The sequence below is a fragment of the Tiliqua scincoides genome, chromosome 7, assembly GCF_035046505.1.
Source record: "Tiliqua scincoides isolate rTilSci1 chromosome 7, rTilSci1.hap2, whole genome shotgun sequence".
In the NCBI taxonomy this organism is placed as follows: Eukaryota; Metazoa; Chordata; class Lepidosauria; order Squamata; family Scincidae; genus Tiliqua; species Tiliqua scincoides.
Window position 1 is genome coordinate 20,243,908 of NC_089827.1, and position 144,179 is coordinate 20,388,086.

General features: G+C 45.4%; 1 long non-coding RNA gene and 1 pseudogene across 1 annotated transcript; both read right to left on the reverse strand.

Annotated features, from left to right (window-relative positions):
* Positions 1-22,196: 22,196 nt before the first annotated feature.
* LOC136657258 (uncharacterized) lies at positions 22,197-87,094 on the reverse strand. The gene is made up of 3 exons (XR_010794750.1): positions 87,007-87,094; positions 27,163-27,261; positions 22,197-22,560 (listed from the first exon to the last, which is right to left on the reverse strand). It is a non-coding gene; the product is annotated as an uncharacterized lncRNA (long non-coding RNA).
* Positions 87,095-130,142: 43,048 nt separating this feature from the next.
* Positions 130,143-130,256, reverse strand: LOC136658062 (5S ribosomal RNA; annotated as a pseudogene).
* Between the last annotated feature and the right edge of the window lie 13,923 nt (positions 130,257-144,179).

Below are 144,179 nucleotides of genomic sequence, written 5' to 3' on the forward strand. Positions count from 1 at the left end.
TCTGTGTTTCTCCACTAAGTCATCTGTTATCCTGGTGTCATGTCGGTTTGTTTTTTCAAACCATTGTACTGAGGAGACCACTCATGGAATTCATCTTTGTTCCACACCCACATGAGTCTCCAACCCAGTAAGCATGAAGTGATTTCCTCTCTCTTGAAATAATCCACAGTTGTTAAAAACCAATTGATTTCAGGGACTTTTGCTGTTGATTTCAGCAGGCTGTGGATTGCAGAAACCCCCTTCCTGCCTTTCCAAAGCTGCGGTGGTATTTGACAACCTTCCTGGCAAGACTCCTGTGACCCCACCGATGGTTGCCAGATGTTGTTTGGGAATCTTTCTTTCTACTGATTTTTTTTTTCCTGTTTGCATTCATATATTAAAACAGGACATCATGAATATGTTAATTCATGTATCAAAAAGAAGATATGTACTGGATAATTATTGCTTCTTATTGATTTATTAAAAAAATTTATATACCGCTTTTCTCGTACTCAAAGTGGCTTCCAGAATGGAAATAACATAGAAAAGATAAAACAATAAAAACTTTAAAATAAAACAATTGAAAACGGTTTAAAATTAAACAATACAAGAGGCTAGTAAAATATAAAACAGCTATAGCATAACATAAAAGCAGTGACAATTTTTATAAGGGTCCCTAGGAAGTTCCTCCCTCCTCAAAAGTCAAGCAAAAACAAATAAGCACCTGAAGCTATGTAATTATGGGGATGATCTCAAGACTCCTCATAACTGATTCCAGAGATATGGTGCCACAACAGAGAAGGCCCCGCACCTTGCTGCCATCTCCTTGGCATCAGACAGCAGTGGTATCCTAAAAGCGTCCTCTCTGATGACGGTAGGGGGCATGCAGTTTTATATGGAGAAAAGTGGACCTTGAGCTATCCTGGTCCTATCCTGGACACGAAGGGCTTTAAAGGTACAGGTTGTACATCCATGGAGGTTCTGTTCCTAGAACCCTCGCGAATGCCGAAAATTGTGTTAAATGAAATCAGTTTTGAAAAACAAAGTCCTTTTCCTTTAATTTAAAGGACCCTTCTCATCATGTTGAGATAAAACCATGGGAGAAAAACCCCTGGTTAATTAGGTTATACTTGTAATCACCAACATCTTGAATCAAACTCGGAAAGGAATGGGTATCCAGTGAAGCCATCAGAGCTATGGAATGGCAGATTCAGCACACTGAGCCCCAGCGACCAACCAAACAACTGCATTCTTATGCTCATTATATGCCCCACATTGTTATAGGTGATATGTTGTTGGCAAGCAGAATTTTGTTCTATGATGTGTTATAATATGTATATACAGCTCCGGCGCTTGCAGTTTGTCTTGATTCCTCATTCATTTCTCGCAATATGGGGTAGGGTATTATTAACGCATCTCGTTGTCTCTGTTTGCACATTGGAGCTTTTGCACCTGCAAGGAACCGCTGGATTAAAGCAGCGGCTTGACTACATGTCCTTTTCTGCTATTCACTTTCCTTGAGCTGAAATCACTAACTCAGCAAAGGCCAGGTCTCTCCCTCCTCCTGTATGGAAAAGCACCACTGCGGAACATTTGGTTCAATTCAGAGGTAATTTGAACTTGTCTCATAAGGCAGCAATTCCTATAGCAGAGGCTGAATCTGTGCAAATACTTTAAGGATTTAAGCTGTCCAAGATGTCTGGGATTTTTTTGAATCTGCAAGCGGTTTTGATTTTCATATTTCTGCTGTCACCCTCATTTCGTGAAAGTGGTTTTTAATAGCGCTTTCCTTTTGTGCCTATGTATGTCATTTTTTTCCCCCTTCTCCACAGGGAAGAAAAGTAAATGTCAGAAAGTCCTGCACACTGGAAATTTCATTTTTGGAGCACAGCTTCCAGCACCGTACAATGTTTTCACAAGGTCAAAATTGTGCATGAATCAACTAAGCATGCAGCTACCTGAAGATGACTTCCTATCCTGTGTATTCAGTAAACATGTGGCAAGATGGTACAGGGCTGGTTCTAAGATGTTTGGTAGCAGAGGAGATGGATTAAAATGCTAGTTCCTCCAAACTCCTAGTTTCCATTAGGTAGAGATTTGCTAGAGCACTGATTCCAACTGGGCCATCCAGAGGCAGTCATCAGTAGGGAGTGTTCAATTTTTATTTTTTTTAGAATGAATGGAAAGTGAACAAAATATGACCCATCCAGTTTATTCAATTTGTTCCAAAACAAAATTTGTAATGATTGGGTATGAACTGGATTGATTTTTGGAATTCCATTAATTACGCCTTCACCATTCAGGGTGTGGCATGCTTATCTTGTCTTGCAGGTAACAGGATCTTCTGTGGAACTGCGATGGCTAAAGAGTTGGACTTGTACCAGAAAATCTAGATTCAAACCCTTCACCGGCTACGATGCTTATTGGCTGACCTTGGACTGGTTGTTATCTTTCAGCCTAGCCTACCTCACAGGGTTGTTGCGAGGCTAAAAGGAGGAGCAACATATACGTCCTTGGGCTCCTTGGAGTAAGGGCAGTATGTATGTGTGAAGAGTAAAATTATAATTTCATCACGTATATCTTATCACACTGAGTGCAGCATCAGTCTAGTTTAGTGTTTCTCAAGGTTTGTCCTCCACCGTACTTCACATGGTCCACCTATTTGAAGTACCACTGGAAGTAACTGGCAATGACATAATTGCCAGTTACTTCGGGGTTGGAAGGCTAGATGTGATGCAACAAACACCAGTAAGAGGCTCAGGGTGGACTGAAGGGCTTTTTCGAGCATGGAAAAACATGGAGCTTTGTCCACTGAGCTGAGCCTGCTACTGCTGTTTGTTGCATTCCTGGTCTGGCTGCTGCTCTTACTAGTTATGGTTTCATTCAGATTCTGTTTGGTGGCAAAATGCCTCCCCATCTCCAACTGTCTTTCTAGCATGTCTGCCATTGTCTCGCAACAGTGTCATCTTTGTCTGAATGCCAGGACAGACAAAAGAATAAGATGTCAAAGTCGGGAGGAACAAATACAATTCCGTATTCTTGAAACATAGAATATAGGACTGACTCCTACGTAGTTCAAGAACATGACAAACTATGACACTTTCATGACAGCTGCTGATGGCATAAATCACATATGCATTTTGAACAGGGGCAAAGATCAGCCCATGAAGCCTGTCTTTGAGCACAGTTATCTGACACTTCTGCAAACTCTGTCAATGACACTGTAATTAAGGGCGACAACATTCTCGGTGAAATTAAATGTTGGTAATGTGTTAACCAAGAAAGCAGAAGACACTGGCAACAATATGTGGAAAATTCAAATGATCGTCTGCGGCTTGGTTCAAATATGGAGAGTAACATGAGCATTTGGTGAATTCCTCATCTATGAGAGGTCTCAGGCAGACTGGTGAGGTGAGGGTGTATTGATGGCAACAGTGATTACAGAGAACAAATGCGATCTCTTTAAAAAACAGACTGACTCAAAATGCTTTTTCAAATTAACTAATGGACCAATCCAATTAAGCTGATGTGCTAGCAGAACATATGTTCCACTGGCATGCTCTGTCACAAAAGCATTGTAAAGCTCTTTGTGACAGCACTTCTAGTCTTTTTGCACTTGTGGGTGGAGAGAAGGATGCCTGCTGGATCAGGTATGTCCAACACAGGGGCAGGGAGTGAAATGGGGCAGGTGTAGGAGAATTGGGTTGGGGGGGATCAGCAGCACCAGCACACATCATATCCTATTCCCTTTCTTGGGCTCAATCTGCCTGCATGGATCAATTTGGTCATGCATCAGCGATATCACTGGCACAGGTCCAAGTTGACCTATTGCAACTGCTGGGACTTTGCCTGGGGCAAGGGGACAAATATCCCCTCACCCTGAAGAGAACTCCAGTTCCAAAACCCCTTCCCCCCAGGAGGTAGTGGAGCCCACACTGCACTGCTGCATCACCGTGTGGGGATTTAGGTAGAATTGGGCTGCATGGGTTGATTTCTAGAATGGGCCTGGAACCCGAGTCTGGGAAGCCTCAACTAGAAGCTGCGGTTTCATTTAGATTCTGGTTGGTGGTAGAATGTGTTCCCAGCACAGTGCTTTGACATATAGCTATTCACTTATTTTTTTTTTTTTTTTAAAACTGGAACTTGCATTTTTTGGTGTTTTGTCCTGTATTTCATAGTGAACTCCTGGCAGTGGAATCATATGCTTGTCTACTCAGAAATAAGCCACACTGAGTTTAATGGCCTTTATTCCCAGGTAAGTGTGTATAGGATTGCATCCTAAAAGTGTCAGTGAAAATGACATTGTTCATTTTGCCTAAGTGTGTGTTTGTTTGCCCAAGTTGCCACAAATCACATGAGACAAGGCAATATTTGATATAAAGCAGGGCCACTGCTAATTCCATGATTCAATAAGCTAAAATCCTGCAGTGGATCCTACCAAATGCCTCCCCCTTTCACCCTGTAGGACACAGCCACAACTATTCACTTCCTCTTTGGGCGTTAGCACCCTGGCTCCAACCAGAGCTCAACTTGTGCCAAACTCTGGTTTTCACCATGAACTCCTGGAAGGTAACCAAATTACCCAGCTCATCCCAAGCTGGAAAGTCTTTAGGATGGACTTTGCAGTTCAGGCCTTAAGGGTCACCAGCCAACATCCCCAAGACAGACAGCCTCTTGAGATTTGTACTGGTTTCCCCTCTGGCCTTGGCTTGCCTTAGGATGCACACCAGAGCCCTACTCCTAGTCCCGCACTAGACCTGCTGGAAGTGACCAAACTGGCTTTCACAACACTTCACCAAAGACAATGGTCTGGGATGTTGGTGGGGGGGGGGGAATCCCTACCATATGCCAATCAGGTGGAGAGCAAAAAATTCCTATACGACTCCCAAGGATGGGGGTCCTAACCCTAGGGTGGGTGGGATGGGTGCAACATCACATGAGGTTCGAATGGCTAGCTCAGCACACAGAGAAAACACTGAAGGAGAGATGCGTCTCCCCAATCATCCAATCAGAGAGCTCTTTGTGTTCCTTTACTCGCACAGGGGGCAGGGCAAGAAGGCCACTGCTTGAACTGTGGCTTGGTTGAATTTTCAGAAATGGTTATATTTAAGGAACACTGATAAGTTCAGATCTTTTGAAAAACAATGGAAAGTTTCCATATCATTTTTCTTTCTTCTTTGGCTACTTGCTTCCTTGCTAGTGACAAGGGATAAAATTGTCAGACAGAATATTTGGGTATCGCTTTGAAGATTTCCTCCTGCCCTGCACTTGTAGAGATTGCATCTACTAATGCTTCCTCCTCAGGTTCATTTAGCCTGACTGACTGTAAGCTTGCAAAGGTGTAGAACAAGTGATGGTGGATCTATATGGGTTTCTGAAGATCTTCTCATTTTATAGATTCTATTGCAGTATCCTCAAAGAGATGGGCAAAACACCTGTACATGTATTGTATTTCATTTTCATCAGTATTTGTGTAATCCAGGCAAGGGTCCCAATGTGCGAGTAGGTGATTATAACTTTGATCATGGTAGCAAAGTTCTTGGGCCAAACTAGAATTGACAAAGAACTGGAACTGCCCGCAGCTTTTTGTAGCCAATGGTAGGGAAAATTGGGTTTGGGCTAGAAGGGGGAGTTATGACAGACAAAAGAAAATATTTCTTTACCCAGTATGTAATTAGTCTGTGGAACTCCTTGCCACAGGATGTGGTGATGGCATCTGGCCTGGGCGCCTTTAAAAGGGGATTGGACATGTTTCCGATGGAAAAGTCCATCACAGGTTATAAGCCATGATGGGTATGTACAACCTCCTGATTTTAGGCTACCTCAGAATGCCAGATGCAAGGGAGGGCACCAGGATTCAGGTCTCTTGTCATGTGTGCTCCCTGAGGCATCTAGTGAGCCACTGTGAGATACAAGAAACTGGACTAGATGGACCTAAAGCCTGATCTAGTGCAGCTCTTCTTATGTTCTTATGTCACTTGTGAGGTGTGGGGAGTGTGGGATTCAATGCGTATTTTCATGCAGAATGTAATGAAACAATTCACATTGGAATATCTCTATCCTATCAAAAGTTATAACAACAAACAAAAAAAAAACAGTAGAGGGCAGGGTGATTGTGCATCACCACGCCCACAGCCCAGAGCATTGTCCCGCCCACTGCATAAGAGAAGGACCATCACAGGGGAGATGTGCTGGCCTCCCGCACTGGGTGACACAAACCCTAGTGAAGCCACTGGTTACATGTCTAATGCAACTCGCAGCCTGCCTTTCTCAGGACACATTCTCATCTCAAGACTTACATCTGGGATCCAAAAAGCTGTTTCATGAGACTCAGAGGGCCGGAGCATGCCTATGGAAATCTTCGACTGTTTCTTGAAAGCAGATTTCTGTGCCAAGTCCTTAAACTGCTTTTGAACGTTGCCTTCATTCCAAAAGCTGTTGGCCATGTAGCTCCGAGAGCAGCTGTTCCTGCAACACAAGCTCAGAGCCCCCTTGGTTGCATGGAAGTCATTCTTGGCCTTTGGATCCTAGCCTCAGACACTGAATCTAGAGACTTATAATCCACTTGAGTTGTTTTAATACAAGCCAATTTCAGTGTTCAGTGTTAAGCATCTCTCTCTCTCTCTCTCTCTCTCAGGCAGGAGTCATCCAGATGATATCCAGATATCCAGATGATCAAATGCCTTTATCTTGTTAAAGTCAGTCTGAAACTCAGCTTTATTTCCTAACTGTGCTTCCTAATTCTCCTGTTTAAATTATGTTCCACGCACATTAACAAAAAGACCATGGATCTGGCATCATTAACAACTTGCAGCCTGGTCCTATCCCCAGTAGCTCTGCAGGGTGCAGCGGCGCCAAAATGGCTACTGCTACATCCAGTGGCATAACTGAGGCTGCCGGAGGTCTTTTGTCCCCTTCCCCTGGGGAAAGCCCCAGGCCCTGCAAGGGGGCTTCTCTGTATAGGCCGGCTATTTTGCAGTCCAGCACGGAGGATAGGGTATGACAGAGCAGAACTTCACCAGTTCCATCTCTCTTCAGGGTTGGTTCCTCCCCCTGCCCCACCCTCCCCCACCCCTTCTGCCCATTCCCCCCCTCCCCCACTCCCCCCCCCCCTCCACACCCATGGAAGCACTCTACAGAGCAGGGAGGAATCTGCAGTGACAGAAGCCATGCAATGCATGAATAGGATTGGGCAATAAGGCATCCCATAGACACTTTCCTGGGAGTAGCCCAATTGAACACAACAGGACTTACTTACTTGTGTAGTCATGCATAAGATTATGCTATCTGAATGGGTTACAGGGACATTCACATTTTAAGAGTCTATTTTTTTTTAAACAAACAACCAAAACTACTATGGAAGGGACAGGCTATTCCCATACCCACAGAAGCAGTTTACTGCCTGCACTTGTTATTTGATGTCCCTCATACACTTAACATAAAATAAATATCTCTAATACCATCAGTCAACATTAGGTCATATGTTTTATTATTTAATTATTGTTGGCATCCTTCAGTCTTGGAAGACTATGGTGTCACGCTCTGAATGGTGGTTCTGGAACAGAGTGTCCTCTCCAGTGCGCGAAGCCTGGGTAAAGTAGGTATGGAGGATAGGCTGTTACCCATGCAGCAAATCCCCCCTCTCCACGTCGCTGAAATGGTCCAATGGAAAGGCAAAGGCCAATACGGTTGGTTCCAGCGGCGTCGCAAGAGTTGCCAGTACGTGACTGTGTTCAGCCATGAACTGCCTCAGGGACTCCGGCTCCGGATTTTGCCTGGAGGTTGACTCGTGAAGCCTTTTCCATAACTGGATGTAGCCACAAGGCAGTGGAGGTTTGGGATCAGAGTTTCTCTTCTCTCAGATGAGCTGCCTTCCCAGGCTGACGAGTCCCATCTACCCGGTGGCTGTTTAGTCGCCTCTTACGACAAGTACAGCCAAACTGAGGGCCTATTCTTATCCCCAGCCCCCAGGGGAATATTATTTAATATTCCCCTGTATTATTATTATACATTATAAATGTATTATTTAATACACTTAGGAAAAATATAAAAACATAAGAGGCGCGCGCACAAAAAGTCTTTCCCTAACTACTAGAACACCACATCATATATGGGACAGACTTGAGTGCCTAGTCAATTCATGTTTTATGGAGATCATGTTATCCTATGCACATCTACTCTGATGTAAGCTCCTCTGAGTTCAATGGGGCCAACTTCCAGTTATGTTCAGGACTGCAGCCCTAAAGGCCCTGCCCCCAAAGTATTACACCCACTGTTGACTGCGAATGGGTGTTTCATGCCAAAGAAACCCCATTTGCAATGTTTAAAAAATGCATTAGAATCAAGAAAAGAAGGTATTCTTAGCATGGGGATCAAGCATTGCTGCTTATGAACTTATATACTTATGAACTTAGTAGTTATGACTGTACTATACAATCAATCTGCACAAGAAAAGCATGACTATGGGAAGGTACTGTCATACTCTCTTATGCTGTCTCCTAAGAGAATAAAACAGCTTTTTTTCAGAATAATAGCCATCGAACCCAGAAATATTTTTGGAAGACTTCATAATCATGAATGCATCTAATTCCACATTTTTGTCTTATTAAGAATATTTAATTGTTTCAGTCATGTCACCAGCATGGGTACTGCTCAGGGCCAGTGTAACCACCCCACTTCACAACACCAATTCTGGTTGTACGGAGCCTGGGGAGGGCGGAAGGGCCCATCTGCTGCCAACACAGCATGGGCTTCTGTTAAGCAGGGATTCGGGTGGCATGCCCATCACTACCCAGGGCACATCACCTAGGGCAGACCACCCCCTGTTTGCTACACTATGTATTGATTTTCAGCAAAATTTCACAAGAGGTTTACAGAGAAAATGAAAAAAAAAAAACTAAATGGTTTCCTGTCCCAAAAGGTCTCACAATATTTAAAAAAAAAATGCTGAAGAAATACCAGCCACTGGAAAAGGCGCTGTGCTGGAGTGAAGCAGGACAGTTACTCTCCGCTTACTAAATATAAGAGGTGTTAATACTTGCTAATAGAATTTAAGTAATGTAAACCCAATTCATGTTGAATAGTCTCTCTCTCCATTACTAAAGATGAAAAAGCTTATGAGATTCAAGTATCCAAGTGCTGGCATGTCCAGTAAAAGCCTGGAAACTTCCAATATAATTCCGATTAACTTGGCCGAATGAACATTGCAGCACAACAGAACTCTAGTCGTCACCTTTCAAACCAGGTTGTCTTTTGCAATAAGAACAGAGCGCCTAAGCAACAAGGTTTAACCCAAGGCTTTAAAACACATTCAGTCCATTTCTATGGAACAGTAGTTTTCGTTTATTAGTTGTCTTTCCTGGGGTCGTAAAACATTTCCTCACCATGTCTGGAAAATGTTTTTGGCAGTTAAAGCAACGCCGTCTATTTCTGAAATGAGGCTGACATTTGCAAAGTTGCTGGGAGATTTTTGTTCGGTTTTTTCATTTCCCCGGATTACAAAAAAACATTGAGTTGTTTAAAAGATTAAGCCCTTGTGACAGAGGGCGCGGAGGGGTGCTGGGCTTAGCCGCTGGCCACTTGTGTTACGTCCCCACCACTGAACAATAGCCTGTTGGCAAAACGACCTGCCAGCCAAGGCATTTGAGGATTTGTCCTCAATGGGGATGTCAACCCAAAAAATTAAATCCAGTTAGATGGATTGCACTCAGTTGCAAAGCCCTTACATGGCCCAAAGGGAATATACATCAGACTGTGATGCAACAGAGATTCCAACAACAAGGGAGAAAAGAAACACTGTAATGATATAATATAATCACAAGAGTGTTCTGTCCCAACAAACATCGGGTACATGCATTGCATTCCTATCACATGGACGAGGACATGGGGATGTTTCTCAAACCAGACTCCTTTCTTTCTGCTTTCACCATCACTCCGTTCCTACTACAAGCATAATTAAGTCCTGCATAACTGATTGGCCCAGTCTTATGGCTGGCCAATTGGGTGGTGGATCGAAATCCTACCGTCTGATTGGCCCTCTAGTTTAGTGTTTCAACAGCACCAGTCGTGTGGAATGTGGGCAGAGCTAAGGGGTATAAAGTCAGGGGTGTTTGCCTTGTGCTTTCATTGCCAGGTTCTGTTCTGAAGATGAAATAAATATGCTTGCCTTCCTTTTTTCGTATGGACCCACTATTTAACAGTACCCTTAATCAGTTGCTCACTATTTAACAGCGCTCTTAATCAGTTGCTTAACTTCAAGCACATTTTGCAGGTATCTGAATGGGATTTTTGATGGGCCGGCATCTGAGAGTCAAGAAATCATGCTTTTTTTTGATACAGGAACTTCTGCATTATGATACAAAACTTCTCCTGGATGTTTTAGAAGTCATCAAGATCCATTGTGATTATTTTCACCCTCTGGCTTAATTTCCATGTTACATGTTCCCTCCTAATTTTGACACCACCCCATTTGTGGGTTAAGTGGTTAGAGTTCTTCATGGAGTGGTGAGGTGAGACCATAGGCATAGGAAACAATTAGGGCAGTTGCACAAGAATGCTTTGCATACAGAAGATCTTAACTAACGTTCCTAACCTAGTAGTTCCTGTTTAGTGAGGCCGGGAAAGAACCTTGAGGAGCTGCCAGTCAAGAGTTGATAATATTGGCCTCAGTGAACCTAGACTGAACACATAATGCTGCCTTATACTGTTTAAAGGAGAAATAGTTACAAAAGTGCATAAACTCTTTTGTAATCAGTTGCAGACGTGATCCCTGTGCCCCTGGGGCACAGGACCTCAACATGCTGCCCCCCCCAATGTTTGTCCACCTGTAATGGTCCCTGAGTGCTCTGAAAGCCTTCCGAGGCTTCGTCATTGCCCTTAATAGTACTTCCAGTTTTCTGACAAAAACCGGAAGTTCTGTTTAAGGGCACTGCAGAAGCTTCAGAAGGCTTTCGGAGAGCTTGCAGATGCAGTGCGGGGCTTCGGCTGCACCTGGAACAGCTCTGGAGGGCGAGTAGAAGTGTTAGCGGTGATGTGGCAGATGGAAGCAGTGCCAGGGCAAGTACAGCAGTGCTGGACCCATGGGCATGGTGCATAGAGCTTTTGCCCCTTCCCTGGAACACCACAGATTGTAGTTTTTGGAAGATAGAATGGCAACCTCTTTGCAAGGGATACATCTGTTAGTTTATAGATCCCCCATCTCTCTCTCTCTCTCTCTCTCTCTCTCTCTCTCTCACACACACACACACACACACACACAGAGAGAGAGAGAGAGAGAGAGAGAGAGAGAGAGAGAGAGAGAGAGGAGAGAGATTGGAGCTCTTCTTGCAGTGCAATGCAACGCTCATGTATTCATGGGAGTTCCCTGCTCAGCTAAGGTTTTTAAGACATGCTGTAATCGCTCTCATTTTCAGGCTAGACAGTGGTGTGGTGAATTGCGGTTTAAGTGCAAGTTTTTCTGCAGTGGCTTGTAATCCCCCACTTTATGTAGCAGAAATTATGTTCACTATTAAAATAAATAACAGCATGCCTTTAGGAACGCATTTGCTTTTAATGATGCTTAATTTGTTCTGTCCTTTCCTGTGACACACTTCAATGTCTCTCTCTCATTGTTATGGATAGCGTCATTGTTCCGAGGCGTTCGGCGAGCAATCTGTGCAGTGAAATCCGCTACCCTCGAGTTGAACGCCGGAACATTCTTGCAATAAAGCAAGGGCCTTTTGCACCTGAAAATAAATTGGAAACAGATGAGGATCATGGGTTAATTTCATACCTGTGAGTGCAAGGGTGATGACTGGATTGAAATCATAAGTGGGAGCTGGTATTCACCATAAGCTTCAACAAATCTGCAAAAGAAGAGGGAAAAAAATCTTTTGGCAACACATCTGAAAAAAACTGCTCTCCATCCAAACATCCCACGAGAAATATAGCTTAACTGATCTTGAGATAAAAGGATTTTTAAAAAATATATTCAACATTGATTGCCACCTCTCTCTTGAAACTGAACTAGGCACTGATCCTTGATTTGCAACTCTGAGCACTCAAGGCTAACATATCAGTGCAATAGTTCTCACAGACTTCCCTGAAGGAGCCCACAGATGGAATGTTGTCTCAGAGCCATGTGTTGATCCTAAGTCTCAAGACCTGGCCTACGAGTCATTTCTCAAATGCAGCAGAATCCATAGCCCAGTCACCCTGGAGTATTTGGATTTACACCACAGTAGCTCCTTTGCGGTCAATAGAAGGGCCAGTATTCCACTCTGCTGTGCCCATACATGGTGAGAAGCACCAGCGAAGCTTCATAAAATATATTACTGTAATCTTTTTTTTTAAACTATTGATCAATAAACTTGGTCTTCGTTGGTTTCACCAAGTCTTGTCTTCACATGCATATCTCACTCTGAACACTTGGAGAGCATCCAGCGCTTTCCTAAATGATGCCTTTCAAACTGGGAGGCGCTTGAGGAAGATGAACACACTTATGGTATGCCTGTGTCCAACTGGGGCGTCCTGGCACATTGTTGAGACTCATTTAGTGAATGGAATCTGTTTAGCACTAATGTTTTCACTATACTATCGTTGCTGTTTAGTGGGTAGGAAGCACTCAGGGCTGTTTTCCTATCCACTTTTATTAGTGATTCATGTAGTAACTGCTCCTCAGTGTTATCAGTTTTAAACTGGTGTTAACACTCAAAGTCACAGTACTGATGAGTCATGGCCAATGGCCATGTGCCCCATGGCCAATGGGCCAGTGCCCCATGGCCCCCAGCAATCTACACTAACACTTTGTGTCTGTTGGTTAGAATACAAGAGTGGCAGCGGAGATGTCAAATCATCTGCAACAAAGTTTTTCTTTAACACTTTGCAAAAAAGAATTCCTTGACCTGTGCTGGGGGTTGAACAGAAAGTATCTGGGGCTGGATTTGGCTACTCAAGTTTGGGTTGCGTATACCTAATGTACAAGGCCCTATTTCAAAGAATTTACTGTATTGTTCTCAAGGCATGTTTCTCTTGATTATAGCTTGTATAATTTTAACAGAAGGTGTTGCTCTATTGTTATGAGGGCAAAAAGGTGCTATTATATATAAAAATGCCCCAATGGACTTTTGAATTCAGAAAAGCAATTCCAAGCATCAGTTAATTTCCGAGTGGATAAATTGTGGTGGCAGTGCTTAAACTCTTTTGCCACCCAGAGTTTTTCCTGCTCCCAACTTACCTCCCCAGCTGCCTTTTCCCTTGTTGGATTTCAGATGTACATTTACCTTAGCAAAACAGCACTTGGAGTACTAAAGCATTTGATGAGGACATTAGCCACAGAAAATATAGGAGGGGAGAAAGGTTAAACCCCTACGTGCTGCTGCTTCCCTGCTCAAAATCACCTATTTCCCAAAGTTGCTTTTCTCAACAATAAACCCTTTCAAGGTACATGTATGAAACATGTAGATCAGAGTTCCACTGTTGCAAAATGGCGACCAACAGCACATAGAGTACTCTGCCATTTTGAGAGCACTGCTCCCAGGGTTGCACCAGACCTGTCTGGACCCACTAGAGCAGTCAAGCCAGCAGTAGGGTGGGGAGGAGGCAAAATGAGCTGGGGAGGGGGAGGAACGGGGCAGGGAAGCCAAAGTAGGGGTGGATCCAGTGGTGGCCAAGGGAGAGGGGGGTTGAGATTGTTTCATCTCCTTCCTCATAACCATTGGTGAATGTGTGTCCAAGAATCAATTTCTTGTTTTGTCAGGATCTGGGAAGCATCCTTTTGGCAATGTTAATTATTGAAAAAAAAACTAGCGTTGGTCAAGACTCTAAAACTTTTGTGGTCTTGATTGTTTGTGGTCTTGATTGTAGTTGGTGAAACTCCATGTTCATATTCATGAGTTGAGCCAACAATCCATTCTTAAAACAATATGGATAAGATGATTCATTTTGAATGTTAAGGGTTTTGGGTTTCCCTATTAAAAATAAATTTTATTTATTTATTACAATATTTATAGACCACTTATCTCATAGACTCAAGGTGGTTTACATAGGCAGGCCACAAACCCCTTTTTTTTCAAATGGGATTTTTACAAGTCTTATTCTATGAGAAAAACTCATAGAACCCTCCATTTCTCCAGGAGTTTCCTTTTTTAGGGCAATCATCATCCTGGCTGTTCAGCTCTCACACTTTCCTAGCTTCCACGGGCAGCTGCAAATCACAACCCAGCATGGTTCTCAAGGTGTTATCCACTCTTGCCAGTTGACTTAATCACATTCCACATTCCTCCTCATTCTTCTGCTTTTGCCAGTGGCTTGATAGTGGCTTCTGGTCACCCACGCAAGGCAAGACCCGAGCTGATCCTGCTCAGCTTTCCAGACAAGAGACAGCTGAACCTCCATATGTACCTCATTGATTAAGCATGAAGAACCAGATGTATTTTTCATCCAAGAAATCCATCACAACAAAGGCAATGATAAACTATTAGTTAAACAATTAAACTATTGGTATTTTGGACCATAGCACTTCGCCCCCAGCAATCCTAACTCACAGGAAGGGGTTATAATCTTTGCAAATAAATTTGATTCAGTTTTTGAGAATGAGTAAAAAACTAGAAAGGAAATTTTCAATCCATTTAAGGTTCTTTTCTATTTCTTGTCCAATCTCACTTTTTCACTTGAGAGCACATTTAAGCCAATTAGAATTACTTAGAGAGCAAGAAACATTGCAATGAGGAAATGTTAATGTAATAAATCATCCTAAAATGGTTAGAAGAGGTAAATTCTTGAAACATATGCATGAAAATTGACCTAACAAATGTTTTAACAGAATTAATTTAATTTAGCAAGTACTTGGAAAGACGCAAATCCCAGAAGTAAAGACTTTCATGCTATCTGACTTGTCATAAAATAAATTCAAGGACGGACCGCATATCAGCATCACTTACAGCCCAGTCCCGAGCTGCCTGGCGTGCTGGGCTGCCGTGGCACCAAAATGGCTCCTGCAGCATCCAAAGCACATTGGGCAGCTCTTTGGGGGAAGGGGACATTTGCCAGCTATTTAATTGGTGTAGAGTAACAGAGTCCCTTGTTGGACCGAGAGGCCTGATGCCAGGCTCTGGATCCAGTGGAACTGAGTTCCGCTAATCCTGCCCCCTGCCACCCTGCTCCCTCCCCACCCTGGAAAGCCTCCCCCCTGCTTCCACCCCCTCCCCATGTTCCCACTTATCTCTCCACTGCCTGGCACTCCCACAGAGCTCCAGGTGGCAGTTTCTTGTCCTTCGCCCAGCGCTGGCTCAGTGCGGGCTTGCGCTGAGCCAGCGTCCGCATTGGCTGGGCGGTACCTATCACAGGTGTGTCTCACAGCAGCTTTGCGACACTGTACACTGGTGCTGAGTCGGCGCACACAGGTCAGGATTAGACCCTTATTTGAGTGGGGACATTGGAAGGTTTGTTTTGTTCTTAGGGAGTAAAGAATCTGAAAGAAGAACTTGTTTCTATAAAGAACTGTAAAGAACAAATAATATTATTATTAGAAGCAGTAGAGAGTAGGTACCAGCAGGGCTGGCTTTAAACCAATTGGGCTCTGTGTCTGAAGGGGCCCTGCACCTAAGGGAGCCCCGTCCTAGGGTAATCTAGTCTTGTCAAATACAATAAGTATTTGACAACACAACAACACATTGTAATGGACACCTTAACATCACATTGCAGATTTTATAGAGAACAGCAATGATTTTTAATTTACATGAAATGTAATTTAACTACTGTCCATTGCTGCATAACTGCTTTTTACATGTCCCATTCCTAAGCGATTTTGCTGGGCAACAAGTTCCAGAGATTTTCAGTGGAATGTTCTCTCAGATGAATATGCTTAAGATTGCAAACTTGGATGGGAGGAAATGACTCTTCAGTGGATCCAGGCCAGTTTCTTCCATGCCAGTGATATGTTCTCTTCCAACCAGCCCATTATTCTCCATCTGATTTTAATAGAAAAAAATTTATTTTTCCTTCCCAGACAAGACAACATAGTTCTTCTCCAACTCTCAAACAAAGTATAGTGAACATTTTTTTTTTAAGATAAAAGACGTGAATAGCATATAATTCAACCCACACTTACACATGCACACTTTTAAAAAATAAAAATTTAAAGCATAATCCAGAGGTTTTCAAACTGGGGCGTCATGACACCCCAGCCTGAGGGCCCTGGCCTCTTTGCCCTTAAGGGGCGGGGGCAGCGGCGCGATCCCAAGGATCGCACTGCTCAGTGGGCTGCAGGGGCTTGACTACACTTACCACAGCCTCCTGCAGCCTCCCAGGGATGCGGAGAGCCCTGCGCGGCTGTCCGCAGGGCTCCCTGAGCTTCCAAAGTGAAAGTGGGATGATCGTACTCCGCCTTTGCTAAATTGGAAGCAGAGTGCAATCACCCCACTTTCACTTCTGATGGGGCTGCAGGGACTGGGGTGCACTCACCAGGCTTTTCTGAGCCCTGCAGAGGCCATGCGCATCTGCACGTGGCCTCTGCGAGGCTCAGAATGGTCGCAAAGTCCAAAAAATAGCAACTTCCCATTTCATCGGGGAGGCTTCCCTGGAGAATGCCTTATACAGGAAAACTAGTCATTTCTGTTTTCCCCAAGGAAACCAATAGTTGCATTTTTTTTTTTTTTACCTTTTAGCTCATTCTGAGCCTTACAGAGGCCACGCATGGACACAAGTGGCCTGTGCAGGGCTCAGAAAAGCCTCCAGAGGTGCACTGCTTCCCGTGACTCCAGAGGCTTGGGGGGGGGGAACAGGGATCCGCAACGGACCATTGCATATGTGGCCCATTGCTGATCGGAATGTTGCTAAGCAACGTTTACCTGTATAGTAGAGTCTGGAGTTGTTTGTTTTGTTCTTAAATCATGGCATGAACCTGTCACACTTTAGAGGCATGTTTTCTAATGGTCTTTATTCATTTTCTGATACTTATCCCTGATAAATCACTGTCCCTAGTCTTTTCTGGAGTGCCTTTGAAAAAATAATGTATGCAGTGCACACATATACTGGGCAAGCCCAAGACCTCCTGACGTGCCATTCCAGATGCTGCCCCTCCCTTACCTGCTTCTGATCCTCCCATTCTTCAATGCTCAGCACCCTTTTCCCCTCTATATTTCCTCTTCCGGTCTGTCCCATCTTCCTTTTCCAATCCAAGGAATGGAAGGTGAAGGAGGAGCAGTGAAGACCAGTTGACTAACAGAGATGATTACACACCCCACCAATCTGCTACCTGAGGCGACTGCTTCAATTGACCGCACAGATGGGCCAGCTCTGACTATAGAACAGGCACAGGTGATGATATCCAATGCAGTGGTATGATTAAAAATATCAATGTTCTAAATACCTAATAGGCAGTAGTTTGTTGAAAGTGGACATTTCCCCCCCCCAGCAGTTATAAACAGACAGAATCCAATCCATGTATCTATATTTTTGTTCAAAAGAACAAACATTTGCTAAGATATTAAATCCGTTGCTGCAGGGCAAACGAAAACAAAAGTACAGCAGGTGGGAAAGGGCCTCAGAAATGCATAGTAGCACATGAAGAATGAGACAATCAATTTGAGCAGTAATGTAGCCAGGGGTGGGGGCGCAGTAAGTTCAGCAGGTGCCGCCACTCCCTGTATCAGCAGCTCCCGCCAGTTGCCATTGGAGCCATTCGGGGCAGCGCTGGCAATGCGCAGGTGCTCACCATTGCTGTCGCTGCCCTGAATGTCCCCAGCGGCAACTGGGAGGAGCTGCCTACAAGGGGGACTGGGGCACTTGCTGTCCTTACTGTGCTGTCCCCCCTCTAGCTATGCTACTGATCCTAAGTGTGTCTACATGCAGTGTTGATTTTGACTCTGGATAAGGAGATGGGGTCTAACCAAGAATATTCCTTCTTGTTGGGTGCTGCATGTACATTCTTTGTGTTGGTTGCTGCGTGTCAAACTTTAGGAATGAGCTCTGCCTTGCGCACGCATTCCTTTCTGTCCTCTCCATTGTTTTGATTTTAGTTATAAATGATGGAACACTGGATAAGGAGGAGAACACGCCCATGTTCCCTGCTGTCTTGTTGAATTTTCTGTATGGAAATGCTCCCAATGAACTGCATTAACTCCCACTGTTTTTGTGTCACGACTACCACTGAGAACCAGGAAATAGACCTCAACGGCAACCATATTAAAGTCGTCGTTCAATTTAGTCTGAGCTGAAGAAGCCATTTCAAACAAATTGTGATGTAACCTGGGAGTCGATCAACATTTGCGACCGCAGGAATCACACCCCCGCAATCAAAGCGTAGGCACTCTTTAGGGGAACAATGTTCTGCTCATTTAGCGGCAAATCCAACAACTGTTCTCCTGAGCTGGAGGACTCATCGTCAGAATCGTGCCTTTCATTTGTGGGAACTCAGTCTGTTATTACACAATTTAGCCAAGGAACTGAAAATAGGCCAAGCAAGCTGTAGCTCGTTTGAACATGAAAGCAGGCGAACTCATCTAGCCAAGGAGATTGATAGCATTTTTTTTTTCTTTTTCCCCTGCAGAAGTCTGTATTTGCATAAAAATAGTTTCTCCTGTACTCCTGGAGGAAATAATGAAGACTCTGGCAGTCCTGCAGTGCTCAGTAAAAGCATCTGAATTACAGCCAGCAGATCCTGGGGAAGAGTTCCTGAACTTACAGGATACATCCCAACTATGCTCATCTGCGACAATTCGGCCAGGTTATTAAGAATGAATGAGAGCTGCTCTCGCAAGGAGAATGTACGATGTTTGTGGGCAGTCCAGGGCATATTGCACAGGCAACTTCAAGCACTATTTTCTAACCTTCAGCATGAAGTCAGGGAAGCACATAGAATGAGCTCCTTTTAAATGTGCCTTTTCTTCCTAGAAAAAAATCTGGATACATACAGGGTGAGACAACTCATCACAAAGGAGGAGAACAATGGCCAAACGGTTTCCATAGCTTAGCTGTGCTATGGAAAATCTTGAAGCAGGGAGGGAATTATTCACCTCATTTGGCTAACAATTCAAGTGGGGGGGAGGGTAGAATGTATATGTGTGCCTTCATTTTTGCATCTATGTACTATAAAATAATTAGCCTGCACATGCCTGATCTCCTCTGATCTTGGAAGCTAAGCAGGGTCAGGCCTGGTTAGTACTTGGATGGGAGACTGCCTGGGACTACTGGGTGCTGTAGGCTTATACCATAGTCTTTCAAGACAGAAGGTTGCCCACCAAAGTAAATTATGGTAATGGATTAGACCTAGGGCAGGGATGTCCAAAGTTTTTGGCAGGAGGGCCACATCATCTCTCTGACACTGTGTCAGGGGCTGGGGAAAAAAATAATTAATTTACATTTAAAATTTGAATAAATTTACATAAGTTTACATAAATGAATATATTAAAGATGAACTTATATGAATGAAGGTCTTGCAATAGCTCAAGGCCTATAAAAGTCCTTGCACAAAGCAAGACCAGCCTTTCCTTTGCTGCCCCTGCTGCATCACAGATGTGAAACAGCAAGCAGTGGAGGGAGCCGTCAACCCACAGCTCAGGTGAAAGGTCAAACAGTCGCCCTCATGCTGAGAGCAGTTGCGTCAGGCCAGTGCGGGCTCCAGCAAATCTTCAGAGGGCCAGAGGCTCATTGGAGACTGGGGGTTCCCTGAGGGCTGCATTGAGAGTCCTCGAGGGCCACAAGTGGCCCCAGGGCCGGGGTTTGTGCACCCCTGACCTAGGGGAAGAGCCTAGAGTGGATCAAGGCATAGGGGACAGTGTTACAGGTGGGGCCGGCTTGGTATAGGCCTCAGGATGCATGCCTGCTCACACCTATCCAAGAGATGAAGCCTCATCCATCCACCTGGGGTGCAGCTGCCCCCTTTGCAGTTATAGCCAGGGTGCAAACCTGAGCTTCCTGTGCCTTTGCTACCAAGCATCTATATCTGCAAATGGCCTCAAAGGCCCCCATGTCATTGCAGAGGCAATTTTCGTTTTTCGTTTCATGGCACGCTGACCTCTAGGGGCTTCTCTATGGTCTCTGCCTCTTGTGATGTGACTTCCAGCTCTCAAGAGACTCTTCCGGGTTCTGTGGCTCTGTTTCTAGGGCAACTGTCTGTAGTAACGAAGGGGCATTGTCCCTTGCCCCTTTGCTTTTCTGGAAATTGGTCTCAAAATAACCAAGCAAAGAAATAACACTCGGCCAAGTTCTATGCACAAAATGGATGGAAGCTTTCCGGAAAACCAGAAGCACAGTTTCCGCCCCTGTCGGGAGCCTCAGAGAGGCTCCCACAGGGTCCTGGTGCCTCGCGCCTGGGGCTTTTGCCCCATCGGACCTTATGGAAGGTCCACAACTCTGTGTGTGTGTGTTTTGCTTAAATCACAGGGCACCATTCTATGGTTTACCCAGGGCCTCTTCATCCTGGCACAAAGCCGAAATCTGGGCCATGGACTGGTTTTTGCAGCTCTTCCTGCATGATTACAGCAATATATGCAGTGGCGTTGCGGGGGTGCAGTCCTCGCCAGGTGACACACTCAGGGTGTGTGTGACACCACTACTGGCCCAAACTGTGAAAATCTTGGTATTTTCGAATAATACCATAAGCAAGCAAAGAAATAAGCAATAAGCAAGCAAAGGAAACCTGCAAAAATCTGCATATCTGCAAATAAAATGTTATATATCATTTGATGTATAATTTAATGCAGAATGCAATGAAACATGCAATGCCATGTTGAAATATCTGTTTTTTATCAGTCATAGCCTAATAACCAGAAAAGGAAAACACAACTGCATTATGTAACAAAAAGAGGATTTTCTTAACTCAGAACTGACCAATGAGACTGAAAAGGTGTTTGTAGGAGTCGGCTTTCGTTTCCATGCATCAGAGCTGATACTAGAACTTTTGTTCAGTTGTGTGAGCGTCATCAAGTTGGCCACTGGTTTTTTGGTGGTTACTGATTTGTTGGGTGACCTGCATTGTTATATAGTGAAATAAATAAATGGGGTTACGCCAACCCTAGTGATGCCACTGCATTTAGGCTGTGTGTAGATATTGGCAACCTTCAGTCTCAAAAGACTATGGTATCACGCTCTGAATGGTGGTTCTGGAACAGCGTCTAGTGTGGCTGAAAAGGCCAATCCGGGAGTGATAATCCCTTCCACACCGGGAGCAAGTGCAGTCTGTCCCTGGTCTGTCTCCCTGGTTATGGGCCTTCCTTCTTTGCCTCTTTGCCTCAGACTGTTGGCAAAGTGTCTCTTCAAACTGGGAAAGGCCATGCTGCACAGCCTGCCTCCAAGCGGGCCGCTCAGAGGCCAGGGTTTCCCACCTGTTGAGGTCCATCCCTAAGGCCTTCAGATCCCTCTTGCAGATGTCCTTATATCGCAGATGTGGTCTACCTGTAGGGCGCTTTCCTTGCACGAGTTCACCATAGAGGAGATCCTTTGGGATCCGCCCATCATCCGTTCTCACAACATGACCGAGCCAACGCAGGCATCTCTGTTTCAGCAGTGCATACATGCTAGGGATTCCAGCACATTCCAGGACTGTGCTGTTAGGAACTTTGTCCTGCCAGGTGATGCCGAGAATGCGTCGGAGGCAGCCCATGTGGAAAGTGCTCAGTTTCCTCTCCTGTTGTGAGCGGAGAGTCCATGACTCACTGCAGTACAGTAGTGTACTCAGGACGCAAGCTCTGTAGACTTGGATCTTGGTATGTTCCGTCAGCTTCTTGTTGGACCAGACTCTCTTTGTGAGTCTGGAAAACGCGGTAGCTGCTTTACCGATGCGCTTGTTTAGCTCTGTATTGAGAGAAAGAGTGTCGGAGATCGTTGAGCCAAGGTACACAAAGTCATGGACAACCTCCAGTTCATGCGCAGAGATTGTAATGCAGGGAGGTGTAATGCAGGCTGTGTGTGTGATATTGTAATTTATTTTACATGGTCTGGTACAGGAGGAGGTCCATCATGGAGGTGATGCAATGAGCTCTCACACCAGGTGACGCTTCTGATACATGTACCAGAAAGGCTTCTGTGATCTTATCACAGTCACAAATAAACCAAACGGAAGGCTTAACCTTTCTGCAACATGGAACATCCAATCTGTACATTTCTTTCTTTCTTAAATATCTTAATGAGGGAAATTAAGTTGTAGTGAGCTTTCCGTGAGTAATGGCACAGTCTAATTTCATAATTGCACAGCCTAATTATATCATTACACTATGTACCTGCAACTTGGTAAGTCGCACATTTAATGTTTTGTTTATTATGGGCAATTACATGCAACATAGCCATAGAAAATTAGGGTAGAAAAGAGATAGGCAAGTTATTTATTCCGCTCTTGCTCTTTTCAAAAGTCATCTCAGAAAAGGACAGTGTATCATCCCCCCACCAGTGCGTGTATATCTAACCATGACTCATTATGCATTTGGCTATGACTCTTTTCAAACTGAAGCCTGAAGTGGGTCTGGTCCTCAAGATCAGCTGTCCATGAGGAGACTGTGGCAGTGGCAGGAGTAGGGGCCATTGCTGACTTGGTTTGCATCTCTGGGTGTCTCTGGTCAAGTGGTCAACTGCCTTCCCGATGGCCTTCTCTTCCTCTTCCCATGCTCCCTGGATGGAGACAGAAGTAGGGAACGGAGCAGAAGAGAAAGCATGGAGGAGAAGACAGCAATGAGCTAGAGCAGGAAGAAGGGAAAAGGAGGAGGATGAACAATGGGCGATGGGCAGCAGTGGTGCCTTGGTGCACCACCAGGTAAGGGAGACAGTATTTGCCAGGATAGTGTAGTGATTCCGAAGTTGGACTTAGATCTGAAAGATCCAGGTTAAAGTCCCCGCTCAGCCATGAAACTTGCTGGGTCACCTTGGGCCAGTCACCTCACAGGGTTGTTGTGAGGGTATCCAGGGGATGGACAGAGTGGATAGGGAGATACTCTTTACATTCTCATATAACACCAGAACCAGGGGACATCCACTCAAATTGAGTGTTGGGAGAGTTAGAACAGACAAGAGAGAATATTTCTTTACTCAGCGTGTGGTTGGTCTGTGGAACTCCTTGCCACAGGATGTGGTGACGGCATCTGGCCTGGACGCCTTTAAAAGGGGATTGGACAAGTTTCTGGAGGAAAAATCCATTACGGGGTACAAGCCATGATGTGTATGCGCAACCTCCTGATTTTAGAAATGGGCTATGCCAGAATGCCAGATGCAAGGGAGGGCACCAGGATGAGGTCTCTTGTTATCTGGTGTGCTCCCTGGGGCATTTGGTGGGCCGCTGTGAGATACAGGAAGCTGGACTAGATGGGCCTATGGCCTGATCCAGTGGGGCTGTTCTTATGTTCTTATGAGGACAAATGGAAGGAAGGAACTATGTCCACTATCCTGATCTCCTTGGAGGAGGGGCAGTATTAAAATTTGAACAATAAATTTGGTGCCTGACTTCAAATGCAGCCATACCTTGGACTGGACCAGCCATGCATCATCTCCAACCTGAAACTATCTACCAAATAGCCTCACAGGGCTCAACAAGTTGTGATATTCAACGTCTGTAGCCCTTGGCTGTTTGATACTTTTCCTTCCAGCAGCCCTCCCCCCCATTCTGCTGTCTGAGGCATCCACTTCAGTTGATCTCATGAATGGGCCAGCCTAGGATGGCATGCTAGCAGAAACAGCTCATGCATGCTTACATCATGTCATTGGGAGGGGCTAGTATCATCCAAATGGGCCCTCAGAAGGCCTACTGGGGGCTGGGGAGGCCACGTATGGTCTCCATGGCATTCCAAAGACCCTTTAAGGCCCTTTAAAGTGACTTAAGTTAAAAAAAAAAAAAAACAGAAGAGGAGACACACTGCTGCCCCCTGCTGCATTCCCCCCGTCTCCCCCCCCTTAGGTACTCCAATGGTTGCTACCCATAACTGTGTGAAGCCTGATTAGTCAAGATTCAATAGATATCACAGTTAAGGGTGTCAGTTCTTTGTATATTATTTCTCTTCTGTCCTGCCACAGGAGATGGTGCCCTTAATTAGTGTTTCAAGGTTAGTCTGTTTGTAATGAGAAAAGCATAAAATGGATCGGAGCAAAATATTATCTGTAAATAAATGTACCAGTGCCATAGCACAGATCTGCATTAGAGCACAAAATTCAATCTGACATTGAATTGTTCTGTTTTAAACCTTACATAAACCTTACATGCTGCAAATAGCAGAAGGGCAGAATACAGAGTGCTTTCAGCGGCCTCCCAGGAATCCCTAATTGGTGGTTAATGATAGGAAGAATCCTTCCAAAAAGGAGATGGAAAGGATGAATATTTACCGGGGGTTGTATTGTGAGCAGACATTTCATAAATACTATATTAGCAGAATACAAAAATAATAGAAAATAGAGACTTGGCAAGCATGGATTGCAACTAATGACTCCATTTGCATGTAATGATGATTAACAAACTCAGACTTGCTGTGTGAAAGAATGGCTTGCGGAACCAACCCACACAGCAGTACTTTTCCAGGAGGCAAAGAAGCAATAAAGCCTTATGCAGGTGTAAATGAGAACAATGCTTCATAATGCCAATGAGAACCTGGATCAGAAAATATATGAAAATTCCTTTGGCAACAGAAAGCCACAGCCTTAATTCTCCTTCAACCATCCACCTATTAAGGCAATTTTACAGAGCAATGCTATGCTTCATGTATGTCACCTGTTGCGAAAACTGCTTTCATACAAACATATGTCTGTCAGTACATGTTTACACATACGTGCACTCCAATGGTGTCGCTATGGGGGTACGGGCCACACTGGGTGATGTGCATGGGGGCAGGGGTGACACGACACCACCACTGGCCAAAGTTTTCATAATCTTGATATTTTTGAATAATACCATCATGTTATATATCATTTGATGTGGAACTTCATGCAGAATGCAATGAAACAAACCACGCTGAAATATAAGAACATAAGAACATAAGAACAGCCCCACTGGATCAGGCCATAGGCCCATCTAGTCCAGCTTCCTGTATCTCACAGCGGCCCACCAAATGCCCAGGGAGCACACCTGATAACAAGAGACCTCATCCTGGTGCGCTCCCTTGCATCTGGCATTCTGACTTAACCCATTCCTAAAATCAGGAGGTTGCGCATACACATCATGGCTTGTACCCCATAATGGATTTTTCCTCCAGAAACTTGTCCAATCCCCTTTTAAAGTTGGATTAAGTTTGGCAAAAGTTTGGCAAAAGTTATAGCCAAAAAAACATGGGGTGGGGCAATGGTGCATCACCATGCCCACCGCCTGGGACGTTGCCCTGCTCACTGCATGGGAGGAGGTCCATCATGGGGGTGATGCACTGGCCTCCTGCACCAGGTTATGCAAACCCTAGTGTTGCCACTGAAGCACACAAAGAATCGTGGGGCCATGTCTGCCTGGCTTTGAACTAAACTAAACAGACAAAAGAAAATATTTCTTTACTCAGCATGTGGTTGGTCTGTGGAACTCCTTGCCACAGGACGTGGTGACGGCATCTGGCCTGGACGCCTTTAAAAGGGGATTGGACACGTTTCTGGAGGAAAAATCCATTATGGGTTATATGCCATGATGTGTATGTGCAACCTCCTGATTTTAGAAATGGGCTATGTCAGAATGCCAGTGCAAGGGAGTGCACCAGGATGCAGGTCTCTTGTTATCTGGTGTGCTCCTTGGGGCATTTGGTGGGGCTGCTGTGAGATACAGGAAGCTGGACTAGATGGGCCTATGGCCTGATCCAGTGGGGCTGTTCTTATGTTCTTATGTAAACTCACAGCCCAGTCCTATGGGCACTGGTGGAACATGTGTTCTACCAGTGCTAGCTGCCCAAAAAGCACTGTAAAGCACTTTTTGGCAGCGCACTTAGTAGTGTGCTGCTAGGATGCCAGCAGGAAGGCGAATACCTTTTCAACTGCTTGTCATCTGTCCACCAGAGCAGGTAATTCAGTGGGAGGGGTAGGGTGGAACGGGCTCAGGGAGGGAGCAAAACTAGGGACAATACAGGGGGTGAAGAGGCTGTGAGAAGGGTGGATCTGAAAGTGATGGCACACTCTGGATCCCATCTCCCTCCATTTCACCATGACATGACACATTGCACTTCTTGAAATGTCCTTTTCAATTCAGCTGTAAGCAATATAGGAATCCTGTCTTCTGTTCTAGCTCATCACACAAAACTTATTGAGTGCCTTGAATAACTCTCCATTTTGTAACTTTTCCCCCCACTTCCCAAGGGTGGTATGAGGATTAATGAAAGAAGGATGGGGAAGCACTTTTCACTGGCTTGTGGCTCAGTTTATAAATAGGATATCCAAAAGTTCTGCTTGCTACACAATCTCTCTTTAACATGAGGAAAGAGCTGAAGCCGTATGCAAATGATAATTCATACCTGCAGTTGATCTGAAAGAATTCAAGAACAATGTACAAGCATTTACACTGCCTCACCCTTTGTTGAAATGAAGTTACTTCTGGGTGAGAAAACAGGACTTTCCTGTTAATGGTTACATGTAGTATATAATACTATGAAGAGGAATCACCTTGCTTGAAAGTTTAAGGGGGGAGGGGTTAAAAAAAGCAAAATGAAATATGGTAACTGAAGTTGGTGTGGGGTTAGAACATTAAAATGGGCAGCCCAGTCCAGTGTGCCTGCTGACCTGGCATACTCCCCTTGGGCCAGCTTCCGAGTGTTGCAAATGTGCCATAAGACACATTTTTGCCAACTGGGGAGTTGGCTTGGCCAGCAGAGGCCCATGCCAGCTCCCCTGGGCTGAATCTGGACCCTGTGCTGGCCAGAAAAGGTAGGTTTGTGCCAGAAAGAGCAAGTGGTAGGAGGGGGTAGTGGGAGGGCTTTCATGGGTGGGAAGGGTGCATTTAGAGTGGAGGGTGGAATGGGAGGTGGATTGGACCTGGGAGGGGGTAGAATTGGCGGTGCGCACTGGATCCTAATCCCCAAACCCCGGTCTGGCAGCTTTACAAGGGCTGCTCAGATTTGCATCAGCTAAATAGCTTGCGCAGATTCGAGTAGCCCCATAGGGTAGGCTGGGACGCACCCCGGGGTAATGGGAAAAATATCCCCTTACCCCCAGGTTACCTCTAGCAGCTTCCTAACCTTTACTGGATACAGCGCAGGCCACTGTAGCTGGCTGTACTGGTGCAGATTAGGATTACGTTCAACTGTAGCTTGAGACTCAGACTTCAAATACCTTATTCAAGGAGCTTCCAGATGGAGAATTTCTCAGGCCTGCTCAGTTCATCCACCGCTCCTAAGCCGCCTCTAGAATATTCCATCCCCTGTGCTGATCCTGAAAAGCAATACTTTAATTGAAAACATTAATACCAGTTCTTGGAATGTCAGCGCTTTCGCTGCACACCGAGTGTTTATTCCTATGATCATTTAGCCTCACATTCCTACCTCTTTTCTGTTTGGTGCTTTATCTGGATTTTATGTGCTCAAACTAAAGAGCTTCTTTTCATTGTTCAGTGGACGATGATGAGGCTTTTCATTGTTCAGAATGCCAGATGCAAGGGAGGGCACCAGGATGAGGTCTCTTGTTATCTGGTGTGCTCCCTGGGGCATTTGGTGGGCCGCTGTGAGATACAGGAAGCTGGACTAGATGGGCCTATGGCCTGATCCAGTGGGGCTGTTCTTATGTTCTTATGAGGCTGATCAGACATACCACATTATTTTCCCAATAGCAATTCCACCATATGAGTCCATAGCAGATATAATCCTATCCCCACCAAGCCGTTAGGACTAGATTCAGTGTACAAATTACACATAATCCAAAGTCATCACTGACATTGGCTTCCCTTTGTCAAGTACCCCATGCTATGGTTATCACACGTGAGCTGTTTTAACCACGAGCTCTGTCTTCTGCTTGAAAGGATGCCTGAAACGAACTGAGTGCTCTCTGTTGTTATTGCTGGTGCAGTGTAGGAGTTGCTGCAGCATTTATCCCTCCTGTGTCACTCTGGTATCATTCAGTCTTGGTCACATGGTAGGAGGCCACATCAAGGCACTTTCCCATGGAAACACCCCTCCTAGGTTCTGGAGCAGCAGGAGTGTGGGAAGGGGGTGCATCCTCCTCCCATGTGCCCTAGATCTTCTGATGCAAATAACAAGGCGCGGCAGGTACACATTGCAGTGGCTCCCACACAATTATGCAAGCACTTTGAAGACTGTAGCTGGTGCTGTTTATGGAGAGAGGGCTGTGAGGCAGTTATTTATTGATCAAGATCTGCCTGCGGATAACATGGCCTTGTGGAAAGATTGCCAGGAACAGGTGTGGCCCAAAATCTAGCTGTAGGGAAAAAAGAGCATTTCATTTCTATGGTAGGAACTGAAGTGATCTGATGCTCACTGAGAAAAGAGACTCTCTGTTGTGGATTTTTCAACCTCAAGCATTCTGCTTCCCTGGGTGAATGTTGTACTGGCATCCCTGTAACTGTATGATCTAAAGGGCCATTCATTCCTAAGGTGGCAGTATTTCAGTAGATTTGTTTATCTCTTTAGTGTTGTGATAAGAACATAAGAACAGCCCCACTGGATCAGGCCATAGGCCCATCTAGTCCAGCTTCCTGTATCTCACAGCAGCCCACCAAATGCCCCAGGGAGCACACCAGATAACAAGAGACCTCATCCTGGTGCCCTCCCTTGATGGGTGAAGTTTCACCTGTGAAATGTCTTTCTGCCCCATAGCTCTTAATGATGCAATGGTCCCTGCTTTTTAAAATTAAAAATAAATAAAACATGGCCACTCGCCTCCTACCACATCCTGAACAGCCCCACTGGATCAGGCCACAGGCCCATCTAGTCCAGCTTCCTGTATCTCACAGCGGCCCACCAAATGCCCCAGGGAGCACACCAGATAACAAGAGACCTCATCCTGGTGCCCTCCCTTGATGGGTGAAGTTTCACCTGTGAAATGTCTTTCTGCCCCATAGCTCTTAATGATGCAATGGCGCCTGCTTTTCAAAATTAAAAAAAAATAAAATATGGCCACTCGCCTCCTACCACATCCTGTCTTTCTCACTTGTCTTCCCCTGCCCTGACTCATGCACACATACACAGTGGGATCCATTGTCGCTTTAGTTAACAACCTTCTTCCAAAACAGTACTTTTGTCTTATAGTGCAATCCGAATCATGTCTACTCAGAAGTAAGTTGCACTGAGTTCAGTGAGAGTTACTCTCTGGTAAGTGTGCATAAAATTGCAGCCTTACAGTTCAATCCTATCCACACTTTCCTGGGAGGAAGCCCCGTTGACACTAATGGGACTTACTTCTGAGTAGACATGCATAGGATTGGGCTGACAGCCATTTGTCCTTCTGATATCCTTGGCTCCTCCATCCAATGTTCTGTGTATTTCCAAGTTATATCTGACATGCCACTTTGTTTCGCCATCCCTTTCACCCCAATCTTATTACTAAGAGCATTTACATACAAAATGGTGGCAAGAAGGACAAGTCCATCCATTAGTACAGCAAGTGCTCCTACCCAAAGGAGGTATCAGAGATTGGCCAAAGCAGGTACTGGCTGACTTGGGTACTGGTCAATCAAAAGGTCCATTTTGCAAGGTCAACTGCTGAACCCTTAGTAGCAGTAACAGTGGTGGTACTCAATGCACCATCTGGAAGTGGGCAGGGGGTACCATGGGAGGGTTGCCCCAGGATCCTCAGCAATGACACTGCTCCCTTGCACTCCCCAATATAGCAAATTGTTGTCCTACTTATGGCGCAATCCTAACTTGCGCTGGAACAGGCAAGCCAGGAGGTTTTTACTAACCTCCAGCCAGCGCTGGAGTCTGGGAGACTGGGGGGGGAGGGGTCTGGGGAACCCTCTACAAGGTTTCCCAAGCCTCTGTAATTGCAGAAAAAAAGAGGGGAAAAAATGGGCACGTTTGGTTTTGCGACAAAAACTGGAAGTGCACATTTCCCCCCCACTATTACAGAAGCTTGGGAAGCCCTGTAGAGGGCTCCCCAGACCCTCCCACCCTAACTTCCCAAGACCCCAGTGCTGACTGGAGGTAAGTAAAAAGCCCTCCTCCTGTCCCTGGCAGCAGCATGATCCTGGGGATTGTGTTGTTGCAATCCCCCCCCCCCCACAGGGAATATGTGGTTCCCTCCTCTTAAGGAGGACATTGGGAACCACTGCCCTGCACTGCTGTTTTGTACTCAGGAAGAAAGTCAATTCTCACCTTCATCACAATAGACAAGGCATGACTCAATAAGCATGGCACACTGACAAGGTGCTAAAACTGTCAAGGCACACCATCAGTTTTTTAAAAATAAATATTCAACAAGGCACACCGCACGACCAGTGGGAGGGGGAGGGTCACATCTTCCAATGGTCCTACCAATAAATGACCCTCCCCCAAACTCCCATGGCGCACCTGCAAATCAATCAAATGGGCCACAGCACATTGGTTGAAAATCACTAGCAGGGGTATTTGTGCAAAGAGGGCTACTTTGCAGACTTTAACCAGGAGATACTGGGTAATAAACAAGCTCACTCACCGCTATTTTTGGTTTAAAACCAGCTGCATGGTTTTTGACTTATCAAGATGAACGCAGGCCCTTGCATCCTGGGCTGCCAAGTGCTTCACAACCTCCCTCATTCAGCAGATCTAGACAGGTAGATCATACGCACCTGGCAAATCATGATAACTGGCCAGTGAGCTGCATTTGGCTTGATGAGTCACAATTGGTGTAGGCTTGGTTTATATGGAAACATATATACACATGCACGCACACAATCCCAGTCCTTCTCCCATACATTCAGCACTGGGTTTTTTTTTTCCTTTTTATCCTGGATCCAGAAATTAATGAAAGCATCATTTGCAAATGCCTGATTAAATGAAGCGTCTCTGCTTACGCTTCCTTGTTCCACCAGCAAGATCAAACATGCCTGAGGACTAACAACAGCAGCTACATTCCAAAAACACAGATCTGGATTTTTGAGATGCTTGCAAGGTGTTTGCCTTGGCGCAGCCAATATGGCCCTATCATCCTGCGCCCTGGCGGAATGATAATTGGGTGTTGATGAAAAACATCCATCGCCATTGCACTGTGATGTGTGCTATATTTGTTTTAAAGTTAGGCTCAAAGTCTTCATGAAATGAAACTGTTTTTTTGTGGTGATTGCATTTTAAAAGCTTCATGCTTTTGCTTACAGGACTGCCTGCAATTCATGGCTCTAAATCAATAGAGTTTAAAAAAACACAAAAACACTCTGGGATTACCTGAAAGGGTTTCAAAGGGTTTGCCACTAAAATAAATTTTTAAAAAGCTAGTTCCTTTGTTTTTATTTTGTCTTCCTTTCTCCCCTTTAATCCCAGCTACAGATTCATTTGCCGCTTCTGTCAGGCCTAGCCGACAGATTTTGAAGTACATTTCAGCCAAAGAGCTTGCCAAAAGGTTTTCTGATATTAGCAACAAAAATGATTCAGGTCTGTGGTTTGTGGTAAAATGAAAATCAAGTATAACTTGCCCAGAGCTGCATCACCGCTGTGGGTTGGCATAGATCTACATATTATTCTAGCCAGGTACAGACACCCATTCTTGTCCCAGAGTGGAAACCAAGTGTTTAATTACACATAAACAGACAGGAAAAAGGAAGACAAATGGGATCCCATTCAGTGTTTCATCTCAATGGCAGATTCCTCCAGGCAAGAAGTAATTTGGAATTAACAGCCCAATCCTATCCTCTGCCACCAGCGCTGAGACAGATGTGCCGAAAAGGCACGTGCTGCATCCTATGGCAGGGGGAGTAAAACAAAGGCAAATGGGAGATAAGTAAAAAAAAATTTTTTTTGCTTATCTCCATGTAAACCCTGGGACTGCCTAAGGGTCTCCTTGGATATCCGGCACCCATTTTGGTGGCATATGTCCAAGGAGAGAAAAGGGATGGGGAGGGTTGCAAACAGATGCTCCCCTCCTGCCTCCTCATTGCCCCTGGTTCCTTCCCATCCAGAAATGCCCCTCTTCCTCCCAATCCCCCCATCCTTCCCACCGCCTGCCCTCATCACTGTCTTACCTGGTGCCAGCGGGCAGTGTCTTCGCCACTGGTGGGTGCACATGGCCACCAGTAACTACGGTGGCAGCCTCAATGTGCTCGCGGGCAGCATCAGAGAGCATGACAATGATGTGCAACGCTTGCAGGTTCCAGGAACTTCCATCTGGATCCTGACACTTCTGCCAGCACAAAAAGTGTTCTGCTGGCAGACTGTAAATGATAGGATTGAGGCATAAGTAGTTCTGATATAGAAATATTACTAGAAATAGTTCTTTTAATAAATATTGTGTGAATTCTGGGGGGTCATATGACCATGATATATTTGGTTATATTGTCCACAGTATCCCAAGCCATGCCGGCCTCTGTATGGGGACTTACCTGCCCTCCGCCGCAGTGACCTGAGTAACCTGCCCTCTGCCACTATGTGGGGCCGAATTGCACTGAATTGACAAAATCAGGCTAAAGCCGACCCTGAAGCAAAGTGGGTTTGGATTTGGGCCTCAAACACACAGCATCATTCCTGCCTGAGTTGGAACACCCATTCACTTCAGATAGCTCAGTTATGCCAAAAGCTATGTAGCTGGGTAACCCATTTCTGGTGGGCCAGGTGCATGCCATTCAGAGGATTAATTGTTCTGTTCTCACAAACGCGGGCTATTAATCACTGTGCTTGCATAATCCACTCACAACAATAGTCGCCTTATTTTAGCGGTAGAAAGTTCCTATAAACATATGACAAACATATCAACACAACATAGACTCATTAAATATAAAACATATATAAGGACTTGAAGGCAGACATTCAGTTAAGAAGTTCCATTAAAAAAAAAATCATGAAATAGTGTGAAACAAATTGAAGTTGTTTTCTGATTTAGGCGACAGGCAAAACTACCCCCGCTCAAACTTGGAATTGGCCCTGGAAAATATAAATTCTTCCTCTGCAACTCAGAAAATAGTTCCAGTTCGGGTCTCTTTTGGACCTCGTTGTACCTCAGCGGTGTTACTAGGAGTACAACAAGGTCCAATCCCTCCCACAGCCTTCCACGAATGTCCAGTGCCTCTCCCCCTGTTCAGCGGCCTATCCCCCTCATTGCTTGCCTTCATACACTGACTTTTCCTGCTACTCTAGTATTGACAGAAGGGTGGGAGGACATCACTCCCTCTCTCCATATCAGTTGCGGACTTACCACTGAAGTCAATGGGGCAAATGCCCCAGCTGCGAGCCTCTAGGACCCTGCGGAAGCTTCTCTGAGGCTCCTGACGGGGTTGGAAACTGTGCTTCCAGTTTTCTGGAAGCACAATTTATAGCATCAGGGAAGCCTCAGGAACCTTCCCCAATGCAGGCTTGGGTTGCACAAGGTTCCATGAGCCTCGGGTTGAGTGGGGGGGGGGGCGGATTTCTGCATGGGGGGCGGCAACAGCCTGCGGGGAAGGTGCCATCGCGGACCTTTGCCCTGGGGTGCGGGGCTGGGGAGGTCCGCTGCTGCTCCATACCCTCTCTGACAACTGGCACTGCTATGACTGCATACATAGCTGTATCAGATCTTGTCTGATCTTGGAAGCTAAGCAGGGTCAGGCCTGGTTAGTACTTGGATGGGAGACCACCTGGGAATACCGGGTGCTGTAGGCTTATACCATAGTCTTTCGAGACTGAAGGTTGCCAACCAGATGCAAGGTGTGCTGGGAATTGCTACTGACTCATGCCCCAATCTTCATCTGGTACTAAGAAAATAGCAACATGGCCACCAGGCTAGCCTCTCTTGGGAGGGAGAAAGGGTGTCATGAGAAAGGTTACCTATGAAATCTCTTTTAGCTCAGGTGGCAGGGGTACCCAGAGGACAGCCTGCAAAGATGATCTTAGTTCAGAAGGTTGACGTGGGAGCACATAAAATAAGATAAGCACATATCTCAAGCCGTGTAGAGTTTCAAAGGTGAATACTGAAACATTGAACTGTGTTTGGAAATGTACCGGGAAACAGTGAAATACTTTGAACTTGCATGAATGTGCATGCTTTGCATTAATAAAGGTTTTGTGCTTTCTCAGATAGCCTCATCTCTCTGGGCAAGTGATCCGGCAATCTGGAATTAATTTACATATATCACCCCAAAACAGCAATCTAGAATTAATTACATATATCACCTCAAAACAGTTGATTGTGAATAAGACAGTTCACCATTGGTGTACAATCCAACTCTCCACTGTGATTCTCCATTTTACAGTCTCCAAAGAAGCAATGTTCACCTATCCTTGCACATCCCCAATCTCATCTGATCTCAAAAGCTAAGCAGGGTCAGGCCTGGTTAGTACTTGAATGGGAGACCGCTTGGGTATACTGGGTGCTGTAGGCTTATACCAGGAGTGCCCAAACCCCGGCCCGGGGGCCACTTGCAGCCCTCAGGGACTCACCATCTGGCCCGCGGAGAGCCCCCAGTCTCCAATGAGCATCTGGCCCTCCGGAGACTTGCTGGAGCCCATGCTGGCCTGACACAACTGCTCTCAGTGTGAAGATGACTGTTTGACCTCTTGAATGAGCTGTGGGACAAGGGTTCCCTCCACTGCTTGCTGTTTCACATCTGTGATGTAGCAGTGGCAGTGAAGGAAAGGCTAGCCTTGCTTTGTGCAAGGATTTTTATAGGCCTTGAGCTATTGCAAGACCTTCATTCATTCATACAAATTCCATCTCTAATATATTCATTTACGTAAATTTATTCAAATTGGAAATGTCAATTAATTTGGCCCCCGACAAAGTGTCAGAGAGATGATGTGGCCCTCCTGCCAAAAACTTTGGACACCCCTGGCTTATACCATAGTCTTTCGAGATTGAAGGTTGCCAACCAACCACCTGCTTAAATCATTAAAGAGGGATGAAAAAGTCCCTGTATGTATATTAAACAACAGATGCTTAGGTGTACCTTGGGGTGGATGCATCAATCCAGATATTCATTACATAGTATAATCATAACATCTTATACACAATCATGCTCTCTTCAGCTGTTCACCTGCGACATATTGCTGTGATATACTAGCAAAGCATTTAATTCTGTTAGGAAACATTTTTGTTCTAGACTTAGTTTTAGGTTAAGAACATAAGAAGAGCCCTACTGGATCAGGCCAAGGGCCCATCTAGTCCAGCTTCCTGCATCTCACAGTAGCCCACCAGATGCCTCAGGGAATCACACAAGACCACAAGATACTTGCATCTCGCTGCCACTTCCCTGCTTCTTGCATTCAGTTAACCCTTGCATCCCCCCCCCCACAGTGAAGACATCAGACTGCAGCTTGGTTTTAATGGGGTCATTTTATTAAACACAAATGGCCAATTTTTAACACATGACGCCTACTGAACACACTGTCCCTCTCTCTCCGGTCTGGAAAAAACCCATCCATGGCCAATTCAGATGAAAGAAAATAATTCCTATCCAGCCCTCATGATGGGCAATAAGCTAATCTCACTGTACATGCCCATCATGGCTTGTAACCTGTGATGGTGTTATAGAAATCTATCCAATCCCCTTTTAAAGGCATCTAGGCCAGGCACCAGCTTGATCAATAGATCAACAAATGTGAATTTATGTTTTTTTTTAATTATATGGAAAGATCTACAGTACAAACCAATGCACAGAGTTACAAGTAGGCCAGCACACATGATCACTGCATTTCAGTGTGAACGGACACTTGTGGAAAGCTCACTCCAGTATGGACTTTCTCCATGGACCACATTCTGTGTAAATCAAGTCTTACAAGCCAATGTCCAGTGACAAGAAGTGGAAACTGCCTCTTCCTTTTGATAAGGCTTGAGCCATGAGTCATAAGTCCTGAACAGTTGCCACTCTATTTTCTCTCCTTGGATATAGTCCAAAGACATGACTTGTGCTCCATTTTATTCTGCCTACCTGTCGGTTACGGATTGCAAGGATCAGCCTGCACATATGGCTTCACAGCAAATTGAGAATAATAAAGAACGGGAGACTGCGCAATATATAAAGATGCCTTATTAAGTTCTAAATTTAAGAGACTAAGTGGAGATCTCATCTTGATTCCACCAAGTGTCATGAAGAGAAGGTGCTGAATAAAAGACGTTTTATTACTTACTTACTTCCACTAAATTCTAACCTAAATAAAGCTTTCTTTTTAATCAAACATCTGCAGCTTTTATGTCTTTTACAATACTTTGGTAAAAGTTAAAATGGTAATGAAACTTTGTCGAAAATGGCTGTAACCTCCCTGTGTTTATAGGAATTATAGAACTTAGAGCCCAATCTAAGTTGAGAATGGATGGTGGCCGGATCCCAGACCACAGCTGTGATACAAGGACATCTGCAAGAGGGATCTGAAGGCCTTAGGAATGGACCTCAACAGGTGGGAAACCCTGGCCTCTGAGCGGCCCGCTTGGAGGCAGGCTGTGCAGCGTGGCCTTTCCCAGTTTGAAGTGACACTTGGCCAACAGACTGAGGCAAAGAAGGAAGGCCCGTAGCCAGGGAAACACACCAGGGACAGACTACATTTGCTCTCAGTGTGGAAGGTATTGTCACTCCTGAATCAGCCTTTTCAGCCACACTAGACGCTGTTCCAGAACCACCATTCAGAGCGCGATAGCATAGTCCTCTGAGACTGAAGGATGTCAATGAGTATGATGAGAGCCCAATCCTAGAGCCCAAATTATAGAACTTGTCCAATCCTTGTTTCTCCCCTACTGATGCAGTGGTGCTAAAATGGCATCCTGCTATATGTGGGGGGTGGCAGGCCAGGAGGTCTCCTCTAGGTAAGGGAACTAACATTCTCTTACCCAGGGGTAAGCTTCCATGTTGTGGGGTTGGGTCCAGGAAGGTGATTAGGATTTGGCAGCAGTTGCTGCCACAAAACCGCTCCCTTCCCAGAGCACATTACATCAGGGAAAGCAGCATCTGCTGTCATAAAATGGCGGCTGATGACACATGCAGTGCTTTGACAGAGGCCATTTTGCATGAATTGCTGCAAGATTCAGCAGCACTGCAACTGTCACCAGACCCCACTGAGCCCATCAGACCAGGTAAGGCAGTGTGGTGGGGGTGGGGAGTGGTGGCAAAACCAGGTGGGAATGGGGAGGAATGGCGTGGGGAGGTGGTGGGAGAAGATGAATCTGGAGGAAATGGAGCACGCTGGATCTTAGCCCCTCCATTTGGAGGATTTCTGTCCCTTTCTTCTCTGACTTGTGCCAGCTAAGGAGGTGGAACAGGTCCAAGGAGACCCATTAGGAAGAGGGAGGCTTACAGAGGGGTAAAGGGAAATAATTCCTCTTTCCCCTCCAAAACCTCCAAATTCGCTGCCCTTCTCCAAGGATACTGTGTGCACCTTTTCGGTACAGCTGCATCAGTGGGAGGAGGGAGGATAGGATTGGGTTCCAAGTCATAGAGTATTCTGATCTCTCTGCCAACGATTTGTATTCAAAGGATAAATATTTCTCCAATGGCTTTATAGCAACATCTAGTGCTATTAGTATGGGTTGCCACTGTCCAGAACCTTCGTTAAAAATGCTTGCCTAATTATTCTTTTGTTTCTTTCCATGTTTAAACACTTTCTTAAGCAACAACTTGGCATAAAGTCTTATGAAAATAAATGGAGGTCATTATTTTTGCACCACCTTCGTATCCAAATGGTGGCAAGTAACACATTATTTGAATGGCTGGTGACTTTTCTGAAGGACTATCTGGGGGTATAATTAGTGTAACAATGGTCTTTTCTGGGAAGACCCTGCAAATCAGGCTTTACAATGGAACCGATAGCCCTATTTAGCATCATTTCTGCATGTACTAGCTTAAGATTAAACTTCATTTGCCATTTCAGTTAGATTAAAAAAAAAAAAAAAAGATCACAACCCACCATGTATAGCTTTTTACGTGACAAAATTATTGCAGTTGAGACCAAAAATCACTATATCGGCTACCAAATGATGCAAGTGTCTGACTTTCTATTAGATTTATGACCCAATACTGTTGAGGTCCTGCACCAGTGGAACGCACATTACCCCAACACCCGCAATAAAGACACGAGACTTCGGCTTGGATGAAAATGGGCCACTTTATTAACTTCAACTGCAGCAGGGCAATAACACTAAACATCAATCGTGCGGGGCAATATGGGGGAAGCGGTCCTAGCCGCCTGCCTCCCCCTACGTTCTCATTGGGCGTACCACCTGGCTCGAGGCCCCAGCCGTCAATCGCCAGCTTAGGCCTTTCAACGCCACCCCCAAAGGGGGCAAGGCAGCCGGACTCCAGGCTAGCTGGCCGAGCCGCACCATCCTGTCAGTCCAGGCCAGGGGCTCGCCTGCCTGCCTCCTGGAGCTGGTCAGGCATCATGGGAGCTGTTCAGACTTACCCCTCACCCTGCTGCCTTGGATAGATACCGAGCCAAGTCCCTACCTACCCAGCCCCGCATGTACCCTGCCCACACCGGGAGTGACCAACCCAGGTTAGCCTAAACCGCACCGCCTGTTTGCCTGTCTGAGGTAGGCGAAAAAACGGCCAACCAATCAGGTCCAATCAGGCTGACCGCAAAAAATTCCTACCCGGCCCTAGAAAGTGACCAGCTAATCCCAGACTGGTTAATAGGGCGGGTGGGCAGGGTTGCCAGCCGGGAACGCTCTGAGCCTGGCCGGAGCACGCGCTCCGCTCCAGGGCTCTGGTTGCGTCTCCCCAGCTGCGGGAACCAATCGTGGCTCAAGCCTCAGCCTCTGTGCACGAGGCAGGGAGGGGGCAATTGGCTGCTAGCACCTGATTGGCGCTAACAGCTGTTCTGCCAGCACACACTGTCGCAAAAACACTGTAAAGCGCTTTGCCACAGTGCAAGGACCAGGTGTGCTGCTGGGAAGTCCAGAGCCTTCCTGTTGGCTCCAGTAGTCGCCCCTGGAGTAGTTAAGTCCAATGCAGGGGTAGGGGAGGGCAGGGAGGAGGTTGTACAGGGAGGGTAGAGGGTGGAAAGGGTGGAGGATAGATGGGGCAGGGGTGGGCCGATCGGGTCCAGGAGGGGAAGGGATTGGTAGCACTGGTGCAAACCATATCCAAACCCTCTTCCTCTCTGTCCCCATCTTCCTCTTCCAATCATGGGAATGGAAGAAGAAGGACCAGTAGAAGCAACTAGATGGACAGTAACAGGCACCCTCTGCCAACCTGCTGTCTGAGGCAACCACTTCTTGACCTCATGGATGGGCTGGGATGAATGGGATAGTGTCAATGACTTTGTGGAAAAGTCTTGAATTGATTCAAAGGAAGAGTGAGAAATGGTATCACATGGATGTTCTGGGAGGGAATGCCAGGAACATGAGACAACAAATGAGGAATTTATTTTCACATTTTTATACCATTCAAGGTGCTCAGAGGCAGTGTAGGCCTTCCTCTTCTTTTGTCCTCACAACAATGCTTTTGAGGGAGGTGAGGTTCAGAGACAGTGACTGGCCAAACAGCACCCAAGGAGCTTTGTGGCAGAGCAGGGATTTGAGCTGGAATCATCCAGGCCTAAGGCCAATTCCCAAGCCACTACACCATCCTGGCTCTCTATACAGTGACATTCAAAGGTGCCGGAACCATTAGAGTGGTAAAGGGTAGTATATTTGAAGGAGAAAAGGTCACAGGCAGAGATTGGTGAGACTCGAGATATTAAGGTGAGAAAGGGCTTGAAGGCAAAGACAGTATGAGAAGTGGTTGGAAGATGCTTAGGAAACTGGACAAGTCTGAGCAAGGCTAACTGCTTTCTGAGCACGTGGTTATGAAACTGGGTCTGGTTTGGAGCTAGCAGATGGTTATGGAAGAATTCTGCCGACAAATTTCCAGCCACCGGAGAACTCATACAGGGAGTCCTGTACTGTAAAACTGTACCACTGGAAATGGCCTTTAAAGAGCGCTCTATTTGCTTATTTCTGGCATTAACTTTAAGAACGACTGTGTGTTCCTTTGTGGAGCTGCAGCAAGAAATAACGTGCAAGGGGAGAACTCCTTGACACTGTAGCCTGGATCGGACGGCCCAGTCAGTCCTCACAAAGGGTCGACAACTCCCCCACCCACAGTCAATGTATTCTGAGCGGGAAATCAAATTGCAATAAAGTGGAGCATGCAATAAAGCAGTGTGTGTGTAGCACATAACCGCCGCATGATTGATTTCATGATATATAACTCCTTTCATTGTGAGCCATGGAACAGGTAGAGGCATGGTAGACTAATTGGGTTTATATATACAGCTGTAAGGCTAGACACTGCATCATTCTTTTCAGAAACCCATGACTCTAGGCATGTGGAACTCGTTGCCATGGCAACAATAAAGCCACTCTGCAGCGGAGCTTGAACTAAGAAACTCTGCTTTGTCTCCATCACTTCCTGTTCTGGTCCTGGTTTTCCGAGCTATCTGGGCCAGGTGCTGAAGCCATATGAATGAGCTATTGAGGAAGGCTACAGCAAGTAAAATAGCTGAAGCACACTAAGCTCAGAGCTTCTCGCTGCCATGCGCTTTGCTGTCAGGATTGACCATCCACACTATTAGAACAGTTTAGTGCTGTAGCAAAACCTGGCACCACTGCTAGCTAGCTGGGGTGCTGAAGGAAGCGAGTGGTTCAAGCTAGCGCTCTGCACATTGCTGGCGATCTCCTTTCCTTCATGGTTCAGGGTTCAGTGTCTATGGTTCAGTCTGTGTCAGTGTCTCACATGGTCAACATGTGGTGGAGCACTATCATGGCTGTGTGTCTATCAACGGTGACTGTTTGGCACGCATGAACCTTGGCACTCATGGTTCGGTGCCAGTAATCCTGTTTTGTGGGGGTACATTGATCCAAGAATATTTGTGTCCTAGATGACTGTGTCCCAGTCAAAGGCATTCTGGTCATTAGTGCCCCTGGACATTTGCATCCAATTTTTTTACATCCTGGTTATTTGTGTCCCCACTGTGACTGGGCAACAAACAAACTATAAATGGACAACAAACTTAATTTTTTATATCCTAAGCCTCTTATCTCAGCTCTAATCCTATCTTTGTGTTGGGTACACACACACACACGCACACACACACACACACACACACACACACACACACACAAGGCAGAAATGTCAAGGGATTTGCCTAGGACACAGTTGTCCAGGATGTAATGGTCTTGTCACTTGATCCAAGCACTCATCCCTGGAACTCTTTACATAGAGCTCTTTATATAGATAAGGGTACCATCATGATTGCAGCTGTATCCATTCCCACCTGACTTCTGCAAAACCTTGCACCTTGCAACTATGGCCTGACTCAAATGATCCCACAAACCTTGGTCTGAGGTTTGTGAATGTGAGCCTAAGTAGTTCATAAGAACATAAGAACATAAGAACAGCCCCAACAACCCTTAGCTTGTCAGGGTGCCATGAAATGAAAAATGTTGAAAATCTCTGACCTAGACCATGTCTCTGCTCCAGTGCACCTATTCCCACCTAGTATGCCTTGCAGAGTAGATCCCAGATCCCTGCATAAGTATGCTCTAAAGGAAGGCCTTAACCACATTGCACTACCAAAACCAGTACAAAGCGCCACCAAAGTACTGTAGATCATTCAGTATGATCTCCAAGTTTTTCAGTAGCTTAGGTCCCCTTAATCATGCATCCTGGTGGGAATCACAGTGTAAGCTCTGAAAGAAAATGTGGCAGCATACTTGGGGTCTATTTTTGTTCAGAGTAAACAGATTACAATCTTGGGAAATGTTTTGCTGCCCTTGGCAGTGGCAGTAGCAATGAGAGTAAATGGGAAGAATCTTAAGGGGAATTTTCCATTGAATCTGATACTGAATTGCCAAGAAAATGTCCAGTTGCTTCTTCCTCTTCTCCTCAATTTATTTCTTTAAGAACATAAGAAGAGCCCCACTAGATCAGGCCAAAGGCCCATCTAGTTCAGCTTCCTTTATCTCACAGTGTCCCACCAAATGCTTCAGGGAACACACTAGACAACAGACTCAACCTGCGTCCTGGTGCCCTCCCCTGGATCTGGCAATCAGAGTCAGCCTACCTCTACCTTGCACATGCCTACCATGACTTGTAACCCATGATAAACTTCTCCTCCAGAAATTTGTCTAATCCCCTCTTAAAGGCATCTAGGCAAGATGCCTTCACTACCTGTGGCAAGGAGTTCCACAGACTAAGGTAATTTAGCATTACCTTGTATAGCTTATACAGCATAACCATCCAGTAGCATAGCTAGAGGGGGGGAAATGGTAAATACTGCAGCAGGTGTCACAACACGCTGTGTGAGTGGCCCCTCCCACTCACCCTCCCACTGCACAGCAATGTGCTTGTGCTCCCTGAACCAAACAGCATCTCCTGTGCATTGCCACGGCTGCCCGGAATGGCTCCAACGACAAGTTGGAGGGGCTGCTTGTATGGCATACTGCGGCACCCCCTGCAGTATTTACTGGTTTGTCCCCCTCCAGCTACACTGCTGTGATAACCATCTTTCTTTAGCATAACCTTTCCTGAACAGCTAATGCTCACCTTTCTGAGGCCTGCACAATGGTGCTCACCAATGCACCATTCCCGTCACGTTCAGTGGCCTACCAGTGACAGTCAACCCTGACTCAGTTTTACTGTCCCAGACTGGCAGGGAGCTTATCATGTTCCTGGCTGTTCCACAGTGCTGGTTGGCAACATTAGAATTTGTGGTTATTGCACTGCTGCCCTAATCTCTCCTCGCTATATAGAACAAGACATGAAAAGCTCATGTCAACCGCACTGCATGTAAAAATGGATTTCACAGTGTTTTGTGGTACCCATTTAATCCATGTGCCTTTCAAGTGTTAAAAGAAGCAAGTTCTGTTAATTACTTAGATATTCATCTCATAATAAAAATATAGTTAATGAGACATCAGAAAAATGGGAAAACTGCATAATTTGCTTTATTGCAGTATACTTGTTTCTATAAAGATGAAGAAAAGATCAGTCACTATCTTTATACTGTTGTTTCCCAGCTATCTCTCTGTGCTCAGGTGACAATCATTTTCCTATCTTCAATAAATTTTACCCTCTAGTAATGCATTGTTTTTATAATTTGAAACAAAGGAGGAATTGTGTTTGGATGATATGAGAAAAATGTATTTTATAATATTTTGGATTTCCATGTCTGAGCCATTAAGAGAAGTGGTTGAAATATCTGCTTTTCAATTGATTAAAAAGAATTGATCTAACAGCACAAATCTGATGCATATCTAAGTCCCATTTACTCTCATTGTTAAAAGAATATGCATAGTAGTTTGTTAAAAGTACAGGTCTTTAACATTTCCCCAAATGCAGTCACATACCATGGTAGCATCAAGTCTAATGCATTAAAAATAAAATATTGAAATGAATGGGGACCAATCTGAAATTGGCTCACGACCCACGTAGTTTGAGAAACACTGCCCTACTGAATTCAATGTGAATATACCTGTATATTCACATATACCAGTTGGAAGCAGCTCTCCAGGATTTCAGACAGGAGACTTTTCCAGCCCTACCCAGTGGCATAGCTAGAAGGGTGCAAAACGTTTGGTCTTTCATGGCGCCTGACCATGTTGTGTAAGTGGCACCTCCCCCTCATCGCCAGAGCTGGTCGGGGCAATGAAAACAATGCAGAGGAGTGGGGAGGGGAGGGGGAGGACACTGTGAAAGCATTTTGCACCCCTCTAGCTAACCCGCTGGCCTGACCTGGGACCTTCTGTATGTCAGGCAGGTGCTCTGCCAATGAGCTACAGCCCCTCCTCTAATCATAATGTGATCTGTGCCTTATGAAAAGGCATGGGCACAGCCTGGCGGCATGCAGTGTGCTCAGCCTAGGTGCTAAGCAGAACTGTTGCTCAACACACAGAAACTGGGGGCAGGTGCAGTCCTCTTCCTCTTCTCCCAACATTGGTCATCCCCATATTGAATTATATGCATACATTTTTAGGGATAGGAATAAAGACTGAAAGTAGGGTTGATGCCTTGTTTTTTTTCCTGGCAGAAACTCTGTCCCTGAACAACAGGTGCAACTTTCTCCATATAATGCTCCACGCATACAGCTATACAAGCAGGGGGTCCTCTGTATATATTTCCGTGAACGTACAGGGGCAGGGGGTGAAGCCTGCCACTGAGAAGCCATTGCCACGTGCATTCATCATCTCTGTATGAACTCCTGAAAATGGCTAGGGTGTATAAATAAATATCGAAGATGCAATCCTATGAACTCTCACCACTGAATGCAGTGATAGTTACTTTTGAGTAGACATGCTTCAGAATGGAGCATTCTCAGGGCACATCAGATGAGATTGATGAATCTCAGGGCACATCAGCCTACTGATAAACACTACAGGTATGTATAGAGGTGGGAGAAAAGAGTGATGATGAAATAAAAACACTTCACTTACTGTACTTATCATTTTTGTAAAACACACATACACACACAAGCACCCAAAATCTAAGAAAAAAATAAAACTTTGGTTTTTATTTATTACTGAATGGGGGAATGCATACATAATGACGTGGCTGCATATGCGGAATGATACCACCTGTATAACCTACCTAGTACACTTTTAAAGTGATTATAATTTATAATTATAATGTAAATTTTGAACTAAAGCACATAATACTGCTTTCTGCACTTCTAACTTTTGGAAAACACCAAAATATGGGGAAAAAAATAAAACCATTTTCTCCCACCTCTAAGTATGTGTCACTTAATGATGGTAATATGTTCTGTGAAACCCATCGGGTGCATTTGTTGTTGTCCGAACAACATAGAGTTGCAACTGGATAGTGCCCCAGAATGCCTTGTGGAGGAAAATGGTGGATCCAGTGACAGTCATGGATGCCAGAACTTATCCCCTTTATTCTACCTGTTCCATCCCTGGCTCTATTTGGACTTGAGCCAACAAGATGGCTGGCATAGGTCCGAGAAGACTCACAGGCAATTGGGCAGCCTACCAGGGAATACGAAAAAATTATGTTGCTTACCTCTTGCAGCTGTTGAATCACTCCCCCCCATACCATGCATTTCATGCTCCACTGGTGCAACTGCATGCTATAGCGTGGTGAAGGATAGGATTGGACAGTTAATTCAGTAGTAATCTGAAATCCTGAGTAATAAATTCAAAATTCTGTAACTAAGAAAGAAAAAAAAATGATATATTTATGATCTCTTTAATGATAATAGATTCATAATTTTCCTTGCTATGTTTGCATAGGGTATCTTAAATCTGAAGACAAAATGGAAGAATGGGTTGCCTTTCTGTTTTATACAGTAGTCTTATGCATAAAATGTAGTTTTATGATCTTTCTTGGTCAATAACAAATCCAGGAATTTTACACGTCCCTTTTTACTATTCTTCATATTCGGGTTGAGTTATTCAGATGGCACTCACACTTAAAAACAAATACTGCGGTAAATCTCCTTGTAACAATGAATGACAAGCTTTTCGAATGCCAGTTTGCCATCTAGAGATTCATGTCCACTGCAAACAGCTTTAAAAAAAACAAAAAAACCCAACCAACAAATCCAGAGATGTGACAAATTCTAGGTGGGGTCTGAATGAGATAAGCCAGTTTCTCCAGACTCCTTCAGAGAGTTTTCAAAATATTTTCCATGCTGAAGCCATAAAGCTTCAATCCTATACACACTTTCCTGGGAATAAGCCCCACTGAAAACAGGGAACGTAATTCTGAGTAAACATGCATAGGATTGCATCATAAGTATATTGTCTAGATTTTTAAATTAACATTTTGATTGCGCAGTTGAAAAATGTGCTGGTCCAGAATATGTCATTTTTCACCTGTCAGATACTCGTATATTTTATTCTGCATAGAAGCCTTTACAGTTACTCTATTTTAAAACAGTTACACCCAGGGACAGCTGAGTCAATTGGGCTCCCTGCTGTCTCTGTCATCTCTCCCACCACCACCCCAAACCTGAATTCTTCTTCCACAAAGACTCTTGAAACAAAGCAGGAAATGTAAAGCATTCTGGGATTGCTCCTAAAGTGTGCTACATTACCTCTTGTGTTCAAAGATCTTGCTCCTTCTGGGCTCTTTTAAAATGCCTGGTGAAGGAAGGTGAGAGAGCCTGATCACTACACTCCGAGGATCGGAACCCACCAATCTCACTCCTTCCTCCATGCAGGCTTTTTACAAAAGGGCTTGCTGAGAACACCTTGAACTGGACCCAGAAACAAATGGGCAGCCAGTGTAGTTGCTGAAACAGCAGCTCAACAGAATTAAACCACCTCACTCCAGCGACCACTTCTGCACTAATTGCAGCTTCTGAACCGTCTTCGAGGGCCAGCCCCACGTACATCATGTTACAGTAATCCCGTTTTGAATTCACTAAGGCTTGGACCACTGTGGTCAGGTCTGATCAACTCAGGCATGGCCACAGCTGGTGCACCAGCCAGAGCTAGGCAGATGCACCCTTAGCCACTACTGCCACCTGCCTCTCCAGGGAGACCTATGATTCCAAGAGCACTCCCAAAGTGTGCACCTGTTTCTGCAGGGGGAGTGCAATCCCATTCAGAGTGGGACAATGACTCTGATCCTGCATACAGGATTTTCTACCAAGAGGGCCTCTCTCTTTTCTGAATTCGGTCTCAGTCTATTGGCCTTCATTCAGCTCCAACCACCCCCGGTCAGTGCTCCAAGACTTCCACAGCTTCACCGGAACAAGGTGGTAAAGAAAGACAGAGTTAGGTGTCATCAGCATATTGTTGACACCCCACTACAAATCCCTGGATGGTCTCCCCCAACGGTTTCATGTAGATGTGAAAAAATAGGTGCTCCCCAGCATCACCCTCTAGAACTTCTCAGTCAAGAAAAAGTGGAACCACCACAAAGCCGTGCCCCCAAGCCCCAACTCAGCCAGCTAACCCAGAAGGATACAATGGTTGATGGTACTGGAAACCACTGAGGGGTCCAACAGGACCAGCAGGGAGACACACACACGCACACGTCTAGTCCCCAGCACATCCAGCAGGGTATCTCTTATAAGCTGATCTTGTGTGGGTTTTTTCATAGCTAAAAGTCATATGTTAACCAATATAGTTTGCCCATGGGGCAAATGGCATATTTGGGTGTGTGCATTTGATTTCTGTCAGGAAAATGTCATGAGATATATGACCACGCAGAGGCCCAGATCCTATAGTTGCTTTTAGCTATGAACCTTCCTCCAAACACACAAAAGACATCCAGTCGCAGAGCTCCCATCATCTCATCTAGTTGGACCCTGATGTTAGAGCCCTTGTGTCATCTTCTAAGGCTAAACAAATGGAAAGTACTGATTCCTTGAAATACCTATGCACGCAAATTCCACTTGAAACAATGGGGCAATGTGCGCGCAAACTTTTTAATGGCTCCCAGCCAGAGTGCTGATACAAAAGGTTATTCATCTAACTCTAAGCTCATTTTGCAATCTCTCCCCTAACCCACAAGGAAAAGCCTGGCTGGTGCAGCAGAATAAACACATAGAGAAATTGCGTTTAAATCAATAATAATGCAGAGAATTGGTTTTCTATATATAAAGATAGAGCTAAAGATAAAGCATTTTAAAATTAAATTGTCTGCATGGCAGAAGATAAGATATAATTATTTGGCATGAAAGAGAACTAAAACTATTAAATGCATTTTTTTTTCGTACACACCGCCTCTCTTACTGAGAAAAAATCTATATTAAAACACATATGAAACTATTAGAAGGATGAAATTAGAGAAAATAGTATTGTTTTTATACCTCAACACCGTGTACTGACAATACCCCACTGTCATTTAATTAAATTTAGATTAAAATTTTACCAGCCCCAGAATACAGAAGATAATTGTCTATTCTCTCATTGCAGCAAATCACCCACATTTCATATATATTTGAACAAGCATTTTATAAAGTGCTACGGATAATTTTATTTGCACAGGACACGTTTTGCCGAGTTAAAATGTTTAGATTTTCAGTGCAGCCCAGGAGAACTGTGTGCCGTCCCCCTTCTTCTTGCAGACAATGGAAACGGCACTTTTTGATATTCAGAAATGTTGCTGATAAAGCTTAGTGTGAAACAGCAGAACAATAAATGCAATTCTTAATGTGGAACTATGTTTTCTTCCAGTTAGTTATTGCATAACATTAAGATTTGCGCTGACTTGCAAAATGTTTTAACAGGTTGTTTAATGGCTCCATTTTAGATTTGCTGTACCAGCAAATAAATACTTAGAAATGGTCATTCCACCCCTTGCACTAACAGAATGTCACTGACAGTTATATTTTCCTAGCCTTCTGATGCCTTTCCACTGATGCAAATGTGAGGAGTTAATATGCAAAGATAATGAATACATTTGACTCTGTATTCACCTAAGAGTTCCATTTTCCACTCTCCAGACCTCGATTGAGTCTGCATACCATTAAGCTTGCGCCGCCAGCTTTTCCATACTTAGCAGAATATCTGCATCAGAATCTTTTAAGTTCAGTGGCTGCTTTGCCCATGGAGAACAGCCTCCATTTTGCACATTTTCCATTGTAAACTTGAGAGTTGCTTTTGATGTGAAAGAGATGTGAAGGAGGTTCAGGAAGACTAGAAGAGCAGCTTCTCCATGCGTCCTCTCACCAGACTTCTGGGTTCAAAACAAAAGCCCTTCTCAGATAATATAGCCTGCAGACGCAGCACAGTGGATGGGGGTTATCAGTGCCTGCTTAAGACCTCCCAACACCTGAGGCTGCAAGTCAAATGCTGCCCCACTTACCCAAAGATGAGCCAGCCTCTGTTCCTCCTACACGTCAAAGTTCTATCTCAGCCCTCTCCTCCCCTCCACTTTTCCTCATCCTCTGTGTTCCCCTCTTCCTTTTCCAGTTCAGGGACTTGAAGGATGAGGAGGAGCAATGGCATGTAGAGATGAACCCCACACTAATCTGCTACCTGAGGCAATGGCTTCAGTTGGCCACAGGCATGTACTGTACTGCTGAGCTACAGCCCTGTCCTCAATCACATAGTCCCAGTCTACAAATCCTGGTTTTCAGACCTTGAATATGGGAAAGAGGCCTAAAGTCAACACCTTTAACCCAATATAAAATAAGGACTTTTCTAACTATTAATAACCAAATTGTTATCTATTCTAAAGCCAAGGACTCTTTCGCAACACTAAGGGCTGTTTCAGCCATGAATTTGCCATGCTGTACTTCCAAGGGCTTGACGTTCTTCATATGCATACCAAACCCATGGACATTGGCATGGCAAAGACACATATGAAACCAGGCATCTTTGCATTAGGTCTTCATGCAACACTGAATTTTGGAACAATTTTGTAGTTTGTCAAGGGTGACCTGGGAAAGGACAGAGGTAAGTGGTAAAATGTCTACTTTGAAGGTAGAATTTTCAGGCCAAACCTCCTTCAAGTAACAGGGCTGGAAAATAGATAGCTGGAAAACTGCATTCAGTATGAGTTTGAAGATAGATGGGTTCATCAGTAATTTGACTCAGTACCCAACTATTCCTCTTTTGGTCCAATCCTAACCCTTCCTAACGCCAGCGGAGCATGCACCCTGCAGGCACAAGTTGTCACAAAAGTGCTGTGAAGCACTGTGCAACCGAGCACCATCTTGGAGCACTGACAGGAAGACCAGAGCATTCCTACTGACGCTGGCATGTGGAGCTATGCCTACCAGAGTAGGTAAGATTGGTACAGTGGTGAGGTAGGGCAGGGAGGGGTGTAATGGAGTAGGGGAGATCAGCGACAGGGGCAGGGGGGTGGCTCAGACCTGGAAGGGAACCAGAATCGGTGGTGCCAGCACACACCGAATCCTATCCCCCTCCCTGGGCCTCATTCACAACATGGATCAATGTGGACCTGCACCAGTTATATTCACCTGGGTAGAACTGAACTGTTTATATGTCAGTAGCTGCTTTGGAACATTTGTGTGTAGGTCAATGTTTGATTCACTCCATTCAGGTCAGAATAAAACTTGATAAGGTTTCACTCTGCCAGCTATATTGTCCTCCATCCATGTTGAATGCAGATGAAATTTAAAAAGACATGCTCTTTTGGCCAAGTCAACAGTGTTGATGCCAGTCTTTCTATGCCAGTCTTTCAATAGTCACTGCTCTTAAACAACTGCACTCTTGAGTACTATATTGTTTGGAAGCTAGTTTTTATTCTCTGCCTGCTAGTAGTGGTGTCTTTTAAAGACTCTCCTGCAAAGAATAATTGATAAATGCAGGACTGGTTATCTGCAACTCGCACACATACTCTCTATACAAAGCTGTGCGCAAATGGTGTGATTTGCTTGCGACTGTTTAGACAACTCTTTCTTCCAAAGAGGTCTGCAATTTATTAATTGCTTTCCTTTATGCACCTTTAAATGGTTTCATGTAACCTGCCATCTTGACAGCCTCCTTAAATTGCTTGACTGTGTTCCTATTATTACAGTGGGTTGTGGTAGGAACCAAGAATTTTTCCATTGGCTTTTTCTTTAGGTGTGTTCTTATTTAGTCTTGTTCTACTAGCTGGGGGATAGATGCAAAAGTGATGAGAGTTTGGTTTAGCCTCCGTCTTTATTATCTGATACCCACAAGAAAACAAAGCTTTGATCTATTTCCTTAGAAAGATAATCCCGGTGATTATGTGGCAGTGTATTCGGTAGTAGCTATAGGGATATACATCTTTAATCTCTTGGTGTTGAATACTTAATCCAGTAAGGATTCTTGGCAAGGAGATTTAAAGAGGAACAAAATAATTAAACTCTTCACAGGCATTGTTTTCAGGAATGTAAATCTCTGGTAGGTTTACCCTTGCTGGGGCTCCCATATAGCAGGGTTTGTAATGGGATACTTTTCAGAAAGCAACCAATGAATGTGCGCCTTCCAAAGGGAACTAGCAGAGAATGGATTTGTTTTCATTGTTGCTAATAATCAAATGCATACAAAGTCTAGTTTTTACACAGTAGAAGCCTAAAGAATTGTTTTCTGATACAGTAACTTCAACAGTCAGATAGTTTTCGTGACGTTCAACCAGTAATCCTTTCCAAAGGCCATATTCATGATAGAGTCCCATAAGACCTATACAGAGACTTCCATAACTAGTGGGGCAGCGAGTCCCCAATTCATAATAGGGATTCAAGACTGGTTTCAACAGTGGCCCTTAAAATGCTGTTGACATAACAAAGCATCCACGTTCTGCATGCAGAATGGACAATTTCCCTCATTTACTGCATGTCCTTTTTGGTGATGAGAAGAAAAGTTCCATGTCTTGTCTTAGGCCTCTGCACATGAACAGGTTTCCATGTGGAATTTTAAGTGGCTACTACCCTGTGATTTGTTTGGGTGTATTGGATTGGCCCTTCCTTACCAGCAGTGGAAATCCGGCAGTTTTCTGCATGATTGATTAAGAGGATATGTTCTGTTTGGTTTCTTAATAAACTTTCCAATCAATCTGTGAAACCACTACCCAATTGATTACACCAGTGTTCTTCAATCTTTTTCATGCAATGACCCCAATAAATATATGAGACTGGGATCCCACCATTGATCCCATCCCCTTCCAGGACCCTATCTGCCTGACCCTATGGCCATCCACTCCCCTCCCTTGTAACACCTTCCCACCACTGTGCACTATAACCAAATATTCTTATTAGAGAGTACAAAAAAAGTTAGCCTGAAGCCTGGCGCTAGTGAACGCTATTTTAGCACAATTGCTAAGAACCTGAGCAGGACTAGGATACAAAATCCTGGTATCTGAAGGGGTATACCAGATGCACCCCCTTTTTCCTGGTTGTGCTCTCGTCCAGTGATCTTCAACCTGTTTCATTCCTGTAAATTGTCATGACCCCACAACTGAGACTTTGTGATCCCTTTGATGAACTGAGGCACTTTTTCAAGTGGGTGCTCCTTTTTTTTTTTTTTTTTTTTTTTTTTTTTTTTTTTTTAAGCAGGGGGAGAGTAATTGGCCCACCTCACCCCAGCACTGTCTGTTCTAGTGGCTGTCTGCTGGTATTCATTTGCATCATTTTAGATTGTGAGCCCTTTTGGGACAGGGAGCCATTTAGTTATTTGATTTTTCCCTGTAAACCGCTTTGTGAACTTTTAGTTGAAAAGCGGTATATAAATACTGTTAATAATAATAATTAATAATAATCCCATTGGGGTAATGACCCCAAGGTTGAAGAACACTGGATTACACAAAACAAATCAACACTGGTTCTAAGTATTGATAAACTAAAGCCAATAATTTTCTGAAAGGGTAAAACCATTTTGCAAAGGAGCCTCTGCTTCTGTAACATGACAAAGGGGCCTATAAGTAAAGATCATTCCCCCCCCCCTCTCCTTATTATGAACAGTCAGCTAATCCAGTCTGGGATGCATTTGCACCATGAGCTGAATGGGCTGGCATGTAAGTTCAGTTGGGTTCATCAATAGATGCCTAGTAAATAGATCAACTCTTATTGATTTGGTCAAATGCCATTTATGAAATCTTCTAAACGTGGTTCAATTTGTCATCTGGACATGTTTGGAACCATCCAATAGTATGTCAAGGTGAATCTGAGAGAAAAGGTGAACGTATATTGTTGGGTGTGCGCGCACATTTAAATCAGAGATATTATAATGAAAGTTGAACTTTCTAACCAGAAATTACCTCCATGATGTCAGATAAGGATAGTTTGATGGGAAACCTAGGTACATCCCCTGGTGTTCCAAGATCAAAGAAAGTTGGAATATAAAACTGATTCTAAAATTACACTTGCCACACAGTCAATCTGCTAGAAACAAAATATCAGTCTTAGAGGTTCTTAAAATGTTGTTCACTCATCACTCATCTCTCAGTGCAATGCATTCTTCCTCCTTGTAGATGTACCAATGCAAAGAATTGGAAAGATATAAAATGGTCTGCTCTTCACAGATCTTTGGAGACTGCAGTGTTGAATGCAAGGAGCATTTAATTGAGCTGAATTAGAGACTAACAGCCCAATCCTATATCTACTCAAAAGTAAGTCTCATTAAAGTCAATGGGGCTTACCCCCAGGAAAGTGAGGATAGGATTGGGCTGTAACAACATTACATGACTGTGAGGTTGTTGTGGAGTTTATCTGAAATACAAAAGTGCCTGGAGACCCTTCTGGTGTTCTCAACTCCAAAAGACCCTCTGGGAGGTAGCCGTCTGCAGAGAACAGGAGATTGCCTCAGTCTGTTCAGCATCTGCAAACTCCTCAGTAAAGTTCTTTTTAACACCTGTCTCCAGTGCTTATTGCACCCTGTCTGAGCATAAATCGTAAATCAAACCAGACTGACTCTGAGCTGGGGCATGGATTTACTAGAAAGGTTCATAAACTTCTTTAACGATTCCAGGGTGAGTTTCACCTCGGACCTATGCCTCATATGAATACCATGCAAACCCTGATCATAATCTTGCCATGTGAATTTAAGAATTCCCTACTCTTCTTAGAAAGTAGGATTGCAATGGCTAATTGTTTTGACTTCCTGGGCTACATGACATAGCAGGTTTTTTTAGCTGCTGAGTCATGTTCTGGAAGGTTGGCTATTACATAACACATGCAATCCGCTGGGAATGCTGCCTTTTTTCTTAGCCCCATTGCAGTGAACATGAGTTTCACACAGCTATGATCTTTTAGCAATTCTTATTCATTTTGGCTTTGTGCAGATGCCATTCACAGTGGCTTTCAACCAATATTTGAAATGTCAGCAACCTTAGGCAGTTCGCCCTGCCAAAGATTAACGTCCCAATCCTATGCTTTGCAACACTGCTGGTGCTACAGTTGCTGAGCTGGCACTAGCCTACACAAAAGTGCTGTAAAGCGCTTTTGGATGACTCAAGAGTAAGGTACTCCAATGGTATGGTCTGCATTGTCCTGCCGGCACTGAATCTGGAGCTGTGGCCACCAGCGCAGGTAAGAGCTGCCCTATATGGGGGTAAGAGCTGCCCCCAGCAGGGCTGGGGGAAGGTGAGAGGAGGTGTTTCTAGGCGGGGGAGGGTGGAGAGGTGGTTGATGAGGTCCAGGAAAGGGTAGGATTGGCAGAAGAGGTCTCCACCATATCCTATTCCCCTCTCAAGCTTTTTCCTCCAACATGGGACTTTTCGAGTTGTGACAGCAATTTCACTGGTGTAGATACGAGTAGCCATATTGGGCAGGCTGGGGAAAAGAGGCAGGGGAATCTCTAGAATAGCTTCAGTCTAACTTGACAACTCTAACTTTAGAAGAAGTTAATTAAAGGAATTATAACTCCCACTGTCATAGAATGACACAGCAAATATAGAATGACTCCAGCTGACATGGAACGACACAGCAAAGCAGGTGGTTACCAACAGGTGGTAATCACAAGCACCCATTGTGAACACACTGCCAGACTGCAGTTACTAAAGATGCCATAAGAGACATCATAATTTGGTGATACCCCGTCTGGGAAAAGTTCTGATTATCTCAAAAACTACTTGATGACCTGGCAATCAGTTCTAAGAAAGCCATAATGCCATTGTTGCAATTTAGTGGTTTATCAAGCCTTATTGCTGCAGCTATGGTGGCTTCCTTTCATCATGGATACCCTCCCTCCTGCATGAAAGAAATGGTAACTCATGAGTGCGAAGAAGAATGATGCTTGCTAGTCAGGCATAAAGTCCTGCCAGGAGTTGACAGCGTTGGTGGTAGACCACCAGGGCTGCAGCAATGTCAGAACATTTCTGGGTATTTGTAGCCTCTCGAAGGAAGCTGTATTTCTTCACTGGCTCTCTGACTATTTTGTAACACAAATGTGCAAAAATATGGATAGCTCCGAATGTCCTCAATGTTGTTTTTTTTTCCTTCTGTGTTTGTTACTTTTTTTATTCTGAAAGTTTCCTTTACACATTTCTAGACACCCCCCCCCCCAAAAAAAAAAAAAAAAATGAAGCGGAAACTTTGATGCAGTCAGTCTGAGTATGGCTGAACTTAAAAAAAAATCCCACAAAACACTTGGAAAGTAAAATAGAGAATTGAGAATGGGATTTTTTAAACTTTTTTTTTAGCTGTGCAGAAGAAAGCAATTTAATAACTCTGCTTGCTGGCAAACTCCCAGCGGCACAAATGGTTTGCAGCTGGTTTATAATAAGTCTAAACCTCTGGTCAATTAATTGTTATTAATTTTGGTCATGCTTTACGAATAGCATGAATCACCAGCATCAGAATTTGTTCAGTCCGACAGTCGTAACGCTATCATGGTAAAGGAGTGAGACAATGTATGGAATAGCAGGGTGACGTCGAAAATGGGCACTGGCAATTGACTCAGGTCTCGGATCCAGACGGTGCAGTCTGGGGCCTAAATTTGCAACTCTAATAATAGCTTAATTTGAAATGATGTTGGCTTTATAGGAAGAATTAAAAATAAATCAGAGCTCTTGCAGGTCTCCCGCTCAGGCCTGATGCATGAAGGAAAACGTTTGTCTTCATTGTTCTCACTGGAGCTGTATCCAATCTAATCCTGAATAGCATAATTTAACTGACAATGGCTTGACTACTTCCCTTGGTAGTTATATCCAATGCCAAATTGCTGTAAGTGTGGAGAAATTTTCTCTCACATCAAAGCTGAGTGTTTTTAGTTGTAGCTCATTACTCTTTCTCTTAAGATTCTAGCTAATGGGCCCGTTTTCTTTCCTCCCTGAATCCTGCTCAGAGAAATGAACTCGATGCCAGGGTTTTCTCAGGGTGGAATTCTCTGGCCATTGACCAGGGATAACCACTGTGTTGTTTTTTTTTCCCCCTCCACTTTACTGCCCCTTCGACAATCTTAACTGCAGATATAACTACCGTGTTGGGGATGTCGGGTCCGCCTGAAATGGGGCAGCTTTTCTTTGATGGAAACAAAGTTAGATTATGCTACCCACAAGCCTGTCAAGGTCAGAGCACACACATTGTGAGGTACACTGAAAAGCAAACAATAGCCTATTGTGATCATTCTTCAAGGGACAAGGTAGCCTCCCTGAGGAGACTGTGGGGACATTCTCAGCATAGTATTTCAGCATCTTGAGTAGCAGAATGCTATACAGACACCAGCTGGTGAAAGCCAATGTTACAACCCCTTAACTATTCAGGGCCTTTTTGCTTTTCTGGTTCAGTGGCAAGTTCAAGTTGATCTGTGCAAGTGGATCAGGCCTGGCTAGGGGGTTAGGATATGGTGTGTGTTAGTGATGCTGATCCCCCTTCCTTCCAGGCCTGATCCATCTACTCCACCCCATCTCTTCCCTGCTCCACCTTTCTTCCTGCCTTCCCCCACTCTGTGCCAGACTTACCTGGTCCAGTAGGCCTCACGACAACCACCAGCATGCTTTATGGTGCTTTTGCAACAGCACATGCCAGCATAGGATTGAGCTGTATGACTGTTTTCACAATGCTTGATGTTTGAATATTTGCATCTGTCTTGTCCAGAAACAGAATAAAAGGCTGCTTAGAGGTCTGCCTTGTTTATCTGGAGGTTTGGGACCCACAGATATAATTAACTGTGGGTTCTAAACCCATGGAGAAGGGTCTTACCCAAGCTCCCAGACACTACCAGGAGCACCTTCCAGTCACATCCAGGAGGCTTTCTGAGGTCCAGAAGAATGCAGACTTTCCAGGCTTCAGAAAGGACCCCAGAGGTGTTATTTCCAGTTTTTTTTTAAAAATCCCGTTCTGACACCTCTGGACGCAACCAGAAGATGCTTTGGGTGCATCCAGAAGATTGAGTGCCCAGACCCATGGATTCACTTATCCATGGGTTTCAGTATCTGTGGGGGTTCCAGGAACTCCCCACCCCGCAGATTCCAAGGGCCAACTGTAGTGTATATTTAATTTGAAAATTACCTTACATTAATGACGTACACAAGTGATGCATTCCAGGCTGAAAACATTCTTGGTGCCACACGTGGAGCCTCCCTAAAAGACCGGAAGAGTGTTAATCTTCACCTACTGCTGTGAGTTGAGGAAGCCTGATGTCTTTTTTTGCACATCTAAAGCAATAATAAGAAATGCATTCGTGCAATGGTGTGCCAAAACCCAAGTCCAGAGATGTACATGACTATGTTCTGGGAGCCAACACATGTAGGATTTCCCATTGTTTTCTATGCACTCAAATATTTGTGTGAATGGACATTCACAGTGTTCAAAATCAGCAAAGATATCCAAAAACGGTCATGAATTAGCCCTCACAGCCCAATCCTGAGCTACCCTGGCACCCAGAAAAGCAGGAGTGCCGAAATGGCCACCACTGCATCCTGTGGGGCCGGGACAGCTGCCGGAGTCTCCTCAGGGTAAGTGAAAAGTTGTTCCTTTACAGACGCAGTGGCCCCAATGGATCTCCTCAGAGCTGCACTAGTTATTTTGCTGGTGCAAAACCTAGCAGGCCCATGTTGAACTTTCAGGCCATGGAAGGGCATAGGATTTGGCGGCAGTCTGCCGCTCTCTCCACCCCTCCCAGTTCTGATCCTCTCTCTGCCTCCCACGCAGTTCTCCCTGCCTTCCTTTCACCCCAAAAGGGCTCACCACTGGCTGACAGTTCCACTTACTGCTAGCCACTCCTGGGTCAAGTCTTCTTGGAGTAGAGTCCCAGCTGCGATTGGTGCAGACCTTGGTGGCGGTACCATGTCTTTTCTGCTGGCACAGTAGTGCCTTGCAGCACTTTTGCAACAACTGGTGTCAGTGGTGCTGGTGGAGCGCCAGCACAGTGGCCTATTGGATTGGGCGCTTAAGATACCAAATGGGTATGGGCTATCAGAAAGATGCTTAAATAACAAGAGAGGCCACTCTTCTCTGGCAAGACCTTCCGTATTGGGGATTAAATAAACCCCCAAAGGGGTTGACTTCGCTTTCTGAGCTCAAATACCCCATGACATTTTGTGAATGTTTTACTGCCATAGCTATGGGAGAAGTGTGGAGTTCCAAATGCAAAAAAAAAAAAAAAAAAAGTAGTTTACATTTTTCCATGGGGTAGGATGTTAATGCTTTTGAAAAACAGCAGCACAGCCATTTTCCAGAACTCAGTATGTGAATATATTCTTCAATCCAAAGACCACACACTAATACGCAGTGCCTGATGGTAGCAAGGGAAAATTACACTTAAGCTCATCACCCAACCAATAAATCTTACTTCAGATTAAATTGTTAAAGACATGTCACGTAATTGTGCACGAACTGGGAAAAGTGCCATACGTCTGAGAGATCTTCTGAGAAGGAATAAGGAGAAGGGCATAGTAGTAGTCCAATCCTAGACCTCAAAAATGCCAATCTGAAGAGTATGGTGTATATATGCTCTTAAATGTTGGCACAACTGCAGCTGCACTGTTGGCAATGAAGTTCCACTGTCATAGTCCCGGGGCTGCTGGCCGAGTGCAATGCCAATTTAACTTCACCATAACTACAGTTGGCGTAGACCCCAAACAGCGTGAAGGTGAGAGTGGGACATGGAGTCGCATTACATGAAACTGTTTCTGACAGTGGGCTCACCCCAAATGCTGGCACAATGTGATGGTGTCCCAGCTGGTGTAGGAACCAAAGAACTCACAGAAAACTATTGTGTGTACCCATGTATCTAAGGGCACAATCCTAACCCACTTTCTGGCATCGACATAAGGGCAATGCAGCTCCAAGGTAAGACAACAAATATACCTTGAGGAGGCCTCTGTGACTGCCACCTAACCAAGATACAGCACATATCCCATTGGCACAGCTATGCCAGTGCTGGAAAGTCAGTTAGGGTTTGGGCCTAAGGCAATGATTTTAAACTGTTGTGCTGCAGCATACTGGTATTTTGCAAATGGTCTTCAGGTGTGCAGTGGGAGTTTGGGGGGAGGGTCATTTATTTGTAGGGTCATTAGGAGATGTGAGCCCCCCCCCACTAGTAATGTGGTGGGCCTTGTCCAAAAACTGATGGTGTGCCCTGAAATTTTTAGTGCCTTGACATTGTGCTGTGAGATGAACAGGGTTGAAAATCAGTGCTCTAAGGCCTGCCTTTCTAAAACAAAGGCTGAAAAGGCACAATTCTTAAACTTCTTCCAATGTTATTGTATCCAGTAGTGTTTAGATAGAAATGCTAGGGATCATAAAGAATTAGAGGGCTGTGGTACTCTGTCTCAAAGCTCACAAGCCATGATGCGTATGTGCAACCTCCTGATTTTAGAAATGGGCTATGTCAGAATGCCAGATGCAAGGGAGGGCATCAGGATGAGGTTATCTGGTGTGTTCCCTGGGGCATTTGGTGGGCCGCTGTGAGATACAGGAAGCTGGGCTAGATGGGCCTATGGCCTGATCCAGTGGGGCTGTTCTTATGTTCTTATGCTCATGGCAGGAGCAGGATCATAAAGAATTAGAGGGCTCAAAACTGATGTTGGAACAGCTAGCCATGACACAACTGTCCCATTGGGTCCCTCCATCCTTTTTTTTTGGGGGGGGGGGAGGCTTTGCATTCTAGCACTGCCACGGAAGAGCCCTTGCATGTCTTAAGAGCCCACTCTTATTAACGTCTACTCAGAAGTAAGTCCCATTATAGTCAATGGGGCTTACTCCAAGGAAAGTGTGAATAGGACTGTAGCCTTATTCACATATCCATTTTTGCTTATGCTCCATGAGTGATGCCATCTACTTACTGTAAATAGTCATCTGCTATTCAATCATCCCTTCATTTTTTTTTAAATTACAGCACAGTATCCTGTTCAATCAGACTCAAATAGTGCTCCAGCAATACTCTTCCTCCATGGCAGGGGTGCCCAAACCCTGGCCCTGGGGCCACTTGCGGCCCTCGAGGGCTCTCAATGCGGCCCTCAGGGAGCTCCCAGTCTCCAATGAGCCTCTGGCCCTCCGGTGATTTGTTGGAGCCCACACTGGCCCGATGCAACTGCTCTTAACCTGAAGGCAACTATTTGACCTCTCGCGTGAGCTGTGGGATGAGAGCTCCCTCCACTGCTTGCTGTTTCACATCTGTGATGCAGTAGCGGCAGAAAAGGAAAGGCCAGCCTTGCTTTGTGCTAGGCCTTGAGCTATTGCAAGACCTTCATTCATTCACATAAGTTCATCTTTAACATATTCATTTATGTAAACGTATGTAAATTTATTCAAATTTGAAATGCAAATTCTGGCCCCCGACACAGTGTCAGAGAGATGATGTGGCTCTCCTGCCAAAAACTTTGGACACCCCTGCTCCATGGCAAAGATTGTCCTCGAATGCGTTCTCTCCGCAAGCCTAGCCTGGCAGTAGGTTTTCCATACTAACAGTTTGCTCCTGAATTCATAGAAAGAGAGGTAGCCATCCATAACCTCCTAGCCATGGTGATATGGTACCCAGTCACCATATTCTTGAATTCATTCTCTGGGAAAAACTTCATTAATACACCTTGTCGACAGTAGGATTTAATACACTCCATTCATTTCTACTGCAAATTAATAATGTCTTGACATTCAACTTTCAATGCACAGGCAGTTTCTAAATTCTAATAGCACAATCCTGAGGCTGGCACTGAGCATCAGTGCTGGCTCTAGGCATCATGAATGTGCCATAAAGCATAAAGGAACGGGTGCTGGTGCTGGGCCAGCATCAGTTGGCACTGAGCCTCAGTACCATGAAGACAATGCCACACTGCCACTGGAGATAAGCAAGACCTCTGGGTGGTAGTGGAGTGTGCAGAAGGCAGAACTGGGAGGGAGGAGAGGAGGATTGGGCCTGTGAGGGGGGTGGAGATGGTGGCAGCGTCTACCGGAGCAGCATCTCCAGGGACGGTGGCAGCATCTACCGGCATTGAACCATAACATGAGCTGTGTGGCCCAACACAAACCTCCTCTACTCTGCTCCCATTAAAACATGGGCACAGAACTGAGAAGACCCATTGCCACTGGCTGCTGTCTGTTCGGAAGAAGGGAGAGAACACTCCCTTCCTCCAAGGAGACCCCGGTGGTAGCCGCGGCACCCACAGGATCCTGTGGTTGCTATTTTGGTGCTGCCGGCTTCAGGATTGGACCCGATGGTCCACAGCCATCTGAAAAAAAACATGATTAAAAATTAAGCAAGAACACACAACATGTGCTTTCTTTCTTGTCTTTAATTTTCATGTGATGTTGGCCATTTTTCAAATTCACACCTTTTCCAAAACTTGAATCTGTTTGGCAAGAACGAAAATGAAACTTTTTTTTTGTTCCCTTTTCTTAAAAAGAGTTGATCAGTTGAGGAGAAGGGGAAACATCTCTGTGTTTCTCAGAATAAATATTCCCTGCTAACTTCTTGGCATGCCTTGAGCCCACCCTTTCAGAAAGAAATCTGATCCTTAGGCAAACAATTTTTTAAAAAAGTTTTTTTTCAGCGCCAGCTGTTAAAACATTTGGGCGGCAGGCCTTCTCCCTTACAAAGCAGACAGTCATTTTAGACATCTTGCTTATGTGCGGGAAGAGAACTCAGACTCTCTGCAATGAGTGCGGACAGCATGACCCACTCCTCTTCTTCCTTATGGCCGTCCTTCTCATCACCACCTTCTCTGCACATTCCTGGAGGACAGTTAGAAGATTTATTGTATAATTTCGTTGGAGGCTGTTAGCCAAGCGTGCAGCTACAGCTTGCTTTAATTAGGAAATCAGAGCATTTCTTTTATGTAGGTCACATCAGTTTTTGATTCAAAAAACTCATAGTTATAACCTTTTGGAAAAGGCAGCTATGTATGCATGTGTGTATGTCTGCATTTTGGGGAGGAGAGGGGAGAGGAGGGGGAAAAAATGACCGGCTTAATGCTTCTGAATGATCTCCATGTGCCAGCAAATGCTGTCAGTTGCCTCCAAGACAAATGGTCAGGAAGACCTTTCTCTGAAGGCCTGGATGTGGCACGCATCAAATCTGTCTATTTTTGCAAGGGTGGAATGCTTTCTGGCAGAATTTAGGATGGCAGGCTTGGCTTCTGACTGCCTGAAGCTTGGTAGTTTGGAAATGGGGACAACTTATTGTACAGGCCTTATTTCTCTCCAACCTTGCAATTCACATCAATAGGAATTATATTAGCACAAAACGATCCCCCTCAGTCAAAGCACCCTGATGTCCTCTTTGAAAGAGTTTGCAGATGCTATCCTTGGAGAGCATATTTCATGTCCTGGCATTGTCAAGGAACTTTCTAAGGCTGCTCCTCTCACAAATGTGCTTACAACCAGGTAAGATAAACAACACCACATCAGCTGCTGAGCCATCACACCACCCAGTAGGTTTTCACTTGTTAAATACTCGGCTTCATCCACATATGAAGCGATTGGGCATCCTTTCTGAATCAATCCCTCATGAAAGATAATTGGAGTGCTCAAAATAATTGGCAGTACCTCCATCTTGAACAGTTACACACCACTGAAAGAAAAAAAAATTAACAACATGATTGCATTACCCGTCTTGTCTTTGATATGTACCATGAAATAGCAGGATTAGCTAGTATCCTCCACCTCACCGTGAGTGATGGTTCTGATTAGGATCCACCATTCACGTTTTTCTTCTTCAAACCAGGGACTAACTACACATGGTGTTAACCTCATACTTGCTGGGTGGCTTTTTAAAAGCTAAATAGCATCTGAATTGGTCCCTTGTAGACTTGGAACCATGAGATGGAGGAGAAGGGGCTTTAATTCTCCACCTCTATCATGTTCCTGATCCAGACTGCCCCACTCCTTAGCTGCTATGGAGCCAGGATTAAGCCATTTCTGCTCAACTCAGCATATACACAACACAAACCAAATGTGTACACCTGTGGGCCAGGCAAAAATGGGTTAAAAAGAAAAATAAAACTTCCATTGACATCTCATAACTTCCCCGTGGCATCAGGATGTCCCAAAATTGTTGCAAACTTTCCTACCATTTTTTTCCCCTTATGATACATGGACATATCTGATGGCATGTTGTCTACTAAGCCTTAAGCAACAATAAAAGGTATCTGCATGGGAATAAATTTAATTGAATGCAGGCTCCCCAGCTTGCCATGTGAAACATTCCTACCATTCCTATAATAGGTCAACTGAGGAAGCATGATCTTACAGAACTATAAAAGAGATCTCATTTTCTTTTTGTTTATTATTTAGTTTTAAGCAGCATTGGATATTGGTAGTTTTTAAACCAAAAGATCCATGCACAACCTGACCTAAGCTACTATATGGAGAGAGAATTGCTTATAGGCTCTCCCAGGAGGAAAGAACAGTTGGGAGGGGGGGAGGATAAAGCAATGATCAGCAGAAGATCCCTCCCATGATAATCTACTCACCACTAGGGAAAGTTGCTCTCAATAAACACACAAAGAAGATGCTGAGTATTTAAAAAATACTACACTACCAGTGCAATGCAGCGCACCTGTATCCAGCACACGTTTGAGCCTGACTGTGGCTCAGCCAGGGGTAAGGGAAAACTTGAGCAGGCCCAGGGCGCAGTTTGGATTGCGTCCTTACAATCCATAGTAGATTACATGCATCTGTAGGGCAGATGCATATAATTGCATATAAGAGGGACCTAGAGCTCTCCCTCTTATATGCAAGTATGATAAGGATGGGACTCTCGTAAGCAAGCAGCTCTAGCTGGGCATGTCCATCTCATCTGGTATCTGAAGACAAAAAGGAATGTGTGGAGAAAGGGCAGCAAGGAAATAGAATTAAGAAGCAAAGCCTCCTGCAAAGATCACAGAAAAGACAGAAATTGCCAGATGCAGGGGAGGGCACCAGGACACAGGTTATGTCTAGTGTGTTCCCTGAAGCATTTGGTGGACCACTGTGAGATACAGGAAGCTGGACTAGATGGGCCTTTGGCCTGATCCAGCGGGGCTCTTCTTATAGGTAGATGATCTCAGGTGACTGGTCAACACTCTGCCCTACAGAGTCCTGCAGGCGATATTGCACCAAACTGTCAACGAGAACATCACCTCACAGTGCCAGTTCAAGGGTCCACTTTTGACATATTTGGCTCCAAGCTATAAACTTTCCTGGGAGCAAATCCCATTGAACAAAGTTGGATTTATCTCTGAGCAGATATACCTAGGATTGCAATGTTAGCTTTAGAGTATGATGCCAGTATCTCCCTGTTTTCCCTAGGCTTTGCTTAGGATAGTTGTGTCGTGTATTGGACATTCTATAGCCCTAGAGCAAGAGACTCTTCTATGAAGTCATACAGAAGTCCTTAGGAACAAATCTAGATAAAACAACTTTTAAATCACATAGCGCATTGAACAGCTGTGTGCCAACTCATTTCTCTGCAATGAGTCAGTGATGTCGCTAGGGTTTGCATCACCCAAGGTGGGAGCCAGCATGTTACCCATATGGGGAACCTTCTCCTATACAGTGAGTGGGGCAATGGCGTGGTGATGTACCATCGTCCCGCCCCTGCTGGATTTTTGGCTATAACTTTTGATAGAATAGAGGTATTTCAACACCGTTTGTTCCATTGCATTCTACATGAAATTACACATCGGTTGATATATAACATGATGGTATTGTTCAAAAATACAAAAATTTTAAAAATTTTGGTGAGTAGTGGAGTCACCCCCCCATGCGAGTCACCAGTGCAGTCCACACACCCTGCACTCTCCAGCAATGCCACTACAATAAGTGAGAAGATTGTATTAATATGGGGCAGAGCTATGTCTCCTTCCTTTTTTTTTTCTTTTTTCTTTTTTTCCTCTAAGTCAGGGGTCTCCAAACTTTTTGGCCAGAGGGCTGCATCAAATATCTGGCATGGTGTAGAGGGTGAAAAATTTAAATATAAAATTGAAATAGAGATGGAACTTAGATGAGTGAATACATGAATGAATGGGCTCATTCATTCAACCTCTCTGGCCTTCAGAACACTCTCCAGACACAATCAGAGCCCAGTTCTGGTCATGTTCAGTTGAGTGGGCCACAGGCTTTCAGGGGACAAGAGGTTGGCCACGGGCCAGAAAGAGGCTTGCTGTGGGCCGCATCTGGCCCCTGGGCCAGGGTTTGAAGACCCCTGCTCTAAGTGATGGCAAAGGATTATATACAAAATTAACAAAAGAGAGGTGCAAAAAGAGAGCGACTAAGATGATTACGGGACTGGGGCACCTTCTTTATGAGGAAAGGCTATGGCGTTTGGGCCTCTTCAGCCTAGAAAAGAGACGCCTGAGGGGGGACATGATTGAGACATACAAAATTATGCAGGGGATGGACAGAGTGGATAGGGAGATGCTTTTTACACTCTCACATAATACCAGAACCAGGGGACATCCACTAAAATTGATGGGTTGGGCGGGTTAGGACAGACAAAAGAAAATATTTCTTTACTCAGCGTGTGGTCAGTCTGTGGAACTCCTTGCCGCAGGATGTGGTGCTGGCATCTACCCTAGACGCCTTTAAAAGGGGATTGGACAAGTTTCTGGAGGAAAAATCCATTATGGGGTACAAGCCATGATGTGTATGCACAACCTCCTGATTTTAGGAATGGGTTATGTCAGAATGCCAGATGCAAGGGAGGGCACTAGGATGAGGTCTCTTGTTATCTGGTGTGCTCCCTGAGGCATTTGGTGGGCCGCTGTGAGATACAGGAAGCTGATGGGCCTATGGCCTGATCCAGTAGGGCTGTTCTTATGTTCTTATAACAATTTTGTATTCAATAAACAATTCAATAAACAATTGATATTGATAAATTTCTGCTAAACATCTGCTCAATTTCTGCCTGTTTTGGGTCTCCTCATAGGGAGAAAGGCAGGCTAGAAATGTGGTAAATAAATAAATTAATAAACAAACTCAAGATAGATTTTTTTTTTTTTCTAGAATGGATTGGAATTTTTCTACTTTTGCCATCAAAAAGTCTGTATATGTTGGCAAGGCCAAATTTCCTCCTGGAACAGTATCACAAGTATTCACAGAATATAATTTTTCACAGTCAGAGATCCATGAAGCAACATCTGGAAGCTTCACAAAATGCCAGATAAGTGCTGTAGACAGGCAGGCTGTCTCTCGTGGACTGTTCCTGGATCAAGGAATGCTCAAGTTTTCATTTTTGGCTCTGCCACTGACACAGTGTGTGTGGTCTTGGGCAAGTCACAATTCTCATTTGGTGCCCCATGGATACAGAAACTGAAATCTACCCATGAAATCTACCCATGTCATTCTAATGAGAAAGTACTTGGAGGAAGGCTGCACAACTTGACACTGTAGCCACTGAATGAACATGTAGATGTCAAAACAAGGGTTGATTCCTATTTAGAATAGAATAGCGTGCTTTATTGTCATTGTACAATAATGACAATTTATTTACATTTTGTACATAAGAGTGATACCAAAATGCATGTGCAGTGCATCTATTCATATTGCACGCATGCTTAAATAACCACCTTAAAGCACAATCCTAACCAAGTTTCCAGCACCAAGGTAAGGGCAATGCAACTCTAAGGTAAGGGAACAAGCATTGCCTTACCTTGAAGAGGTCTCTGTGACTGCCCCCCAACTTCAGAATGCAGCACATGCCCCACTGGCACTGCTATGCCAGTGCTGGAAAGTTGGTTGGGATTGCACCCTTAGCTGATAAGATTTTCATGGGAGCAGAAGTATCATTTTGGTTTGTGTCACCCAGGGCAAGAGCTCATTGTGTCACCCCCATGATGAACTTTCTCCCATACCAGACCATACAGAATAAATTACAATATCCTGTACAATTACAATTACACAACCTAAGTGCAGTGGCATCATTATGGTTGGTATAACACCCATTAACTTTATTTATTTTAATATATAACAGTTTGCCAAAGATCATATAATATATAACAGATTGCCAAAGATCTCCAGCAGCTCATGGATCGTTTTAGCAAGGCCTGCCAAGATTTTGGACTGACGATCAGCCTGAAGAAAACACAGGTCATGGTTCAGGATGTGGACTCACCTCCCTGCATTACAATCTCTGCACATGAACTGGAGGTTGTCCATGACTTTGTGTACCTTGGCTCAACGATCTCCGACACTCTATCTCTCGATACTGAGCTAAACAAACGCATCGGTAAAGCAGCTACCACGTTTTCCAGACTCACAAAGAGAGTCTGGTCCAACAAGAAGCTGACAGAACATACCAAGATCCAGGTCTACAGAGCTTGCGTCCTGAGTACACTTCTGTACTGCAGTGAGTCATGGAGTCTCCGCTCACAACAGGAGAGGAAACTGAGCGCTTTCCACATGCGCTGCCTCCGGTGCATTCTCGGCATCACCTGGCTGGACAAAGTTCCTAACAACACAGTCCTGGAATGTGCTGGAATCCCTAGCATGTATGCACTTCTGAAACAGAGACGCCTGTGTTGGCTCGGTCATGTTGTGAGAATGGATGATGGCCGGATCCCAAAGGATCTCCTCTGTGGTGAACTCGTGCAAGGAAAGCGCCCTACAGGTAGACCACAGCTGCGATACAAGGACATCTGCAAGAGGGATCTGAAGGCCTTAGGGATGGACCTCAACAAGTGGGAAACCCTGGCCTCTGAGCGGCCTGCTTGGAGGCAGGCTGTGCAGCATGGCCTTTCCCAGTTTGAAGAGACACTTGACCAACAGTCTGAGGCTAAGAGGCAAAGAAGGAAGGCCCATAGCCAGGGAGACAGACCAGGGACAGACTGCACTTGCTCCCAGTGTGGAAGGGATTGTCACTCCCTGATTGGCCTTTTCAGCCACACTAGACGCTGTGCCAGAACCACCTTTCAGAGCGCGATACCATAGTTTTTCGAGACTGAAGGTTGCCAATACAATATAACAGTACAGGACACCCAACAAATCAGTAACAAAAAACCAGGAGCCAACTTAATGGCACTCACACAACTGAATAAGAGTTCTAGTATTAGCTCTGATATATAGAAAGGGGAGCTGACTCATACTACACCATATTGGTTCCCTGCTGTGTCATAAGAACACCTCATTGCCTCTCAGAACAAGCAGTCTAATTGGTCAGTTTTGAGTTATAGAAATCCAGTTTGTGTTACATAAGACAGTTGTGTTTTCCTTTTCTGGTTATTTGTCCATAATGTTTGATAGAATACATATATTTAAACGTGGTTTGTTTCATTGCATTCTGCATGAAATCCCACACTGAATGATATATAACATGATGGTATTATTCAAAAACAAGAAGATTTCACAATTTTGACTAGTAGTGGTGTCACCCCTCCTGAGTGCATCACCCAGTGTAGTCTACATCCCTCACATCCCCCCTAGTGACACCACTGCATGACAGGGCAGCCACAAACAGCTGTTCTGATACAATCTCCAATTCAGAGTTCCTGAGGTGAGGGGCAGTAGGTTAAAGAAGCTGGAATCTAAAGTACCACAGGCAGACCACAGGCAGAACATCCTTGTTTGTTCTATTCATAAGACAAGAATAGAAAGCTGGGTTCCAAGGATGTGTACAAGGGCTGGCCAACTGAGAAGATCCATACTGCTAACCAATCACAAAGGGCAATGTCACACATCATTAGTATCTTGTGCACCTGAACAGGGCTATGAACAGGGTTTTTTCCCCATCTACTACAGAGTGTTTGATAGGGTGTGATGCTTTATCCAAGCTTATTACAACTTGCAGGTAGAGCATGGGGCAGGGAATAAGAATAGGGCTTGCTGTGTACCTTGAGGTAAGTGGATTGGTTAAGGGGGGCCCAGGACCAATTTTAAGAGGCTGTCCAATGTAAGAGGTGCAGGCTGACAACCCTTGGGCAAGGAATGTAAAGCCAATCTCAAGAGCTGCTCAGAGTTCCTTGAACCCCTTTCCAGAGATTGACATAGACATAATCATTGATTGTCACTGACTTGGAGCCAGGGTGGGAATGCTTGAATACGGGAACATGCTTAAATATGCATGAATACAGGAACATACAGTTGCTTGATGCCCCCCTGGCCCCCCGCCCCCTAAAGCAGTCTGCACTAAAAGAGGGTGGAGCGCCTGGAAAGTTAGGACCCGGTGCCAAGTTATCTGAGTTGAAATAAAATTGTGGCCCATTTACAATGCAAACCACTTGTCTTGTGTCTTATTGGGGTTCTGCAGGCAAAAGAGAGTTTGTCTAAGAGAAAGTAAGGATTTCAACGAACTGACAGGAGGAAAAAAAAACAAGTTGTTTTAAGTATTCTCAAACAAGCCATTTCATTTTCATTAGTAAGAAACGCCAGTATATTGCTAAATATAGTTAAATGACTAAGAGGGTGACAGATTAATGAACACCTTTATGGGTTCTTAATCACTTTCTAATTTATCCTTGTTTGCAGCCTTTTATCCTTGATTTCCATAAATGTTCGGGCAAGCCAGGTTTTGTTCATGCAACCCTGCTGGAATCTAATTTCAGGCCTCTGGCTGAGGCCTCTTTAATGAAAATTGTTACTTTGTGCAACACATTTGTTTAGTGACTAAATGAAATTTGTTTCTGACAGAGGTGAAAGCCCTTTGTAGAGGCCGTGTCAGCCAGCCAAGACACAAAATGGCACAACGTGACCTATATTTTCCATCAAACAGCTGGAACATCAAATTCTGACTCCTCGATCGCCAGATTAATACTTGCTCTGAATACATCCCAAATGAGTCACAGTCTGTGACTTGATTACAGACTGTTTGCCGTTTCTGAATAACAAGCAAACGCTCAAAAAGCACTTCTCTTCAGAAATAAAAATGGCAAAGTGAAATCTATTAAGAAATACTTGAGAAATAAATTATCTTCGAAGTTAACTTGCGAAAGAAAAACTACTGGGAGCAAGCTGTTCTTAGTTCAAAACTCAAAACATTCCACCACAGTCATTTTAAAGCAGTGGTTCTCTAACTCTCTGGGAGTCTGCGAACCAGGCATAAGTGCTTTTGGGGGGTGCGGATTGGGATGGGGGGAGGTGTCCCAACAACACCACAGCGATCTCTTCACTGTGGGCACCCAGGAACATTTAAACATACCTGGGGAGACTGTGCAGCCTCTCAGAGGATCCTGGAGGCTTGTAGCCCACTCCCTGAGCCTCCCCTCTGCTGTGGTGAGCTCTGATCTGCAGTCAAAACCCACTTCTGGTTTGCATTTGGAGCTCCTGGACATGGAACTTCCAAAACTGCCTGCAGATTGGAGCTCACTGCAGTGGAGGGGAGCTCATGGAACGGGCTGCAAGCCTCCAGGACCCTCTGGGAGGTTGCATAGTCCCTCCCAGGTATGTTTAAATGTTCCTGGGTGCCCGCAGTGCCGTGATCGCTGTGGCATCATCAGGACACCCATTTATGGGTCACTACCCTTAAGGGGAAAGTGACCCTTTTAAGTTCCAATGGTAGGTAACGACTACCACTGAGTGCCACAGAGTGACTAGTTTGAGTGCCACTGTTTTAATATATATCACTAAAATGAACAATAAACACCATAATAATTTTTTTTTTTAAGTGTTAAAATCCAATCCAGCTCCCTGACAAGCATTCAAAGTAGGGCTCTGTGAAAAACTCTTCAGGAATACAAGGAGTGCTAGAGAAATTCTGACAGTTGCTGCAGTTTAACTCTTTGTTGTGCCAGATGATGAACAAAACCCAGAAATGCTGCAAAGGATAAGTGAATATGGATGCTTTGTTCAGGTACAGGACTTTGATGTAATTCAAAACCAGACAGATTACACAGAGATTGGCAAATACAACCCTTCCACAGGGAGTTTGAGCAGCATTGGGATCATTGCTCAGCAAAGCAGCTCCCACAAAGCCTTGTGTTATAGACAAGGATATGCAGTGCATGGCAATACTCTTCTCACCGGTAAGCATGATGGCATCCATGTCATGGTCAAAATTCACAGCTGGCCATTCCTCACTCTAGAGAACAGAATTCCTCATTTAGATACCCATATCCCTTTCCCTCACAATAGTGTGCTTTTTATTATCTCATTTGAACACTGTAACTGATTTTAAATCACTGCATCCATGTTAGTTTTAAGGCCCTTCTAGAGTGGCAAGTGGAATTTGGTACAGTTCTATCTTTTTGTCATCCTCAGGTGACTCTTCTGCCTTGGTGTTTTTAGCTCATTCAAAGATACCAACAGTATCAAACTCTGAAGGAGTTTTCAATCACATTCTTGTCTAACACAGAGTTTCCCAAAGTGTGGGTGGTGACCCACAGGTGGTTTTCAACCCCATGCACAGTGGTTTGTGGGTTGAGCCTGTCCCGCCCCCCTTTGCTACCAGTTGGCTCCAAATCAGAGCCATTCTGGAAGCATTGGGAGACTGTGGACGCCTCTTCTACATTGTGCTGGGCCAGCAACCCACTCTATTGACTGTTGCGGACCTGTCATAAAAGGCAGTCCAGCAGCGCACTTAGGGCACAATCCTAACCAACTTTCCAGCACTGACCTAGCCACCATACAGACTCAAGGTAAGGTAACTGAGGGTGCAATCCTAACCCCTTATGTCAGTGCTTTCCAGCACTGGCATAGTGGTGCCAATGGGACGTGTACAGCATCCTGCAGTTGGGTGGCATTCATGGAGGCCACCTCAAAGTAAGGGAATGCTTGTTCCCTTACCTCAGAGCTTCATTGCCCTTATGTTGGTGCTGGAAGGCACCAAATAAGGGGTTAGGATTTCACCCAAGCATGCCCTTACCTTGACTGCCTTGACTGTCTCCCCACTGCAGGATGCAGTGCAAGCCGCATTGGCACAGCTATGTCAGTGCTGGAAAGTTGGTTAGGATTGCATTCTTAGTAGCTTAGTACTTGTCCATCATTCCAAGGATTTCATTTGAGGATCCTTCCTTACCATTTAGGGCTTAGCCAATTGTGAGAAGTGTTTCACCTTGTATTGTGTTGCACCTATACCTTGTCTCTCTTGTCCTGATTAAATGCCAATTCACTGAGGCATGCCATAAGCCATTGCATCTCCGTCCCTGCACCTGCTTTCAAATTCCCCTGTGTGTGCATGCTATATGTGTCTCAGAGCACACCTGGTAACAAGGAGTGGAGACACTGGAATGATTTAGCAGTTGAGCAGAAGAAATCCCTGCACAAACCAAAGGCTCCTTCTAGTCCTAGCAGGAGCTTCTAAGAACATAAGAACTTAAGAACAGCCCCACTGGATCAGGCCATAGGCCCATCTAGTCCAGCTTCCTGTATCTCACAGTGGCCCACCAAATACCCCAGGGAGCACACCAGATAACAAGAGATATCAGATAACCATCCTGGTGCCCTCCCTTGCATCTGGCCTTCTGACATAGCCCATTTCTAAAATCTGGAGGTTGCGCATACACATCATGACTTGTACACCTTCTGATGATAGAGCTGCTCCACTAAAGGTCTGGATGCAACCAAGTGGCTGGTGTTGGGAGGCATCATTTGGCACAGGACGACACTGTGCAGAGGGAGTGTTGGCACTTGCACATTGCCTCTGGTGCAGGGAGTTGTTGGGCCTTTTAAAAAATCTTGTGTGATTATGCAATAAAGGATCCATTTCCTTCTGTATTGGAGACATCAGTGCAGGAAGCTTCTTTCCTGACAAATGGAGGAATACAAGAGAAATAAAATAAGAAAGAGAAGAAAACTCTTTATTTCATGTGGGTCTCCTGCAACAATTGGAGAAAGATCAATGGCAGTACCGTCACAGTGTATGCACGCTATCTTTACTGGGATAGCAAGTTTCAGAGCAGTTTTATTTCTCATTTCTGGTGCATTATCTTCTTGCCTTCCATGCTGTGTCACAGCATGGTATCTTGTTTTGCAACAAGACACCATGTGAAGCAATGAGAGGAAAAAAAAAACACATAGAAAAATGTATATATTTCTCATTCTGCCCGGAGCAGTTCAATCCATATTGTTCAATGAACGTTATTTTTAGTCTCTCATCAAATGCAATGGGATCTACATAATTCCCATGCGCTTCCTTATACACATGTAATGTTTGCTTTAACATTTGCAATGGAAGAAAATAGTCCATGATTAGTACAGGGGTGACACTAGGGTGTGCGTCACCCAGTGCGAGAGACCAGTGTGTCACCCCTATTATGGACCTTCTCCCATGCGATGCGCAGGGCAACACCCTGGGCGGTGGGCATGATGATGTACCATCATCCCACCCCTGCTGGTTTTTTGGCTATAACTTTTGATAGAATAGAGATATTCCAAGATTTTAGAGACACCAAGATTTTAAAAATTTTGTCGAATTCTGGTGTCACCCCCTTGTGCGTGTCACCCAGTGCATCCCCCCACATCCCCCAGTGATGCCACTGGATTAGTAATATTGCTGCACATTCAAGGCATTTTTAAATCCTGAGTGGAAAAAAAAATGACTTTTGACACAAGCTGCTTGAATGGAATTCTAGACGTGATAAACCAAAATAATAGAAAATGAGGTGAGGGAGAGCAGCAATCTCTCTCTTCTTGATCAAAAGCTGAAGAAGTTCAAATATATAGTGATGTAATGCAGAGCTAAGAAGCATAGCATGGCGATTTCATTTTTCCAGTGAGGATGTATAACAAATTTGTACAAACTGGGAAGGTCCTCATTGGCCAGACCTCACCTGGAGTACTGTGTCCAATTCTGGGCACTGCACTCTAGGAAAGATGCAGCCAAACCGGAACGGTTTCAGAAAAGACTGACAAGGATGATCAGAGTGCAGGTGTCCCATTGTATACACTGGAGAGCCTTCCAGGGCCCCTTGCAGATATGGAAACCTCAAATATGCAGAAGCCCTATCTCCACGCCCCTACCCCCATGGCCATTAATGTTATTTAGGTGCTTACTGGGGTGAAAATGTTTCTTTCTCTTATGGGTAGCTCTAAGCATGCAAGCTTATAGTGTGATATGGGCAGGCTGCAGGCAGGCTGAATGCTTGAAAAGACTAGATCAAATGCCAACAGGAAGCAGTCAACGTCCTGTTATACCCCATTACTGAACTATGCCTCCTCACTTCTTCTTCCTCTCACAGAAGATTGCGGAAGGTTCTGGTTTCAATCTTTGGCATCTCCAGGTTGGGTTTTGAAGGACCCCTGTCTGTAACCTGGAGAGCCATCACTAGCAGAGGTTTCCATGGGGTGGGTGCCACCCAAAGAAGCACTTACCTGGGGAGGTTTGGTGTACTAGAATTTCAGGGGTGATATAATGACACAATCAGGTCACCCCCTCCCACCAACCTTCTGGGTTATTGCATTGCTTTAAATGTGGAAAGCCAGCCTCCAGACCACCTCTGTTCAGTTATCTCCATTCAGATAAATCAATTCCGTTACCTCCAGGTGCAGTTGCTTCATGTTCTCACTGGTGAGTGGCAAAAACACGATCATTGGCAAGAGCAAACGGTGGCTGGATCCAGAGTATGTCAAAGACTGGCAAATGGAGACTTGGGGGTTGTAGTGTTACCCCTCCTGAGGGTGGCACCCAGTGCAGCCTGCACCCCCCACACTTCCATTGTGATGCTACCAGTCAGTGCAGACAGTGCTGACCTAGGTGGACCAAGTGTCTAGCTCAGGGCCAGGTTTCTTAAAATATTTTATATACTGTTGATATAACAGGTTCCGTCTTTGCAGCCTGTATACAGTGTTATTGCTACGTCTCCTGTACTTTAGCACAATAAATAGCAAGTTAACTCTAAAAGCCTTGTGGTTTTCCACCTTCATTGAACAAGACTGATCTTCTGTTTCCGCACTTGGAATTGTAAGATTATTTTGTTGTCATTAGTGAGTAATTTCATAACGAGCTACCTAGAAGAGGAGAAGCAACAGCAACAGTAGCTCTGTTTACATGGAAGCTTCTGTTGATTGACACTGGCTGCAAGCGAGCTCAGAGGCACTGGAGTCCTAAACCCTTCGAGAAAATGTGCCCTAGGCAAAAATGCAGGATGTGTTGAGGCTCTCCTGGGGCCTCTAATATATTGAGGAAAAATTGACAGAATAAATTACTGTCATTTATGATTTCATATTGAACAAAAAAAAAAAAATGCCTGCTGATATAGCAAGAAAAATCAAGATAATTTCTTTCTTTAAAATGATATTTCAGCAATAAATACTCCATAAATGTTTCAAGTTCCAAACGTAATTGTCTAGGCCACACTCTATTGCCTTTAATCACAAAATTGTGTATATTAGAACTTATTCTAAAATACTCCATACCCGGGTTTGAAGAGGGGTTTCAGTTAGACACTTGGCAGTATAATGTTTTCCTATAAAATGTGTATTCTGATACAGTGTTTCTCAATGTTTGTCCTCTGCCATAACACTTCACATGTTCCACCTATTTGAAGTACCACCGGAAGTAACTGAGGATGTCATCATCACCAGTTACTTCTGAGGCCAGATGAGATAGCAAGCTTTTGGAGCTCTGCCTGCCGAGTCAAGCCTCCTACCGCTGTGTCACATTCCTGATCTCACAGCCTGCGGGAGACTGTGAGATCAGGAGATCTCACCACCAGACACCACCTCAAGTACGACTGGTGGTACCTGTCCCACTGGTTGAGAAACACTGTTCTGATATGTACAGTGAAAAAATATGGTGAGATTTCAGTGTTGAATTTATTCCTATATATGGGATTTGACCTATAGAATTTCAGGTTTCTTGACAGGGTCCAAATTCAGGGAAGGCAAAGACATGGAGGAGTCAGCACAACTGCAGTGGTTGACCTGTCTCCCACCTCTTTGCATTCATGGACATTTTGTGAAGGGTTACCCACCCAATGCATTTTACACAGCATACCCAAATTGTGGCCCCGTATGCACATAAGTTATCCTGAACCTCACCGCCTCTGGTGCAAAGTTAATCTTTGGCCAACTTCCCCATAAGGTGAGACTGGCCCATCTTTCTACTCATTGGCAACAGGGGGATGTTTAGGCCGGGCCTGGGCTTACTGGGCAGCTACATATCCCACGATGGCCATTCTCCAGGTGGCTGAGGTGCATGCTGCTTGCTGATTCCCCAGATTCACTTTCAAAATGAATGCATGCACAGTCATTCACACACAAAACCTGCCAATTCTTGGCCTTCTAGAGCCCTTGGAGGGCCTCCTGAGTGTTGGGGAGGCCACGCTTGAGACTCAGACTCTGGCCCTGACTCTCAGAAGGCTCTGGGAGGCTGAAAATCAGCACTTCTGGTTTTTGGCTAAAAACCAGATGTGCTGATTTTTGGCCTTTCAGGGGCCTTAGAAGGCTGCCTGAGGGTTGGGGATGCCACACACAGCCTTCCTGGCCCTCAGAAGCTCCAGTTGTGTTTAAAGGACAGCAGGTGGGAACAGCGGTGGGTTCAGGACCCACAGTGAAGTAAAACTGCAGGTCCCAAATCAGTGAATAAAGAGGCCCCACCTGTATTTATGGAAGAGCTAAAAGAAAGACAATGACGACTAGTAAAATTAAGATACATCTCTCAACCTCTGCTTTACAAATAAGCTAATAAGATTTTGTGAATGTTTGATGGCGGCAGTACAAAGAGCTTGCCAAAAAATGAAAACTTTAACTCCTTCTCTTATAAATTCTCTCAACAGATTGAATTGGAAAGCACTACCAGCTAACAACTGTTTTGGTTCATGAGAACAAAACAAGAAGCATGAAGGCTGCCAATATCTTTATATTGTTTCAGTTCTATAATAAAGAGGTTACACCAAACTGAACAAAATGAGGTGGCAAAAGAGATTTTGCAAGCCCACAAGAAAAGAAAGAACATTTGAATGCTTAATAGTTTGTCTTGGGAATGTACCCATTAACCCTAATTAAACTGTTGCTTGGTTCAAAAGCGTAGAAAGCATTTCAGCAGGTCAAAATGCCTTCTATGCTTTCTCCTTCTTATTGCCAAATCCTATCCCCTACCACAGTGGTTCTCACCCTTTTTAGCCCGGGACCCACTTCTGAGAATGACAATCTGTCTGTGGCTCACCAGAAGTGATGCCAGCAACCTTGAAGTGATGTCATAGCCAGAAATGACATTATCAAACTGGAAGTGACATCACTGTGGTGTGAGAGCTGGAAGTGATGTCATCAAGCAGGAAGTTCTTGCCTAGAAACTCAAACTATAAATGACAAGAGACAGTATTCTAGTTCAGAAGCTTCTTCCAATTCTCCCTGCCCTCGCTACCATTGCTATCAAGCAAAAAATAAAACTACATCTGGAACAAAATATTTGTGTATTTATTTACCACTGTTTTTATTTCTGTTTTTATTTACAAAATCTCAAGTTACTTCTTGTATTGCGCTTGAAACTAACAAACATTGATGTGGCTATTGATACTGTGCTCAGCACTAGCCAGAAACAAGTGCACCCTACTCATGTACCTCAATACAAGAAGTAGCTTGAGCTTTTGTAAATAAAGGAAATAAAAACAGTAGTATCCCCCTCAGAAAGAAGATAAGCAGGGACGCTTCCCCTCATCTCCCCCAAGCCTAAGCATGTCTCCTCAGAATTGACTCCCATTACTGGCAATGGGGCCTACTCCCAGGTAAGAGTAGACAGAATTGCAACCTAAGAGAGAAGTAAGAAGAGGGAAAGGGTGCACATCTGAGAAGCGGCTGTGGGAGCAACACTCTCCCTGGGTGCTTCTCTCCCTCCCACATGCCAGGCTTGCCCTCCCTCTTCCCCCCCCCTCCTGGCTGCTCTCTTGGCAGCCAGGCAACCAGGGATCCCCCCTCACCCCAGCAAAGATATAAAGAAAGGACGTGCTAGTCAGGGCAGGAAAGGATCGCGGCTTCCAGGCGATTTCAGAGAGGGAGAGAGGTTGTGATGCAGAGGGCGGAAACGACAGTGGGGTGGCGGTGGCGGCGATGCTGCTTTCAAAGCAGGCTCACAAGAGGGGAGATCACACAGGTCTGCCTCTACTCACCCAAGCTCTGTGTTCAGGTCTCCACCTACACTCTCCAGCTCAGTCCAGCTGCAGGGGGGGGGGGAGCTGCTCTGTCTTGCAATCCTGAGGCAGCCCATCCCATCAAGGCAGCCAAGCTGACAAAGGTTGGTGGGGAGAAGCCTGGCTGGCTCTTCTTTGGTCCTTCTTTGCCTGCAATCCAAGCGTGCACTCCGCGATTGGCCCCCCTGAGGGAAGCCTCCAAGTGCAGAGGGAGGTCCAGCTGGAAGGCAGCAGCACGCTTTCTGGGGAAAAGCAGCACGCTGCTTTCTTTGCACATGTGCAAGCCGCTCTTAGTTACGTCTCAATGCCGGGAAGCTTAAAATGGCGACGCCCAGGCTTTGCCCACTTCCAAAATGGCGCAGCCTAGGTCTTTTGCCTTCTTCCAAGATGGCTGCTGCCAGCTTCTCGCGACCCACCAGAAATTGGATCGCGACCCACCAAGTGGGTCCCGACCCACAGTTTGAGAACCACTGCCCTACCACATTACAGCAGGCAGCTGGGCCAACAGAGGCTGAGCTTCATGCTATGGGATGGGGGCGTGTGTAAATGGACAGCCTGCAGGAGTAGCAAATAAGTAAAATTATTTTCTACTTACCACCCTGGTAGGTTGCCTATGGGTCTCCTTGGACCTACACTATATAGCTGGTGCAAGTCCAAGGGGAGCCAGGGAGTGGGGAGAACAAAAAAAAATGGGGAATAAGATCCAGTGTGCATGACTGCCACCATATCCACCCCTCCCTACCCAAAGCACTCCCTGGTACCTCCACCAGCACACCTATTACTCCCCCTCCCTGCCTACAACCCACCCCAGCTGTCAACTTACCAGTACCTTCAGTCTCCTGAAGCCGCTTTCATGTGCAACTATGCCTCTAGCTGTTTGTGGCAGTGGCCCAACTTTCATGCTGCCATAGAGGACCTTGAACACTCTTTCTGGCAGCACAAGACTCAAATAGGATTTGGGACCTAAATCTACCCTGACTCCATAATGAAGCTAATCTTGATCCAGCTATATTTATTTTCACATTTTTATACCACTCTTCCTCCAAAGAGCTCAGGGCAGTGTACACAGCCGCTCTCCTCCTTTTGTCCTCACAACAACCCTGTGAGGTAGGTGAGGCTGAGAGAAAGTGACTGGTCCATGGTCACCCAGGAAACTTCATGGCTGAGGGGGGACTCGAACCTGGATCTTCCAGGTCTGAGTCCACCTCCCAAACCACTACACCACCAATATGATTAACATATTTCCAAGGTCTCAAAAGTGACGGGCAGATCACAAATCTGTCCCCCTCAAGCAAAAAACAACAACAACAAAAAACACAATGTAAGTAAAGTGACAGGCAACTAAAAAGGCTAAGATGCCCCATATATAAAAGAGAGATTAGCCCCTAGTGCAACTGATATCCATCAGATTAGCATTGTGCACAGATCCTAAACAAGAAAGAATTTATTCTTAATATGATATGCGCAGCGAGTCATGGACTCTTCGCTCACAACAGGAGAGGAAACTGAGCGCTTTCCACATGCGCTGCCTCCGACGCATCCTCGGCATCACCTGGCAGGACAAAGTTCCAAACAACACAGTCCTGGAACGTGCTGGAATCCCTAGCATGTATTCACTGCTGAAACAGAGACGCCTGCGTTGGCTTGGTCATGTCGTGAGAATGGATGATGGCCGGATCCCAAAGGATCTCCTCTATGGAGAACTCGTGCAAGGAAAGCGCCCTACAGGTAGACCACAGCTGCGATACAAGGACATCTGCAAGAGGGATCTGAAGGCCTTAGGGATGGACCTCAACAAGTGGGAAACCCTGGCCTCTGAGCGGCCCGCTTGGAGGCAGGCTGTGCAGCATGGCCTTTCCCAGTTTGAAGAGACACTTTGCCAGCAGTCTGAGGCTAAGAGGCAAAGAAGGAAGGCCCATAGCCAGGGAGACAGACCAGGGACAGACTGCACTTGCTCCCGGTGTGGAAGGGATTGTCACTCCTGGATTGGCCTTTTCAGCCACACTAGACGCTGTGCCAGAACCACCTTTCAGAGCGCGATACCATAGTCTTTCGAGACTGAAGGTTGCCAATACAATACATAATCCAGCTGGGTTGTTGAGCTATTCAGTTTCTGAACAAGGTTTCATGCTTAGAAAGGAATTTTCCTTCTCAAAGCGAAGACAAAGCTGAAAATGTAGTTCCAAAGCTACAAAGTGAGAAGACGCCAATGAGAGAAGTATCATGGGTGCAGTATCTTCACATGCCACGCCTAATAAAAAGAAAACCCTGAGGCAGAGTGGTGGATCTGTTGCTAACCTGCTTGGGCACGCTCAAGGGTTTGGCCATGCTCAGTAGAACCTTTGGCTTCTTCATTTTGATTGAAAGATCGTCATACAGTATCAAAGTACCCCTCAAACTTTCTAAGCTCTTATGCCTAAATAAGAGCTTTTGGGGGGGGACCCTTACAATCCAAGCCATAACACAGGCCTACAAAATTGAGGGTCAGAAAAGTTTTTACCAAACTTTATGGTGGTTTGACATGAATTTGGGGTCTAGTTTTGGAGATACAGTATAGCCTCATTAGTGAATGGTTCAAGCAACTTCCTCATGAGGAAGCCATGGTGTAGGCTTCGTCATGAGGAAGCTGCTTGAACCATTCACTAAAGAGGCTATACTATATCACCAAAACTAGATGTGATAGGGCAAAACAGATGCCATTTTTTGAATCAGCACCCCAGATATACTCAGGAATTGGTGTGACGTTGAAGGAAGCAAAATGTGTGTTGGCCTGTGTAATCTACAAAACAGTAAAAACAGCACAGCAATTCATAAAAAGCTGCTGAACAGAGCGGTCTGGCAGTATCATTGGAATAGCATCCAAAACAGACCAGGAGGGCACTGGCCAAGGGTCTATGCCTTTCAGAAGACCTACCCGGGCAGTATAGTAGCAGTGGTGGCACCCAATGAGCCATCAGAGATGGGTGACCTGAGAAAACAATTGTAGGGATTTGCCCCAGGTCCCCCGATTGCTCTTCAAGTGTCTACAAGTGCCTAGGCAGAGAATGTCAAACTTATTTCATATAGTGGGCTGAATAGTGCTCATGGCTCTTGCTAAGGGCCGGAAGTGACATCATTAAGCATCATGAAGTAGGTGCGCTAAACTGGTGCGTTCCAGAATGAAGAAGCTTAATCCCTGGGCAATAGAATATGTGCTAATGGCAATGGTTCACTAGTCCATTTTGGGGGCACAGGAGTAGGAAATCCAAGTTTTTCACCTCACAGGTGCAGAAACTGCTCAGGCACAGCCTCCCTTGAAATCACATTGTAAATAATCACGACGCCACAAGCACATCAGCGAATAACAGAATCCATGACACAGAGTTCTGGGGTTGAAAGCTCAACACACTTCCTTCATGTGGTGTGTCTTACAAGTGATGCAAAACACCCATGTGACAAGACAAGAAACCATGAGCTAAATGTAAGATCTGCAACACAACCAAGATTCAGTTTCTGCTTGGGTCACTCCTTGAACCACAACTAGAAGGAAATTATCATGGGAAGCCAATACGCCCATGACCCATGTCTTCTTTTAAAGGGACAGAATTTTCATGCCGCTATAGCTATTCAATTCAGCCGCTGACACCTGTGAAAACACTTAGCAGAGCTGCAAGTTTCATCCCCTCAATGAACACTTGCAGGTCTTTGTTTGGTTGCCCTTAGTCACAGGCTTTGTTTACCTGTCCTCTCAGCTACCTCATCTGTGTCAGTTTGAAATTAGCCCATTATTTGCTATTCATGCATGGTGCAGAGAACAAATAGAATGGATTGTTTAAAAAGTGGTGGCAAGGAAAAGCTGTAATGGGGTCAGGAAGATGCAGAATCCCTGGAGAAAATTTCTCTGAGGGTTCCCCCCCCCCGTACTTTAATCTTATTGCTGAATATTCCCCTCAGGTCTCCTTTCCGAATCACCTCAGAGCTTAAAAGAAGCTCTGAGGGTCCCCTGTGGTCTCTATTGATTTTCCAGCTGTGACTCCTCATGAGGCTTTCCAATCACTGCAGACAACACAGCTGAACTCTGAAGCCTCACTGAGAACTTTTCTCAGAACCGACATCTTCTCCACTATTGAAATTTTGGAATATCTCCTGCTCCAAAGATTTACGCATTACCAGTGCTCCATCTTTTCCCCTGTCTCAAGGCACTAGCAGGGGTATTTTGTGTTTGAAGCTTTGGAACAGCAATTTTCAACTGGTGCACCATGGCACATTGATGTGCCTGGAAAGGTCCACAGGTGTGCTCCAAGAGTTTGGAACCCAGGAGTTGAAAATAGCTGAAAAACTCTTCCAGGTTCTGTGGCACTGTTTTTAGAGCAACTGTTTGTAGTAATGAATAGTTGGTCCCTCTTCCTCTAGCAGAGGAAGGACAAGACAATTCATTACTACAGACAATTGCCCTAGAAACAGTGCCACAGAACCTGGAAGAGACTCCCAGAAGTCAGAAGTGACACCATCACAAGAGGTGAAGACCATAGAAACCAGTGCGCCATGAGCAGGGTCAACCTTAGAAGCTGTGGGGCCCAATTGGAAACATTTTTTGTCAGGCCCCAGGTTCACAGCCAAAATCTGTAGAATCTTAGAGATATAAATAAAATTTGTTCTAGACTTTATATGTCTATGATAGAATGGGAAGCGGTCAAAATACACACTTAAATGTGCATGGGAGTTAATGAACCAAATTGATTTTAGCACATTTTAAAATTGCATACTTGTAAGCCTACAAGTGAACAAACAAAACATGTAGATTGCCTTTGAAAAGTAAATAGTTACAAAACCACTTGTTTTAGTGACTGAAATGATTTAGTGAAAATGTTAAATTTTTTTTTTTAACCCTCACGCGGGGCACCCTTAAGCACAGGGCCCAATTGATCAAATTGGCTTAAAGCCAACTCTGGTTGGGGGAAGAAAAACTTTGAAAATTGCTGCTTTAGAATTCTCAGCTGATGATGTTTTTCTAGGAGGTAGCCATCAGTTAACTTGCTATTGGCTCAGTTGCTGCCAATAGGGCTCATGCACAAATAACTGCAGTCCTTCAGCCCTATTGGCAGCAACTGAGAATTAAATGGCAGCATCCAAATTAATTATCAAATCTAAATCTAATTATCCGATTGAGAATGGATGATGGCCGGATCCCAAAGGATCTCCTCTATGGAGAACTCGTGCAAGGAAAGCGCCCTACAGGTAGACCACAGCTGCGATACAAGGACATCTGCAAGAGGGATCTGAAGGCCTTAGGAGTGGACCTCAACAGGTGGGAAACCATGGCCTCTGAGCGGCCTGCTTGGAGGCAGGCTGTGTAGCATGGCCTTTCCCAGTTTGAAGAGACACTTGGCCAACAGTCTGAGGCTAAGAGGCAAAGAAGGAATGCCCATAGCCAGGGAGACAGGCCAGGGACAGACTGCACTTGCTCCCAGTGTGGAAGGGATTGTCACTCCCGAATTGGCCTTTTCAGCCACACTAGATGCTGTGCCAGAACCACCTTTCAGAGCGCGATACCATAGTCTTTCGAGACTGAAGGTTGCCAACATGAATATCCGATTTAGATTTAGATTTAGGTTTGATAATTAATTTGAATATTTTTCTGCCTGACCCAGCCCCATGCAGTCAAGGTCATGCACACTCATGAGGTTTGCAAGCTTTGGGTCCTCCCTATGCATTCCTTTAACCCAGCCATGTCTGATACAGGCTATAGTACAGTGGCAGTGAAATGGCAGGTTTTGTCTCATGTAAGACAGGAGTGGTACTGGTTTTATTTATTTAGCATATGGCATATAATACATGGACTTATATATCAGTTAGACTAGATCAAATGTCAATGTCCAGTTCATGCAGCCATTCAAGGACAGAGTTACCTTCAAAGAAAAAGTCAGAGCATGGGCCAGTATGCGCCCTCAGTTTGCAGCCAGACATAATGTGGCACATGGTTTGGTGGGAGAACCCGCAATCACACTGAGGAGTAGATACTAGCCCCCATTTGAACATTGGGTCTTGACCAACACCATGTTGGGTACAGATCCTATTCAAAGTTTTCCAGTGCTGACAAGGTAAGTCAAAACCTGGCACCTTAAGTGTAGGATCGTCTATATATCTACCCATTTCTGGACGTTCGACTGCCCATTTAGCTTTCCATTAGGCATTGATTTTAAAATTGTTGTGCAGATGTTGTGCAAGTGACAGAGAAGGTTTCCTGGATTTGAGCCTACCGATTGATAGATGAGGAAGATCAGCATGCACTGGTAAAAGTGGGTTGTTGGTGATTTTTCTGTATTCTTTCATTAAAGCCTCTTGTCTCCGTACTGCTCCGTACTGCTCCGTACTGCTCGGCATGCACTGGTTGGTATGCACTGGTCAGACTGCTCCGTACTGCTCCGTACTGTGTTCTGGTCATGCCCTCTGATACCTCTCAAGGCCTTGCAATCAGCTTGCGTGAAAAGGGTCCTACCTGCATGTCCAGCCACTGGAATGCATAGCCTCTTGGCATCATCAGGGGGTGGGATAAGAGGGCTGAATACTACCCCGTAGCATATTTAAGTCAACATGGGCAATTACCTAGGAAGAGTGCTTTCATGGTTGCTGGAAACTGTAAATTATCCTCTCCCCTGCACCACACACGTTAAAAAATTTCCAAGGTGGGCAGCCTTGCTCATGATGAAATGAACATTCCATGAGCTTGAATAATGAATTTTCCATCTATTTTTTTTTTCAACATTTCATTTGCTGAACTATTTGGTAAGAGTGTAACTTAATTGACATAACTAATGGAAAACAACTGTGAAGTCGCCGTTTTGTTTTCGACCTGGTTAGCCATAATTAATTTTTCTCATTATTCATAGTAACCTGAGTTGGTCTAACACCGATCATAACTGTAAGGGAACCTGAGTAAAAGAAAAACAAAACCAAACACACCAAACCAGACACAATCATGATTCTGAAATCAACTTGCACCAACAAGACTCCCAGACAGTAAACATGGAGGTATTTGGAAGAATGTAACACAGTTTTAGTAGATTAAAATAGCACAGTTCTTGAATAGTTCCCAAATAGATCTCAAAACATCTTATTTGAAAATATGGTTATGGGAATAGTGACACCCGATATGTTGCTGGCAAATGGATACAAGGGTTTAAGCCTTTAATCAAGCACTACTGCATACGAATTTCATTTCATAAATTGTTTATGAGTTTACTGGAGTCTTTCCACACAAATCTATCTCACTTTAATAATAGTCTGGAACATTTTTTTATGCAGTATTCTGTAGAATGCAGTCTTCTAGTGTTCAGATTTAGTTCATGCTGTGATCTGTTCCCAAGAAGTGACATGTCTGTACAGAGAGACCAAAGCATTGATGGAGATGAATTTGTGCACCTAAGGCCATAGTCCAGGGGTTCTCAAACTTCTTGGGAGTAAAACTCCTGAGATAAGTTCTTGCAGGGAAGGGGGGAACACAATCCCCAGGATCACGCCGCTGTCAGGGGTGTAAGGGGCTTCCTTTTACTTACAAGAAGCTGCAACTGACTCCCAGAAGCCTCCAAGGGCTCCCAAAGCATGGAGACTGTAAAAATAACAATCACAACCCACTTCTGGTTTCACAATCGCAAACCAGAAGTGGGTTATGATTGCTATTTTTAGATTCTCCCTGCGCCTCTGGGAGCCTGCTGCAGCTTCTTGTAAGTAAAAGGAAGTCCCTGACACCCCTGACAGTGGCACGATCCCAGGGTCACTATATTCCCCCTTCCTTGCCCCCTAAAGGGGTAGAGGGACTCATGATGTTTGAGAACAGTTTGAGCCCCAGTTTGAGAAGCTGTGCTATAGTCCTAGGAACACTGACCCAACAGTGGATTCCATTGAATAGATATGCACTGAACATTGATGATGCTGTAACACACTGTCTTTCAGAACTGAGTTCAAAGAGCCTACCATCATCATCGTCAGTTTTATTTCTTTGGGCGCAATCCTATCCTGCGCTGGAACAGGCAAGTCAGGAGGCTTGCACTGTATCCAGCACAGGATAGTGGCCATAAGCAGCTCAGCCAGAGGCAAGGGGAAACATTTCCCCTTGCCTCTGGGTAAGGGCTGCTGGCCCCTATGGGTCTCCTTGGATTTGCACCACCTCTTGAGGTAGCACAAGTTTGAGGAGAACGGAGAAGCTTGAAGCCTCTCTGTTCTCCCTGGGAACAGGGGTTGGGATCTGACATAACTGCCTGAACCCAGCCCTGCCTCCCGGTCCCTGCCCGCCCACCCCTGAGCACATTTTAATATAAAATCTGATCGGAGCACATTTTAATATGAATTGCATACTGCAGTAGATTACCTTAGCATGGGCCCCACCTAGGCATGGGGCCCAGCTGGGAGCAATTAGCCCAATTGGCTTAAAGCCAGGCCTGAGGTGGGTCACAATGAATTGTCATTTAAAAATTGGGCCATGGTGCTAAAACGTTTGGGAAGCACTACTTAGCCCCGTCAATGCAAGCAACCATAGTGGTGGTGCTGCTCAGTGGCATCACTAGGGGCTTGCTTCACCTGGCATGAGAGGCCAAGGTGCCACCCCTATGATGGACTACCTCCCATGCACCTCCCATGCACCACCCATACAGCTCAGTTTTGCCCCCCCCCACCAGAAATGGCTCCCAAGGGGGGGGCGCTTGCCCACCACACTGAGGCTCCCCGCCAGGCTGGGTGCTCCATCCCCCTCCAGCTACGCCACCAGACACACCGGCCTCCCATACTGGGTGACGCAAGCACAAGTGATGCCATAGAAAAGACTGCTACCAGCTTCTTTTGCTTTGACAAAAGGGAGGCAGCTTGAAGTGGTGCGTGACTTGCCCCTGCCTTGTAAACACTTGGAGCAGTCACGTGCTGCTCTGAAAGACCACCACTTTCACTTAAGTGAAAGAAGCCAGCTGCCAGCTTTTTTGATTTGAAAATAAATAAATAAATAAATAAAATAAAATAAAACTAGTGACAGTTCAGAGTGGCAGCTCCAAACAGCCACCCCTCTATGTTCGCTTTTTTTCCCCCAAAGCAAATATTCCGGAAGTAATTGCAGTGACATTATCATATCACTGCCATTACTGCTAGGAGAGGGGGGCAGCATGTTCGTTCTTGGCTCCCAGGCATCTCAAGAGCCAGGAATGCCAGTGAGTGGAGCTTACTCCCAGATACATGTAGTTAGGTTGCAGCATTTCTTGTTTTCAGGGTAATATGTATGCCCATTCAAAAGAATGTCCCAACTATACTGCTGCTGGAGCAGATTAAATAGTTTTTTTTAAAAGTACCTAGATGACACCCCCCTCTCCATAATCACTAACCTGGAATCGGTATTACGCAGGTCTTCTGAACTTTGTGAATAATGGATAGGAAGAACAGCTACCCAATACAGCAGAAACCCTTATGAGGTTACTTGGAACAATGTCCCACTATTATCAGTGACATTTACTTCTTTGTAAGCACAGTGCAGATAGCAACCTTCATTACAGTTTACATAGTAGGGTTGCCAATTCTGTGGCTATTTCTGGAGGGATTCCCCCCCCCCCCAGCAAAATGTCATGCTGGAGAAATTCTTGGAAGCCCTCTTCAAAGCTCCAGGATCTCTTTTAGTAGTTGCCTATGAAGCCGATTCATAGATATTTCTGTATAATCCTTGAAGGTTGCAACCCTACAGGTTAGAAGAAAATTAAGGCGTAACTAATCCATATCAAATGATCACAGATATTTTGATCAGTCCTTGCCATGGGAATTTTGCCATTAAATTGGTTTTATGTCATCGCAAGCTATCTCTAAGGTATGTCTCTCCCAAGGTTATGAGCTGAACATTACAAAAACAAAAGGCACACTCAGATTGCCCTGCCTGCTGCCCACAGTCATATGGAAGCTGGAATAGTCCAAGAAAAGAGACACATCTATGTTCTGGTGTCCCTTGAAATAGGGATATCAAGCAAGCAACAAACCTAGCTTCTGAAAAGGACTATATGAAGCGTGGCAAAGCATATTTAGTAAACGTCACTGCCCTCTTGTGGTAAATTTTTCCCAAGGTAGGTGGTTTCCAAACTGTTTTACTAAGAGGATCTAAGACAAGAGTTGGATCTCTCACTTCCTGACCTGAAGTCATTTATTTTAGCTCCTTTTTTGTTGTACAGCTTCTTGCTTCACTGGCTGACAGCTTAGAGATTACCCAACCAAAAGATGGTGGCAATCACAACTAGAAGGTGTGGTTCTGAATCTCATCCACTGTTGACGACTTGAGGAACTGATGGCAGGCATGTCTGTAAGAGTGGCAGGAAAGGGTCAGATCCAAACTTAGTTTTCCGTGCTTGTTCCATCCTTTGGGGAATTTTACTCTCTAGCCCTTTGCAGACTATGTGCTCCCGTCCTCCAGTACTGCAATATACATAAATTTATCTTTATAAATTTACCTTTATTATAAATATTCTTTATTATACACACATTTACCTTCTTTTGGCAATTTCTTTTAAATCTACTGGGACAGTATTATCCTACCCAGGCTAAAATGTGGTTGGAAAATACTTTGACTGACCATCCAGGTGAGACAATAGTGTGAAGTTTCCCACTGGACCTGCTGCAGTCATAGAATCATAAAGTTGGAAAGGACCCACAAGGCTATCTAGTCAAACCCCTGCCTGTAGCAGGAAATCCTCCTTGAACAGCTCCGGCAGGTGCCTGTCAAACCTTTGCTTGAAGATCTCAAGTGAAGGAGAATCCACCACTTCCCTGGGCAATCTGTTCCATTGCTGAACCACTCTGACCATGAAGAATTTCTTCTTGATGTTCAACTGGAATCTGCCCTCTTGCAGTCTGTATCCATTTGATCTAGTCCTAATCTCAGAAGCAGTTGAGAACAAAATTGTTCCTTCTTCCATATGACAGCCCTCCAGGTATTTGAAGAGCACAATCATCTCTCTCTGAGCTTTCTCTTCTCCAGGCTAAACATACCAAATTCCCTCACCTTTCCTCTTAAGGCTTTTTTCTCCAGTCATCATCAAAGAAACCGTTGGCAACTCTAAAATCCTCTATATGACTATACTGGTACATGATGATATGCAGACATTTAGCATGAACTTAGAAACCACACCCATTTCAATTGATGAAAACAGCCATGTGAACAGCTCTGCACTCCTTACTTGGTAAAGGAATTCTCCCTGAGTTTAATCATAATGGAATCTGCTGCAATGATGTTGTATTCATTACTTGAAGCTATACCACTGTATTACACAGTATGTACATTAGAGGATCTTTCTTAATACACGCCAATAGAACAAAAGCACCTCAGTGGGAATAGTCCTTATCATACATTTGCTGTGACTCATTAAGACTACATGTTCTCCTCCATTTGCTTCATCTTAATAATGGATTCCTGGATTTTGTACATTAAATAAATGCTTGGTATTCAACATGAGAAAATAAAATTTTGTTAAGCCATCCTTCACAAGCTGTGCCAATAAAATGCTTCTTCAATAACTTCTATCCAAAATAATGAATGGCAGGTGCTGTACATTGGTTTGCATTGTTGTTGTCCATTGCAAAATTCAGTGATTGCTGGTGCTAGTCTGCAATTGCCTTCACTGATGAGAAAAAAAGACCCTATCACACCTATGTACTAATGCCCTCTACTGGATGAAATCAGGCATCTTTCTCCTAGGGCAGGGGTGCCCAAACCCCGGCCCGGGGGCCACTTGCGGCCCTCGAGGCCTCTCAATGCGGCCCTCAGGGAGCCCCCAGTCTCCAATGAGCCTCTGGCCCTCCAGAGATTTGTTGAAGCCTGCACTGGCCCAACGCAACTTCTCTCAGCGTGAGGGCGACTGTTTGACCTCTCGTGTGAGCTGTGTGATGAGAGCTCCCTTCACGGCTTGCTCTTTCACATCTGTGATGCAGCAGTGGCAGCAAAGGAAAGGCCAGCCTTGCTTTGTACAAGGCCTTTTATAGGCCTTGAGCTATTGCAAGACCTTCATTCATTCATATAAGTTCATCTTTAATAAATTCATTTATGTAAATTTATGTAAATTTATTCAAATTTTAAATGTAAATTAATTCTTTTTTTCCCCCGGCCCCCGACACAGTGTCAGAGAGCTGATGTGGCCCTCCTGCCAAAAACTTTGGACACCCCTGTCCTAGGGTAAAAGCATCTCCTGGATGCTTTCCCCTAGGGCAGTGGTTTTCAGACTGGAACATCACAACGCCCCAGTTTGAAGGCCCTGGCCTCTTTCCCCTTAAGGGGCAGGGGTGAGGCAGGGAGGAGGCAGTGACGTGATCCCCAGGATCTTGCTGCTCAGGAGGGCTGCAGGGACTGGGATGCACTCACCCTGCAGCAGCCGTCCTGGGGTGTGGGGAGCCTTGTGCGAGTGCTTGCAAGGCTCCCCAGCTCATAAGAAGTGAAAGTGGAGCAATCACACTCCACCTCCACAAAAAGAAAAAGAAGAACAACAACTTGAAAAATAAGTCCTGTTACTCAGGCTGACTTCCCTGCCAGTAGTTGAAGTGCCTCCTGGTAGTTGAAATTCAGAGAGATCAGAATAGAGCAGTAGTTCTCACACATTTAGCACTGGGACCCACTTTTTAGAATAAGAATTTGTCAGGACCCACTGGAAGTGATGTCATGACTGGAAGTGACATCATCAAGCAGGAACATTTTTAACAATCCTAGGCTGCAATCCTACCCACACTTACCCAGGATTAAGTCCCATTTATTATCATTGTTAAAGGAATATACATAGTAGCTTGTTAAAACTGTAACATATAAAGTAGCTTGTTAAAACTGTAACTGTAAAAATGTTAAGACTGTAACATTTCCCCAAATGCAGTCACATAACATGGTAGTATCAAGTCTAATATATTAAAAATAAAATATTGAAATGAATGCAGACCCACCTGAAATTGGCTCGTGACCCACTCCCAACCCAGAGTTTGAGAAACAATGGAATAGAGAATGCCATGTGATTTGGATATTTCTATCACATCCTTCATTTTCTCTTTCAGGGGCAATTCACACAACTACTTTATTTTGTCTGAATGGGAACTGAAAAGAAGTAGGCAGAATTGTCATTTGTACTAACAATAAAGAAGTTGGAGTACCCCTATATATACATGTAAGGCAGCGGTTTCCAACCTGTTGGTCGGAACCCACCAGAGGGTCACGACTCGATTTTTGCTGGGTCGCGAAACTGATAAACTAATAGCTGACAAGGAAAATGTATTGAGCCCTATGGAAACTGAAACAGAGCAGTATGTGCATGTTTTCTCATGAGTAGGTGAGAAAGTAGCCTTGGTCAACTTTGAAGGACAGGTCTAGGGGAATGTAACGCCAACAGAATTGTCTCAATCTGATGAATGCAGGCCCCAACAAACTCTTGAGAAGGAAGTCCCGTCCCCCCCACACACACACTCAAGGAAAATGTATTCAGCCCTACGGAAAGTGAAACTGAGCCACACATGTGAATTTTACTCATGACTAGGTGACTGTGGCTTGAATCTTATTGAAGACCAAGCAAAGGAGAATGCAAGGCCACCAGAATGGTTCCAATCCAATAAACCTCTTGTAGGGTGGATCCCAACACAGTGACATTTTGAAAAGGAGGTCCTGGTGCTGAAAGGTTTGGCAGCAACTGATGTAAGGCAAAACTGCTTTTTTTGTTAGAAAAGCAGTATAGAAATCCTTTAAATAAATTCAAATAGGAAATAAAATGGTTAGCCAATATGTGCAAACTGGAGCCTTTCCTCACTTCCCCAAAACATTTGCATCTATACTACTTTCCTATAAGTCGTGGTGGTAGAGTGTTAGACAGGGTGCTCTTGCGATACTCAAATAGCCTTATATGTTGATATTAAAATTATGTAGATTTTTTTGGTATGGTTGCCAACATTGTTTAAAAAAGAAAATTGGACGAAGTTCAGAAGTTAGCCCCCACATATTCTCAGCGTGAGATGCGGCATCTAACTTAACTCCTGCCTTGCTTCTGACATGCTGACAAAGTCCTGCCCTCCTGGTGATCACCATTTGTCTGTAGTGATGTACATGTAACTAAGGGCGCAATCCTAACCCACTTTCTAGCACCAACATAAAGGCAATGCAGCTCTGAGGTAAGGGAACAAATGTTCCTTTACTTTGAGGGGGCTCCATGAGTGCCACCCAACTGCAGGATGTAGCACATGTCCCATTGGCACAGCTATGCTAATGCTAGAAAACTCGTTAGGATTTGGGCCTAAGGGAGTTACGTTTATGTGATTGTCGCCATAGAACATTACAGGGACAATCACATAAATGATCTCTCCCTAAGTTCAGCATTTGTTATTGCAGAAAACCATAATCATGGGCAGGGGTGGAACTTCATCAATAGATCTCTTGCAGTGGCAGGGTTAAGTCAGACATGGACTACACAGGGGCTACCTCTGTACCAGGGGTGTCAAACTTGTTCCATACAGTGAACTGATAGCGTTAATGTGCCTGTTGAAGTAAAGTCATTATGCAGAAAGTGACGTCATTAAGCAGATGATGGCCAGAAATAAGCACTTTGTTCTCACATAAAGCCTCATTAGCTGTAAATGACAGAAGGGAACATGTGCAAATCTTGATCATATCTTGATGAGTCCAATTATCATGCTAGGAGAGCCCAATTATCACATAGGCCTGCCCTTTCAGCCAGCATTCCTTCTCAGCTCGGCAGTTATGCAGTGTCTACTCAACAGTGTCTGTAAGGTGCCATCTCAGCAGAGATGGCACTGTTGAAAGGGTGGCTGCTGTGATAATTGGGCTCTTCTAGCACATTAGCAGCGTCTCCCTCTCTCATCCCTCTTGATATACCTTTCCCAAGTATCCCTTGCTGTCTGATGCCTCCTTCCACCTCTATCTCCCAGAGCCTCAGCAGAAGCAGTGCTGCTGAAAAGGCAGTGTTGGGACAGCCCAATTATCACAGAGACCAGATAAATTGCTCCTGAGGGCCACATCTGGTTCTTGGGCCCTGTTCTGTACAGTGCCTCTATCAGTTCTGAATCCTGATCCAAAACTTCTGGTGTTCACCTTCATTCCAAAGTTTACCATACTTCTGCTGTATCCACAGAATCATAAACAAACACTTGCACAACACATGCATTTTCTGATATTTCAACTCTTTCTCCCATTATCACTGGGAGACTTTAATGTACAGTTTACTCTTACTTTTACTAGTAAAATATAATCAAATCAGATAACATCTTTCAGTAGCCAAAACAGAAATGAAAGGTGTAATTGACATATAATTCTGAGGGTTATCTTCAAGACCAGTGACATCTTTGCAGGGCACACACTGAGGTTCATAGTACAGCGTGACTTTTTGTTCTGACAAAACTTGCTCTGAGTTCTTGTGAGCGCCAGTCAGCAGCCCAGCAGGTCTACAACTCAAAAAAACACATTTACTTCATTTGACTGCTTACTGCTGTGGAATTTAATCTGTCTGGAAGTTGCCAAAAGATTGAGATTTTTAGGGAGCCTATTAACAGGATAGCTCAGAGAAAACAGGTGTCCTTTTGCTGTAAGTCTAATTTTATTCTTCTCTCTGGACAATAATAATTTGGAATGCACTGATTGCAAAGTCATAAAAAGATACTTTGAAGTTTGAAAGCAGAATAGGATAAAAATGAACTGCGCTGAATGTAGCCCAGCATTGTCAGCCCAAAACACCAGTAATTTTCAGAGAGTTGGTTGAGACTCTTTTGCATAAAGCTTATTTCAGTGGGGCAGAGTTCAGGGGAAGAAGTGCTTCTGGTTGGTATGACCATCGCTTGGCAAGACACGTTTCAGAGTCTTCTTTTACATTCTGTTGAGGACAGTGGAATTGGGGCATTTTAGACCATCACATCCTCCTACAGATGCAGCCATTCCATGGAGGTGCATGCTATAGTTGGGGGTGTGGGGGTGTGTGTGTGTGTGATCAGGAGGTCTGCTTGAGGTAAGGGGAAATATTTTTTCCTTTCCTCTGCATAGGCCCCTGTTGCTTTATGGGTTTCCCAGGTATTTAGCTGGCTTACATCTAAGGAGAGAAAGCAGGAGGAATGGACCAAAAAATGGGGAATAAGATTTGGTGCATGTTTGCCACTGAAATCCCACCCACTGCAGCCTAATACCTGCCCACTGTCCTCCCCTGATCTGTCTAAAAATGACCCCTGCTATCCCCTTCCCCACCCGTGGCACACATCCCTGCCAACTTACTGCTCTGATGTGGTCCATTTACAACTTGCGGATAGAATTGGGTTATTGGGGCGCAATCCTGACTTTGTCTTGTACTGGCCAAGGAGTGTCATGAATGTGCTGTAAAACATGTTTGCAACTACTCAGGTGGAAGCTGGGCCAGCACAAGGACACACACCAGCCTCCCCATGCTGGATCCTGACTGGTAAGTTCATGCTGGCCAAGGGAGGACTGTGCAGAGGGTTGGAGTGAGTGGCAGGGGGGTGGAATGGGGGTTTTGGGGGGGCAGGGAAGGTTGGGCCGACTGGGCCTGAGAGGGGGTGGGAACCGCCTCAGCAACTTACACCAGAGCCTAACCCCATCCCTGGCCTGGTCAGTCTTACATGGGCCTCTCCTTACCCTGTGTCAAGTGCCAGCTACCCTTATGTGGCTACTAGAATCTGTGCCATTGAATGCACTGATGCAAATCCGAGAGGCCCATGTAAGACTGACCAGGCCAGGGATGGGGTTAGGCTCTGGTGTAAGTTGCTGAGGCGGTTCCCTCCCCCTCTCAGGCCCAGTGTCTCCACCTCCACTACCTACTCTGATTCTTCTGGGAAACCTTAAAGGAAGTAACCCCATTTCTTCAGAAATATATACTCATCAAACAGTACTCTAGTGTCAAGTGGACCAATTGTAGATCTAAACTTGATAACCCTTCCGCATACTCTCCATCCTTTTATTTACCTCTGTCTCATTGACCTGTCTCGTATATCCTGAGATAGTTGACCTACCTCTAGCCTGCAGCTCCCTTACCCATAAATAGCATAACTTGTTATGCCAATAACTCTTGCCTGCCAGAGAAATTAACTATAATGCCAGCTCCCACTCCTTCTCTTCTCCCTGGGTATAAGCCTGTGATGACAAGAATTATAGAGCAGATGCAGAAATTTAAGCATGCATTCAAATCCCTTATCTTTTACTATTCAAATGCAATTATGAAGTGTGTTTCTTTTGCATTTAATTAGAGAGTAGAACAGATGGTGAAAGCTTCGTAAAAACCGATGTGTCCATTAAAGTTATTTGTGCTGTGGAGAGATGTAGGCCAAGCCCTGCTGTGTTACCTGTGTGCTTCCAGAGGCTCACTCTGGAGGGAGTTGGGTAGGGGATGTCAGGAGGCCAAGAACACACAAAAGGGACTGCCAGTGGTTTGCTGTTGAACAGTCTCCAGCTCTGAAAGGACTATCTTGCAGCACAGGGCTCAAAGCCACCAGCGCTTTGTTGCCAGAATGGTGCTGCGATCAAACACAATGCCAGCAACCAGACGTGAGAGGGTAATTATCAGAACTGGTTGGGACCTGAAAATAGTTTTTGTTAATTTCTCCTACAGATGAAGAAGCATCTTTTTTTCTCTCTCTTTACTTTCCGACAGTGGTATAGTGGGATCTTTTTAAACTTTCAGGTCGCTTGAAACTTTAGGAGGGAATTTTTGGTGGGGAAATTATTCTGAGAGTAAAGGTGAATGCCTTCACCTCTGTATTTATCCAGATTACCCTCCAGGAACTGCCACTAGGAAGTAAAGGTTTATCTCGTAAAATGGGATGATGATGCATTTAATACCCCATCTACTCAAGCCCACAGCCTCCCCTGAAAAGGGTCCTTGCACACTTTTTCTACCTTGGGCCATCATTCCCTTAGCATTCTGGTCTTCACCTGCACACATCAGTTCACCTTTATTCCACTCTGCCCAATGTTAATTTGTAGTTGATACTGTCACACCCCTGCATGGTGTAAAAATATGACTCTGCTCACCATTTCATCAGGCTTCTTTTTGCCACTTTACTCCTTATTTGATTAGATGGAATCTTGTGATAACGGTACAAGGGTAGTCCTCTTCTGACAAGGTACTAAAGAAAAATGATACCATCTCATTCACTGGATTTGCTCCTTCAGAACCTTTAGCCACAAGACATTTCATCAGAGATTTCTGATGTTTCTGAGGTTGCTTTTTTTAATCTCTGCGGGGTCAAAAGAACCGTGACAGTGCGTGCTGCAGTTCCTGATCCATCTTGTACAAGGGAGTTGTTAATTCACTTTCTATCAGGCAGTCTACAGATGGCTCTGGCATTACAAAGGCATCACTGCAACCAGTGATGTAGCTAGAGGGGGTGCATTTGGAGCCGTTCCAGATGGTGGAAGCAAAACAGAACCGAACGCCTCCTTTTTGCTCCCACCACCTGGAATGGGTCTGAAGGGGAGGGGGAGGGGGCCAATTGCACACTGCGGTGAGGCTCCCTGGAAAACTTAATGCTTTACACCCCCTCTGGCTATGCATCTGCATACATCATTACTACAAATGTGCCATTGCATAGGTGTAACCAAAATCTAAACTATGAAGCAGGAGTTTTATCATCACATTAATGAGGAGAACGGAAAAAAAAAAAGAAAGAGCTAGCATGCCATAATGGGAAGAAAGGGAGAAGCAAACAGTAGCATGGAATGAATGTGAGCCGTTGTGCTTTCACTTTCGTGTCACAAGGGGAGATGAAGAGCTAGAGCAGGCGTGCCCAAACCCTGGCCCTGGGGCCACTTGCGACCCTCGAGGCCTCTCAATGTGGCCCTCAGGGAGCCCCTAGTCTCCAATTAGCCTCTGGCCCTCTGGAAATTTGCTGGAGCCACATTGGCCCAACGCAACTGCTGTCAGCATGAGGGTGACTGTTTGACCTCTCACGTGAGCTGTGGGATGAGGGCTCCCTCCACTGCTTGTTGTTTCATGTCTGTGATGCGGCAGCGGCAGCAAAGGAAAGGCTGACCTTGCTTTGTGCAAGGCCTTTTTTAGATCTTGAGCTGTTACAAGACATTCATTCATTCATATAAGTTCATCTTTAATATATTCATTTATGTTAACTTATGTAAATTTATTCAAATTTTATATGTAAATTAATTCTCCCCCCCCCCGGCCCTCAACACAGTGTCAGAGAGACGATGTGGCCCTCCTGCCAAAAACTTTGGACACCCCTGAGCTAGAGGATAAGCAAGGACTGAATTGAAAAGATGAGTTTGGAGCAGTAATTTGAAGGCAAAGAATATCCAAGACAGAGAGTAACTGACAGCTGCCATGTATAATATTTGAAAGATGGCAAGGATTAGCAATATTTTCACACAATCTTAAGGTTTCCCTGCATGGGAGAAGCACATGCTTTGTCAGTGCAGGCTGTCAGAAATGCGCCGTAAAGCACATTGCAACAGCACACCAGTTAGGGATGGCAGCAAGCAGGCCAGAGCCTTCCGGCTGGTGCCAGCACAAAAAGTAGTGATGATGGAAGAGGTAAGTTCCACACTGGGCTGTGCAAGGGTAGAGGGAGGGCAGGGAGGGGGCGGGACAGGGCAAGGGATGGGACAGTTCAATATCAATATCCAAGGGGCCGGTTCCCACATCCACCAGGCCCCAGTGCTGGTGGCCAGGGAAGCACAACTAGGGCAGACGAAGCAGAGAGTGGGGCAAGCACAGGGCCAATGAGCAGTTACCATTGAGGTGACCTCCCCCCCTACCAGCATCTAGGAATGAGCAACCCAGCACCAACCAGTAGGAAATTCCCCAAGGACTGACATTGACGCACACATGCCACAGCACCCCCAGCCCCTACAGCATCTAGTGTAGTGTAAGCACCAAGGAAAAAGAAACTGGGAACACCTAGGAATCCCAACATGTAGGGTTCCGGTCTCCTTTTGCTACTCATCAAAATCCACAGGTCCAAAAAATACTTTTTTTTACTTCAGCAGAGGAAGGTAGAGAGGTAGCTCCCTTTTAACCAAATATCCTACCATATATGTTGTGAGATATATATATATATATTCCAACTCCTCCTAAAAATATTTCAAAATGTGAATAACTGGCATATTGCAACTGGAATACTTTCTGAAAATGAAGTCAGTCAGTCTATGTGTGTCTGCACAATTTATTACAAAAGTATGATTTTAATTTTTTTGGGCATTGGTTTAAGGACGTTTTTGTCACACCAACAATTCACCTGTGCTCTTAAGATTATATTTTCCTATGCCAGGGTAGCATTTGCTTTGCAGATTGCTTTAGGTTTCAGAATTCCACTTGCGTTTCATGTTACCCCTCCTTAGAAAGCCGTAACAGGGCAAAAAAATCTCTTCCACAGTATTATTATTATTTTTTTGTTATTTATCTATCACTAGCTGTGTGCAATGCTCTTTTCAAGCAAGTATGAGATGCTGCCCTGGGGTTAAAGACTTGCTTGCGAGATGGAACTCATCTCCAAAAGAAAAATAAAAAGTCACTCTTCAGAGGTCTCACTTCACTTTATTTCACTTATGGCAATATGATCTCGCTCTGACCTCGTGAAGTAAGACGTCCACCAGAACAGAAAGCCAAAATGGCTCACTATTTTTTTTTGTTTGTTTGTTTCTGCATTGGTGTGACGCTACCTTTGGGCTAGCATGGCAGGATCAAGTCAGAGACCTTAAACAAGAACAAACAGGAATTTCCTATTCCCAGAGCATAAACCCTTTGTATATTAGAGCAGTAACAAAGAACAAACAAAAACTGATTTGGAACCTGCAGAAATTTGTGTGGCTGCCAATGTGTCATGAAATACAGCCCTCTGGTTCTTGAATGTAAACACTGGAGAGTTTTGTCTCTTCTTTAAAAAACAAAATGACAGCCCCATCCTATGCATGTCTACTCAGAAGTAAGACTCATTAGAGTCAGTGGGGCTAACAGAGAGACTAACAGGAAGTGTCCCAGGAAAGTGTGGACAGGATTGGGTTGTCAATGTCTTAGCTGTCAAGCTTTGATAGAAATGCAGGCAAATACATGCAGGATCTGTTAAAACTAGAAAGTAGGACTTTTGGTCACACACACACACAGACACACACACACACACACAGACACACACAGAGAGAGAGAGAGAGAGAGAGAGAGAGAGAGAGAGAGAGAGAGAGAGAGAGAGAGGTTTCTGTACTCCCCAGAGAATCTTCTCTGAATTCTTGGACAATCTTCAGCTATAGGGTTCGGTGAGTCACTGGAACCTGCAGGGATTCTAGCAGAGGCACTAGAAGTTCAATTTCTAGACATTACCCCCTTCTCTTGCACCTCATGTCACATTCTATGTCTTTCTCAGAGGTCTCCCAAATCTTTCTCAAAGGTCTCAACAATTTTGAGTGGGGAGCAGGGGACTGCAAGAGGATGCAGTGAAAATCGCTTGTGATCAAGGAGGGCGCAATCCTAACCAACTTTCCAGCACTGACCTAACTGCAATGCAGCCCCAAGTTAAGGTAACAAACATGCCCTTACCTTGAGCAGACCCCCTTGATTGCCTCCCCACTGCAGGATGCAGTGCACGCCACATTGGCACAGCTATGTCAATGCCTGAAAGTTGGTTAGGACTGCATCCGCAGTTGTGTAAGCACTGCTTTGGATGTTCCCCCATGTCTCCTTCTGTAGAACATTTTAATCGGAACATAAGTAAGAAGAGATTAAGACTGCCGTACTATGCACCATCAGTAAGTGCCATTAAAATCAGTTGGATTTACTTTCAAGTACAAGAGTATAAGTTTGGGCTGCATGTGAAACATGGGATTTAATATCCAAGCCCAAGCTTGGGTAGCAGGAGTGAATTGAGAGCTGAATGCTCATTTCTTCATTAAACTATCAAATCTCATTTGAATTGTTAAATGTTCTGTGCATCATTGACATACACAGAATCAGTGGGAACAGGATGAAGGAAATTCTTCCCTTATGGAATTCAGCAGATGGTGAAAAGCATAGTTTTGTCTGGAAAAGAAGAGCTGACATAATACCATTTTTCATTTCAAAGACAGGGAAAATTATTCCTATACAGTGGGCCCTCCTGGTCCATAGGCTTGAAATCCACAGATTTCAGCATCCATGGATGCCAAGCCTACAGCTGGAAGGCCTCAGAGGACCTCCCAAATGCAATAGGAAATGCCTCCTGGAGGCATCCAGAAGGCACTGCCACCAGTTTGTGCCAGAAGGCACTTCCAGTCAGGGCCTCAAGGTCCTTTGATGCCCTCTAACCATGGCATCAACAGACACTGAACATAATGCTACATGCCTAGGTGCTTGAATAACACTTCTCGCACTTCAAACTTTCCCATTCCATGATAACCACCGGGGGGCTGGGGATAAGAATAGGCCCTCAGTTTGGCTGTACTTGTCGTAAGAGGCAACTAAACAGCCACCGGGTAGATGGGACTCGTCAGCCTGGGAAGGCAGCTCATCTGAGAGAAGGAAAACTCTGATTCCAAACCTCCACTGCCTTGTGGCTACATCCAGTTATGGAAAAGGCTTCAGGAGTCAACCTTGAGGCAAAATCCGGAGCCGGAGTCCCTGAGGCAGTTCATGGCTGAACACAGTCACGTTCTGGCAACTCCTGCGACGCCGCTGGAACCAACCGTATTGGCTTCTGCCTTTCCATTGGACCATTTCAGCGACGTGGAGAGGGGGGATTTGCTGCATGGGTAACAGCCTATCCTCCATACCTACTTTACCCAGGCTTCACGCACTGGAGAGGACACTCTGTTCCAGAACCACCATTCAGAGCGTGACACCATAGTCTTCCGAGACTGAAGGATGCCAACAACCATTCCATGATCCAGCTTCAGCACAGTGCTCACAACCTGGAAGCTTTGGAAGTAATGGGATGACCTGATAACATCCCCTCACTGCTAAATCTTCCAATTTGTTGATTTTTTGTATTTTTTAATGCATAAAGGCCACCACCAAAGCCCCTGTGCAGTGGTCTTTGGCGCATTCGGGGCCTTGCCTCATCGTGTTCTCACTGACAAGCATGTTTTAGTCAGCAACAACACTACATGAGGAGGCCCAGAGCAGGCTAAAGACCGCCGCATACATTATTAAAAGTAAAAGTTAATAAACTCATATGTTTTGGCAGGGTTGTGGGCAATGTTACATAACCCACCAAAAATCAAGTTTCGACCCATAGTTTGAGAAACACTAGTTAAGAGTGATTAAGGCTAGAAAGTTAACACTTGCAGAGAGCTGGTGAATCAAATTTACATCCGGTATGTGCTCTGTGATTACTCAGAGGATCTCTCATTGGGTGAAAAATAATGGTTTCTGGGTCTCCCAGAAGAGGAGCTTTTACACAGAACCTCCAAATCCTTGAATAGGTAAAGGTAATTAACCTCATTCCGGTGAGAGGTTTCATGACTGTTCTTACCACATGGAGCACTACAGTAATTTTGTGAGCCCCCTCAGCCTCTCTCATGTCAGAAATGCTGAGTGGCATACAGTTCGTGGATACTTTCACTTCTGCTATGCAAAGTAAAAAAAAAAAAAGATTTTCATGATTAATCCCACAGTACCTAACCATTCAAAATAAAACATTCAGAGACCAATCCTATTCATTCCCACGCTACACTGATACAATGGCACCAAAACGGTGACTGCTGCATCCAATGGTAGAGGCCAGTAGTGAATTTCTCCTCTGGGTAACAGAACGTTTGTTCCTTTAGTTGGGGGTAAGCCTTTAAGACACAGGGCGTCCACCCGGACCTGTGCTAGCTAAATAGCTGGCGCAAGTTGGTGTGAACCTGAGCGACTGTATTGGGTGCAGGAAGGGGGATAGTATATCAGCATTGCTAGCACTTCCACTCCTGCCCCTCTCCAGTGTCCAATCCGCCCATCTTCCATCCTGTTGCTGTCCTTCCCTGTTCAATCTGCCCCTTCCCCACCCCGGTTTGACCTTCCCCACCCTTCCCACCTCTCCCACTGACTTCCCTGCTCCAGTGAGTGACAGAAGAAGTGCTGGAGCAGGCACAAACTGACAGCAGTACATCAAGTGGCACCCTGTCAGAGTGCCTTTTGTGACTGCTGTAAAGAAGTCAGCGCCAGTGGAGGAGGCATGCCACCATTGGGCAGCGGGCATAGGACTGGGGCCTTAGAAATGTATTTTATTTGTAACTGCTAAAAAGAAATTCAGGCTAAGAAGCTGAAGGCAAATGTCAAGTTTATTTCTGGAGATACAACAGATTTACTTGAGTGAGTGGCTCCAAACTCTGTGAGTATTTCTAAGGAAGAACACAAAGACAATGTCCAAAAAGTATAGTGCAGGGGTGTCAAGCTTGTTTCATACAGTAGTTCGAATGGCATTCAAGATGCCTGCTGAGGGCCAGAAGTGATGTCATTAGGCAGGAGGTGATGTCATTAAACAGGTCATGACCAGAAATAAGAACCTTATTCTCATTTCAGATCAGAAGAGAAAATACACAAATCTTGATCATATTTCAAGATACGAGAGAGCCCAATTATCATGCGGGCCACCCTTTCAGGTGAGACAGCTCAGCATAGCTCAGTAACTGAGAGCCCAAGGACCAAATAAAAGTCTGCTGTGGGCCCAGGACTTATGTTTGACACCCCAGTATAGACTTCTTACAGAATTCCTCCCCCCACCCAGTAGATGCCATAGACATTGCTTTTGAAAAATCAAGCTTTTACCAGTCAAACAGTGAAGATTTTCACCTCAGTGCAGGATACTTGTCTTTTAACTTCGCATTGAACGGCTGCTAAAATACAGTAATTTTCTGCAATTTGATCTATACTGTAACTCAAAATAGTCATTGTGTGCAACACACAGTATATTGCTGCGTCGTTTTAAGATATCAATAGATATTTTGCGATTTCTTGAAATGGGATTTTACAAGGCAGTCCTTCCGCTGTTATTTTTTCTAGAGGCTTCCCCCACTCCCCTCAATTCTTCCAAACTAAATTGTATTTATTCTGTTCATTGTTTTCACAGCATGAGTGATTGACATAACCAGTGAAAACAAAGCAGTTTTACATATTCACATATTCATGAAGAGTGTGGTGCTCATGTGATCTATGGGAAGACAAATCTGATGATAACCTCGGTCGACTGAATGAGATTTCAGTAAAGGTTTCCTAAGGTTACTGTGTGATGCCCAGTTTCCTGGAAGTAAGTTTCATTACACACAATGGGACTTCTGAAAAAAATATCCATTGGCTTGCACTGAAAAAGGCCTTTTAGGAAGTGACATTATTATTCAGAACAAGAACGGTAATATATTCCAAATTGAAAATTATTTCATTCTTGGACACCATGGCCACCATTTTTCTTACATCAGATATTTCCTGATGGCCCATGAATCTCTCTTAATGAGTCTTTGAGGAAGGCAGGAGAAAAAACGAGCAAGATCCTGGCTTTCCCACTGAGAGGGAGCCACTGGATTTTAAAAGATTGCTCATGCTGAGGATTTAATGTTTTGTTAAGGACACATATAGAACAAGCTAAATTTGAGTGCAACAATTAATCAGATGGCTGGAATAAAACGGTACCATATTTTGCTATATGATCGTATGTAGGCTTGTTAGTATAATAGAAAAACAGACTTGCATATATAATCTGGTTTCAGCAAACTTTTATCCAATTTTTTGCCAAGTTCCCATGCTTTTTGCTTGATGATCTTGATGACTCACAGTCTTTAAATAGGCTCCAATTAAAGGAGATTGAACCCGATGATTATGTCACACTCAAAGCTTCAGTTTCACTTGAGGAAAATAAGGAAGTAATCAGACTACTCTCATCTGGGTAATTATTGCTCTTGCTGATGGAGTCCACATTTACCATAGCGGAATTTTCCTTGATGTGAAGCTAAAGCAATTCAGAAAACTAGGCCCAAAATTGAATTGGGTGTTTATTCCTGCTGTTTGAATATGTGAAAGACTGATTAGGTTGCAAATGCAGGTATATGTCGAGAGATTCCTTGTAACTGTACCGGCCTAAGTTTGAATATGATTTTCTATCCTGCTTTGAAGTGATCGCATTAAGTAACCATTCTTTAGACCAGCGATTTTCAACCTTTTTCATCTCAGGGCTCACTAAGAAGGTGCTAAAATTGTCAAGGCACACCATCAGTTTCTTGAAATTGAAAAAACACACCGTGCTGCTGGTTGAGGGATCACATCCCCCAGTGGCACTACTAACATATGACCCTCCCTCAAGTTCCTGCAGCACACCTGCTGACCATTTGCGACACACCAGTATGCCATGGCACATGATTGAAAATCGCTGCTTTAGCCCGTGGGCTTGGTCACCTCTTTAATGACTGAGGGCCCAATCCTATCCAATTTTCCAGTGCTAGTGTAGTTGTGCCAGTAGGGTGGGTGCTGCATCCTATAGTGGCAGGGCAGTCACTGGGGCTTTCTTAAGGGTTTCTTAAGCCTTTCTTAAGGCTTTCTTAAACATCTGTTCCCTTTTTATGGGGCTGCACTGTGGTTGCACCAGAGCTGGAAAGTTGGATAGGATTGGGCCCTGAAGCTTAAAAGAGCTTCAGGGCCCTGAGGTTAAAAGAGAAGATGTTTCAGACCTCATTGATAAATTAAAGATCAATAAGTCACCGGGCCCTGATGGCATCCACCCAAGAGTTATTAAGGAATTGAAGAATGAAGTTGCAGATCTCTTGACTAAGGTATGCAACTTGTCCCTCAAAACGGCCACGGTGCCAGACGATTGGAGGATAGCAAATGTCACGCCTATCTTTAAAAAGGGAAAGAGGGGGGACCCGGGAAACTATAGGCCGGTCAGCCTAACATCCATACCGGGTAAGATGGTGGAATGCCTCATCAAAGATAGGATCTCAAAACACTTAGACGAACAGGCCTTGCTGAGGGAGAGTCAGCATGGCTTCTGTAAGGGTAAGTCTTGCCTCACGAACCTAATAGAATTCGTTGAAAAGGTCAATAGGCATGTGGATGTGGGAGAACCCGTGGACATTATATATCTGGACTTTCAGAAGGCGTTCAACACGGTCCCTCACCAAAGGCTACTGAAAAAACTCCACAGTCAGGGAATTAGAGGACATATCCTCTCATGGATTGAGAACTGGTTGGAGGCCAGGAAGCAGAGAGTGGGTGTCAATGGGCAATTTTCACAATGGAGAGAGTGAAAAGCGGTGTGCCCCAAGGATCTGTCCTGGGACCGGTGCTTTTCAACCTCTTCATAAATGACCTGGAGACAGGGTTGAGCAGTGAGGTGGCTAAGTTTGCAGATGACACCAAACTTTTCAGAGTGGTGAAGACCAGAAGTGTTTGTGAGGAGCTCCAGAAAGATCTCTTCAGACTGGCAGAATGGGCAGCAAAATGGCAGATGCGCTTCAATGTCAGTAAGTGTAAAGTCATGCACATTGGGGCAAAAAATCAAAACTTTAGATATAGGCTGATGGGTTCTGAGCTGTCTGTGACAGATCAGGAGAGAGATTCTGGGGTGGTGGTGGACAGGTCGATGAAAGTGTCGACCCAATGTGTGGCGGCAGTGAAGAAGGCCAATTCTATGCTTGGGATCATTAGGAAGGGTATTGAGAACAAAACGGCTAATATTATAATGCCGTTGTACAAATCGATGGTAAGGCCACACCTGGAGTATTGTGTCCAGTTCTGGTCGCCACATCTCAAAAAAGACATGGTGGAAATGGAAAAGGTGCAAAAGAGAGCGACTAAGATGATTACGGGGCTGGGGCACCTTCCTTATGAGGAAAGGCTACGGCGTTTGGGCCTCTTCAGCCTAGAAAAGAGGGGGGGCATGAAGGGGGACATGATTGAGACATACAAAATTATGCAGGGGATGGACAGAGTGGATAGGGAGATGCTCTTTACACTCTCACATAATACCAGAAGCAGGGGACATCCACTAAAACTGAGTGTTGGGCGGGTTAGGACAGACAAAAGAAAATATTTCTTTACTCAGCGTGTGGTCGGTCTGTGGAACCCCTTGCCACAGGATGTGGTGCTGGCGTCTGGCCTAGACGCCTTTAAAAGGGGATTGGACAAGTTTCTGGAGGAAAAATCCATTATGGGGTACAAGCCATGATGTGTATGCGCAACCTCCTGATTTTAGAAATGGGTTATGTCAGAATGCCAGATGCAAGGGAGGGCACCAGGATGAGGTCTCTTGTTATCTGGTGTGCTCCCTGGGGCATTTGGTGGGCCTCTGTGAGATACAGGAAGCTGGACTAGATGGGCCTATGGCCTGATCCAGTGGGGCTGTTCTTATGTTCTTAAGCACCAAAAAAAGGTGGAGGTTTTTTGTAGATGAAACCTGTCCCCCCTTTACCTTATGCTTTATGAATCTTAACCATGATTGTCTTCCTTATTGGCTGCTATTTGGAGTTTGCTGTTTGCATTCTTTTCTTTTTTTTTAAATTAACCGTGGGTCTGATGGTGGCATCTGCAGTAAAGCGCAGCCTGAATTCTGAGCAGGATTTCTCAGATACGTGTCTATTTTAAGGCCACGCCGCGTTCAAAGCAAGCAGAGATCAAAGCAGATAAAACATGTAAAAGGAGGTGCGTAACTGGCAAGGATGGCTAATTGGGCTGGATCATTCTGTCTCGTTCCAATGCAACAATTCAAAGACATGCTGCATTTGACTTGAAAGTTGCGCCCTAGAAGAATAGGTAATGTGCACATTCATTTTGCTGTCTGTTGACTCAAGTTAGATCTATTGACAAATGCAGAAAACCCAAAGACGGTGACGTTAACACTTGTTTGGATGGTTGGCAACCTTCAGTCTCGAAAGACTATGGTATAAGCCTACAGCATCCAGTATTCCCAGGCGGTCTCCCATCTAAGTACTAACCAGGCCTGACCCTGCTTAGCTTCCAAGATCAGACGAGATCGGGCATGTGGATATAACTGAGGCTATTTCTCCCCATTAAGAAACGTTGCTTCCTTTCCACATTCACAGGTGGGGGAGATGTTTCAGTATTTTAATTTCATAACAATATTAAGGCTGTGTTTCCGTCTTTAGGTCAGACACTATCTATGGAATGGTATGGGAAATGAAATGGTTTGGCATTTCTAGTCCACAGAGTTGTGGGGCTGCTCTATTGCTGCTGCATGGCATGTATTTATAGGAGGGAAGGTACCTAAGAGAAAGGGAAGGGTGGTGGTGGGGTCTAGATTTGTAGCTGGTTACTTTAGCTTGCTGAGCTACAGTTACCTTACCCACTGCAGTTTAGGAGTATGTCTTCAGCAGAGTGTACATGGATGGCCTTTGGAGGCCCCTACAGCACAGACTGCCTTGGAAGGGAGGCACTGATGGCCCTGCTTTGTTGAAGTCCAAGTGAGGGTTGGATCCAAGTTATAAGAGTGTAGCTTGGTGATTTGGGGGATTCTCAGTTCACTCTTTTCTAGTCCATTTTCTTCCACCCTCCCTCCTCTCCCCCCCCCCGAAGTCCCTCTTTCCAGCTGTCTCCACTTTTCCTGTGTTTCATTTCAGCCTCTTCCTTGACCAAACCATCATTCTCCAGATTCTTTCTCCATCACCTTCCAACTGCCCCTACCTCTTCCCCAGTTATACCTTCACTCTGTCTAGCTACCAGCCCTGCTTTTGCCACTCCTGGCTTCTCCTTCTGCCTTCTCCTGTTTCTTTGCTCTGCTTCCTCCACGTCATCATTCTGCCTCATCTCTCTCACTGTCATGCCTACCTCCTTTGAATTCCCCTGCTCCCCAGCTGACTCCCAATCAGGCTGGCTGCACTGATGACCAAGTCTTGCAAATCTTCCTCACCCAAAGGTGACATCATCATTGGGTGGAAGCCTCTGTAGCTGCATCCAATGGCAACCCCATGTGGCGCACACACACACCCCCAAATACACGTGCAAACACATCTCAGGACCAGGGTTTGCCTGGCCCAAAATAACACTGAGTTGGGATAATTTATTTCAAATGGGGCTTTTACAAGAATTATTCTATGAGCAAAACTCATAAAATCCTCCATTTCACCAGGTGTTTCCTTTCATAGTGCAATTATCATCCTGGCTGCACAACACTTGCGCTTTCCAAGCTTTCACAAACAGCTGCTAATCACATCCCAGGCTGGTTCTCAAGATGTTATCCATTCTTGCCAGCAGCTTACTGTCACCCATCCAAGGTGAAATCCAAACGGATCCTGCTTAGCTTTTCAGGCAAAGTAACAGCCCAACCTCCAGATCACACCTCCTGCCAAAACTGACAAAGGAGGCCAGAATGCAGTGAATGTCTGTTTTAGGGTGGTTGACCAGACAGAGGAGCAAACGATCTCAGAGTAATTATGCTAATAGTAACCATGAGACAGTGTTCCAAAATAATGTAGTTTTTATTGAAAGATATAGAAAAATAAGATGAAGGCAATGCTTATATGAAGAATACTAGAAAATGGTTCCATTTACACAGGCACAGGCTAAAGTGGAAGGAGGGGAGGAAGCAAGAGAGTGAGAGTTGGGCTGCCAGGTTTGGGAAATGCAAAGGCCCTGTGCTATATAAAATTAGTCAGCACAGACTCATTCATCAGAATGATGTAGTCTGAAGGCATAAAGCACGGACCAGCTGAGCTTAAAATGTGTCTGTGGCAAAAAATGAATGCAGAATAAAGGGATAGTCAGTCCTACATTTCCCTTTCTGTTGTGTGACTAACTGGGGAATTTTGATTTGTTCGCTTGCTAAGCTTGCTGATATTCCCGACAGGGTTCTATTGTGGCTGTTCCTGCAGCCCCGCTTCCTCCTGCTGTGCTGAGGCTACGCTGGCTGTCTGACAGAAGCTGCTTTTTATTCAGCGCTCTCCTGCCCACGTTTATATTTATGAAAATATATGCCATGATCACCGTGAACTCGGCTGTGTGCAAACTATCAAGAGACTGTTAAGATTCTGCAGACAACAGAATGAAATAGAGCTGATCTGGCTAATATTGCACCAGAACCTTTGTCCAAACATCCTGTTTTTTAAGGAAATGCTGCTGCAGCCTTCAGAATTTAAGGCAGGGTCAACACCAGATTGTGCCAGGCCTGTGGGTTTTGGCATGCATGAGACCCACTAGGTCTTCCCCCCCTTTATGTGGCTTCTGACTGCCTCCTCCCTCCAATGGCAAGCGGGCAAGAGGATGGTGAGAGACTATTGATGGCAAGTGGGCAAGAGGGTGGTGAGAGACTGATGTCACTGGTAGGCAGGGGAGGAAGTCTGGCAATTTGCATGTAGAGTAAGGAAAACCTAGGAACTCCATAGGCCATAAACATACATACTTACTTCAGTGAGACACCACAATCTCCCCAGTAACTGCTAACCTTAAACATAATTAAGCACATCTAAACCCACTGATTTCAGTGGGGTTAGGCACTTCGAATTAAATCCCTGGTTCTGGCACTCCTCAGCTTACATAAGTTCTATTTTATAGTATGGGCTGTAATAGAGAAGCCCACTTATGCTCACCACTTTCTGCTCTTTAAAGGTCTACAAAGTCTGCCATTTACTTTGCTTGGTATGCTGAGATCATTCCCAGTGTGTCCCCTGTTGCCTCTTTTGATTCAAGAGTCTGTGCAGAGGAAGAAGTGGGATTTCTGTGCTCTGAGGACTGGAATGTAGTGACCTCTCCCCGTCTTCCACTTCCAGACTGTTCAAATCAGGGGTGCCCAAACCCCGGCCCTGGGGCCGCTTGCGGACCTCGAGGACTCTCAATGCGGCCCTCAGGGAGCCCCCAGTCTCCAATGAGCCTCTGGCTCTCCAGAGATTTGTTGGAGCCCACACTGGCCCGAAGCAACTGCTCTCAGCGTGAGGGCGACTGTTTGACCTCTCGCGTGAGCTGTGGGATGAGGGCTCCCTCCACTGCCTGTTGTTTCACATCTGTGATGCAGTAGCAGCAGCAAAGGAAAGGCCAGCCTTGCTTTGTGCAAGGCCTTTTATAGGCCTTGAGCTATTGAAAGACCTTCATTCATTCATATAAGTTCATCTTTAATATATTCATTTATGTAAACGTATGTAAATTTATTCAAATTTTAAATGTAAATTAATTCTTTTTTTCCCCCCTGGCCCCCCACACAGTGTCAGAGAAACGATGTGGCCCTCCTGCCAAAAACTTTGGACACCCCTGGTTTAAATGAAAGCGAACACATGGGGAACACTACGAATGATTCCAGCTTACTGAGCAAAGCAAATGGTCAGCTTATCAAAGTGGTGAGTGTGGGTGGCTCCTCTTGCACAGCCCTGTTCCAAACAGCATAAAAATCAATTTATGTAAGGCTGCAATCCTAAGTGACAGGACCATTGAGTCCTGGATAACTGTGTCTCAGTCAAATCAGGAGTGTATCGGGGGGGGGGGCATGGGTACATGCCCCTCCCAAACGGTTGCCAGTGGGGAAGGAAGTCTGCCGGGATGGGGAACAGCACAAGCACAGCTGGAAGCCCAGGTCTACCTACCTGGAGGAGGCAGAATTAGAGCCCAGGTCTACCCATCCAGCAAACCTTGGCCAAGGAGGCCTGTTCAGCTGGGAGCTCAGGCCTACCCGGCAGGTAGATCTGGGCTCCAAGTCCAAACAGGAGGCATGGAGGCCAAAGTTCAACCGGGAGCCCAGGTCTACTTTCCTGGTTGACCTGGGCTCTGGAGTCGGTAGTGCTCATGCCCCCAACCCTCCCAAATACAAACATTGGATCCACCCCTGAGTCAAATGCATTCCAGTAGTGAACATTTTCATCCATTGTTTTTCATGCTGGATATTTGTGTACATCAAATATAAATACGCATAAATTGGGACACAAATGTTCAAATGTCCATGACCAGGACATATTTGGCCAGTTGTCCAGAATGGAATGGTCCTGTTACCAGGACTATGCAGCTGCCTCGTCCTTTGAAAGGTGCATGATTTGAGGAAGAAGGAGGCAGAATGGCACCTCAACTGTGGGGCCAGCCACCCACTTTTGTGCACACCTCCTGTCACTGGTGACAATGGTGAGACTCGTGAAAGTGATACCAGCAAATATTGGTTCTTGGAAAAGCAATACTTCCAAAACAAAAAGCTTGAAGTACTCTGGTCTGAGCTGAACAATACAACTCCATTCCATTTTTCTTTGAAATCAGCTGGGAGGGTGTGTATGTGAACGTGTTCGTCTTCCCACTGACTTATTAAGTCGGGCTCTTTATGAGCTTCTTCCTGCAGGCTTTCGGGATGCCACATTGATCTATTTCGGTGAAAAATACACAGCTGGAGGTTCTCCAGGATTGGATCCCGTTAATCATCTTGAAAGTGTAACTGTAACCATCGTTGTTTACTGAGAGTGTTGCTTGTCAGCAACAGACGACATCAAAATTATTAGCAAATTGGTACCATGGGATACATGGCACTAATGAAATGCATACAGTGATTAGGCATATCTTTTAGGGAATTGTCCTAAACAAGGTTGCAAGGCTTGGGCGCCTAATCTTTAGCAACCTCTAACAAGTTTCTTGGAGAACGGTTACATGCATTGAGGTACAGCAGATGGAATTAAAATGCCACCGCTGGAATTTTCTTTTAAAAGAAGCAGTTGCACAATTTCTAGCAATTCAGACTTCATCTGGGAAACAGACTGTGCCTGGTCTTCATGGAGTTTCTGATTATTGTGCATTTAATTGTTTCTGAGGGCCCAATTCTATCTAACTGGATCCTGTGGGGAGGGGGGCAATCACAGAGGCCTCCTTAAGGCAAAGGAATTTTTTCCCTTATCTCAGGGCTGCATTTTGGCTGCATCAGTGCTTGAAAGTTGGAAAGGGTTTGGCCCTGAGAGAGTAGCCTGTGACCTATTTTCACATACACAGCAATACAAAACAAACAGACAGACAGACAGATAGGAATACAAGGTCAATGCAGGTCCAATTCACACAGTCCTTGAATGCATGGCCAGCCATTTACTTCCTTTTCAGATTTGTGTGCCTGTGACAAAGCAGTTGCCTGGATGTTCCATCCTGGCCACATCATTCATGTGTCACTTATACAACCCGCTTTGGGGTTTGTCATGTGACTCACTGCACAATCGTACGCATGCCTACTCAGAAGTTAGTCCCATTGGGTTGAGTTTACTCCCAGGAAAGTGCATAAAGGAGAGCATCAGAATATGGAGATGGCAGAGTGGAAAAAAAAGACTGAACATAAGAAGAGCCCCACTGGATCAGGCCAAAGGCCCATCTAGTTCAGCTTCCTGTATCTCACAGTGGCCCACCAGATGCCTCAGGGACAGTGGCATCGCTAGGAGGGTGCGGGGGGTGCGGACCACACAGGGTGACGTGCACGGGGGGTGACGCACACTGGGGGTGACATGCTAAAACCGCGTGGTTAGGAGTAAGCCCATCATATTATATACCATTGGATGTGGAATTTCAAGCAGAGTGCAATGCAAAAAACCAGAGTAAAATATCTCTTTTCTATCAAAAGTTAAGGCCAAAAAACGGGAGAACAAAAATGCACGGAGCCTTATGGAAAGTGAAAGTGAGATGTATCACGCGTTTACTTGCAAATAGGCATACTTGCCTTAGTCCGTCGGAAAGGGCAGGCTGAAAGGAATTCAGCAACACTAAATGGTCCTGATCCAATGAAGGCAGCCTCCAAAAAAGGAAGTCCCTCCCTCCAAGTAGATGAATGTAATGAGCACTATGGAAAGCGAAACTAAGCCTCACAGTCGTGTTTACTCACGAGTAAGCAAGTGTGCCTTGGCTGGTGTGGAAGATCAGGTGAAGGAGAGTGCAAGGCTACCGGAATGGTCCTGATCCTATGCACCTGGAGCTAAACAAGTGGTCCAGAAGGCAGCTCCCCCCCCCTAAAAAGGATCAAAACAGAGGCTTCAGCTGATAAGGTGAACTTTTTGAGACTTGCAAAGCCAGGTGAATCTTGACAGTGATCTGGCTTAAACAGAAGCTCTTAAATTGAACTGGGCACTGGGTAGGGCTGAAAACCTTACTGGTTTTGGAGGGGGGGTGTTACTGCAGGCAGGCTATGGAGGAAATTCACTTGGTGGAACAGGGCTGGCTTCTGCTTATTTAATTATTTGTTTTACTTTAATTATTTATACTTATTTATTTTAATGTGCCTGATGATGTCACTTCCACCATCACATCACTTCTGGTGGGTCTTGGACAGATTGTCATTCTAAAAAGTGGGTCCCAGTGCTAAAAGTTTGAGAACTGCTGCAATAAGGTGTTAGTAAGTTAACACCGTGGGGGTGTGTGTGTGACACCACTAGTGACCAAATCACTAAAATTGCAGTTTGGAGGAATACCATCATGTTATATATCAATCAATGCGTAATTTCATGCAGAATGTGTTCTATCTTTGTTCTGTCTAAAGGTACAGCCAAACAACCAGTGGGGTACAGCCAAACATCACCATGCCCACCACCTTGGGGGGGGGGTGACATGCTGGCATTCCACACAGCGTGTCATAAACCCTAGTGACGCCACTGCTCAGGGAGCATACAATATACCATGAGACCTGCATCCTGGTGCCCTCCCTTGCATCTGGCATTCTGAGGTAGCCTACATCTAATATCAGGAGGTTTCACATACCCGTCATGGGGCTCGTAATGCCATCGCCACATCCTGTGGCAAGAAGTTCCATAGACTTAATTATATGCTGGGTAAAGAAATATTTTCTTTTGTCTGTCCTAACTCTCCCAACACTCAATTTTAGTGAATGTCCCCTGGTACTGGTGTTGCGTGAGAGGGAAAAGAACATCCCTCTATCCACTCTATCCATCTCCTGCATAATTTTGTTTGTCTTAATCATATCCTCCCCCTCAGGTGCCTTTTTTCTAGACTGAAGAGCCCCAAACACTGACTGAAAGCAAGTTCAGGTGGTGAAGAAAACATCCATGCTCCTTTAAATAGCTACTGTTATTATCTTGCTTTTTAAAAATAGTAACTTTATTAGAGCAGACAAATCATATCAAACCTTCATTATTTCAGTCCCATTATAATTAAGTAAAGGGAAACAACAGAACAGATTTCATACTGATAACAAAAGTAACATCAATTATACAGTCCAGTTTACAGTGCAATCTATGATGTCAATCATCTGAAAAGTTGTCAAAGACCTGCAAGAGAAGAAAAAAAGAAATCAACCTACATTTATTTAGGTTTTTAATAATTTTTAATAAAGTATTTTTAATAAAGGTTTTTAATAAAGTATTTACTTTACATCTGGAGTTTACTGGGAGTCTCACTCTCAAGTGTTTCCTGTTTTGTTACATTGCTCAGAGGACAGGTATCGGTCATTCCCAAGGCAACTGAACAGGTTCTGTCTGACCCATATAGAAGTAAAACCTCTGAAGCAACTTATTTGTTTCTGCTGTAGTGACATCCTCCTCTTCCATGTTCCTGGTGCCAAAATTGATAGCATTTGTACAGATGGCTGAGTGATCAAACGGTAGGGTTTTTTCTTTTGTTTTTTGCAAGACTGAAAGCTGCCATGTCAAAATAAAAGCGAGGGAGGACAATATGACAGCTAGCTTCTTTTGCCCCCACTTCTCCTCTGGTGACAGACCACCTCTTGGATACTAGCATCAAACCCAGCTCAAATAATGGGCAGGATCCATTGGGAAGTTCTCCTGCACAAGCTCCATTAAAATGAACCGCTTATAAGGTAATTGTGTTTACAAAGCGGCTTCAGGTAACACTGGATGGGTATCCAATGTACAAGTTGAGTCTCGACATCTGCAAGGATTCTGTGAAATTGTTTAAAAAACAAAGTCCATATGCTCAGCAATTTAAAAATAGTCTCTCTTACCATTGTAATGCTCGAGAGCGGCAGTGGGCAGACAATCAATCAATCTCTCTCTGTCTCCAGGCTCTTAGAAAGGCTGCACTCTGAGGCAGAGACCTCTCCCTTCACCCAGAGCGTGGGGAAAGAATGCAAAAAGGAGGTGATAATCACTTGCATTCTTTCACGTGCTGGGGGGGGAAAGGAAGGGTCACTTGCTTCAAAGCAAAGATGTTCTAAGCACCTGGAGAGAGAGATTGATTGATTGATTGATTGATTGATTGATTGATTGATTGATTGTCTGCCTGCTGCCCCTGTTACAATGGTAAGCGAGGCTATTGTTAAAGGATGTTTTTCCTTAAATTTAAAGGGCACTTCTCATCATATTGAGATAAAGCTGTGGGTGAAAAATCTGTGGATAATTAGGTTATACCTTTATATCTATCTCCCATAGCCCAGTCTTCCAGAGTTTTCAGTTAATGCCATTGTTCTTGAACTTATAGCATATAAGGCATGTGGACAGATCAACTGATAATGCTGACTTATGGGTGTTAGTCCAGGAATGCCTCATGATAATTTATCCTTTCTATGCCTGGATGCACATCATTTTTCTTAAGAAGGAAAGAGAATGTTGTTTAGTGAACTTCATGTTACTGTTACTGAGGAGAGAGTTTAAAGCAGGGGTGGCCAACCTTTCAACTTTTGGGTTGTGTAGAGAAGGGAATTTCAGCAGGTGCTTGTCATCTGTGAAATGACAAGCTGCACTTGCCAAAATTCCCTCTTCTACACAATTGTTAAAGGTCCAAGGAGCCTAAAGCTGAAAGGTTGGCCGTCCCTGGTTTAGAGTATTGTTGACATTTTTGTTTTACCAATGCTAAGAATGTAGGTCAAAAATAGCCTTTGTAGAATCCAGGAAGCTTTCAGTGACAAGAAAGCTCTGTTGTGACATGCTATAATTTAGAAAAAGTGTGCTAAGTGGAACAAAGAAAATAGACCACTTGGCACCAGCATCCACTTGAATTGTCCTTAACAAGGTGACTCTACTGATGCTTTTGACAATGTTATCAGAGATTACAGTCATGATTTCCTTTTGGTGTACAAATATTAGCAGTTGCAATCAGATCTGAATTTCCCCATGGCAGTCTACTCAAAAACCATGCTATAGGATTCTTCTGAGACATCTCTGGGTAAGAGAGCATTTGTTCTCTTCCCCAGGGATAAACCTCCATTGTCCAAATGGGTCTGCTTGGACCCGAGTCAGCTCTTTTGCTGGCACAAATTTGAGTGGACTCTGTTTTCTCTTCAGCTCGTATAAGTCCTATACATCCATTCCCAGTTTTGATCTGTCCCCTTCCTGCCCTAGTCTCCACCCCATTCCAGTGGCATAGCTAGAGAGGATGCAAAGCACTAAGTCTTGCAGGAAGCCACACTGTGTATGCCTCCATTTTGCTCACCCTGCCTGGAATGGCTCCGAAGGGGAGGGGCCACTTACATGCCGCGGTGAGGCTCCCTGCAAAACTTAGTGCTTTGCACCCCCTCTAGCTACGCCACTAGGGCAGGCCCACAGAGTGTCCTGTATGGCCAGAGAAAAAGTCCTACAGATGAGCAGACACTTAGCTTCACGATGGGCAGCCCAATCCTAATGTCCACTTGATCCAATGCAGGGCCCCTGTGCCAGCTCCTGAGTGTCGCAAACCTGCTGTCAAGCTCGTTTGCTCCAACTTGGGAGTTGGCTGAGCTGGTGTGGAGGTCTGTGCGGGCTTGTCAGAGTTGCAATTGGACGCTGTGCTGGCCAGAGGAGGTGAGTTTGTGCTGGGTGGTACAGGGGGTGGGTGAGAGTGGCAGAAGGGTGTTCTGGGAGTGGGGAGGGAGGCACATAAGAACATAAGAGCCCCACTGGATCAGGCCATAAGCCCATCTAGTCCAGCTTCCTGTATCTCACAGCGACCCACCAAATGCCCCAGGAAGCACACCAGATAACAAGAGACCTGCATCCTGGTGCCCTCCCCTGCATCTGGCATTCTGACATAACCCATTTCTAAAATCAGGAGGTTGCGCATACACATCATGGCTTGTACCCCGCAATGGATTTTTCCTCCAGAAACTTGTCCAATCCCCTTTTGCACAGAGAAAATTAAGCCCAGGAGGGGGTGGGATCAGTGGTGGCAGTGCACGCCATATCCTGAGCCCCACTCCTGCACCTGGCAGCCTTCCACTGGCTGTTTGGATTCGCACCAGTTAAACAGCTGGTGCAGATCCGAATAGCCCCATAGGGCAGACTGGGGCTCGACACAGGGTAAGGAGAAAAAATATTCCCTTATCCTAAGGTGACCTCCAGCCTGCTCTTAACATGTGTTGGATACAGTGTAGTCACTTCAGCCTGGCTGTACCGGCGCAGGTTAGGATTGTGCCCTCAGTCAGTGCTGATGCAAGGCAATGTTTGTTCTGGGTGAAGGAACCAAAGTGAAATCCATTCTGCAGCAAAGAGAGACAGACTGGCGCAGTATCCTCTAAGCACCCTGTGACTCTTTCCTCCAGAGACCATGTCGAAACAATAATGAATTCTTCCCCGAGCTCATCCTTGCCCTTCTATTTGTTTGAGGCAGAGCAAAGCGAATGCAGATGAGGCCGATATTTCTGCAGGTGATGCCACAGAGGTCAGGCTAGATAAGATGATTTATGGAATTGTTAGTAACCCTGTGTGATTAGGATTTGCCCTATTCATTTTCTCACTGGCTTTTCTCGAGCCCGGCTTCTCCATTTATCTTCGCTTGCTTCTAAAGGTTTTTGTACGAGGAAAATGTAGGCTTGATACTAACTGAAGATTGAACATCTCTCTTTTAATTAATATGATTTATTAGGCTGGAAACTAAAACAATACTGCTCCCGTTTTCAGAGCTCCTCTCATTACTGACTTCTTTTATTGAATCCCCTTTTCTGATTTTCCTTGTTAGCTTTGATAAAACTCTCAAAAAGCAGTAAAACCCCGTGGAGCAGATGCCGTTGAGTTCGGAGTCTATTTAAGATTCCGCTCCCCTTCCACACTGGGATTATGACAATGGTTTCGGGAGGCAATGATAGAATAAGGAAGTTTATTATATTGTGGAGAAAGTGGCTATTTCTGTCAGAATACAAAGTAGCCTTTGGCCTCTACCAAAGAGAAGTGACACTACACAATCTCATTGCCTTAATTAATATGTGCTAGGAAACCTAGCCCAGCTGCTTCGTTCCGGTGACATTAATCATTCGCTGAACTGCCTTACAATTAACACCTTCTCCTGCAGTAAATAATTTTTCCCCCCCATGCTGCCTATTGCAGTAATTTAAGACGGACGTACTCTGAAACAGTTGCATGGAATTCAATGCAACTCAACTGGCCTAAATGGCTTTTGATCACAATACTATCATGGCTTCATTGAAAAGGCTGCTCTTGAAACAAAGCAAGCCCAACTGTGCTGTGATTCAGTTGGTCCTATCATTAGAGTAAATCTCTTCTTAAATAGCGATAGGTAGCATATGTACCCTCGGGAGCTGTTGGCCTAGTGCCCCTAACCAGACTTCACTGCTTCAATTGACTTGGTGGGTGGTCAGGCTACAGGATGAAATGTGTATCAGCAACTGTTACCCTGCACATGCCTGATCTCGTCTGATCTCAGAAGCTAAGCAGGGTCAGGCTTGGTTAGTACTTGGATCAGTACTTGGGAGACCGCCTGGGAATACCAGGTGCTGTAGGCTTATACCATAGTCTTTCAAGACTGAAGGTTGCCAACCATCTAGAGGTAAGCGCTTCTAAGGGTCCAATCCTATCCAACTTTCCAGCACCGGTGCAGCTGCAATGCAGCCCTGAGGGAAGGGAACACATGTCCCCGTACCTTGAGGGGGTCTCTGTGACTGCCTCCCCACCACAAAATGCAGCACTTGTCCCATTGGCACGGCTGCACCGGGACTGGAATATTGGATAGGATTGGGCCCTAAATTACAGAGAACATATACAAATATCTGCATTTATATACTTTATTTCGTATGTGTGATATGCAAAATGCAAAAGAGGGGTGATGTTTTATGGAAATTTGAAACCTTTTTCTCTAATCAAAAGAATCACCCAAACAAAATAGCAATTTTTGACCACTGTGCCATGGCACATTGATGTACCACAGATGGTCCACAGGTGTGCTACGAGAATTGGGGGAGGGCCATTTATTAGTAGGGCCATTGGGGGAATTTGGGCCCCTTGTCAATGGCATGGAGTGCCTTGTCAATTGTCAAAAAAACTGATGGTCTCTGAAGACCTAACCAAAGCTTGGCAAGGGGTGAAATTTTCCACCAAAAATTCTGGAATGTAATTGTGTAGGTGGGAAACTGATGGTTATTCAGCATTTTAAGAATCCTGCAGCCCACTCACAAATTATGGGCTGGTCTTGATACTGCCAACCAGCTTGTTGTTTCACATGGAGAGTGTGCATATTTGTTTTCTCCCCTGGGTGCTCTATACTACTGTCACTTAATCACATGGAGTGGAAATGTCCAAGACTTTCCACACAATTTAAATAGTAATAATGTTTACGTTGTACAGGGGGACAGTCCAGAAGTTCCATCCCCCTCATTATTAAGCACAATCAGGACAGTGCATCAAGAGGCATAATGGGTAAACACATGGTATCCATCACAAATTGTGGCAGGCTTGTCCGGAGTTCTCATCTGAACCAGCCCTTTGACACAAACACATCAGGAAGGGAGAGGGTAATAAATTGGAGTTAAAGCATATCTTTTCTGTCAATTAAAAGGGGAAGTGATGAAGATATATCTTAGCTCAGTTGTTCTCAAATATTTTCGCACCGGGACCCACTTCTTGGAATGACAATCTGTTGGGATCCATCAGAAGTGATGTCATGGCTGGAAGTGACATCATCAAGTAGAAAAATTTTTAACTCCCTGTCACCTGGATCCAGCCCAGGTGGCTGGGAACTTCCCAGGAGTAGGGGTCTCCTCGGGGGTAGAGAACTCCTCGCGAGTAAAACCTGAGTGCGCGCAGGACTGGGGTCCAGCACCGAGCACCTACCCAGGAGAGGGAATGAGGGCCCGCTGGGAACACCTGGCAGGCACGTGGGCCGGAAGGGTGGGGCCAGCCCAAGAGGGAAAAGGCCTCATAAGGAGCCTGGAAGGGAAGGAGAGAGGTGGCTCCTCTCCAGAGGGGAGCAAGGCCCACGGACAACTAGAGGACAAACAGCCTCCCAGTCTAGGGGCAAGGCTAGAGACCCCCAGAGGCAGGGGACGGGGGTCCACCCTGACCAGAGGAAGTTGGAGGGAAAGCCTCCCTGGCCCAGGGCCCTCTTGGACCCCGCAAGCGACCTCTGGAGAAACAGGACCGTGGAAAGGGGGGATTGAAGCGGACCACAATCAGTGGGGAACAGCTGGCTGGGGAACCAGCCCAGAGCCAGCAGGGGCCCTCCCAAGGTCAGACAACCGGACCCAGGCCAGCAGGGGGGTATTCCCCAAGAGCCCAGACCTAGGCCCACAGGAACCAGAACTGAAGGCTTGTACGGAGAACCTCCAGGGACGGGAGGGGCCTGGTCCAGGGACCATTCAGCGCCGACGGCACCAGTCGGCATAATGCATGTAAGGCTGTGAAGGAACAGCCCTGATGAATGTAAAGCGACTGACCCTATTAAACCGGCTGTACCAAACATCTGCACCTGCCTCCCGTCTGTTAGCGCGCCGCCGACTGTCGTCCAAGGACCGGGTAAGCCCCTCGCGCTCACCTACCTCCCCAGGGAAGGGTCCACCGCCCGCCATGGACGTGACAATGGTGGAGAATGCGGGCACCGCCCCTGCAGGCCCTGGGGAGCCCGACGGGGCGGGACCACCGGAGTGGATGCGTTGGTGGATGGTGCAACAGCAGAACCTGGCAGAGGGACAGCAGCGGCTGCTGGCCGCTCTAGCTGACCAACAACAGGCCCTGCTGCAAAGACTGGCAACCCCAGCAACCCCGGCGATGCCGACCGTCCCCGCTGGAGGACCTGAACGTACCCCTCCCATCCGCCTAATGAAGATGGGGCCTGAGGATGACCCCGAGGCCTATTTAAATACGTTTGAGCGAATCGCGGCAGCGGCGGCCTGGCCCCCCTCGCAATGGGCGGCCATCTTGACTCCTTGCCTTACAGGGGTCGCCCAGGAGGCCGTGGATACCCTCACTCCCGAGGAGGCCTCCACCTATGCCACCGTCAAAGCCACTATCCTCGGGACCCTGAACATCTCCGAGGAGACGTATCGACGACGGCTACGCGAAGTCGACCTGCCTCGAGGGGGCAGTGTCCGTTTGGCGGGAAATCGCATTCGGAGCAACGGCTTGCGATGGCTCAAGCCAGCTGTACGGTCGGCACAAGAGGTAGCGGAGCTCGTGATGATCGAGCATTTCCTATCGATCCTACCGCAAGCCGCCCGGAACTGGGTACTTTGCAACCAGCCCGCCACCTTAGAAAAAGCCATCACGTTGATGGAAACTTACGACGCTGCGACCAGTACCAGCTTCTCCAGCGGAGTACAAGGCTTACAGCCCAGAACTAGCCCAAGGCCCTGCAGCGGGAGAGCAACCGTCGCAGCATCTGTGGTCCGAGGCGGACACCGCGACGAGCAACGGACACGCCATCTCGGGGTGCCGCCACCCCTTCCGCCCGCACGAGTTCCGCATGCTGGGCCTCGACTGGAACGAGGGTCCGAAGGCGCAGCGCCCCGTGCACAACCCCAGGCCAGCCCAGTCATCTGTTTTACCTGCGGACAGCCGGGTCACATAAGGCGGGACTGCCCAGTGATGGACTGCTCGCACGCCGACACCTGGGCCGCTGCCCAGGTAAGGGGGACCCGAGAGGACTCATGCCCACTGGTGAAGGCATGGGTGGACGGGCAACCCGTGTGGGCTTTGGTAGACTCGGGTTGCACCCGAACCCTAGTACAGCAAGCCCAGGGCCCCCCCTTGGGGGACACCCTGATGGTCCGGTGCATACACGGAGATGTCCGACCCTATAGCCTGAGGTGGGCGGAGATCAGGGTCGGGGGAAAGTGCCAATCCCTGCCAGTCGGGGTCGTGCCTCAGCTCAATTATGGGGCAGTAATAGGACGCGACTGGCCTCGCTACCAGTCGTTGTTACCACAAGGCGAAGACCAGGAAGGGGCACTAGGGGAGGAAGTACGGGACGGTGCGGCCGGGACCATGGAGGACCCTTTGCACCCCAGCAGGGACTTACGGGAACTACAAAGGGAGGACCCCACGCTAGGGCCGGCACTAGCCCAGGCAGCTAACCCTCCCCCGGGAGAGGGGGGCATCAAATTCGTTTTCAAAGGGGATATTCTTTATAGGGTGGGTCGTGACCCCCAGTCCAACCGGGAGGTGGACCAATTGGTAGTGCCACAGTCCCTGCGGGCCTATGCACTCCGAATAGCGCATAGCATCCCCACCGCAGGTCATCTGGCAGCAGGAAACACTCTCCAACGGTTGACCCAGCGGTTCTACTGGCCGGGCATCCACGGTCAGGTACAAAGGTACTGTGCTAGTTGTCCGGAATGTCAGCGCGTACAACCACGTGGACCACCCGGGGGGGGTTTGATCCCCTTGCCCGTGGTAGGGGTCCCCTTTGAGCGGGTAGGGATCGACCTGGTGGGACCACTCCCAGCTGCCAAGGGCGGCTTTACCCACATTCTTGTTATCGTAGACTATGCCACCCGGTATCCGGAAGCCGTTCCATTACGGAAGACGGGGGCTCCAACCGTGGCCCGAGAGCTCTTACGAGTCTTCTCGCGGGTGGGGTTCCCAGAGGAAGTGATAACAGACCAGGGTACCAATTTTATGAGCAGGGTATTCAAGGAACTCTGGGACCTCCTCCGAGTAAGGCCCTTGAGGACCTCAGTGTACCACCCCCAGACAAACGGGCTGGTGGAGCGGTTTAACAGCACCTTAAAGGGGATGCTACGCAGGTTCGTCCATGAGCAGCCTGGCAGTTGGGCACAGTTGTTAGACCCCTTGTTATTCGCGGTCCGGGAGGTACCACAGGCTTCCACCGGGTTCTCCCCATTCGAATTATTGTTTGGACGCAAGCCCAAAGGCGTGCTGGACTTAGTCCGAGAGGACTGGGAGCAACCCCGAGGTCAACCCAAGTCCTACATACAGTATGTGGCAGAGCTGAGGGAACGGCTGGCCCGTCTGGCTGACTGGGCAGGGCTGCATATGAGAGAGGCCCAACTAGTCCAAAAGGGCCAATACGACCGCCGGGTCAGGCCCCGGGTCTTTCATCCTGGGGATCGGGTGCTGCTACTGTTGCCCACCACAGACTCCAAACTGTTGGCTCAGTGGCAAGGACCATATGAAGTGGTACGCCAGGTGGGCCCGGTTGATTACGAACTGCGTCGGCCAGATCACCACCCAGATTTACAGGTCTATCATGTAAACTTATTGAAGGCCTGGCGGGAGCAGGATTGCCTCCTCGGCGAGGGGGAAGAGTTCGGACCCTCTGGAGCAGAGGCCGGAAGCGTCCACCCCGTGAAGCTGGGAGGAGATCTGACCACCAGCCAAATCAACCAGGTAAGGGACATCGAGACCCGATTTCGGGACGTGTTCTCGACCACCCCGGGGCATACCCACCTGGCATCCCATCATATCACTACCGAGGAAGGGCGGGTGGTCAGGGCACCCTCCCGGCGGTGGCCTAAACATCTGGAGGAGACCCTCCGCCATGAAGTAGAGGCGATGAGGCTCCTGGGGGTGATAGAACCCTCACGGAGCCCCTGGCGCAGCCACCCGGTCATGGTGCCCAAGCCAGACGGCTCGACTCGGGTCTGTATTGACTTCAGGCAGGTTAACGAGGTGTCGAGGTTCGACGCCTACCCCATGCCCGCCGTCCCAGGGATGTTAGAGCGGTTAGGGGGTGCCCGGTATCTTTCCACACTAGACCTGACCAAGGGATACTGGCAAATTCCCCTGACCCCGTCCTCTCGGGAAAAGACGGCATTTGCCGCCCCCCAAGGGCTGTTTCAGTTTACACGCATGCCCTTTGGGCTGCATGGGGCAGCGGCCACGTTCCAGCGGCTGATGGACCAGGTGCTGCGTGAACACCATGCCTACGCGGCAGCGTACATTGATGACATCATCATCTTCAGCCCAAGCTGGGAACAGCACCTGCGAGACCTTGAAGCCGTATTGGAAGCGCTGAGACAAGCGGGGCTGACGGCGAACCCCGCTAAATGCGCCATCGGACTGAACCAGACCCAATACTTGGGACATGTGGTAGGGGGGGGCCAAGTACGGCCCGTGATGGACAAAGTGTATGCGCTGCGGGGCCAGGCAAGGCCCCGAAATCGCCGGGAAGTCCAGCGATTCCTCGGGTTATCGGGGTATTACCGGACTTTCATCCCCCATTACGCCTTGAAGGCTGCCCCCCTCACGGACCTGTTGAGAGGGAAGCCCGGAAGGCGGATAGAATGGACTGAGTCCTGCGAAAAGGCCTTCCAGGACATCAAGGCGGCATTGTGTTCCGAACCGGTGCTGCAAGCACCTGACTTCGGCCGCCCCTTCATAGTGCAAACGGACGCCTCAGGCGTTGGGCTGGGGGCTGTGCTGGCCCAAGGGGATCCCCCTTACGATCGTCCGATAATGTACCTAAGCCGAAAACTCACTCCCGCTGAACGCTGCTACTCAGTCATTGAGAGAGAGGCCCTGGCCATCAAGTGGGCCCTCCAGTCCCTCCGGTATTACCTTTTGGGTGCCCCCTTCACCCTGGTCACAGACCATGCCCCGCTGGTCTGGCTGCACAGGATGAAGGACACAAACCCCCGTTTGACACGGTGGTACATGTCCCTGCAACCGTATGCCTTCGAAGTGCAGTATCGAAAGGGAAGGGCACACGCTAACGCTGACTTTCTCTCCCGACAGGACAACCGGAACCCGTGGCCAGTTGACTCTGTGGCCCCGGTCTTGGCGGGGGGGGGTGTGTCACCTGGATCCAGCCCAGGTGGCTGGGAACTTCCCAGGAGTAGGGGTCTCCTCGGGGGTAGAGAACTCCTCGCGAGTAAAACCTGAGTGCGCGCAGGACTGGGGTCCAGCACCGAGCACCTACCCAGGAGAGGGAATGAGGGCCCGCTGGGAACACCTGGCAGGCACGTGGGCCGGAAGGGTGGGGCCAGCCCAAGAGGGAAAAGGCCTCATAAGGAGCCTGGAAGGGAAGGAGAGAGGTGGCTCCTCTCCAGAGGGGAGCAAGGCCCACGGACAACTAGAGGACAAACAGCCTCCCAGTCTAGGGGCAAGGCTAGAGACCCCCAGAGGCAGGGGACGGGGGTCCACCCTGACCAGAGGAAGTTGGAGGGAAAGCCTCCCTGGCCCAGGGCCCTCTTGGACCCCGCAAGCGACCTCTGGAGAAACAGGACCGTGGAAAGGGGGGATTGAAGCGGACCACAATCAGTGGGGAACAGCTGGCTGGGGAACCAGCCCAGAGCCAGCAGGGGCCCTCCCAAGGTCAGACAACCGGACCCAGGCCAGCAGGGGGGTATTCCCCAAGAGCCCAGACCTAGGCCCACAGGAACCAGAACTGAAGGCTTGTACGGAGAACCTCCAGGGACGGGAGGGGCCTGGTCCAGGGACCATTCAGCGCCGACGGCACCAGTCGGCATAATGCATGTAAGGCTGTGAAGGAACAGCCCTGATGAATGTAAAGCGACTGACCCTATTAAACCGGCTGTACCAAACATCTGCACCTGCCTCCCGTCTGTTAGCGCGCCGCCGACTGTCGTCCAAGGACCGGGTAAGCCCCTCGCGCTCACCTACCTCCCCAGGGAAGGGTCCACCGCCCGCCATGGACGTGACACTCCCCCAAATAATTTTTAACTCCCCCAACTCCTTTGATGACAAAATCAAATTAAGGGCACAATCCTAACCAGGTCTACTCAGAAGTAAGTCCTATTTTGTTCAATGGAGCTTACTCTCAGGAAAGTGTGATTAGGATTCCAGCCTAAATAAGTTTACAATAAGTATAAGTTTAAAAATTTATTTAAAATAAAGAACCTTCCTAGCTCTCCCAAGTAGTTGCTGATCTGTTAAAAATTCAGCAAACATCTCAAAGCCTGCAAAATTAATAATAATAATAATAAACTTTATTTATATCCGCCCTTCTCCCTAAAGGGACCCAGGGAGAATTCTAACCACCACAAATTCTAACCACACTGTCCCAGGGGTAAGCTCCACTGACTAAAATTGTTAAAAGCATATACACAGTAGCCTGTTAAAAGTACAGATCTGTAACATTTCCCCAAATGCAGTCACAAACCATGGTCGCATCAAGTCTAATATATTAAAGATAAAATACACATTGAAATGAATGAAATTGGCTGAAATTGGCTGAAATTGAAATTGCAATTGGCTCGCAACCCACCTAGTGGGTCCCAAACCACAGTTTAAAAAACACTGCCGTAGCTGATGCAGGCGGTTCCACTCCATAAAACCAGAACAAGCCAGTGCAGCTTCACCATTCCGCAGGAGAATTTCAACCTTGGGAGGTCTCCTTGGGGTAAGAAAACATTTGTTCCCTTGCCCCGGGGTAAGCCCCTGTGGGCCCAGTGGGTCAGCGCAGACCTGTGTTAGCAATATTGCTGGCACAGGACTGTGTTGACCCATGAAGGTGGATCAGGCCAGGGAAGGAGGTCAGGATTCAGCAGGAACCACTCTCGCCAAACCCAATCCCTTCCCAGGCCTGATCTGCCCTCCACCCTGCTCCATTCCACATCTCCTCCTCCCTCCCAGCCCCTATGCAGGCTTACCTCAACCAGCAAGTGTAATGTCCATCATCGCATAGACCCAGCCACTTGCTGCTGCCATTGTTGGATTGGGTCATTGTTCACCTAACTGTACAATTATGCTCTTACACAGCTCCCATTCATTATAGTAGGAAGTTCCCAGAAGATTTTGCTTCATGTTTCCACCAAACAATGCAAATTAATTACATTGAAGCAAAAAACAAAAACAGCACACTGCTTCCATTATAGATTCAAGCCACAGCAGTACATGTTGGCATTGTTTGATTATTTTGAGTTCCTTAGTTGTAATGTAATACAGGCTCTGAGTTGCTGCTTCAGGAGAAATAGATGTTTTCCAGCAACTAATGGTTCTGATTTCTAGCTAGATCAGAGTACGTGTACAAAAGCCAACTCCATTAATTTTAATGGAGTTGCTCTGGCAGGGAAGTGGAACCATGTCAGGGAGAACAGCTTTAGTTTGGCCCTTTTTGCTTTATAATGGCAAATTTATTGTGCTATAACTCATATATATATACTGCATATGGTACATTGAAGCGCATCTGCCATTTTGCCACCCAGTTCTCCAGTTTAGAAGATGCTTCTGGAGCTCTTCACAATCCCTCTTGGACTTCACCACCAGGAACTGTTTAGCTGTCAACCACAAACTCAGCCATCTCCAGCATCAGGTCAACTCCAGGTTATAGCAGTTGCATCAGTGTGCAAAATGTTGTCCAGATCAAAACAACTAAGGTCAGGTCAAACAACAGAGTGGCATTAAAACACTGTTTAACACTCCCATGGCTAATCACCCAATTAGCACTGAAAACCCTTTAATGCTGGAAGTGCTAATCTCCCATTCAGCTCTGTCATGCCTAATGAGTTGTTCGGTGCTGACAGGTAGTAATCAGAACTTTAAAGGCCTAATTGTGCATAAACAGAACTTGTCTAGCTCACTGGACAAAATCAGAGAGATGCTCCCTGAGATAAAATAAATAATGTTCAATAGTTCTACAGCACCTGAGTGCATCAAAGACTTTAGTATCTATTGTCTCTACAACTCTGTAGAGCAGTGTTTCTCAAACTGTGTGTCGGGACCCACTAGGTGGGTCATGAGCCAATTTCAGGTGGGTCCGCATTCATTTCAATATTTTATTTTTAATGTATTAGACTTGATGCTACCATGGTATGTGACTGCATTTGGGGGAAAGGTTTTAAAAGTACAGACTTGTACTTTTAACAAACTACTGTGCATATTCTTTTAACAATGATCGTAAATGGGACTTACTCCTTGGTAAGTGTAACTAGGATTGCAGCCTAGAAGTGTTAAAATTTTCCTGCTTAATGATGTCACTTCATCATTGTCACTCCATGACATCACTTCCAGGGGGTCCTGACAGATTCTCATTCTAAAAAGTGGGTCCCAGTGCTAAATGTGTGAAAACCCCTGCTCTAGAGCTTTGCATATTTGAATAGCATACACAATTCCCATAATCCTAGTAAAATTTACTTGAATAGTGCAGATGTCAAACCTGAACTTGTGGATGTTGCATGTTTATTCTTGATAAGTCTGTCGTGATGTTTGATTTGACTTGATGTTTGCTGTCAGTCATCACTATTACAGTAATACTTTTGACAACATCAGGGATCTGCTCCTTGGAAGCTGAGGGCCAAACAAAACTGCACTGAAGGGGACACAGTGGAAGGAAAGAGAAGACAATTGACTCTACCCTACCTAGAATACACTGCTTTCATTGGGTACGGTGGCTGTCAATCAACTTGGATGAAGAGTACTGTACCAAATTAGCACTAAAGGAGCAGCTTTATCAGAGGTATTACTGAACAATTGAATGAGGCAGGGTGATCAGATCCAGGAAGGCTCCCCTGCCTTTAATCACTGAAACATGAGAAAAGTTGTGGCAGTCAATGTTGTCTCTTACTTGTCTGCTCAACTCCTCCATTGAGAAATCAATGAAAAAGGGGCTTACTCTTGTGCATTACCCAGAAGTAGGTCTCAATGGGTTGAATGGGATTTTCTCCCAGTAAGGGTGTATAGCAGCCATTTTCAACCACTGTACCATGGCACACTGGTGTGCCGCAAGTGGTGCCACAGAAATTTGGGGGAAGGTCATTTATTAGTAGGGCCAAGAGGGAATGTGCACTCCCCACTGGCAACATGGTGTGCCTTGTCAATTGTCAAAAACCTGGTGGTGTGCCTTGACCATTTTAGAGCCTTGTCAGTGTGCCGTGAGATGTAAAAGGTTGAAAATCACTGGTGTATAGGATTGAAGCCTGAACTTTGATAGGATTATATCTTCTCATCTGGTGAATCTGAGTTTCTTATAGCTCACATATCTCTTCAGACGTTCCTTTTCAAGGTACTTGTCATGCTTTTCTGCCTGCCATCAGGGAGTTGACCAAATCAATCACTGGGCAGGGACCCATGCTCATCAGAGGGCCAGATTGACCCCTGAATCCTCAGTACCAGTGACTATGGCACTGCTCATAGACCCCTCAGGGGGCACCACTGGGGGCCAACTACAGGGCTTTGTCCCAGACCTCAAGCAACCTGGTTCCAGGACTACCCCATATAGTTACATGGTGGGGGAACATCCAAGCCATTTAGGGGAGTTTAGGCATTTTGTGTCCCCATGGGTATTTTCTCTTCTGTAGCTGCATGGTGCCATGACCGCATTGCGACGCCACCTCCAGACATTCGGCGATTATGTCATCATGTCATCCGTGAACTAGCTCTGTGCTGTGGAGAGCTCGACTTGGAGGTGCATGGCCACTCAGCCACACACCTTAGAAGGAACAGTGAGGGTATCTTATGTTCCAACCTGACCTGACATGATCCAGGGGGAAGCTGTTTGTTACATCTTCAGTCTGATGACAAAAGTGCAGGGAGGCTTTAAACTACCATCAGCCAAAGCAGCAGCCAGCTTTCACCCCCTTGCTGTCAATTTCAAATTTCTGGGCTGGCACACATGGCTGGAGACAAGCAGCTTGGGACCGCAATTCAACACATAACTGTGCCCAGCCGTCATATTACTTCTTGTTTCTCTAAAGATCGGTGCTGGCAATTTAGCAGTTCAAAGAATAATCAAACAATATTGTGCCAGTTTTAATTGAGCTAAGAATGAGAGAGTGCACTAATGAGCAATAATTAAATTTGGGAACTAATCCAGTGTTTCTGTTAAATTACATTCAGTTCAGCCATTTTGATTGTTTTTGGCAATATCTATTCGTTAAGGAAAATGTCTTTAAAAAAGTACTACTTGCTCACCAATACACAGTAGAGAAGCAGAATTTTTGAAGTAGTGGAAAAGCAAGGTATTGAGAGCAGTAGCTATAGCCTTGAGCTTAGAAATGGGCTATGTCAGAATGCCAGATGCAAGGGAGGGCACCAAGATGGAGGTCTCTTGTTATCTGGTGTGCTCCCTGGGGCATTTGGTGGGCCGCTGTGAGATACAGGAAGCTGGACTAGATGGGCCTATGGCCTGATCCAGTGGGGCTGTTCTTATGTTCTTATGAGCCTTATTTGAAAATACTGGCACAACTGTGAAATATCTATGGTTAGCTAAATCTAGATTAGCACCTGTTTACGAATCAATTAAGTTCAATGGATTCCAAGTTAGGGCTACTTCAGCAGTGTCCTTTTTAATTCAAAAAGATTTCTGACCACAAAACACAATGAAATATGTACACGTGCGTAGATCTTTATTTATCTTTTATCTTAGGGTTTATCTATATTAGTTCTAGCATTCTAGGTGGTGAGGGGATGGGGAAAGAACCCTGCTAAGGAAAGAAGCACCTTTTAAAATGGTGGATCTTTTGAATGAGCAATTCATCTCAAACATATTCAGTCTTTCTCTGTTCATCCTAGCAAAGGATCCCTCCCAGTGGCTGTCACTGATGTCTCTCTGGTTGGCAACCTTCAGTCTCGAAAGACTATGGTATAAGCCTACAGCACCCGGTATTCCCAGGCGGTCTCCCATCCAAGTACTAACCAGGTCTGACCTTGCTTAGCTTCCGAGATCAGACGAGATCGGGCATGTGCAGGGTAACAGTAGATGTCTCTCTGTTGTGTTTCTTTTTCGATTGTGAGCCTTTTTGAAACAGGGCTCAGTGATATTACAAGACAGTGTGCTGGGGGTGGGTTTGGGTGGGGAGGTCTGGTATTAGGGTGAAGTCCAGCAGGCAGCAAAGTGTTTGGAGCCCCCCTTAAGAAAAAAAGCAAAAAGAAGGAAGAACCTGGAAACCCCTGTAGTTGAACTTGGCAGAGGAGGTCCTCTTTGCTATGGATATCAAATTAGTAGAGCAGGGTTTTTTCACTGGTGATGCTGTGACCCAGGTAGACTAGCCAGGCTACACTTCCACCTATATTAGGAAACAAGTTAAGGAATGATGACTTTGCCATGGTTTTAAAGACTGAGATGCTCCAGCAGTTTCATTAAGCTTATCTCAATGAATAAGTTGCCTTTTCAATATAATTTAAGGATTTATAGTTCTAGTTTATGAATTATTGTATCACTTGAGATTTCAGGAAAGGTGGCTAAGACTGCAATCCTAACCACACTTTCCTGAGAGTAAGCCCCATTGAACATAATAGGACTTACTTCTGAGTAGACCTGGTTAGGATTGTGCCCTTTTTTTAAAAAATATACACACATATGCACCAATAAAAGTAAATATTTGAACACACTTGCTAGCATCTCCAGGCCTTCCTTTTCTAGGATCTCTCAAGTTTTATTTTCATCATACTTTAAATAGATGTAGAAACTTTCAGCATTAGAGAATCTCTGAAAAATGTTGAACACCAAGTTGTCTCCTTCCAGTTTATGGTGAAAGTATTTTAACCAGGTGCATTAATTTCTTAGGATTTCTGCTCCTTATCACACCAGCAAATGGAACCCAGGAGGTCGATCACAAAGGAAAAATTGTGATGCAAACCCCAGGTTTAAAATACTGGCACTTTTTGCTTTTTCTTAATGACAATCTCCAACACAGGCAAGTTCCCACAGAAGCTTTATGCGGCAGATGACATATTGCTGCTGCCATGGCTAGAGAAAGCTGAGATAGTGAGAATCTGACACTGTAAATAAATTATACTGTGAGAAAATGAATCCCATCCACATTCAAACAATTATGAAAGCCTGAGTTTTATACATGACCACCCCAAGGCTCAGAGAAGCAGTAAGAACATTGGGCATGCATTCTAACCAAGGCTGAAAAAGACTGCACTGCTGTGGTTTGAAGTTTTGACTGGTATACTAAAGCAGAGCGGGGAAAAACTCAGAAAAATACCAGGTAATTGTGTGCTTCACAAATGACAGAGATGGATCTAATCAGAACCAATAAAAATCAGCACATTTCTAGGCTTCTATATATTGCTACTCCTTTCGTCTCTGGAGTCCATCACACTCTAGCAAGAAGGAAATCCAGACTGAAGCAAAGTGGAAAGGAACTGGATCAGTTGTTGGTGACTCCCATTACATTCTAAGGCAGGGGTGTCAGACTCATTTCATACAGTGGGCTGAATAGCATTTCATTTCAACAGAATTCATGGCTCCAGCTGAGAGCCAGAAGTGACATCACTAAGCAAGAAATGATGTCATTAAGCAATGATGGCCAGAAAGAAGCACTTCATTCTCATATAGGAACTCATTAGTTGCAAATGACAGAAGAGAAAATGTGTAAATCTTGATCATATTTTTAAGATATGGGAGAGCCCAATCACATGGGCTACCCTTTCAGCCACACTGCTCACAGCTAAGGAGCCCTGTGAAGTGATATCTTGGCAGAAACGGCACTGCTGAAAGCGCAGCCCATGTGATAATTGGGTTCCTCAGCGCCCTGGTGGCCGTATCCCTCCCTCACTTTGTTTCGTCTGCTCCTTTTCCCATAGTGTTCTATGACTTCTAAGGTCTCCTTCTGTCTCTCCCTCCCAGAGGTTCAGCAAAAGTGATGCTTCTGAAAAGGTAGTGCTGGGAGAGCCCATATATCATGGCGCTAGATAAAAATCTTCCACCTGCACCTACAGAGAGACTAATAGGAAGCAGGAAGTCCTCTAGCATGAAGGCTAATTGCCTGTTCAGCTTCTTGGTTAAGCAAGATTGTAAAACAAGAAGCACTCATGCTGCAAGTAATGTAATGTAATGGAGGTGAGGGCCCTTAATCCATGGATTTGTGGATAACTGAATCCATGGATACTGAATCTGCAGATATGGGAACTCGCCTGTACTAACATGAAGATAAAGAAATGTAAAAAAAAAATTAACATCCACTTCTACATAGATGTTGAGTGATTTCCATTTAATTCTATTCCCAATTGTAAATATAGGATATAATAAAAAGAACACAGTGTCAAATCAATTACAATTTCATTGGAGTTCAGAAAGGTCTTGTGACAAAAATTGAAATGGAAACAATTTGCACTAAAGAAAGTAGATTCAATCTCTAATCCCCGAAGCAGAGAGAGACAAGTTGGTGATTAACATTTTAGAAGCCTTTGCATGCTTCTGCAAGTGAATAACATTTTATTTAAACTAGGCCCTGTGTCCTTAGCACTAACTTCATGGTTTATAGTTCAGGTGAAGGTGTGTTAAAAATTATCTGGTATTCAAAGCACATCCTCAATCACTCATTTCAAGGGGCCATGGTGTTGCCAATCTCCATTTCATATTAAGTAAAATATTTATTCCGTGTAATGCAATACTAAAAATTTTTGCTAACACCGACGTCTGCAGAAACAGAGAGCACCACCTTGAGAGAAAGTGCTACTCAGTGCTTAGGTAAGCCATTTTTTAGAAGGCATATGGTTTTGATACCTTGTTAAAGTGATCCCACACAGATCTGGCATCTTTATTATTATTATTATTATTATTATTATTATTATTATTATTATTATTATTTCATTAATTTATAACCCGCCTTTTTGCCCCATGGGCACACAAGGCAGCCTACAACAATTAAAAATATAAAATTAACAATTAAAAACAATGATAAAAACAATTTTCAAATAATTAAAAAAACTAAAACAAACCCCGTGGATTCTAATATAAAGGAGAAAGAAAAGCCAGCCAGCCTGTCAACAGTTAAAAGCTTTTTGAAATAAAAAGGTCTTCAGTTCACGCCAAAATACTAGCAACGAGGGAGCAGCTTTCAATTCTAAGGGGAGGGTATTCCAAAGTTCGGGGGCCACCACCGAGAAGGCCCTCTTCCTTTTACTGGGGCTTGCCTGAAAGCCTGGTTGTTACCTGTGCTGTCTTTTGCATTCTAGTGACATTAGGCTTTCTATACAATCCAGCTGTCTCCAGAGGTTAACAATGAGAAGCTGAGGCTGCCAACCAATCATTTCCAGCTTGGAGTCAGGCTGAATTGTTCCAAAAAGGGAAATAGTTTTCCAAGGCAGGAGCCTTGGAGTTAAAGGAGAGCCTGAAGTGACAAGAGTCAGGACCCACTTCAGGAAGGGCCGGTGCTATCATTAGGCCAGCTAGGCAGCCACCTAGGGCACAGACCTCAGAGGGGTACAGTTTTATACAGATTAGTTTTTCTAACCCATGTAAAATGTAACTGACTATATTTTTTTTATTTTAAGATAAGTACCCCGACAGTGCTATGGAATATAACTGATTATAAAGTCTTATGGGGAAAAAATTGGAGGGGGGTACAAGTAGTTAACTGTGTCTATGGTACAAAATAGCCTGCCACCGTCCCTAACTTCAGGATTCTTGAATTTGCTATATATGTGATAATGAAGTGTATTATGACTTTAACAACAACAACAACAACAACAACAACTAGGTAACTAGGTATTTATATACCACCTTTCTGGTCATCGGATTACTCCTCTGACTTTATACATAGGCAGGCATTTCTAAATCCCTCAAGGGGATTTTTACAGTCATAGAGATTCTCTCTTTCAAGAACCAACAACATTTCAGAATGGATCTTCCTGGTTTGGTCTCACTTCTGGCCTCCAGTTCTCCCACGCAGGCTGACAAGCAGCTCCATCTCTCACATGGAGGGCAGCCAAGACGCTTCTTGCTCACACCAAGAGCAGGTGGAATCACTCAGCTCGGCTTGTCAGCTGCTTCAAGGCCTCACCATTCTCAGCCCTTCAGGGAGCTGCCAGTGTCCTCGAACTGGCGACCTTCTGATGTTATCTTTGGGCTAACAGAGGCTCTACCCTCTAGACCAGACCTCCTGACTTTATTTTCTTTCCACATATCTTGTGCCTTTATTTGGGGAGGTATCTGCCCCTGCCCCCTTCACCTCATCCCCAAAAGGAAGATCTGCATCAAAGGGCGTAGAGTATGACATCGCTGATGGTTTTCAAAGGGAGACTAATCACAGTTCAGAATGCACATGAGAGGAGATTTATTAACAGTGGTCAGTAGATTGGTCCACAATACAAACAAGCAGTCATTTGCCCGTGGGTGTTGTCACTCCCCCAGTTAACCTCACAGGAGCACCATAAATCAAGGTCTTTCATTAAAACTCTCCATCCCCTGAACCCTGGGCCACAGGAAGGTGATATGTAGACCTGATTGCAAACTTGCAGAAGGCTGGCAACCTCCAATACGGCTGCAGCTTGGATGGCCCTTGGTCCTCTGGAGATTCTGTGCTTATGCTCCAGAGCAGTGATTCTCAAACTAGTGGGTTACAACCCACCAGTTTGTGCAATGCTTCCCCTTTCTCTTTAAGGGGTTGAGGAAGGGGAGAGGCAGCAATGCGATCCCTAGGATCATGTCGCTAAGGGGGGTGAGGGAGGTAAGTGCTTTCCACTTACTTGTAACTAGGTAGGGCTGCTGGGGCCTGCAGGAGGTGTGAGGAGCCCTGTGCAGATGTTGGCAGGGCTCCCCAAGGCTTGGAATGTTCAGTAAAAGCAGACGCAAAGCCCTTCCATTTGGAGGTGCTTTTTGCCTGCTTTTACTGAACATATCAAGCCTTGGGGAGCCCTGTGGAGGACTGCGCAGAGCTCCTCACACCTCCTGCAGCCTCCAGCAGGCCTACCTAGTTACAAGTAAGTGAAAAGCACCCCCCTCGCCCCCTTAGCGATGTGAACCTGGGGATCATGTGACTGCCCTAGCCCCTCCTCCTCAAACGCTTACTGGGGGAATAAAGCTCTCTCAAAGTTTGAGAAATGCTGCTCCAGATAATTCCCTTCATGTTCTTGCTTTCTGCTTTCTTGCAGCTGGGAACCTCTCTGCATTTTCCTCCACACTCCCAGCTCTTTCCCTCCTCTGCGTGCCTCCCCGGTCTTTCTTCACCCCCCCTTCTGCCTGTCTATACCTTGCTCCAGCTTGTATTCTGTTTCCTAGCTTTCCCATTCTTCTCCTGCTTCTTCATCTCTTTCTTTCTGTGGCTTTCTACTCTCTCTCTCTCTCTCTCTCTCTCTCTCTCTGTCCTCCTCTCACTTCCCTGTATTTGAACATAAGAACAGCCCCACTGGATCAGGCCATAGGCCCATCTAGTCCAGCTTCCTGTATCTCACAGCGGCCCACCAAATGCCCCAGGGATTACACCAGATAACAAGAGACCTCATCCTGGTGTCCTCCTTTGCAACTGGCATTCTGACATAACCCATTTCTAAAATCAGGAGGTTGCACTTGCACATCATGGCTTGTACCCCATAATGGATTTTTCCTCCAGAAACTTGTCCAATCCCCTTTTAAAAGCATCCAGGCCAGTCGCTATTACCACATCCTGTGGCAAAGAGTTCCACAGACCAACCACACGCTGAGTAAAGAAATATTTTCTTTTGTCTGTTCTAACTCTCCCAACACTCAATTTTAGTGGATGTCCCCTGGTTCTGGTGTTATGTGAGTTGCTTTGAAATTCTCCTGCCCTTGGCAATCCCTGTCCCCTCCCAAACTGCAAGCTGGGCCAAGACCTCTTGGATTCTGTTGTTTCCAAGATGACCAGCAATAATGGCATCACTGGCCATTTCAGGACAATATGGCCTAGCATGCTTGACATGCCTGCGGGGCAAGACTAAATTCCACAGGGCTGAATTTCTCAAACTGGGATTTCGTGACACCCTAGCCTGAGGGCGTTAGCCTCTGACCCCTTTGTTATCAAAAGGGCTGCTTTGTTTAGGGGAATGATTACACTGCCCTTGTTGGAACATTAGGACCGTAGGCTGGATAACAAGACTGCATAATGCAGAGCAATTCCGTTTTGCTTAAAGAGGAGACTGAGAGAAAGATAACTTTCAATAAAAGATTATAGTTTTATTACAAAAGCACAAAGGTAAACATACTGCACATGGAGGAATGATAAGTGCATGTTTCTTGGTCCTAATACTTGAATCCAGTGTACCTAGCTTTCATGATGGTTGTGTGTGAAGAGTATTTGGTGCATCCAAGGAAAACAGATAAGGAAGGGTTGTAGGGAAGGATTTTAGGGGTCCCTGCTATGCCAATCCCAGCTGATATCTAAAGATGGGGAGAGAAGGGGAGGAAAAAGGGGGGGTAAGAAGGGAAAGAGTTTTAGGTGCCAGATAGTTACCTGTTTTGTAGAGCCAGTTTGGGGGGGGGGGAGAAGAGTCCTGTGGAGAGGACCCTCTGACACAACACAGGTGTCTTGGTCCTTAGAGAGAGAGAGAGAGACCATGTGAGAGGAAGCCCTCTCTTAAAAGGGGGAGACAGTGCTGAGCTGGATGGTAGCTTGATTGCTAACCCAAAACTGGGTGCTTGGAGTATGTATACATTTGAATGGGGATCAGGATGTCAGTTATCCACAAAATTCAATGGGGTCTATGGCCCTCAGAGGCGGAGCAGGGGCACCCAGGAGCGCCCAGGAGGACACTGCCTCCCAGGCGTCTCGGTGCTGACTGGACCACCCCCCTCTCCCCTCCTCCTTTATAGGAGGAGTAGAGATAGGCACTCTAGAGCGTAAGTGCCTCTCTAGGGCACCTGTCTCCTATCCTCTTATAAAGTAGGAGGGGAGGGGCAGCTCAGTCGGCGCCCAGGCGCTCCTCCTAGCAGGGGCGGGGGTGGGGCAAGGCTCCGAGGCACCCCTGGAGGGTCGGCGGCTGGGGTATTTGCCCCGCTTGCCCCCCAGGTATGCCAGTGGGTTGTGTAACCATGAGCTTCTGTGTAGGTACAATTTGCATAGGAGACACTTAAACAGTAATTGGATTAAGACACAAGACTTCCTCGCATAGTGTGTGACTTTGGGGGTGGTGGTGGTTGTGTAACCATGAGCTTGTGGCTTGACCAGAGTCCTGGAAATGTGGCCTGTATGCTGGGAGAACAGTTTAGCTTGCATGATATTAGAACCAGATATATAGAAAGTCACAGCTAAAAGGCAAAAGGGGATTTTCACATAACACCTTAAGGGGTGGGGGAAGGGAGATGGTAGAGATGCAATCCCCAGGATCATGTTGCCACCAGGGGCTGTTTCCAACCTTACCTATATCCCTGCCAGTCTCTCTGGGTACAGAGAGCTCCACAGAGCCTTCTGCAGGGCTCCCTGTGGCTTTTAAAAAGTAAAAAAAGCAATCACAACCCACTTCCGGGTTGTGATCACAAAACCGGAAGGGGGTTGCGATAGCTATTTTCACATTCTATAAGCAGCAGGGAGGGCTGCTGCTTTCACTTTCTATAAGCTGCAGAGAGCTCTGTGGGGCTCCCTGTACCCCTGGGTGGCCAGTAGAGACACAGGTAAGGTAGAAAACAACCTATGTCCCCAGTGGCAACACAATCCTGGGGATCCTGAGATCCCTAGCCTCCAGCCCTTCTGGCCCTGGGAACTGTGTGGTCACCATTTCCTGTCCCTGCAAACACTTAGAGAAGTTCTCAAACTCCAGGAGTGTTTCAGAACTGCTGCCACAGGGGATATGAAGACCCTCCCTCCAAAAAATAAAAATCATATAAAAACTTTCTGCTGGGAGTTAGTTTTTCTCATATGTGCTTTCAGAGTTCTAAAATAAGACCCTGTCTTCATCTCTGTCTTTCTCTTCATTCACCTGTTCAGCATTCCACCTTGCTTTAGTTAAATATTGGTACTCATTTTTCTTCCAGTTTTTTGATTGTATTTATATTGAAATGGGAGATACATAAAATGTTCAGTGACAAAAATGACATGAGAATGGTTTCATCCAGAACTAATCTCATCCCAAAGGCCTATTTCATTGGATGCCCAGAAATAGTTGAATAGAGCTGGATCATTTCCATACTGGAAAGATTTTGCATGTTGATTTATTTATTTTATACAATGAAAAGATCTGTACCTTTTCATGCCATATCCTATCTCCACTTCCCAGCCTGGGATTGCCCCCCGATCATCCTTGGATTTACACCAGCTAAAGAGGTGGCATATGTTCAAGGTGACCCATCGGAGATCAGGTGGCCTATGGAAAGCTAAACTAACAGATATGCCAATAAAGGTCTACGTTCTAGTAAATAAATAACCTTGTGATTTATTTAGGCAGGCCGAACGTGAACTCCATTTTTCAATGGGGTTTTCACAAGTATTATTCCATTACAGAATTGCATAGCACTTCCAAATGTTTCCCTTCATACTGCAGCTGTCATCCTGGCTGCTGACGTCTCACACGTTTCAAAGTTCTCACAGGCTGCTGCACTAAGCTTTAGATTGGTTTTGTTGATATAGTCAGTTTCTTTTCTTTTTTACTAGCTAACCAGTGGCATTGCTAGGAGGGTGTGGGGGGTGAAGGCTGCATCAGATGATGCACACAGGGGGGTGACACCATTACTGGTCAAAATTTTTAAAATCTTGGTATTTTCAAATAATACCATCATGTTATATATCATTTGATGTGCAATTTCAGGCAGAAAGCAATGAAACAAACCAAATTTCAATATATCTGTTCCATCAAAGGTTATAGCCAAAAAACAAGCATCACCATGCCCACTGCCCAAGCCGTTACCCACCCACTGCATGGGAGGTTCATTATGGGGATGATGTGCTGGTTTCCCACACCAGGTGATTCAAACCCTTGTGACGCCACTGCAGCTGACTTCTCCAATTTACACTGTTTCGCAGGGGTGCCAGCGACCTCTCAATATCTCTCTGTCTCTCAGTTTTCCATCTAAGCAACTGATCCTGCTTAGCTTTCCAGGCAAGGTGATAGCTTCAGACCACACCATGCCTCCTGCCTACACCTCCTTACCAATCCTGGACTGCCTGGTCTCCTACTGGCCCATAGCATATAGCATGTGCTTTGGCAGCTGCACTGCATGCTATGGGCTGGTGGGGAATGGATTAGGCTGTAACTGAAAAAAATATATTTTTACACTAACCCCCTCTTCTATAGCAATTCATCCACTGCAACCTTCCCTTATAAAATGAAGTTGCTCTTATGACGCAAGTGTAATCACACCCCATAACAGTGTGGGTGCTGGAGTTAGCTCTTTTGCTCTGCAAGAGGCATCCCACCATGCACAGAGCACAGCAAGAGGGCATAAATATTTCTTTCTGAAGGCCGAAGTGCTCGGTCTCAAAGTGCTGAATCTGCCTGACACATGGAGCTGAATCCACAGCTAGAGATGGGGGGAAAAATGTTCTGGTTATTTATATGCATGTATTCCAATTTATCAAACACTTACCCAAACTCTAAGCATCTTGAATAATTAATAAAGCGCATACATAATAATAGACATTTACATTCCCTGATTTATTTTCCATCCAAAGTATGCCTCCCATGAAATGATTCAGAATCCCCAGGAGTGGATTCTCAACATAAACAACCAAAGTCTTCTCATCAGTCTTCCATATAAGACTGACCTGGAAACTCCACTAGTTTTGCTGGAAATGGTGGCATTCAATATAATTTTCCCATAGGAGACCACAAGGAAAAACAAGGACCCCAGATATCTCCATCACAAAGCTTTTGGTAATATTCTTCCAAGAGAAAAGTGAAGTGGAATATTGAACTGTGTTTGTTATTTCACTTTTTACAATAAAAGTAACCAAAGTAACTATATTTTCTAAGCTTATTACAAGGATGTAGCATAGAACAGGAACATTCTCATATACAAGTGTCCCCTCGTATTCATGAGAGATATGTTCCTACTGCTAGTGTGGATACCCAAAACCACAGATAGTAGTGAGCCCTACTCACATTCTCCCCCATTGTGCTCATGATTCACTTCATTTGCAAACGCTTTGCAAAAAGACAGTGGTGGGCCTCAACAGGCCTGTGTCCCGGGGCAAAAATCTGCAAAAATCCCGGGGCATTTACCCCATCAAGTGAATAGGAGGTACGCCTCTGCAGAAAAAACCTTTTCCTTCCTTTAGCTTTGGAAAAGGAAGCAGATAGTAAGAACCTAGACATAGCTGCTAGAGGAACGCTAGAGAAGGCGACGGTGAGAAAGCGGACAGCAGAGGAAGCAGCCAGACAGAGAGATGCTAATCTCCGCTTCCCAACTGCCACAGTGGGTCAATTCAGAGCTGCACCAGCGATATAGCTGGTGCAGGTCCAGATTGATCCATGAAGGCAGATTAAGCCCAGGAAGGGAGTCTGGAGTTTGCTTGTGTTGATTCCATCCACCCCCAGCCTGGTCTGCTTTCTGCCCTGCCCCCTTCAGCACCCCACTCCACCCATCCCCTCCTTGTTCTGCCCACTCCGCCCCATTCAATCCCCTCTCCAACACCCTCCAACCCCCTGCATGGGTTTACCTGCTCTGGCAGGTCTCTGTGGGTTCACTGGCATTTGGGAGGCCACTCTGGGCTCCCTGCCAGCAGGCCTGCTGCATGCTTTGGCAGAGGTTGCTTTGTGGCTGCCGTAATACCCAAGCAGTAATGCCCCATCCTTGTGAACTGAAAATGCATTTTCATAACTATACATCACAGAGGAGATATATGAACAGACACCTATTGGTTCGCTTTTTAATTAAAAGTAGCGGGGGGGGGGTGTCCCATATAGGGAACTAAGATTCCATATTTGTCCTACAGCAGGTCCAAAGCAGCTAACTGGGATGACTTTTGGGTAGACAAATGGTAGGCATGGAAAGAGGTATGCAAAACCTTCCCCATTGTCCTTTCACCCATTGTTCTTCCTTTGTTCTTCCACCAGCTGTTGCCTCCTACAGCTGCTTTTCATCAAGAAATAAGCCAGCAGAAGACTGTTCACACCTCTAGCTTGACCCATAAACAACTATAGAAAATAATGATCCCAGCTCATTTAGTTACATAGCATTTCTTGAAAGTAATTACAACCCCAACATTTCTATTGCTTATTGCTAAGTTTAAAGCAAAGGATTTATTTCTCATTCATTCATTCATTCATTCATTCATTCATTCATTCATTGTGGCTGGATTGTTTTGTTTTTGGTCAACATATCACTCTTCAGCATTTCTGGTAAAACAGGTCGAATTTTAGAAAAAAAAAGACAAAACAAGTAAAATTGGATACCATGAAAAATTTAATTAAAGGATATGATACATGAGGTAATGACTGACATTTCATAGATGAGCAAGAAAATTAGAAATTTTAAAATGCTAATTTTAATAAAGCCAATTAACGCACAAGGAATGTGTGAGAAGGCTCAAAACAAGGAAGGCAGTCCTTTGAAAAATAGATACATAAAAGGACACTATCCTGGATTGGATCTCAAGCACATTGAGAGTAATTGCTTGTTTTGCTTTTCGAAGGAATATTCCATTATATTGATTCTTCATTTACAACCCTAACACTGTAATTCTTTGGGAATTCTGCCTTGCAGGGGCAGCCCAGAACTCCCTACTGCTCAGATCCCACACCAACTTTTCCACTTCTGCAAGTGCACACCCATATATGAACCCCTACCCTCTGTGGCTTCAGAGAAAGGGGAAGGGAGGCACGGCCATACTTGCCCACCCCAACGTCCCCTTCCCTATACTGTGGGTCTTGGCAGCCATGAGGATCAAGGTAGTTATAAAAATGTTCTGTACCTTAGCAACACAAATTGTGTCAATTTCAGGGCTGCAGGGCAGTCTGTGGTACTCCCTAAAACCACTTCCCAAGAATGCGTTGTGGAAGCATTTCCAAATGTTTTCTGGGAAGTAAGTCCCAATGGAAGTGAGTCCCTCCCACCTACTCCGACAGGAGTTTGCATAGGATTTGCAGGTTAAAAGCATTTGGGTTGTTGCATTTGCAACACCACCAAGCCATTGGATAATCTTTTGAGTGATGTTGGGTCATTTGTGATGTCACCCCCCCCAAGGCTGGTACCTGGGACGGACTGCCCCCCGCCCCTCACTAGCTATGCCACTGACAAACCCTGCTGTGTTCCTGCTAGTCCATTGAAACCTACACACATACACATGCACTTACATGCAAACATATCCATATACCGTAGTCATTCAGGACGTGGGAGCAAAACAGAGGCATACAGCTCTGTTTGCTCCCACTGCCCACATGTCTGCCTGTGTTATGTGCAGATTCAGAACCCGCAGATTCCTTTATCTGTGGGTTCCCCTGAACCCACAGGCAGGCAGACCTAGACCCTCCGGAGGCAAGAGAACAGTACTACCTGCGGCCTCAGAATGGCTGTTTTGGTCAAGATGTTTAAATATAAACATGTTCAAAAACAATCATTACATATGTTTGCTTCGGGACATTTAAATTGTCCCAAATGGTACATTCTAGGAGTTGACCCAAATGTATGTTCTTCTAGTGGGCAGGTGTGGTACAAATCCTGCCTCATACATGAAGTCATTAGATGCCCCTAGTTAAGCCATTATTCCTTAGCCTTGCCTTACACGGGGTTCACTGCATAAACAAACCAAAACAATGTCACTAACACTGGGCTAATCCTTTCAATGAACTGCAGAACAAACTTCAACAGCATGCCTTGGAGGTAGCAGGACTAATTAGGGCCAATCCCATCCATCTTTCCAGCACTGATGCAGCCTCAATGCAGCCCGAGGTAAGAGCACAAATGTTGTCTTGAGGAGGCTTCTGTGACCGCCCTCCCACACACACTGCAAGGATGCAATGCACACCCCATTGGCATGGCTGAATCAGTTGAAAGTTGGAAAGGATTGGGCCCTAACAGATTCTCATTTGGAGTGCTCCCCTCCCCCACACACATATCCTGTACCCTCACATCTGCTGTCAGGGATGATGGAGCGGAGGCAGTGAAATTGCTGAAGAGCCTGAAATTGGAGCTGATCCTATGCTGAGAGAACAGTAACTACAAAGCAAGGCTCTGCTTTGTCAAAAAGGGAAAGCTGTCAGAAGGCAGCCTGTTGTATGGGCTCAGCTACACAGGAACGCATGTCCCCCATGCAGTGGGTAAGGTTCAGAAGAGGAATATTCATTCTCATGGGACAATTTTCCACATGGAAAGAGATGCTTAACAAAACTCCATTTGAAATGATGGCAGCATCACAACCTTACCCTTCAACTCCATTACCTTGAGCAAAGTCTTTTTGTCTCCGTTAAGTATGGGGAAGTCTTTTTAAATCTTTTTTCTTTGCATCGATGTTGATTTGAGCACCCGGCTCCAGAAGTTATAACCAGATAATTGTGTTTAACGGCCTTCCCCATTGTCATCATTTAGACTGGCAGATCCCCGGGGACACGGACCCGTTCATTCTCTTTTTGCTTATCCAACAAACAGAGCACCATGTACATGGATTACATCGGGTAAATAATTAATAGGAACACTGGATAAATAATAAATAATAACAAGTAGCACAGACTCCTTGGATGTCAGCAGGAAGCGGTTAGAGTATCCCTTTGAAAATCAATTGTTGGAACCAACAAATGAACCCTGTAACAAAGACAGTATTCAATTCTGAGGTCCCCGTTGGAAAAAATGTATGAGTGCTGCTCAAATTTGATGAGCCCTCCCTTTCTTTTCTAGCCCTTCTATGATTTATCTCCATGAGTTCAAGTTGGCTTCATCACTGATGAGCAGTGAGGGATATTTACTCTATTTTCCTTATCCTTCTGGTTCCCTAATCACTCCTGAATGCATAATTGAGCACAGCAGCTTGGTTCTACACTTCCACATGTTCTCCCATTGTTTTGTGGTGC